At 37.7% G+C, this 143,636-nt stretch overlaps 9 protein-coding genes across 13 annotated transcripts; 4 read left to right on the top strand and 5 right to left on the bottom strand.

The window, feature by feature from the left end:
- Nucleotides 1–16,920: 16,920 nt before the first annotated feature.
- LOC131977607 (polyunsaturated fatty acid lipoxygenase ALOX15B-like) lies at nt 16,921–28,886 on the bottom strand. The gene is made up of 17 exons (XM_059340996.1): nt 28,487–28,886; nt 25,621–25,689; nt 25,494–25,528; nt 24,880–25,051; nt 23,178–23,382; nt 22,947–23,028; nt 22,588–22,710; nt 22,407–22,498; nt 20,798–20,964; nt 20,517–20,660; nt 20,160–20,363; nt 19,867–19,953; nt 19,581–19,750; nt 18,740–18,861; nt 18,255–18,355; nt 17,720–17,890; nt 16,921–17,489 (listed from the first exon to the last, which is right to left on the bottom strand). The coding sequence occupies exons 3-17, from the start codon at nt 25,508–25,510 to the stop codon at nt 17,310–17,312; spliced, it is 2,037 nt and encodes a 678-aa protein (XP_059196979.1). The 5' UTR covers nt 25,511–25,528; nt 25,621–25,689; nt 28,487–28,886; the 3' UTR covers nt 16,921–17,309.
- Nucleotides 28,887–30,622: 1,736 nt separating this feature from the next.
- LOC131977618 (arachidonate 12-lipoxygenase, 12R-type-like) lies at nt 30,623–42,623 on the bottom strand. Its single transcript, XM_059341007.1, has 15 exons — nt 42,535–42,623; nt 39,131–39,291; nt 38,593–38,797; nt 38,352–38,433; nt 37,985–38,107; nt 37,777–37,880; nt 34,499–34,665; nt 34,218–34,361; nt 33,861–34,064; nt 33,568–33,654; nt 33,282–33,451; nt 32,883–33,004; nt 32,365–32,465; nt 31,777–31,947; nt 30,623–31,546 (listed from the first exon to the last, which is right to left on the bottom strand). Exons 2-15 carry the CDS (start codon nt 39,281–39,283, stop codon nt 31,367–31,369), a joined length of 2,013 nt encoding a protein of 670 aa, XP_059196990.1. The 5' UTR covers nt 39,284–39,291; nt 42,535–42,623; the 3' UTR covers nt 30,623–31,366.
- Nucleotides 42,624–48,151: 5,528 nt separating this feature from the next.
- On the top strand, nt 48,152–60,822 carry glb1 (galactosidase, beta 1). Its single transcript, XM_059342487.1, has 16 exons — nt 48,152–48,402; nt 50,728–50,897; nt 53,002–53,152; nt 53,673–53,733; nt 54,196–54,290; nt 54,401–54,581; nt 55,118–55,176; nt 55,266–55,387; nt 55,663–55,703; nt 55,841–55,953; nt 56,972–57,046; nt 57,171–57,260; nt 57,386–57,499; nt 58,421–58,552; nt 58,753–58,986; nt 60,031–60,822. Exons 1-16 carry the CDS (start codon nt 48,337–48,339, stop codon nt 60,283–60,285), a joined length of 1,959 nt encoding a protein of 652 aa, XP_059198470.1. The 5' UTR covers nt 48,152–48,336; the 3' UTR covers nt 60,286–60,822.
- Nucleotides 60,823–62,841: 2,019 nt separating this feature from the next.
- Nucleotides 62,842–70,235, top strand: LOC131977596 (claudin domain-containing protein 1-like). The gene is made up of 5 exons (XM_059340985.1): nt 62,842–62,947; nt 63,248–63,830; nt 65,002–65,106; nt 65,759–65,896; nt 68,800–70,235. Exons 2-5 carry the CDS (start codon nt 63,527–63,529, stop codon nt 69,018–69,020), a joined length of 768 nt encoding a protein of 255 aa, XP_059196968.1. The 5' UTR covers nt 62,842–62,947; nt 63,248–63,526; the 3' UTR covers nt 69,021–70,235.
- A 1,192-nt stretch (nt 70,236–71,427) lies between these two features.
- LOC131991067 (N-acyl-aromatic-L-amino acid amidohydrolase (carboxylate-forming) B-like) lies at nt 71,428–80,042 on the bottom strand. 3 transcript variants are annotated; one of them, XM_059323759.1, is made up of 7 exons: nt 79,812–80,042; nt 75,982–76,208; nt 75,199–75,391; nt 73,570–73,663; nt 73,376–73,483; nt 72,853–72,965; nt 71,428–72,010 (listed from the first exon to the last, which is right to left on the bottom strand). In XM_059323759.1, the coding sequence occupies exons 2-7, from the start codon at nt 76,206–76,208 to the stop codon at nt 71,816–71,818; spliced, it is 930 nt and encodes a 309-aa protein (XP_059179742.1). In that variant the 5' UTR covers nt 79,812–80,042; the 3' UTR covers nt 71,428–71,815. The 3 variants fall into 3 exon arrangements, with proteins under 3 accessions (XP_059179742.1, XP_059184542.1, XP_059185404.1); XM_059328559.1 differs by lacking the exon at nt 79,812–80,042 and adding an exon at nt 77,607–79,798; XM_059329421.1 differs by lacking the exon at nt 79,812–80,042 and adding an exon at nt 77,635–79,798.
- Nucleotides 80,043–89,536: 9,494 nt separating this feature from the next.
- Nucleotides 89,537–99,960, top strand: tacr3l (tachykinin receptor 3-like). The gene is made up of 5 exons (XM_059326187.1): nt 89,537–89,904; nt 91,498–91,686; nt 91,796–91,946; nt 96,936–97,132; nt 97,788–99,960. The coding sequence occupies exons 1-5, from the start codon at nt 89,537–89,539 to the stop codon at nt 98,026–98,028; spliced, it is 1,146 nt and encodes a 381-aa protein (XP_059182170.1). The 3' UTR covers nt 98,029–99,960.
- A 435-nt stretch (nt 99,961–100,395) lies between these two features.
- On the bottom strand, nt 100,396–103,329 carry si:ch211-145b13.6 (GPI-linked NAD(P)(+)--arginine ADP-ribosyltransferase 1). Its single transcript, XM_059329931.1, has 4 exons — nt 103,231–103,329; nt 102,904–102,999; nt 102,088–102,797; nt 100,396–101,081 (listed from the first exon to the last, which is right to left on the bottom strand). Exons 2-4 carry the CDS (start codon nt 102,961–102,963, stop codon nt 101,006–101,008), a joined length of 846 nt encoding a protein of 281 aa, XP_059185914.1. The 5' UTR covers nt 102,964–102,999; nt 103,231–103,329; the 3' UTR covers nt 100,396–101,005.
- A 1,670-nt stretch (nt 103,330–104,999) lies between these two features.
- primpol (primase and polymerase (DNA-directed)) lies at nt 105,000–112,320 on the top strand. The gene is made up of 14 exons (XM_059340949.1): nt 105,000–105,189; nt 106,989–107,357; nt 107,469–107,563; nt 107,654–107,792; nt 108,690–108,837; nt 108,922–109,018; nt 109,103–109,254; nt 109,430–109,592; nt 109,687–109,787; nt 109,891–109,977; nt 110,327–110,435; nt 110,513–110,589; nt 110,731–110,777; nt 111,473–112,320. The coding sequence occupies exons 2-14, from the start codon at nt 107,184–107,186 to the stop codon at nt 111,698–111,700; spliced, it is 1,617 nt and encodes a 538-aa protein (XP_059196932.1). The 5' UTR covers nt 105,000–105,189; nt 106,989–107,183; the 3' UTR covers nt 111,701–112,320.
- Nucleotides 112,321–112,748: 428 nt separating this feature from the next.
- On the bottom strand, nt 112,749–142,973 carry acsl1a (acyl-CoA synthetase long chain family member 1a). 3 transcript variants are annotated; one of them, XM_059340940.1, is made up of 21 exons: nt 142,865–142,973; nt 127,053–127,265; nt 123,397–123,511; nt 122,171–122,235; nt 121,964–122,065; nt 120,879–120,978; nt 120,587–120,762; nt 120,352–120,384; nt 119,740–119,791; nt 119,576–119,649; nt 118,219–118,296; nt 117,204–117,338; nt 116,848–116,982; nt 116,349–116,444; nt 116,201–116,273; nt 116,013–116,101; nt 114,976–115,092; nt 114,492–114,635; nt 114,269–114,370; nt 114,118–114,189; nt 112,749–113,610 (listed from the first exon to the last, which is right to left on the bottom strand). In XM_059340940.1, the coding sequence occupies exons 2-21, from the start codon at nt 127,245–127,247 to the stop codon at nt 113,470–113,472; spliced, it is 2,094 nt and encodes a 697-aa protein (XP_059196923.1). In that variant the 5' UTR covers nt 127,248–127,265; nt 142,865–142,973; the 3' UTR covers nt 112,749–113,469. The 3 variants fall into 3 exon arrangements, with proteins under 3 accessions (XP_059196923.1, XP_059196906.1, XP_059196914.1); XM_059340923.1 differs by lacking the exon at nt 118,219–118,296 and adding an exon at nt 118,079–118,156 and having other exon boundaries at nt 142,865–142,972; XM_059340931.1 differs by lacking the exons at nt 118,219–118,296; nt 142,865–142,973 and adding exons at nt 118,079–118,156; nt 130,421–130,724.
- Nucleotides 142,974–143,636: the final 663 nt, after the last annotated feature.

Raw genomic sequence — 143,636 nt, 5'->3', positions numbered from 1 at the left:
TTGATTTAAAAAGGCTGAGATCAGAAGTGAAACGAATGTCAGGGGGCAGTTTGTTCCACAGCCTTGGAGCAGCGACGGCAAAAGACCGATCGCCCCACTGTTTAAGCCGTGTCCTCGGGACCTCTAAGAGAAGTTGACCCGAAGAGCGCAGGGCTCTGCCACAATTGCGAACAGTTAAAATCTCTGACAGATAAGATGGGGCCAGTCCATTAACGGCCTGAAAAACAAATAACAAAATTTTAAAATCAATTCTAAAACGGACTGGAAGCCAGTGGAGTGATGACAGCACAGGGGTAATGTGTTCCCGTCTCGATGTGCCTGTTAAAAATCGGGCAGCGGCGTTCTGTACTAGTTGAAGAAGAGAGATGGAAGACTGGCTGAGGCCAACGTAGAGGGCATTGCAGTAATCGAGTCTCGAACTGATAAAAGCATGGATTGCCTTCTCGAGATCCGGCCGACTGAGGAAAGATTTAACTTTGGCCAAGAGACGGAGCTGAAAGAAGCTTGTGCTGACAACAGAACTAATCTGTTTGTCGAATTTGAGTCCATTGTCAAATATTACACCAAGGTTTTTAACATGTGATTTTAAAAAGGGGGCCAGAGTGCCAGAGTTTGTGGCGGAAACAATTGACGAAGATGGTGAACCAAACAAAATGCATTCTGTTTTGCTGTCGTTTAAATGCAAAAAGTTCTGTGCCAGCCACCGCTTTATGTCAGAAATGCAGTCCAGGAGCTTAGTGAATGCAGTGTTATCGTTAGGACACATGGGCAGATATATCTGCAAATCGTCTGCATAAAAGTGAAAAGAGTAAGACTTAAGATGATGATTATGATTAAAAGTACACTTTCCGCTACAAAATTACAAAAATTAATATTTTTTCACCTACATAAGTAATGTTTTAAGGAGAATTTTCTGTCTGCTATGATACACCATTGAAAGTATTTCAATCGACTAAACAGATCTGTTGGTAATTAAACCAAAAGTAGATGCTATCCAATGTTACAGTTGAAGCATGTAGACTCAGTTGTAACATCATGAGTTGCATTTGTAACGAGCTATTAACACAACAGTAAGCAAATAGTTATCATGGCAAATTAACAATATTTCAGTAAGGGATGGGCGTTTGGAAGTAACCTGCCCACTCGATTATCTATAACATTAACGATCAATTAATCGATTAGTCGCTATGTTTTTATACATACCAGCATGTGTAAAAAAAATGCATACATGGGCAAAATAAAAGATATATATACACAGTACTATGCAAAAGCCTGTTTTGATATGGACTAAAGTCAAAAAGAGACTTGATACTGTCGATCGTTAAACTAACTCAAGTGAGGTGATACTGTAAAGATAATGTCAAGGAGTTCAATGTTTTTATGTTTTGTTTTTTTTATGTTTTTGCCCCCGAAGAGGTATGAGGTTAGTTTTCACAGTAATCTAGCATATTTGAGTGTGTTTTGTACTTGCTAAAATTATACTCAAAAGAAACTTTAAACACTTCAACGAGGAGGCTTTTCTCTGTGACCTTTCTGCAAGTAATATTCACCACACGCATAAAATACCAAATATAGATTCAGCTCTGGATTATGTTAATGAATTAATGAATGAATGAACCCTTTATTGTCATTGCACAGAGTACAAGTACAAGTACAATGAAATTGAGCCATCAACCCGTCTAGAACGCATAATACACCCACAAACAATATCACAAATTACTTTCTGTCATTTATCAATAAACACGCACCATATAAGAAACATAGAGTTAAAAATAGAACTAGCCCCTGGTTCACCACTGACCTAGCACTTATGTTCAAAGCAAGAGACAAAGCGTGGGCCACAGCAAGGTGCACCGATGAGGCAGCTCACTGGCTTACATTAAAAAAACTAAGGAACAAATGCACTTCCGCCTTAAGAAAAGCTAAAGCAAATTATCACATTGACTTAATCTCCAGCTCCTTTACAAACCCATCAAAATTTTGGAGAGCAGTTAATATAAAGAAAAACAAATCATGTACATCTATTCCTCCTTCTATCACATCAAATGACAGTATAATAGATAAACCATATGACATTTGTGATGCTTTCAATGCACATTTTGTTGCTGCTGGAAACCAATTTGATACAGTATATCCTGGTCTTGCTGGTCAGCTGCTGCCTCATGTGTCTCCAAACCACCACTGTTCAAACCACCCTTCCCCGTTTACACTTCAACCTTTTATGTCTTATGCTGTTATCAAAGCACTTCAGGGTTTAGACAATCAAAGAAAATCAACAGGCGAGGATAAAATAGATCCTTATTTTTTAAAGCTTGGTGCTCCTCACATAGTAGACCAAATTACATACCTGTTCAATCTGTCCATTTCTTCTGGCGTTATCCCTCAAGTATGGAAATCAGCACATATTGTCCCACTACATAAGAGTGGTGATAAGTCAAACCTCAACAATTATCGACCAATTTCAAAATGGCCCTGTCTCGCTAAAGTTCTTGAATCTCTCGTCAGCAATCAGCTCAAAACATTCCTCTCACTAAATGATGTGCTGAGTCCCCTACAATCTGGTTTCAGATCAAAACATAGTACAATTACTGCTATTACATCTGTTACAAACAATATTATATGTGCCATGGACAAAGGAAATTATTGTGCCGCCCTCTTTGTGGATTTATCAAAAGCATTTGATACTGTTGACCATGCTCTGCTACAAAGACTCAGTAACAATGGCTTTGACTCCAGTACATGTAAATGGTTCCAGGACTACCTATCCCACAGACCCTCGCATCCAACCGCTCTGAATTTTTACCATTAACAAAGGGGGTCCCACAAGGTTCAATATTGGGTCCTGTCCTGTTTACCATTTTCATTAACAACATTACATCCACTATAACAAATTGTAACGCCCACCTCTACGGCGATGACACAGTTCTGTATTGCACCTCAAACACTGCACATTCAGCCATTGAAACTCTCCAGCAAGCCTTCAACAAACTGCAATATTTTCTTCTCAATCTAAAATGAGTTCTCAATTCAGACAAAACCAAATACATGATATTCTCAAGAGCCAGACATATTGCTGAAGATGGTCTACATATCACCACTGTAACAGGTCACAGCATTGAAAGGGTTTCACAATACAAATATCTGGGCGTCTGGTTAGATCAAAAACTCACATTCAAATTTCATATTGACATACTTACAAGTAAATTAAAACAAAAAATTGGATACTTATACAGAAACACTGGCGTGAGACAACAGAAAGATTAAAGGCTTGTGTTGTGTCCTTACTGGTTTCCACAGTAACTGGTTGCCGGAGATCTGCGCAGTTTCTGTTACGCGTGAGCTGTCCGTGCTACTGAAACATCAATTGCCGTTAATGTGATAATTTTCTGTCTGATGCAGGTCTATGTTATGCTATACGTTAACACTTTATCGAGCCTACTGATTAGGTTCATCTGTAGTCGGCACTTTGTGCAATAAAATGATTTATTGTGCCGTGCGATAGAGCCGATACGCATGTTTTGTCTTTACTGTTGTATTGTGTACAGCCTTTATAAAGCTCTGTTGGGAGAGCTTGTGTTAGAGGCAGTGTTTTGCTGTCATTTCCTTTGTAATGCATAATGTTGCAAAGTAAAATAGTCACTATTTTTCCAGTTTGTCTATATTTGTCATTTTTATAGTTCTACATTTTTACGAGTCCTTTTTCTGGGAAAAGATGGCCCATCCACTTTTGTACTGGCCCACCCGAAATATTATTTCTTGCTTCGCCACCGGGTGTCTCCATGGATACCAGATGATGACTGAGAGATGCAGATCAGCAGGATTGCGGGTTACTAGAAACTTTGTGTATGTAGCGCAATCCGTTTTGGACCCAGAGGGAATACTACCAGTGGCGAAGGCAGAAATAATATTTCACACAAGCTCTCCCAACAGAGCTTTATAAAGGCTGTACACAATACAACAGTAAAGACAAAACATGCATATCGGCTCTATCGCACGGCACAATAAATCATTTTATTGCACAAAGTGCCGACTACAGATGAACCCAATCAGTAGGCTCGATAAAGTGTTAACGTACAGCATAACATAGACCTGCATCAGACAGAAAATTATCACATTAACGGCGATTGCTGTTTCAGTACCACGGACAGCTCACGCGTAACAGAAACTGCGCAGATCTCCGGCAACCAGTTACTGTGGAAACCAGTTACTGTGGAAACCAGTTACTGTGGAAACCAGTAAGGACACAACACAAGCCTTTAATCTTTCTGTTGTCTAACGCCAGTGTTAACTTGTACTGTTTAAGGTTGAGCTGCCAGCCGTTGTGAGAAATAAAGCATGACGCGGTCCGAGCCGCAATATAACGACCACCCGTGTCCGACTGGTCCCTCCTCCGCCCTTCATCATCATAAACAACACAACACAGAGTCCCAGGGTGTGGAGAGGCTCATCCCACACGGGCCGGGTTACAAATACATTACATTACTGGCAATGCGTCTGGACTACACTATTGTTTTGTTTTCTCAAGATCTCAAATTAATTATATCGTTATCTTGGGAAAACAACTGTCGTTTTTTTTTTCAAGTAAAGCAGCAATGTCCTTATAATGAAGCCCCATGTCAAAATATTGCCGAACTAACTCCTGTAATGTAATTTTCATACAGAAACAAGCTGAAATGCAGAGGGTGTTCTTACAGACACCATGCGCGCATGCAATATGCATCTCGTGCTCACGAGAAAAGTATCTCGTGCTCACGAGATACCAAAGTTTTTTTTTATTTTCACCATGTCCCTTTAGGGGCTCTGTAAATCCCCCCCCCCCCCAAAAAAAAGTTTGTTTTTTTTCAAGATCACATCCTCAAACTTCGGTTATCTTATGTTGATGCTTCGATAAAACAGTGTTTTTGGGCAGGTTTGAGTAACAATTAATTATTTTATTTTTTAAAAAGCCACTACTTTGGCTTTGGCACACAAGTGGTGAACACCTCCAGGTCGCACGTGACGTCATTCACCCAAAACAGCGACGTCAGGCAGCAGGCAGGCTTGACAACAGGCAGGCTTGACAACAGCAAGCTGTTCAACTGAAGTGTAACAAGATATCATGTCACCAAAAAAGATTTCCATGTTTTTCCCTCCAAAGGTGGTCAGCAATCAAAGAGGTAATCTTATGGGATTGCATCGTTTTCACCTTTTTCACCGGTAATATGACAGGTTTGCAGTGCACCCCTGTACTTAACCAAGCATTCGTCTATGAATGCAAGTGTAGTGTGAATTGTGTGTTCTTAGGCTATGTGGAGAATGTCTCTATGTCTCAAACTCAGTAATTCATGCTAGCTAGGTTTGATACATTAAGCTAGTTTTGCTCAAATTAATACTCTGTATTTCTGTGTGTCTTATAATTGTTAATGCAGCTTTCAGTTTGCTAACTGTAGCTTTATCCAACTGAATTCTATGCTCATTGGCTTATTCAGCGTATGGCTGCAGTGAGTACTGATAAGTAGTCATAGATAAAATTCAAAAATACACAGATCGATTACAAATTCCATGTGATGGACCAAATTCTTAACGACCATTAATCGATCATTAATCGATTAATCGATCATTAATCGATCATCGATATATATCGATATCGATATATTAAAACACTTACACCGTCTTTCAATAGAGTATCTTTTACACCAGAAAGCCCTCTTCAGGTTAACTTCTATGTGCTGCCGATAAGGGCCTAAAAGCTTGAAACTAAATGAAGAAGTAAATGCTGGTATGGCATCAAAAAGGTAGAATTTTTTCTATTTTTCTGTTCATATCGTATGCATTCACTTGTCAGTAACGGTAAGACTTTAGATTGAGAGGCAGAGCTCAGCGACTTCCGTAGAGGACTATCTTTACTCCTTCTGTGTTGCAAGATAAACGCACCAAATGTAATGTCATGACCTATTTCAACATTGAAAGGCATTGCTCAATATTTCTCTTGAACTGTCAAAATTGACAACAACTTTGGATTGTTTCCAAAGAAACTGGTGCGGGGTCATTGATCCATTGCTGCACCTTCCTGCACTCCACCGTTACTAAAGAAAACATTCAGGCAGGAGCACACTTTATTGAAATTTCACTCTCAATGTTGATCTTCCCATCTGTTTGACTAACTTAATGTAGACGCTGTTTAAAGTGTCGCCATTCTTTTGATTGCCAGTGGATACGGTCACTTTATAATCCATCATTTTCACTCTAGAAGGCAGAATAATCTGGGTAGGGAGGGAATAAATGATAAAATGAACTCTAATAAGATCAATGTGAGTGCAAAAAAATATAAGATATTGGTATCACAATGAAAATAGCACTGGCAAGCCTCTTTCTTACTGGGTACTTCTTATATTGCCCCTTTATTGACATATATGTTTAAGAACAGAGAATATCAAGAAAAAAAAATGTTGTTTTATTTGACTTTTTCCTTTTAGAAATTCTTCATGGTAGAACTCGTGGTACTTTTTGATTATTTCGTGCACTACACTAAAGCTACGCTGAAACATTCTATATTTTCTTCTTGTCCCTAGTGGCTCATAATGAGATGTCTTTTTTAAGAAATTTGGCTGTAAGTGATGAAGGATCTTCCACAGTCCTTGCTGTGTGCAAAAATGCATAACACATTTTATCTTATGTGAGGCTTCAGCAGTCTAATCAAGTGAATGGCTTCTGAAGACACCACCCTTTTAGTTGAAAATGTATCTTATCTCATTTCATCTCTCTTATCTTTTTATAATCCTATGCAGTAAAACTGTACAGTTAGTGTTTTATGTGCTGTGTGTGTGTGTGTGTGTGTGTGTGTGTGTGTGTGTGTGTGTGTGTGTGTGTGTGTGTCCAGAGAGGTGCATCAATGGTTTCAATGTGTTTGAGCTTTCTGAACATGACGTATTCAGGTGTGAAAGACAAACAGGGCTGTGCCAAAACAGAACGGGGGGATCAAATGTTTATTTGTTCAAACTTTTTTGAAAAGAAGCAATGTAAAACAATAACCACAGCAAAACATTAGCCAAAGCAATAAACAGTAGAAAAACTAAGAAAAAGATGCAAAAAAAAAAACACAATTGCAACTGGTTTCCTCACAGTAAACTGAAATGTTTTGCTCAATGCTTCTCAGGAACTCTCAAAATTGTTTGAACAACCTGGGATTGTCTCCATCAAAGCAAAATCAATAACGGAAATATGCAATGAAGAAAAAAGAAAGCTGAATAGTAAACATTGGCATTGATCCAATGCCGCACCTTCCTGCACCCGACCTTTAAACAGAAATCATTCAGGCAGGAGTGCACTTTATTGTATTGTGTGAAGCACTTTGTGTTACATTTTATTTGAGGTTTATTTATTCTCGCAGTTAGGCTCACATAAAATGACAAAGATTAACAGATAGTGTAAAGGGCAGCAATAAAGTCTCCACCTAAAGTTTCATAGTTATAAGAAAGTAATAACAAACTGATTATAGAAAAAAACATATGTATAAAATCAACAAATTATAATGACAATAACAAAAATAACAATATAAAAACAAAAATATGAACATGATATAAAAGTGTATTTGTGTATGAATTATAATTTTAAAACAGCAGTTGTTCTCTGCCAGATGGGAAAAGGTATTCCATAATTTGTATGAGAAGTGCTATACAAATAATGTCTGATTGATTGACTTTCATCTAAAACATGTGAAACATTGATCTTATTAATAGATCTCTATGATCCATCTTTCCTGCTATGATTCGAAGTTGGTTTAACAGGTTCATGTGGTCACACATAACCTTCCTTCAGGCGACTGCATATAAATAATGGTTGTAGCAGGTGGCAACCTCCGGGTCTGAGCATGGAGGCAAACCAGGAAGTGCCTTGAGCTGCATTCTACCAAAAATTCCAATTCCAATACGAAGTTTGGCTGAAAAAAAATTCTGAGAAAAACTTCTCACTTGATTATTTACCTCAGAAAATGTTTTTAGGATAACACTACAGTCTCAATCGCTAGTAAAAAAAACTTCTTCAAGACAATTTGATGTTAATAGTTCTAATAAGGGCCCAAATTAGAAGAAAATAGAAGATAAAGAATCGTATGATTTGGGGCTTGGCTACCTTTGATTGACAGGTCGCTAACAAGACAAGCCATCATCAGGAGAGAAGCAGAGCAATGAGTATCCACGGCAACATGTCAATAAAGTTATATATAACGTTATATACATAGAAAAGAGGATGTTTACCGGTTTGGTCTCATAACTTTGTTATGAGATTTTGTGATTTTGAGTTTGTGAATGTCTTCCTCCGAAAATATCGCAGTATGTGACTGTATTACTTGAAACTCAATGAAAACGATGTCTCTCCAGTCCCGTTTAGTTTAGTTTATACAAGGGTGTTCTACAGCCGCTTTTTTCTCTCTCTTTAATGGGAAAAAAAGGACGAAAAAAAAGAAACGTGGCAGAGCTAGCCTCAGAACTCAGCTACATGGCTCAATTCATGGATGATGACTCCTCAACTGATGCTTTGCCTTTAACACCTAGCAAAAGCCCTCCTTCCAAGTTAAGAGCAATCGACAACGGCGACTCGGCAACTCGTGTCATCCTGGAAAAGTCGTCTCAAGCTACTGCCAAAGCCATGGAAGCTCTCACGGCTACAGTGCAGTCTCTACTAAATCAGGTAACCACCCATAGTGAGAAAATACAGAAAATTGACTTAGAGACAGAGAAGCTGCTGAAAGAAAACCTTCAACTGAAGATAAAACTGAATGATATGCAGCGTCACGGTAGAATGTGGAGTCTAAAAATACATGGAGTAATGGAGGAAAACGGGCAGGACATAAGACAAGTCACAATAAACATTCTCTCCGGAGTGGCACCGCAAATTAGCGACAAGATGGCACTCACTGCGGACATCGGCCAACGATTGGGCACCGTGAAAAAGATTGGATCTTCTCGCACAATCATCATTAGATTCACCGTGCAATTCTACTGAGACATCATCTGGCGGGAAGCGAAGAACTCCGGATATCTGCGTGACAACAACCTCCGATTCAAAGAGGCCTTAACCCCGAGGATGCAGCTGACAGAGAGAAACTGTGGCCTTTGGTGAAAAAAGCCAGAGATGAGGGAAAGAGAGCATCAGTCAGAAGCCCCTTCGCTGACATTGAAGGAAAGAAGATCGACTGTTTGGAGGTGAAATAAGGATGAGAAGTATCATACATGATCATACATGATAGAAGTATCATACATGATACTTCTTACAACAGCAGACCCATTGTTGTTCATCACCTGGTCTGCTCTTTTCAACACGAGGCATATGCTCACCTACATTTTGATAAACTTTTGCTTGTTCAACGGGTTTCTTATTGGTCACTGCTGCCATGTTTTTGGGGGCGGCATAGTTCATCTAAGCTCAGGTTCCTTGCTATCACTAAGCTTTGTAGTCTTAGTACTAGTAGGTTTTTGATTCTTGTTTTTTTTTGTCTGTCCCTTCTTTTGTTTATTTCTTCTGTAAGGTCATGTAGAATTTGGAGTTCAACTCATTTAATATTGTCTCCTTAAATGTGAGAGGTCTAAGAGACTTAACAAAGAGAAAAGCACTTTTTTTATTTTGTAAACACACTGAAGCGGATTAAATTTTTCTAAAAGAGACTCACTCTGGTGAATCCGATTGCGAATTTTGAAAGTCACAATGGGGAAATTCTTTTTTCTTTGACCATGGCACTAACCACTCTGCTGGTGTTATGATTTTACTCCACAAGTTTAGAGGTGACATTATTGAATCGGTTACTTCCAGTGAAGGAAGGTGGTTGATACTGATAGTAAATGTTGATAATGCCTGCTTTCTTCTATGTAATATATATGGTTATGTAACCCCTATACAAATACAGTTGGGTTTACTAAATGTATTTGTGTTGGTTTAATGTTAAACAGTTATTTTTTTTGTGTAAATTCATGAAGAGTATGGTTGTAGTTGCTTGGTGTGGCCACAAGGCGGCGCTTCATGCGTATTCAACATGTTATTCAATGAAGGAAATCTAGTCATGGTATTGCATGCTGGGAAATAGTCAAGCTAGGAATGGTCCGATACTGATGCTACTACGAAATATTACAGAGCAAGGTTTTTGATGCTATCTGGAAGAGTACAGTTTTATTTTCATAAATACAAGTCTGTATGTGTTTTTGAGTTTTTTTCATGAAAGAGTGCCCAAACGGCTGTGACCGGAGCAACCGATTTGTTTTGTTTTTTCAACAAAGGACTCAGATTGTTTTTTTTTCATATGCCGCGAGCTGGATCTACATCGAGTTAACAGCAGTAATTTCAACCGGGTTTTCCGTCCGAGGCGTGGCGGAATCGGAGAGGATGCCAAATCCTCTATCTTCATCGTCTTCGTGGAAGAGTCGCACCTGGAGGAGAATAGCCTGAACAGCGCGCAGTGACCATACATTACACAAACATACTACCCGGGTAGCATAGCATATACATATACTGACTAGACTTGGACTGACACGGATTAAAACTGAACTTTGGACTGGACTCATTGAACTTTGATATCAGAACAGCCACAAGCTGTCAGAGGGACAATTTATTCTATATTTGTTTATTATTTTTCTATTATTAATTCCATTTGGAATTCTGAATCTAAACTGATTTCACTTTTTGTTGTGGGAATAAACATTTGTGTTTACTTCATATACTAACCTCCCCTCACTCCTTGAGTCGGATCAGAGTACAGTACTTTACAGTATTATATCTTAAGTGGTCTTAATCAATCACAGGGTGTTACAGTTATATTTCTCACATCTCCAATAGGATCTTATTCTCTGATCTTATTAGCAAGGTATTTGAGTTACAAAATAAGTATACAAATGCTCAAATGATTTTAGCAGGTGACTTTAACGAGACCCCGACAGCCTCATAGACCGATTCCCTCCTCGTATATCCCAGGGCTCTAAAACAAATTACATAATCTCTTCCTTATGTAGCCAATTAGCATTAGCATAATTGTCATTAGCTTTGCTTTCAAACTGTTAGCTCTGCAGCTCTTGTTAGTTCACCATGAAATAGGCTGTGGATTTGTTGTTCAGCCGATAGTATCATACATTATAATAGTAGTAGTAGTAGTAGTAGTAATAGTATATTTTTATATGATTTTTAAAAAATGCATATTGCGAAATTGGCAACATTCCTACTTCTTGCTGTAGTACGTCAGAGTTTCCCATTAATTACCTAGACTGTGGCGGACAGCCATAGTCTAATCTGTTTTGCCATATTCTCATGTGTTGCGCTCACTTTTTGCGTTGTGTTGCAGTATTTTTATTATAATTTTCTAACACTTCTATGTTGCACTGCACTAACATAGGTTCATCGGTCCAACACATTAATCCACATGGGGATTGTGATGCAGCAGGCACTCTGCATGTATTACTCACTTTCTTCCACCAGAGATCGCTGCTATACCAACACCAGGTAAGACCTGTGAAACACCTTCTGATTATAAGCTTACATAAGCCACCTTCTGCCAATAAGCTTAATAAACTTTGATAGGAAGATCATAACTAAAATTCTGAATAATAGACTGGTACAGATTTGACCAAGTTTAATTCATTACGACCAAGCCAGTTTTAGATAACATAGGGATCTAGAACTAATATCAGAACATGCCTCTCTATACATACATAAAATAGACTTAACATTAATGGCAGTTGATGCGGAGAAGGCATTAGATAGAATTTTTTTTTTTTTATAGAACTTTATTGTCTGTCACGAGTGACAGAAATTCATTTTTGACAGGCTCAAATAAAAAACACTAAGAAACAAACATTAAAAACACAAAAATGTGTACAATCATGCTAAAAAAGAGGAGGGGGGCTGTTAAAAGCAGCAGAGTGTTCATTTTTTTATTGTTCAGGGTGGTTATTGCAGAGGGGATGAAGGATTTTTTGTAGATGTTTTTCCTGGCCAGTGGAACCTTATAGTGTTTGCCTGATGGCAGCAGCTGGAAGCAGTGGTGGAGGGGGTGAGAAAAGTCTTCTGTGATCAGGGTGGCCTTCCTGATCACAGACCAGAATAGAATGATCCTACTTGTTTAAGGTATTAGAGGTATACAACTTTCCAGTTAGTTTTATAAATATGATTAGAAACCTGTATAGGGCTCCTAAAGCATATGCATACACAAACAGAATTCTATCGAAACCTTTCTCATTAACTTAAGGTACTGCCGCCTCTTTCACCATCATTGTTTGTATTGGCAATTGAACCCTTGGCTCAAAAAATTAGAGAGACAAAAGAAATAGCAGGTATTGAGACAAGAAACAGTTTAAACTAAGCTTATTTGTGGATGATCTATTACTTTATTTAAGCAATGCAATCACCTCAGTCCCACACGCAATGAAAATAATCACAATTTTTTCAGAGATCTTAGACTATAAAATGAACATGGCAAAAACAGAGCTGTTGGCCATTGACTCCTGCATAAAGGGGAAGTTTGCACAATTTCAGACACACACACACACACACACAAAAAAAATATATATATATATATATTGGAACTGATTAGTCATGATAAGACCCAGTTGTATAACTTCCACTTGTGAACTTTCTTCCACTTGTGAAAGACTTTAAAAATGATGTTAGGAAGTGGAAAGAGTTGAAGGTTAATTTAATAGAAGGAATAAATCTCCTTAAGATGATGTGGCTACCAAAGTTCTTATTTAAATTCCAAACTATTCCTATAAAACCTCCTAAAACATTCTTTAAAGAGGTAAATTCAATAATTTCTTCGTTCATTTTGTCAAATAACGCAAGTAGATTGAAAAGAAAACTTTTGTATTATCCAAGAGCAGAAGGGGGTATTAATCTCTAAAACATGGATAAAAGGAGGAATTCAGAAGTTGTCAGATGTTACAAATTACGACACTGTGGTACCTTTCAGCAAATTTAAAAGTAAACATAACCTAAAAGATACAGAATTGTTTAGGTATATGCAACTGAAAAACTGGATTACTCACAATTTGGATTTGGGAAAGAAAACCAGTCCTGAAATATCCAATATCTTAAGCAAAAGCGTCAAAAAGAGATTGGTTCTATGTACAATTTGCTAATAAATACGGAAAACAGCGATACATTATTAGAGAATATATACAATAGGTGGACTGAAGACTTAGGCGTTGATGTTAAAGAAAAATGGAAAGAATGCTCGTCACTAACATACAAATGAACCACTAATAAAAAAATCTGCACCTAATACAGTTTAAGGTAATGACAAGGTACTACTATACTAGAGACAAAATAAACAAGTTTGATAACACATCGTCAGATAAATGTTTAAAGTGCAACCAATGACGTGCTGTCAGGGGAGGCAAGGTGAGGCAGTGCCTCACCTTGCCACCAGGGGGTGTAAAAGGCTTAACCATGAGATGTTCAAAAAGAAAAAAGTAATAAAATAAAATAAGTTTTAATATTTGTCTTTTGGTCTATGCTTTCTATGTGATTTTGGTGTGGTTCCTGTATATTTTGATAATTTTCATCGTCAAAATCGCGGAAATTCCATGTTTTTTGATCAAAATAACAAGGCAGACGAGAAGAGAGGCAGCCACAGAGAAGAAGAAGAGTACTTTTTTAATCCCACAATGGGGAAATTCAACCTCTGCATTTAACCCATCCTTATTTTACACACAAGTGAACACAGCACATTACTGCGCCCGGGGAGCTGTGCAGGGGGGTTAGGCTCAAGGGCACTTCAGTCCTAGACCTGTCAGTACCGGGATTCGAACCAGTGACTCTCCAGTTACAAGCCCGATTCCTAACCTCTAGGCCACAGACTGCCCAGACTGACAGGTAGTGCCTCCACGGCTACACACAAAGTGTATTGAGCGTGTGCGTGCAAGGGAAAAGGCAGGCCACGAGGCAGCAAGTACCTCTGCCTGCAGGGCGATATATTGTGAACTTGCAGGTCAAAAGTTCATGACCTGCCAACGCCGGTTAAGAAGTAGAAAAAGAAAAACAACAGACAAAAACTGATACGCTTCCTGCAAACTGTGATGCTTTTTTGCCCTCAAAAAATGGAGGATTTAATTTCTAAAATAAGGAACTTTTCAAGACTGGACTTTCAATCAAAGCAAGAAGTCATTAATACTGGAAGACCAACGCCAGAGCTGCCAGATTTGATTCAAACGTGTGTGGTCCGAGGACAGAAAATAACACGTTCATTTCAAAAGGATTGGTATACTCGAAAAGACTGACTTTGTGGCTGTGCTACAAAAAAACATCTTTATTGCTTTCCCTGCCTTTTATTCTCAACGAGTGACTGTGTTTGGACCCAAATGGGATATACTGATCTGAAAAACCTGCCAAGAAGCCTCGAAAAACATGAAAGCTCATCTGCCCACAATCAAAGTCAGATTTCTTTAAAAACGTTTGGAATGGGCGTCCTGGTGGCTCACACCGCTAGAGCGCTTACCATGTATGCCGTGTGCTTGCTGCGGCGGAGCCGGGTTCTAATCCGACCTGAGCTCCCTTTGCCGCATGTCTTCCCCTCTATCACCCCCTTTCTATCTATCACTATCAATAAAGCAACAAAATGCCAAAAAAATAATCTTTAAAAAAAAAAAAAACGTTTGGAATATCACGTATTGATCTGGCTCTAAATGAACAACGGAGACTAAATATCAGCATCGACAATGCCAATGTAAAGGAAAATCGTGAGATATTAAAAGACCTGATAAACGCCACTTGCTTTTTGGGGAAACAGGAGCTTGCATTTCGTGGTAACGATGAGAGTGCAAGCTCCTCCAATCGTGGAAATTATGTGGAACTATTGCACTCTTATGCAGAGAAAGATGAACATTTAGCTAAACACCTGGAAACATCCACTGTGTTTACTGGCACATCAAACAGAATACAGAATGATTTGATAGAAGCAGTAGGTGATGTGATCAGAAATGACATTAAAAAAGAGATTCATGCAGCCAGATTTGTCGGAGTGGAGACAACGGATGTCACAAATAAAGCCCAAATATCTGTCATTTCACGTTACGTGACTATAAAGGAAGGTGGCAGTGATGTGAAGGAGGCGTTTTTGGGATTTGATGATGTGAGGGATGATAGACGTGCCACTGCTATAGCTGAGTATGTTTTTGGAGTTTTGGACAAGTATGACTGTGTCACAAAGCTGGTAGCTCAGACGTATGACGCCGCCTCGGTGATGGCATCAGAGCTTAACGGGGTGCAGGCTAAGATTAAAGACAGGATCCCAGAGGCTTTGTTCACCCACTGTTATGCACATAAATTGAACCTTGTGCTCTCACATTCTGCAAAGTGCATTCCAGAGTGTAGAATATTTTTTTAAAACAGTAAAGAGAATAGCGTCATTTTTCAGCAAGTCAACAAAACGCACTCACTTAATGGATGAAGTTGTAAAGTGGCGTTTACCAAGAGCAGCGGCCACGAGATGGAGCTCAAATTCAAGGCTGGTGCAGTCAATAAGCATGTACCAAAGTGATCCGCGTGAGTTATTCCGTATCATTATCGAAGATCCTGACAATTGGGATAACGACACCCAAATGATGGCCGTTGGATATGATAAGTGGTTATCTAAAACATCAACATGCTTTTTGATCATGACTTATGAGGACATTTTCTGTCATACTGATTCCCTCTTTAGAACACTGCAGAACAAAACAATGGCCCAGAGGGGATTTAGAAACTTCAACAAGGTATCTGAAGAGAGGAGTATGTGACACCATTGAGTATTAGTCTAATCATAAAAACATATGATTTCAGGAATAAAATGAAATTATATAATATAAATAAAAAAACATAGAGATATATGTATGATATTGACTGATATGCAAATTAGATTAGATTCAATTCATTGTCATCATCACAGTGAAATGCTGAATATCAGAATGCAAAGTAGCCGTATAATATATCATATGAGAATGTTATGTCATGGTTATCAAAACAGCATTCCCTCTCATGTGATAATGCTTTATTAACATTAATGATGTGCACTTTAACAACTAGGCTTACAACTATAATATATAAAGGGTTGACTATAGTGACTATTACCAGCAGGGCAAATGTTAGCTAACGAGAAGGCAATAAACATGTAAACACCTGCTTAAAAGATCTAATATTTACAAATGTCCCAGAGGAATGTAAGGTGGGAGTACTGTAATTACCTACATTATTATTATTTTCCATAACAACTTAGCCCCCTCCACAGCATTAACTGACGTTAAAACAGTTAACGCTAACTATTTATTGATTAGCAATTAGCGAATCATGTAGCTTAATGTTAAAAAGCCAGGTTACTATCACGTTCTGTAACAGACAAATTATTTTATGTAACGTTGCCTCTGTCTTTGTCTCGTTTCTCCTCCTCTTGTCTTTTTTTCTTCTCTGGACACTGGACAGTTTGGGCCGTTTTGAAATCTTGTGTTGATGTTTTCATATGGTGACGTCCAAAAACAATCATGGAGGGCACGTGCTAATGAGCATGTAGGAAAGGGAGGGGGCGCACCGCGAAAGGGGGGAGGGTGGTAACATTACAAACATATTATATTATTCTATTAAATAGGCATTACTTTGCATTTATATTAATGTGGGATTATTTTTGTATTAAGAAACAATAGTAGGCTACCAACGAGTTATAAAAGATAGTGAAAGCCTATGCCACGGGCCGGCTCTGAGCTATCCTACTGCTTTTGCAGAACCACGTTAGTCTAACTTTTTTTTATTTTTTTTATTTTTTTAGAATATATACTGTATTTGGCCTGTACTAACTTGTTTAGTGGGAGCCAGCAACTGTAAACAAAAAAATACTTCTTCAGAAAATGATAGTTTGTTATTATACTAACAATTATTAGGGAATAATGGCAACAATGATCTCATTTTGTTCATGAAAGATGGCGTAAGAAACTTATCATTGCAGGAGCTTCATATTTTGTATTTTACATCTGAAAATGTGAGGGAAAATCTTCTTTTTAAAAGAGGAAAAACAACCAATATAGATGTTTTAAAGTTCTTTGTTACATGTGGCACAGGAAAACACACCTCAGAGATTAAAGTGCAGATACAGTTCAGGGAGATTTAATCTTCATTTTTAGTAACTTCTTTTAACATGCACATGGACATTACACAACATATCCTATAGTGAATTTAGCAAACCAAATGTCCCTACAATTATATTTTACATATTTCAGAACAATAAATCATAAGGCACAGTTTACATCTAATCTTGCATTAATTTAGTTTTGATGGTTATTATGAAGCTGATTTTGGCCGAAAGCTGAGGAGGTCACGCCTTCTCATGTTCAAATGGCCACACTGTTATCAACCTCTGCTTGAGTCAGGTATGTGTATGGGATCTCCAGACTTTTGTTTCTGGCTTTGATGACTGCACTTAACACTTCAAGCTCTGCTTGAAAAACCTTGATCAGCTTGCGGGGAACCTCCTCACTGAAATGTCTCATTGGGTAATGGCCAAGAGGGACCTAAGGAGAACAATGGCATATTTTAAAGTCAGTTTTTCCACTAACTTTGTTAACAAATCTTTTAGAAACATGAATTTTTGGCAAAATATTGGACAGCTGAAGTAAGTTAACAGGATTTCAGTGGCTTGAAGAGGACATTTTTGTTCTAATGACAAATGTACCTACTTAACATCACTTGAATATGAATGTGATTTATTTAAATATGTTTTCATGATGTTTTGGATACTTACGAAGTCAGAGTACTGCTGGCTGAGTAGCCACAAGACGGCCATTCCGTTAGCTGTTGCGCCCTTGTTAGGCAATGTCTGCAGCATTGTGGCCTTACTTGTTGTCCCCTTTGTGGTTGGTGGAGGATGCTGCAGGGAGACGGGACTGTTGGGCATCCAGCCACTGTAGTCGAACTGCAATGAAGGAATGATTGACAGATGAGTGATTGATACTTATTAAAGCCATGTCAGTCTGTGGGTCAGTCTGTCCACTAAAATCCACACTGAAATATTTTAACGGTTATTAAATGTTATGTTAAAAGTTAATTGGTTTATATGTGCAGGAGTTCTGGTGGGAAGGTATTGTGGCTTCGAGCTGAATCAAAAAAGACACAAGGAAAACTTGTTAAGAGACAAAAGAATGTGGTTCTCTCATGCACTGCAAAATATGTATGTTAGTGTCATCATTGTGAGTGTGTTAGCATTTGTTGCATTGAGCTCAAATCATCACTGTGCCTAATTGCATATTTCACAAAAACAGCTAAATTAAAGGCCTCACCTGTCCACCGTTCACAGCTGAGTGCTGTGCTGAGCCAGTGAAGATCACCATGGTGACAAACTTGACCATCTCAGCCACAGTGGTAAAACTCTGAGGAATTCCTGAGAATCAGAGGGAATAAACTGCATTCATTTAAGATGTCCAGGTCAATGTTTTTCAATTGTGTTTATGCCATTCACAATAAAAAAAATCTCATGGCACACCACCATCCTAAATACAAAAAAAAGGAAACATGGTAGCCTGATAAAGTACTTGTTATTATAAGGACTTTTACAATCAGATTCACAAATAAAAGCTTGCAGCCTCTGATACCACCATTAATTGCTGAATCATTCCTTTTTTTAGAAAGTTAGAATTTATAATTTGTTATGATCCATCGGATATATTCTCCTTGTGTCTTTGGCTAAACTGGCTAAAGTTATGGTAGTTATAATGTGCTATGTAACCCTGGAGTCAGAATCTTCTTTCAAACACTGTTGGCCCACCTGTGCTTGCTTGGGAAAGGAAACCATGTTCATAGATATCAGCAATCCACTTCTGCAGTTCAGAGTCTTTCAGGACCTCGTCGTCACTCTTGTAATAGAAGCCGAGCACTCTCTGCACAAACCTTTGAGAAATATAAATGAGTTAATGTGAAACACATCATGAGTTGAACTACACATTTTGGGCGGCAGTGAGACACTTATTCACAAGATTAAATAGTCATCTCTTTAGTAGGAGTATTATTATATTATATTAGTATATATCAGTTTATATTGTAGACTTTGATGCAATATTGAACAAAGTGGATCATACTACTTTAAAGAAATAGTTGGGTATTTTTAGAAACTGGTCGGCTTCTGTTGTGTGTCTGATGGGAAGATTGGCACACTTTTGCTTTGGGGGCAGGTGACTCGGTTGGTAGAGCGGGTCGTCCATTGATTGGAAGGTTGGTGGTTCGATCCCTGACCATGGCAGCCTAAATGTCGAAGTATCCTTGAGCAAGATACTGAACCCCCAATTGCTCCCAATGCTGCGTTCATCGGTGTGTGAATGAATTCCCAATTGTGGCAGGTGACACCGTTTAGGGTAGCCTCTGCCACCAGTATGAACGTGTGTGTGAATGGGTGAATGAGCGCAGTCTGTAGTGTAAAGCGCTTTGAGTGGTTGCAAAGTGATTAGAAAAGCGCTATATAAGTGCAGGTCCATTTACCATTTACCATCACTTTGTGGTAATATACCAGCACCTCTAAAACATGCCCATTTGTAAATTGTATCTCTTTTGTTTAAATGATACGAAACAAAAGAGGGCTTTTTCCCCTGTCAATATCATGACACCTTAACTACCTGTGGATGATGTCCCAAAGCTTGAGTCCATCATCTCTGTAGTAGAAGTTCGGCACATCCTCCAGCCCACGCTCAGCAATGTCTTCTGGTATGCAGAGAGAGCTGTAGGTCATTGAGGACAGAGACCTCTTCAGGAGTGTGGTCACCCCCTCTCCACCAGTAGCTGTATACTAGGAAACAGTCAAATATACAGGCAATTAAAGTAAATAAAAATATTGTACATGATATTGAGGAAAAAAAACATTGTTTAGGGAACGGACTACTGATCATGTTGGTCTTTTCGTACCTTTTTGAAAAATCCATTCTCAGATATTAGCAGAGCTCGAGCCAGGTTGTTGATCACTGCAGTGCCGCTAGTGTGAGGTATGAGGAGCTGAGGAAACAAGGGAACTCTATTAATAACATGTTAATAGAGTCAGAAATCTTGATATGTCTACACCATTTAGCAGTGTGAAATACTTAAATACACACTAAAATATGATTCATTAACTTTGGAAGATACGAGTACACAAGAAGATACAAATCAGCAACTTGAAGAAACTAAAACTCCAGTAAGTTCAGTGTTCTCCCTTCAGTTACCTTGTACAGTGGGTGCACCATGGGCAGGTTGCGCAGCAGCGATACTGCAAACACCTCAGCCAGCAGATGAGTGCGCAGCAGGTGAACGTTGAGCTCATGCTCGTTGAAATCTGCACTTCTCACAAAAATCTTGGCCAGCAGCCAGTCGTACTCAGAATCAGTGGGGAAGAAGATGGGATTGTCATCTGCTGGAGTCTGCTTCAGCTGCAGGAGAAGGAAGAGGGATGTGGTTCATTTGATTCATTAGATCCATTACCAGTACTGGGCCCTGTACTACAAGGCAGAATTTAAGGTTAGCGAGGTAGCTTCAGGGTTAAGTAAACATGTGACACGTCTATTGGCTCTGCTTGATCGTACCTGAATAGCAATTGGCATCAGCTTATCATCAGGTGTTTTGTGGAGCAGGACAAGAGGAGCCATCAAGTACTGCCTCTTCCCATCGACGTTGTTTACTTCTAGTCCATCCAAACGCTTGTAGTCACACAGGAACATGTTGCCTTTCTGTTTCAGTGAATTAGAACTAAGAAAGTTATTTCAATCCCATGTATATACTCAGTGAACTTCTATGTGCAACATGTTAATTTAACATGGAGGAAAACATGATTAATACTAAGATCAATTAAGGTCAAGGCAATTACCTTCATTTCATCTGCCAAGCTACACTGTCCACCGGGGAAGACCATGTTGTCAGTGACAGGGAAGTTATCTGGCAGAGCTGAACAGCGTCGGATCAATATGGGGTTGATACCATTCAAGTACTGGTAGCCAAAAAAACTGTCCTCTTTCCAATGACGCTGGACATAGGCTGAAAATAGAACAGAGTATAAAATCTCAGGCCCTGTACTTTTCTGGCATTAACATGGATCTTGTGTGACATGATGACTAGTGGACAGCTTTCAGTACAAGTGTTGAATGTAGCTAAGATGCACTGAGATCTGATTGCCAATCCACATTCTTTGAGCAGTTTGCATGCTTGATGTGAATCTATAGCTGGTTGGAGACCTTACAGATGGGGACCCATGCAGTTGACTACTTTGTTTAAAGTATTTATAGTTTGTATCTTGTGTTTTTTTCGCCTGTGAACCGACTTGGCTTTGTGATACAACTATGTCATGGCAGGTGTATAGCTCAAGACCCAAGGCAGCGCAGTTTCGAGTGGGAAGTAGTTTGGAAAAGTGAAAAACTGAAAGCAGCAGTAGCCCAGTCTCACTTGGCATGTTTTCAATGTTCTTCTTTTAAATTCTATTTAAAGAATGATAAACAAATGGGAGCAAATTATTCTTAAATTAAGTGCTTTCAATTACCTTGGATATCTATACACAAAACCACATAACAGTATTATTCTTAGCATCACTGTGCCTAAGTGCGGTGGGAGGTATAGGTCCAGGGCTCATATGTCCAGGTGGCCAAGTCCTGTTTGCCAACAATCTAACAATTCATACATGTGGTATGTCAAGTGATCATTGAGTTAATATGCTTTGACCCTGATTATTGCTGCTTGCAGCTATATTAAATCCTGTTCGGATTGTATTAGCTTTAATTATTTGTTTTTATTGTAATTAACTTTTTAACTTTGTGTTAATAGGTGCTTAATAAATAAATGTTTGTACTGATACAACTGTCATGGGCTCTGGTGCAGCATGCCACGCCCCCTCATTAGAGGAGATCTGCTGCACCTGCAGAGCTCAAGCTGGAGCTCATTCAGGGCTCATCAAGCTCCAGCATTTAAGCCCCACCAACCCAGCACAAGTTGCTAGATTGTCTCTTGTGTCATGCAGAACTTTCCAGCGATTTCTCTTGGTTTGATTCCCCGGTTCCGATCCTGTCTGTTCCTGACTCCGTCTCCTCGTCTCTGCCCTTTTAAACCTGCCTGCCTTCTGTCCCCGACTCTGATTCCAGCCTGTGTGTTTCCTGGTTGGATTTTCACTGTTCCTTTGTTGGTGTCTGCTGCTCTTGCTACTCAGAAGAGGATTACTCGCCTGTCGCCTTCCCTTCTTCAGAGCTGTGCTCAGGACTGTGGTATTTCGGTGTCATTCAGAGACTCTAGATTAAAGACTGTGTTCGAATTTATTGTTTCCTGTGTTTTCTGTTGTTTGTGGAACAATAAAAGAAACCTCGCTCTCAATCTTGGTTGTACTGCATTTGGATCCTGCCTGATTCATGACAACAGTAACAACAACCACATATAGTATTATTATTATTCATACAGTATCAAGTATTCCATTAAACTACATTGATGGTGGGTACCTGATATGTCAGTCTGTCTGGTGAACACCAGAATTGTATCAGACCAGTTCTCCTTAGAATTAGTCAGTCCCATCAAATTCAGCATACGTAGCCTAGAAAATAATGAACTTTGTTATGATTTCTGAAATATTGACATTCACGTAAATGGGTAGCTAGGTTTAACAGAATTTGAGGACTTTACCCTGACTCTCGACTGAAGAATAACTCTATGTTCTTGATTTTGGAGAATTTGACCTCAGAAGGCAGCTTATCAAGGTCCTCTGCCTCCAGGCAGTGGGGTATCCCCTCTGCATACACACGCCAGCTGGGAAAATAGTGAAGAGCAGTCGAAGAACATTACACATACAGTCTCCTAGTGTATGTGTTTTAATTTAGAGTATGCAAGAATAATATACTCGACAGGTATTCAATATTGCAAAGTATGTAAAAGTATAATTCAGGTGTAACATTGTCATGAGCTGTTAATATAATTAAATGTTCAAACAAAAGAGGAGGAGGTTTGGATGCATGTTAAAATATGTAGAAGCTGTGAGCTCTCACCGATAGTCTCTCTCTCGCTGGCACAGCTCCTGCTCCCGACTGTACAGGCCAAGATGATGGCTCTCTTCAAAGACTCTCAGAGCTTAAAGAAAAAAACACACCAAGTTTGAAAATGTTGATGTATACACTATGCTGGCATGGATTTACATTAACCTCCTCATAGTCAGAACTCGTCTTTCTTTTATGTCTGTGGTCAGTATACAAGATGTACAGGAGCTAATTTACACGAACCTGTTCCCTCTCTGAAGCGGTGCACCTCGCTGCCAGAGATCCAGTTATAGATGGGAAAGTTGTAGGTGTCTCCCTCAGGGGATTTCACTTCTATCTTGGCATGGAACCAAGAGTCTGGTGACCATGGGCGTTCTATTTTTTTCTGTAGCTCTATCAGGAACAGTTTTCCAATGGAGGAATGGCAGGACACCTTAAATTCACCCTGCTGGAGTAATGACAGAAACAGTTTGATTTTATAAGAGATGATGGAAAAAGTGTATTTGATAATGAAGAATTGATAATTAACAATATGATCAATAAACAACAATTAGCATACAATTATTGAATGTAGACAAGCGGACAAAATAAAAATTTGTGCAATATGAGAATCTTCGTGGAGATTTTAGTTGCTTTAGTCACCTTTGTGGTCGTTGGTTGAAGAGGTGCAAAGCAGAAAATACATCAGCATTTTTAAATTGATATTTAATGTGCCTGTAGCCTCATACCTGCAAATTTGAGGAGTCTTGTTATGTATTTAAACATAGAAAGGGCTACGCAGGGGCGGAGCTAGCTTTCGTCACAGTGGAGCAGAGCTTTCTTGTGGGGCCCTTGAGATTACTCTATAGAGAGCAAACAAAATGACATTTTTTTGCAGGCCAGCCCTGAAGTTAGTATGGGATCACTTGAGAAATCGCTTATGTGTGGGATTTTTGCATTGGATTTTGGATCATTGAAGAAAATAAGCTTTGTGGCAAACACACATTTCTGATGCTTACGTGTTTTGTTCAGCAGGATAATCTTCACAAATGAACACCACTTTTATTATGTTTGAAGCGTTAATGTTTTTAAGGACAGAATTACCCAGCAGGGCTCTTGACTCACATATTTTATGTCGTACAACAAAATGCAAACATCTCTTAAGCTTGTGTTAACTACAGACCTTATTTCCGGAATCTATTCAGAAACCCATTCTAAATCCTTATTGAGTTTGAAAGGTTAGACCCCAAGGCACTAAATTCTAACTGTTTAAGAACTCATTCCTGTGGCGCCCTATTGGCTAGGTGGGAAGATGCGCCACTTTTTAAATGATGCTTATGGGGCATTTACATTGGAGAATCTGCTTGGGAAAATATCATGGAAAGTGAACAAGCTTCTATTTAATTACTTGAGAGAAACTGGATTAGTAGAGATAGGGATATAAATTTTGTAGTTTATTCTTTTTTTCTTTTCTTTTTTTCTCTGCTAATCTACTGCTACACACTCCAGTCCAGTAGCTGGCAGTAATGCAGCTATACGCTGGTTTGCTACCCGCCGAAAAAAACAAAGAAGAGGGTTTATGGGGGCATCAAAATCTAATTTCCTCATGAAAAGGAAAGCTATGTGTGTTAAGTTAGATTGAAAGTAATACAAACAGCCTGGAGTGGAACAGAACAGGTCTTACATTTATTATTTAAATTACTTAGTTACGCTGTCAAGTAATTCCCATGATGCATTGCAGCGAAGAGAATAACCTGGAGTAACATTTGCTGTTAAATTTGCCATTTAACTGAAATACAAATGTGTAACTCTGCGATTTATGGTGTTTTAAATGTATTCGATCTGAACATGGTGCTTTTACTTTTTGTAATTGTCATTCCTGTCCTATACAATTTTAACCACAAGAGAGGTGCCTGTTAGGTTTCATGAATTCATTTGAATGGAAGGCTGCTGAATTCATACTCACGCGGTGCTGTCCCCACTTCCAACCAAATACCACACAGAGTGGTAAAGGTAAAGGCCTAAACCTGACCAATGTGCGTGCACTCTCCCCATCTGTGCCCACCAGCTTAATGAAGATACTGATTAAAGAGCCATCATCGAGATCACCAATGAATACTGTTGCTTCATAAGTCACACTGAAAAGCAGAAGAATGAACTTAATGAACATGGTTGCAAAAACCTTTGTTGTGTAAAATACAGGCACCTGTAGAGTTAAAACTGTTATTATGATTTATAATCACTCTTTGTTTCAGGTATCTTTCAGTTATATCATCCCATGTATCAGTTGTCTTTGAGTAATTATAATTTTGTGTAAAACCTTCACAAAACCACATTATGTTTCAGTTATCTTTAATTAATAATTATATACTGAATATAAATGTGTGTGAATAAGAGTTCAGTAGGCTACAGGGCCTGTGAAGCATATTAACCTTTCTGAAGTGTGTGTGTGTGTGTGTGTGTGTGTGTGTGTGTGTGTGTGTGTGTGTGTGTGTGTGTGTGTGTGTGTGAGAATGTCATATAGGCCAGTCAGCACAAATGCAGGACTAATGGTTACATCTGCTGCTTACTAAGACTGACCTTGGTAAGTTATCCATCAAATAAGCCAGCTGTACCTGTGGACACAACAAGACAATCATTTGCTTTGAAGAGTATTGTGTGTATTATGACTTAATATATATGTATAATACCATATAATATCACATACATACAGTTTTGTGAGAGTGTCCAGTCAGTAGAAATAGCTAGCTGTGGTGTTGACATACGGTTACTGCACCTGCAAAGCCACAGAGAGATGAAGTAAATGGTGATGTCTTAAGGAAGTGTTAGCTCATCATACAAGATGCACCAGGTTTTCCACCATCACAGTCAATTCAAAATATTAATTCTGATCACATTCTAAAACAATAACAGAAAAGTTCACCTACACACAGGGGTTAGAGTGAGATACGTTCTGGTCATATGCCATACTGACACAAATCCCAGTGGGCAGGTGGACTGTTAAAAATCCATAAAATTTTTCCCTGCCTGCCTCTTTTATGGCCCTCAGGGGATTTCATTAGGGGAACCCAAAAATATATTTAAAAAATATATTATTATAGGAAAGAGACTTGAGATCCATTATCCAACATAGATTAGACTACATAACAGAGTATTGACAAAAAAACAAACAAATACTAAACAAAAAGTGCAACATACGTTTGGGTTTTTCTGCAGGGGGGAGGGGGGAGGGTTATGGCTACAAAGGGGTATGCTCGTCTCAAACGCGGAGAAGAAACCAACTGACCCAAACACAGAGGGGCAATAGTTTGAAAGCTGTAAAACTCGTTGTCCAAGAAGATGTTGACATGACATGTCGACTCATGAACACACAGCAGCTGAATTGTATTGTATCATCCAGTTTACCAGTACTGTTCAGGAAACACTGGACCTGAACAGAACACTGAGGAGGGCAGAGCAACATTTTACAACAACTGCAAGTGTTGTGACTGGGACTACATTAATGGACACTCAAAAGCGCACAAGGACAAATTTGACCATATGGGTTATTGGCTGGATCGCTTCTCATCACGATGATGGTGACATTTGTAAGTGGGGCTTGTGGATGAACTGTACACTGAAACAAGATCCACTGACGGTGACAGAATGGCACTCACACGCATCACCAATATTGCTGCCAAAATAATCGGACTCCCAACACCCAGTCTCACAGAACTGAATAACAGGGCCATCTCAAGCATTGCAACCACAATAGAACAGGACCTCACCCCACTGCCTTCCGGTCGGAGGTACAGAACATAAGGTGTAAAAGGGGTTGCCTTGGAAAAAGCCTGATCCCTGCAGCCATTGCTGCTCTAAACAAAAGAGCGCTATGAATGTTTATTTGCCATGTAATGTTTCTATGTCATGTGCTGCGTGATGCTAATATTGAGCATCTGTGTTATCTGTTGAATGTACAGTGATGTGAAAATGAATTTCCCCTTGGGGACAATAAATCTAATCTAATCTAATCACAGTGAGCCAAATATAACAGACAAGTCACATAAAAGCCAAGCAGATATTTAGCAACCTTCAGGCATCAACATGCAAGACAAAACCCACAAGTCCTGGGGCTAGCCCTGAATGAATATGACACACACACAAAAAAGTTGATGGGTCTTCCCAATACACAGGGCTATTGTGTCTCACATGGCCACACCTTGCTTTTGAAACTTGCACTTGCCAATGCTGTGGTAGAAAACACCAGTTTTATGGCATGTACATACTTACCCCCCTTCCTAGAAAAGGCAACATTTGTCTTCTTTGCTGCAGACAACACAGATGTTGTTGATTGACAAATGCACCACTCATGGAACAATTGTGGCAGTACAAATGTTGTCAGTCATGCCATACCATGTACAGATGATGCATTGTGACAAGCCAAAACCACAAACAATAAAAAAGACTAAAAAGTTTGCAGTCAACATGGATGGCAAGTATCCAGGCATAAGACTAGAGAGAACTCCAGCAAAATCCCATGTTGGGCAGGCTACAACTCATTCTGAAAGTAGCACATGAATGGTCGACACTTCTCACCATTATTATGCAGACTAGTTATCTGAGGCATCTTGCAAGTTGGTGAAGAACATCCTACTGTCATCTCATTTCACCTGGCCTTCTATAAGAAGGTTGTGCAGTTGTTGGATGCCAAGCCTGACTTTAAGCACACAGAGCTCTTGAAGCCTGAAGCTGATGTCTCCCCAGGCCCACATCTAGTCATATCTAGCTCTGTATGACCTGGTACTGGAGGATTTCTTTAGAGTGGACACACAACATAAAGAAGCTTGCGTGCAGGCAACAAAACAAGTAGAAGCAGCTTTTTACTGTCTTTTTACTGACTCTATTTTATAGGTGACTCAGGTCGGACATTGGTTGGGCTGTAGGTAATGCAATGATGGATGTCTTCCTGTGTCAATCGGTGTCAATCAAAACGCAGAGTAGCCATCTAATGAGTTTGAGGATTTTATTTTGTAGACGGGTTACACAGCACAGCGTAGCAATCCAGAGTACACAGGTGACTATGGGGTTTTAGTATGTGTGTGTGGTTTAAATAAATTGGGAAAACAACGACACATTAGTACATATTAATATGCAAAGAAAGCACCTTAGTTACACCTAATAATACTGATTCTAAATCAAGGCTTATATTCCTCCAACATGGCTTATGCAACAGCACCCTCTAGTGGTGGAACAAATTACAACATGGATTACATAACCACACATGTGATTACAGCTAATTACGGAGTCGCGGCGGCCGACATACCGCCACAAATGTCACCAAACACGGTTAAAGGTATCTGCAAACGCTGTTTAAAACTACAGGAAAGACTAACACGAGATGAACGAATGCAAACAGGATATAACGCACTCGGCGGCACCAGTTACAACGCCTGAGTGAACAGGCCACAAACTAAAGTGTAATCATTATTACGGACATTACAAATGCAGTGACTACACTCCCTATATAAGTCATTATACACTTCTACAACAAGGCAAACCAACAGTAAGCATTTATATGAACAAGTAGAACTTACATTTCAGCAATGACGCACACATTACGCATGGAAGTCCTCCGGTCCACTCTGCCTCACTGTCGACCACAGACACTCACCAAAAATAAAACTTATGAGTTGTGCATGCACGGCCTTTTAATAGACTCGGATCACTGGCTCTCGGACTGTAAATAAAACTTCTTTAAAAAAAAAAAAGTAATTTCGTTCATTTTTAACTAGTAACTCTCATCCCACAGCCCTCTGTATCTATGCAGTCAGATAATGCAGAAAATCAGACTGCAAAACTCTATTTTTATTTTATTTGGAAGGTTTTTCTCTCACTAAACAACTGAATGAAGTTTGTAGTGCTCTCTGGACATTTGCCCACTGTCTCTTATGGAACTCTAATGGACCTCCTTTAAAATCAGGTAGCATACATTAAAACTTCTCTATATTAATAATCAGTCCAACCACTGATGCAGTTTAGAGATGAAAATAAGAGAGAAGAAGGCGAAAGAGACAACAAGGACAATGTAGGCAACGACGTGTGGATACATGCATAGGTTAAGTAGTATCACTGTGTAAAAATAACTGTAAATCGCCTGTTTGGAGGGGGAGAAAAAAGTAGGCGTAAATGAAGAAAAACTACAGTGTTGCTTTAAGAGTTTTTTTTGTGTGTGTGTTATTCCTTGACAGTAAGAAGTTTTTTCAGTTATATATCATTTATTATAAGAGATAAACAAGATTTTATTTATTGTGAACTGTATATTAATATAATTTAAGTTGTGTTCATGCAATGGATCATTTGTTAATTAATAAAATCCAGTCATTTATTCTGGAAAAGTAAGAGTACTGTAGAACAGAAAGTTGTAACAGGCTGAATGTTGTTTATAATGTTGTGTTGTAATATAATGGTGAATATGAGAATACACTTTCTATTTCACTGTAATATTACTGGTAAGTGAAAGTTAATACAATCAGTACACTTTTTTTGCATTGATCATTGAGCCTACCTATTTATTAGATTCACATTCACAAGAAATGTAGCCCCGACCTACAGGAAGCTCCTGCGTGATTAGATATGAGCAGCTGTGAGATAGGAAATCCCACTTCACCATTTGAGAACAATAACAGGAAAGCAAGAGACCTTATGCATGAAAATTAGGTATAAAAGGGACAGAAAATATGAAAACAGACGAGTTGCTGTTCAAACCAAGGACCTGTTTTGTGTATCTCGAATATTGTATCTGTTTTGTGATACTTGTCAATAAATCCCGTACAGGGCTGTCCTTCTAGAAACTTTTGCTGTCTCTTAAGATTTTCCACCACATTACTCACTTTCTTCCACCAGGGGTCGCTGCTGGGCTTTCCAACAATATTTATTATTGACAACTAAGACTCAGTGTTTTGTTAAAAAATGTGAATAGTGATTGTAAATATTGTAAAAGTACACAACTAACAACCTCTCCATCAAAGAAGTTATGTAATCCTTACTGGTATCTATTGTGTCTTTGTTTAACCTCCAGTCGCTTCCAGAACACAGCCAACAGCTTATCATACTGCTGTTTGCAGATCCACATTAGTTTAACTGTGGGTTTTTGTTGTTGTAGAATATATACTGAATTTGGCCTGTACTAACTTGTGTAGTGGGAGGCAACTGCAAAAAAAAGTGACTTTTTTCTTTTGTTATTATACTAACAAATATTAGGTAATGATTATGGTAACAATGATCTCATTATGTAGACTTAACCACAGATCAAAAATGACCACCCATTCACATTTTGTTCATGAAAGATGCAGTAAGAAAATTATCATTGTAGCAGCCTCATATTTTGTATTTTACATCTAGAAACTGTGAGGGAAATTTTTCTTATTAAGATTTTGTTTCACAGAAAAGAAGTAACACAGGACCACTGAAATGATCTCTCTTTCTCTGGTGATAACTTATCTATCTATTCTATCTGTGAAACTGAGCATGTGCTGTGTGATGAGCACTTGAGCACAATTATGCATACAAAATTATAACTAAGTTATAAGGCACAGTTAATATGTAATCTTGCAGTAATTAGTTTTAGATTCCTGGCATATGTATGATAAACTAAGAAGCCTTGAGTGGATTATGATTGAAAGTTCTGCCACATTTAATCAAACTGTATAAAATCCCCAATCAGCATACAATGATCTGAATGTTTCTTTCCATTATGATATCAGTTAAAAACATTTTTTTATTTTTTTTATTTAACCTTTATTTAACCAGGGAATATCCCATTGAGATTAAGAACCTCTTTTTCAAGGGAGCCCTGGCCAAGAGGCAGCAAACACAGAATACAGTTACATATTTACATAACATACAGACCTTAAACACATCATGAGAAACAAGTGCATGTTATGGAATTGGCCTCAATAACTCTTAGTTTGGATTAAAAAGTGCTCAAAGTAACAAATTCAGTTAATTTCCATTCTTTCTGGCGCATATTCCAGCATAAGGTGCAGAGTAAACAAATGCCCTTTTACCCAACTCCGTACGAGCAGAAGGGACAGAAAGCAACAATTGATCTTGTGAACGAAGAGAATAAGATCCTGCATTTCTCACAGTAATTAAACTGCAAATGTACGAAGGCAGCAGTCTCAATATTGCCTTATAAATGAAGGTATACCAATGACTAGCCCTTCGAGTGGCCAGAGCAGGCCACTCGACCCGAGAGTATAATTCAAAATGGTGAGTGGACATCTTACAGTTAGTAATGAACCTCAAAGAAGCATGATAAACAGTATCAATCATTCTAAGACATTTAGCAGCAGCATTCATGTACAAAAGATCTCCGTAATCCAACACAGAACATGCAGTTCTTCCCTTTTTCACGCTAGTTAACATGCAGCTGGATTTTGGCCGACAGCTGAGGAGGTCACACCTTCTGATGTTCAAATGGCCACACTGTTATCAACATCTGCTGGATCCAGGTATGTGTATGGGATCTCCAGACTTTTGTTTCTGGCTTCGATTACTGCACTTATCACTTCAAGCTCTGTTTGAAAAGCCTTTATCAGCTTGCAGGGAACCTTCTCACAGAAATGGTCCTGTGTGTAATGGCCAAGAGGGACCTGAGGAGATCAATGAAGCATTTTAAAGTCACACTTTGTATTTTCCACTAACTTTGTGAACAAATCTTTATCAAACATCAATAATTGGCAAAATATTGGACAGCTGAATGAAGTGAGCGGGATTTTAATAGCTTGAGGAGGATATTTTTTGACAAATTTACCTACTTTACACCACAAGAATATGAATGTGATTTATTTAAATATGTTTTCATGAGGTTTTGGATACTTACGAAGTCAGAGTACTGCTGGCTGAGTAGCCATAAGACGGCCATTCCGTTAGCTGTTGCGCCCTTGTTAGGCAATGTCTGCAGCATTGTGGCCTTACTTGTTGTCCCCTTTGTGGTTGGTGGAGGATGCTGCAGGGAGACGGGACTGTTGGGCATCCAGCCACTGTAGTCGTACTGCAATGAAGGAATGATTGACAGATGAGTGATTGATACTTATTAAAGCCATGTCAGTCTGTGGGTCAGTCTGTCCACTAAAATCCACACTGAAATATTTTAACGCTAACTAAATGTTGTTCAAACTTAATTGGCTTATATGTGCAGGAGTTCTGGTGGGAAGGTATTTTAGCTTCGAGCTGAATCAAACAAGACACAAGGAAAACTTATTTAGAGACAAAAGACTGAATGTGGTTCTCTCATGCACTGCAAAATATGTATGTTAGTGTCATCATTGTGAGTGTGTTAGCATTTCTGCAGACTTGATTAAGTCATTTATTTCTCCCAACTTCAGAAAAAAATGCAAAACTTCATCAACACATTCTACAAAAATACCAACATTATAGTTGATAATTTCCCAAAATTAAAAGGCCTCACCTGTCCAGTGTTCACAGCTGAGTGCTGTGCTGAGCTAGTGAAGATCACCATGGTGACAAACTTGACCATCTCAGCCACAGTGGTAAAACTCTGAGGAATTCCTGAGAATCAGAGGGAATAAACTGCATTAATTCAAGATGTCCAATTTAATGTTGGGTACATTTAAAAAATCTCATGGCCCAACACCATCCCAAATACTTAAAGATGAAACATGGTAGCCCATCATAGTACTTCATATAATAAGCGCTTATACACTCTGATTCCCAAAGAATAGTTTGCTGTGATAGCACAATATAATAGCTCTATAATTCCTTTTTGGAAAACTTGGAATTTATAACTGTGATTGTACATTAGATCAATTATCTATGTGTCTTTATAACTGGCTAAAGTTTAAAAATGTGCAGTGTAACCTCGGAGTCAGAATCTTCGTTTGTTACAGTTTGTTACATAACTTGGCATGTATGATTCTACATTTATTAAGAGTTTAATTCAGATTAATTAATTTAGATTTTGCCCACCTGTGCTATTTTGGGAAAGGAATCCATGTTCAAAAATTTCCGCAATCCACTTCTGCAGTTCAGAGTCTTTCTGGACCTCGACGTCACTCTTGTAGTAGAAGCTGAGCACTCCCTGCACAAACCTTGGAGAAATGTAGAGGAGTTCATGTAAATAGCATTATGAGCTGTCTTGACCCCAAGACTTTGGTGCAACATTGAACAAGTAGATCATACATAGCATTTAGCGCAGCTTTGCATGAAGACGGAAAACAGTTAGCCTGGTTTTCTCTAAAGTTCAAATACTAGCACCTCTTAAACATGCACATTTGTAAATTGTATCTCTTTTGTTTAAATGATACAAAACAAAAGAGGGCAAAATTTGGCTTTTTTCCCCTGTCAATATCATGACACCTTAACTACCTGTGGATGATGTCCCAAAGCTTGAGTCCATCATCTCTGTAGTAGAAGTTCGGCACATCCTCCAGCCCACGCTCAGCAATGTCTTCTGGTATGCAGAGAGAGCTGTAGGTCATTGAGGACAGAGATCTCTGCAGGAGTGTGGTCACCCCCTCTCCACCAGTAGCTGTATACTAGGAAACAGTCAAATATACAGGCAATTAAAGTGAATAAAAATATTGTACATGACATATGAGAAAAAAAACATTGTTTAGGGAACGGACTACTGATCATGTTGGTCTTTTCGTACCTTTTTGAAAAATCCATTCTCAGATATTAGCAGAGCTCGAGCCAGGTTGTTGATCACTAGAGTGCCACTAGTGTGAGGTATGAGGAGCTGAGGAAACAAGGGAACTCTATTAATAACATGTTAATAAAGGCAGAAATCTTGATATGTCTACACCATTTATCAGTGTGAAATACTTCAATACGCACTAAAATATGATTCATTAACTTTGGAAGATACGAGTGCACAAGAAGATACAAATCAGCAACTTGAAGAAACTAAAACTCCAGTAAGTTTAGTGTTCTCCCTTCAGTTACCTTGTACAGTGGGTGCACCATGGGCAGGTTGCGCAGCAGCGACACTGCAAACACCTCAGCCAGCAGATGAGTGCGCAGCAGGTGAACGTTGAGCTCATGCTCGTTGAAATCTGCACTTCTCACAAAAATCTTGGCCAGCAGCCAGTCGTACTCAGAATCAGTAGGGAAGAAGATGGGATTGTCATCTGCTGGAGTCTGCTTCAGCTGCAGGAGAAGGAAGAGGGATGTGGTTCATTTGATTCATTAGATCCATTACCAGTACTGGGCCCTGTACTACAAGGCAGAATTTAAGGTTAGCAAGGTAGCTTCAGGGTTAAGTAAACATGTGACACGTCTATTGGCTCTGCTTGATCGTACCTGAATAGCAATTGGCATCAGCTTATCATCAGGTGTTTTGTGGAGCAGGACAAGAGGAGCCATCAAGTACTGCCTCTTCCCATCGATGTTGTTTACTTCTAGTCCATCCAAACGCTTGTAGTCACACAGGAACATGTTGCCTTTCTGTTTAAGTGAATTAGAACTAAGAAAGTTATTTGACTCCTATGTTTACACTCAGTGAACTTCTATGTGCAACATGTTAATTTAACATGGAGGAAAACATGATTAATACTAAGATCAATTAAGGTCAAGGCAATTACCTTCATTTCATCTGCCAAGCTAAACTGTCCACCGAGGAAGACCATGTTGTCAGTGACAGGGAAGTTATCTGGCAGAGCTGAACAGCGTCGGATCAATATGGGGTTGATACCATTCAAGTACTGGTAGCCAAAAAAACTGTCCTCTTTCCAATGACGCCGGACATAGTCTGAAAATAGAACAGAGTATAAAATCTCAGGCCCTGTACTTTTCTGGCATTAACATGCATCTTGTGTGACATGATGACTAGTGGACAGCTTTCAGTACAAGTGTTGAATGTAGCTAAGATGCACTGAGATCTGATTACCAATCCACATTCTTTGAGCAGTTTGCAAGCAAAAGCCAATGGAAATGTACTACAAATGCATCAAACATCTGGTTTGCTTGACGTTAATGAATCTAGTTGGAGACCTTTAAGTCGGGGCCCCGGGCAATTGACTATTTACGGTCAAGTTTCTATCTGGTGTTTTTCCCCTGTTAACCGGAGTATATTCAGACAGTGTTTCTGACTGTAAATTGCTGCGACTGGCTGTGTGATGCAAGTCTATAATGGCAGGTGTATAGCTCAGGACCCAGGGAAGCGCAGTGTCAAGTTGGAAGTAGTTTGGATGAGTGGTCCTTGTGAATTAAAAAAGTTGTACTTACACAGAGGCATACTAAGTATACTCTAATTAAGTACTTTATCTAAACACATAACCACATAACAGTATTATTCTCTGGTATGCAAAAGTCCAGGGTTCAAATCTCCAGGTGACCAAGTCAACAATAATAGCAATTCATACATGTGGTACGTTGTAAAGTTGTCATTGAGTTCAAAATGCTTGGAGCGGGATCATTGCCACTGGCAGCCATAGTATATCCTGTTCATATCCTTTGTTTGGATTATATTTACTTTAACCATTTGTTTTTATCGTAATCGGCTTTTTAACTTGTTTTAAATAGGTTCTAAATAAATAAAACTTTGTACTTTTACAACAATAACAACATATAAGTAGAACATTTCCTCTGGGGAAATTCTGAAAGGGCCACGGGGGCTACTACCAGTGTGTGTACACTATGATGAGATTCTTCAGAGATTTGAAACAATTAATACTAGTAATGTTATGATGGTATATTATATACAAGGAGCACACCTACAACAAGCATTCCTTTTCTATTTATTTATACAGCAACCTATGCCCTTTAAACTCAAAATGTGTGTGTGTGTGTGTGTGTGTGTGTGTGTGTAAAACGTGTGTATCTGGAGAAGTGTGTGCGCTTATGAGCGCATTTGTGTGTGTGTGTGTGTGTGTGTGTATCTGTAATTGTAATTACATAAAATGACGTGTGTCTGTGTGTGTGTGTGTGTGTGTGTGTGTGCGTGCCATAGACTGTATATAAATAATGGACGTAGTCACCGTGACGTCACCCATTGGTTTGTGGACTGCCCGTTGGAAGCCTCGAGTTCAGCGTTATACTTGTCTCCATCTTGCGTCGCCATCTTATTTCCAATACGCGGAGCAGACCATAATTGGACTGTGGCGGAGCGCGAGGGATCTGACGACACTGACTACACGCCTCTCTACACCACCGGCAACCCCACTGAGAGAAGCCGCTGCTAATTCATGTTAGCATTAATTGGAGCATTAACTGGGATGTTAGTTTTGGCTAGCAAAAAACAAAAACAAAATGTATCTTTCTTACCTCAGAAAACTGAGCAGCGACTCCTTGGAGTGTCTGTTAGTCCAACCAAACACTGAACAAGACATTTTTACTGAACAAAACGTTCAAATAAACTGTCATTAAGTGAAAATACAGTGAAAGGGTCAAAGTTATGAGACCAAATCGGTAAACGTCCTCTTTTATATCTATATAACGTTATATATAACTTTATTGACACCTCGCCGTGGATACGCATTGCTCTGCTTCTCTCCTGGTGACGGCTCGCCTTGTCAGTGACCTGTCAATCAAAGCTAGAAACGCCCCAAATCATACGATTCTTTATCTTCTATTTTCTTCTAAATAGGGCCATTATTAGAACTATCGACATCAAATTGTCTTGAAGATCATTTTTAACTAGCGATTGAGACCATAGTGTTGTCCTGAAAAATTTTTCTGAGGTAATAAATCAAGTGAGAAGTGAAATGACTAGGCAGATTTTTTTTGCAGCCAAACTTAGCACCCCCTACTGGAATTTTCGGTGGATTGCAGGCTTAATGCACTTCCTGGTTGGCCTCCATGCTCAGACATGGAGATTGCCGCCTGGTGCGTGCATCTGTTACTGTAATCACATCAAAGGATCAAAGGCTTTGTGACCGACCAATCAAATCAGAGCAATCAACAGAATTAACTGCACCTGTAGAATGTTCCGGCACAGTGACAGCAGCCAGAGGTGGACAGACTGGAATTTCTGGCCTCGAACAGAAAGCATTTTTGGAAAAACCATAATACCTATCATTGATCCGACTTCACTTTGAGCGTCCTGAGTTCTTCCTGAACAGCTACATATGTTTTTTGTGAAGAAAAATTAAGAAGTAGCTTTGAAAGAGTGATCTGAAAAACTATTAAATATACTTTTCTACAGAAATCTTCCTGCGTTTTTAATATGGCTGTATATATAGTATAATATATAGTGTATATTTTGATATAGCTTTACCAGAGGATTGTGAGTGACAAGACAAATTTTCCTACGTTTCTATGTATAAATTATTTCTGTAGAGTGGAATTTGCGGCCTGGAGCGCAGTTTTCAAATTTATTTGACTGTTTTTTCTCTCCCTCTACACTCTGGCGATGATGTCACACACTGACACGAACATTCCATGCAATAAACGATGATGATCATGGTCATTGAACAGGGATTGATAAAAAACTATATGACCTATCAAAACGTGGATTTATACACCAATACAAAAATACTTGTGTCTACTGTTTAAAGTTTAAATGGAGTCTCTAGGTGAAATTATACCGGAGAAGTAGACATTTGAAAATCTCCAATTATTGTTCTATTTTGCTCATTTTTTTCTGGCCGTCCCATTAACTTCAATGCAAAATTTTGGGCAGTTTTTCGCGACTTACAGCGCAAAAACATTCTTATTCCGTAGAGAAAAGTAATAGCACACCGATCCCGATCAAACCGCACGTTTTGATATATAATTTGCACGTTTTTATAAATTTTTTCGTCCGCTACTAGTCCTAGTAGTAGCAGGTGCGATTGCCCCATGGCCCTAATTATTAGTGTTATTGTTGATATTATTCATACATTATCAAGTACTCCATTAAACTACATTGAGAGTAGGCTACCATATATTTCAGTCTTCCTGGAGCAGAACACCTTATTGATATCATCAATATCAGACCAGTTCTCCTTGGAATTAGCCAGTCCCTCCAGTTTCAGTTGAAGTAGCCTTGAAAATAAAAGGGTAACTTCATTATGATGTCTGAAATATGTTTGATCTATAAGTATGTAAGGTATGTTTTTTTTTTTTTTTACATAATTTAAGGACTTTACCCTGACTGTAGAGTGTAAACAACCTCCAAGTCCTTGCGCAATGAGAATTTGACCTCAGAAGGCAGATGCCAAATGTCCAATGCCTTCAGGCATTGGGGTATCCCCTCAGCATACACATGCCAGCTGGGAAAATAGAAGAGAGCAGTTGAAGAACATTTTACATACAGTCTACTAGTGTATGTGCAGTTGTAATTTAGAGTTTGCAACATATATTAAAGTATAAGCCATTTAAATGAACCATGACAGCTGTAACAATGTCATTAGCTGTTAATATAATTAAATGTTTAAACAAAAGCAGAGGAGGTTTGGATGCATGTTAGTTTTGTGGTGTATAAAGTTAAAATGTGTAGAAGCTGTGAGCTCTCACTGATAGTCTCTCTTTCGCTGGCACAGCTCCTGCTCCCGACTGTACAGGCCATGATGATGGCTGTCTTCAAAGACTCTCAAAGCTAAAAGAAAGAACCACACCAAGTTTGAAAATGTTGATGTATACAGTATGTTGGCATGAATGTACTCTAACTTCATTATAGTCAGAACTCATCTTCCTTTTATGTCTTCTGTGGTCAGTGAACAGTGTACAGGATGTACAGAAACTAATTTCCACAAACCTGTTCCCTCTCTGAAGCGGTGCACCTCGCTGTCAGAGATCCAGTGGTAGATGGGAAAGTTGTAGGTTTCTCCCTCAGGGGATTTCACTTCCACCTTGGCAGGGAACCAAGATTTTTTGGGGGAGAAAAGGGAATGTTTTTTCTCCAGCTCTATCAGGACCAGCTTTCCAATGGAGGCAGGGCAGGACACGGTGAAACTAGACACCTGGAGTTTACATTGTACAAGAGAGATGAAGAAAAAATGTATTCAATAAAGAAATATTGATAATTAGCAATAATAAGCATACAATTATTAATTTGTAGAAAAGTTGACACACATACGATTCCAATTTTCTGAGGATTTGTGTTGCTTTCGCTTTGAGGCCAGCTGTTGAAAAGTTGCAAAGCAGCAAATATTCTGTTGCTGCATGAGTCTGTGATGGTGAGGGTTTACGCCAGCATCTCAAAATTGATATTTAATGTGCCTGTAGCCTCATACAGGCAAAGTTGAGGAGGCGTGTTATGTATTGAAACATAGATAGGGCTATAATATACGTACCGCTCCTCTTTTGAACGATGAAGCCCCACTAAATGTTCTGAGTATCCTGCTTTTACTCTCCCCATCTGTGCCGACCAGCTTAATGAAGACAGCGTTTGAAGTGCCGGCGTTGTCAAGGTCAGCAGTGTGCACTGTTGCTTTGTAATTCACCATTTTTCACACTGAAAAACAGAAAAATTCACTTGACCTTCATAGTGTAAAATACAGGCATCACAATAACAATTGGTATCGGCAAATGCATTAGAAATCAATATATATATATATATATATATATAAGTATTAGAACATATTGCATCATCAAATCAAATCAACTTTATTTATAGAGCCCTTTAAAACAGCCACAGCTGATACAAAGTGCTGTACATGGCAGGACAGACCAACAATAAAAACAGACAACACGTCAAAACAACTAAAACAGAGTGAGTCTTGTGCTGGGTAAAAACCACTAAATAAAAGTGGGTTTTAAAATTAATTTTAAAATCCACAAAGAACAGATGAATACAACTAAAACAGAGCAAATGGTCATGTTGAGTTAAAAGCCAGTGAATAAAAATGGGTTTTAAGATTACTTTTAAAAACAGACAGTGAGAAGGCCTGCCTGATGTGCAAAGGTAAATTGTTCCAAATGCTGGGAGCAGCGACAGAGAAAGCCCGGTCCCCTCTGAGCTTACGACTGGACCTTGGTTCCCTAAGGAGCAGCTGATCGGCCGACCGGAGGCCACGTGCAGGAGCGTAGGAGTGGAGGAGCTCAGAGAGGTAGGGCGGGGCGAGGCCATTTAAAGACTTAAAAACAAATAAAATAATCTTAAAATGAACCCTAAAGTGCACCGGCAGCCAGTGGAGGGAGGCCAGGATGGGTGTAATGTTCTCCCCCTTACGTACTCCAGTTAGCAGACGGGTGACAGTGTTCTGAACTAACTGGAGACGTGCAAGGGAGGACTGGCTAACTCCGAAATAAACTGCATTGCAGTAATCCAGCCGAGAGGTAATAAAAGCATGGATTACTGTCTTGAAGTGCTTGTGTGCAAGAAAAGATTTCACCTTTGAAAGCTGCCTGAGGTAAAAGAAACAAGATTTCACTATTGCACTGATTACAACATAAAACGGGACAAATCTGATCGTAAGTCGTCACTTTGTCAACATTAGTGTCTCCCGCTGCAACAGAATAATATGTTGATCAGCAAATCAACCTCAGGCACAAGGCATGTAATGGGCGAAGGTTTGATCCGTTAAATACACAGAGAATCAGGCAGATTTCAAAATAAAACACAGCGTATCGTGTTTTTCTGGCGAGATCTTCGCGACAAAGTGATTATGTACACATACCACCATGTTTTTTGTTCTGACTGCCGGAATCTTGAAAATCACGTGACTTGGACACAAACCAATAGGAAAAAATATCCATGGAATAGCCACGGGATATGCCTGTCATTAACTTGCATTGTAGCAAAATCCATGTCAATTTCACGGAAATTTGAGTGATTCCGTGGCTATTCCACAGATTTTGAGTTAAGCAAATCCGTGGCTATGTGAGACCATGTTGGGGACCCCATATAAGAGCGGAGCGGTGGAGGATTCACTCGCCCCAAGACCAACACACATAGTCCTGTCCGCTAAGTAGGACCTAACCACTTCAGGGCGCTACCACCAATGCCCACAAGCTGCTGCAGACGCTTCAACAGGATAATGTGATCGACAGTATCAAAGGCAGCAGTCAAGTCGAGTAGCACAAGAACAACATGGTTACCACTATCATTTGCGATTAAAATATCATTAAAAACGAATCTCCATGCTATGCAACGTTTTAAAACCAGACTGAAAAACCTCCATGATGCTGTGTTCATCAAGGAAAGTTTTTAGTTGTGCATAGACTATTTTCTCCAGGATTTTGGAGACAAATGGCAACTTGGAGATGGGCCTGAAATTTGCTAAAACAGTGCTGTCAAGGCCAGGCTTCTTCAGCAAAGGTTGTACGACTGCATGTTTAAGGCTTACGGGGACACCAGAGGACAGGCTGCTATTTACAATAGTCAGAACCGAGGGCCCTAAGGTAGAGAAAACTTATTTAAAGAAGTGAGGAGGGACCACATCACAAGGGGAACCTGATGGTTTCATATGGGCCACCACATCCTCTAACACTGACAGAGTCACATGTTCAAATGTGTTGAACACTGGGCAAGGAACAGAGACAGAAGGGTCATAGGTGGGTGGAGAGATGAGAGCTCTTGTGGAAGCAACTTTCTCAATAAAAAAGTGCAGAAAACTATTACACACATTGATGGATGTCTCCAAACATACAGTCTGTGGGACATTCAGGACAGAGTCAATTGTTCTGAACAGTACACAGGTTTTTTTTTTTTGTGGTTTTCTGTAGCAATGCTTGACAGATACTCTCTCTGTATTTTGTTTTAAATATCTGGCCACATGGCATACATGCATGCTAGCGTGTCAGAAAATGGTCAGATTGGTGAGAAAATTACCAACACACGAGAGACGTGAACCAAAGACTACTTCAGCAAAACCTATATATTTGTCAATAATAAAACAGATTAAAAGCTGACCCTTCTAGTCAAACTTCCCTTTTCATCAAACTCTTTTTTTCCACGTCATGTGTTTTGTTGCACCATACCCATCAATTTGGCATTGCTTCTTGAGTGACCCCATCACTAGACAGCATCTAGTTTGGTATTATTGCACAAAATTAAGTGGGCTGTAAACAACATTAAGAACACTAACATTGCAAGCCAACAAACAATGGTCGAACGGTGAAGTCGAGTCCCTGGCCATAAGTAGTCCGGGCCGGACATCAGAAAACTGCAACATGGTCAAAAGGTGGATAGATGGTGAGGTTGTTTCCACCAGTCAGATGCTCTCTTACAAACCAGGAACCAACAATATTATTGCTAAGAAAGACAGAAATGAATGTGTCTTTGTTTTAAATACAACATTATTTGAGTCACAATTTATTTGGCTGTGAAATGCTTGTGAGCAGACGGGCACACTTTGACGTCCACTCCATGTCCAAAGAGTAGCATTACTCAAAAAAAAAATACATTAAGCTTATGCAATTTTTGTATTCCTTCATTTAAATCTAATGTTCTAATCTAAATAATCTGTTTTATCATTTTAAGAAAAAAATCCTTAAGAACTATCTACTGAAAAGTCGGTTGACGGCATATAATTTAAATGTTGATTGAGATGGATCAGTGGGTTAAGTACTGGACTTACACCTGGTAGACCAGAGTTCAATTGTCGTGATAAAGATGAGGCCCTCGTTATGACATTCAAACAGCTGTTATCAAACGTCTCAGTGTTTGCTGGTAGTACACAACTATTTGCTATGAAAAGGTTCCGTGGAGCACGCATAAATGTTGAATGTTTATTTTCAAAGTTTGTTTTCTTACCTCAGGGAGGGGGCTGTAGTCGCTTAGATTCAAGCAGATGGCAGACAGAAAGCAGCTTCTGGATGGACGACTCGTTATAGTTCAGCTTATGAAAATGATCAACCTCTGAAGCAATGCACCTCCTTATCAGTGATACAGCGGTAGGTGGGGTTTCCCCCAAAGTTTTCACTTTCACTTCCTCCCTGGCAGTAATCCAAGAGTCTTCAAGGGGCGTCAGTGATAAAAGACTAGATTTGAATAGTTTGAGAAAAACACTTTTACTGTTTCATTTCCTTTTTTGTACACATTTACAGTGATGGAAATAATTATTTGAGCCGCAGCCGATTTTGTGATTTTTGCTTAATCTTTCCACTGACAAATAAATGAACAGTTTATAATTTAATGGTAGGTTTACTTTAACAGTGCGAGACAGAATATTAAAAAAATATCCAGAAAATCACATTGTATAAAAGTTATACATTTATTTGCATTTGATTGAGTGAAATAAGAATTTGATCCCTTAAGCATAGCCAGGCGGCCATCTGGATCCGCAGCCACCCGGCGCAGCTCTCAGACCCGCCTGTCTCGCTGGGGGAACGAAGCATCGAAGGCGTGGGTTGGGGGGTGGTTAGGGGAGGGATGTGTGCATGTCTCTATATGTGGAAGTTCGTGTGTGTAAGCCTGAGACCCGCCTTTGTCCAGCACCAAACAGTTTGTCTCAGTTCACTGGAATAACAAAAGCGATAAGCCTGGACGTTGCTAAGGAGGTAACCTTCCTTCCTGGGCTCCGGGGCAAAGGCAAACAGTTCAACACATGGTTGTGGGGGTTACTCCGGGTATCTAGTTTTACCGTGTCCTGCCTGCCTCCATTGAAAAAACTGATCATGATAGAGGTAGAAAACATTTCCTATTGTCAAAAAAAAAACTTTGTTCCCTGCCAAGATAGAAGTGAAATCTCATGAGGGAGACACCTACAGCTATTATCTCCACTTAAGATTGAAAATAACATGCTGTATATCATACAACTATTAATATTTTTTGAAAAATGTTATATTCACAAGGGGAAAAAATGGTCAGGAACCAAGCCAACTTTCCCACACTTTAGTAACGACTCTAAACAGATCAAGGCATTTTCACTTTCTTTGTTGAAACACTTCTTTTGTCATCATTGATACAAGGCCATTTCAATTATACATGTTCTGCTTGGTCCTGTGTTTTTTACAGCTAAATTTATAAATAAACTAGCGGCTTTATTAGCCTTAACTGGTTCCTGTTATTTGTTTCTTTCCAAGAATTTTATGGTCAATTTGAAGCTACGCAGACTTCCACTTTCATTCTGACTGAGAGAAGACGATGGTTGTTTTTTTTATGTGATTGTTCCCTCTGGTCAGGCGGCTTTTCAAGGTTTCACTCACTCATGACTTCCTTCTTCCTTCCTGCACAGATTATCATAGACAAATAGTGCTTACCAAATCAAGAAGAGAATGGCTTTTGTTTCTTTCATTGTGCTTAAATTCCCTCCAAGAATCATTTACATTGCCAATCCTCAGCATGTCTTCATACTTCAACATCAATTGCATACCATGCAGTTAATTCCAAATCTTTAACTTTTTGCAGGTCAATTCTTCTAAAAAACAAAAAAGATTGCTGCTATACAAAGATAACATCACTGCATGCCTGAAGTTTGCCAAACCTTACACAACACTACTATGAAAATGTTTTGTGGACTGATGGAAATATTACTGAATTGTATATGAAGGACTCGCAGCACTACGTATGGTGCAATAAGGGCCCTGCATTGAGAACACCATCCCAACAGTGAAGTACGGTGGAGGGAGCATCATGATATGGGTCTGTTTTGCTGCCTCAGGGCCTGGACCACTTGCTATCATTGAGGGGGAAATTAATTCCCAGTTATTCATGATTGCAGGTTAATGTCAAGGTGACAATGACTTAAAACATCAAAGTAAATCTACTACAGAATGACTCCCAAAAAGAGCCAATCAGAGCCCCTTAAGAGAGCCATTCACACCAGACATCCTAAGATTATGTCTGAGCTGAAGCAGTTCTGTAAGGAAGAATGGTCCATAATTCCTCCTGAACGTTGTGCAAGTCTGATCAGCAATTATCAGAAGCGTTTGGTTGAGGAAATTGCTGCCAAAGGAGGCTTGACCAGTTATTCAATCTAGGATTCACTTACATTTTTTCACCATCACTATGAATGTTTAATGGATGTGTTCAATAAAAACATGACATATTATAATTGTTTGTGTGGCATTTGGTTAAGCACATTGTGTTTGTCTATACTTGGGACTTAGATGCACAACAATTCAGGGTTATTACAGGAGTAAATCCCATTCAGTGGCATCGAAATAACCACTTATCTCCTCAACTGAATTTGTACAAGCCTAAATGATTTTACCTATAGGGTTAAGGAAATTTCTTCAGATATGGCACCCAGTTGTACCTGAACTAAAGGATCAATGATTCAATTTTGGTTGTCAAAGGTCAAGGTCACTTTGATCACATAAAACAGGCCATTAGCCAAAATTCAAGAATTTATACTCTAGGCTACACAAATGTCTTCAGTCATTCATTATCCTTAATCGATTATCCAAACTCGGATTGCAGGGGCTGGAGCTGATCCCAGCTGACATTGGTTGGGAGACGGGGTTCACCTGGACAGGTCGCCAGACTATCACAGGACTGACACATAGAGACAGACAACCATTCATGCTCTCATTCACACCTACGGGCAATTTAGATTCACCAATCAAACCTAAGCTGCATATTTTTGGACTGACCTACAAACCCATGACCCTCTTGCTGTGAGGCAAGAGTGCTAACCACTATACCACTACATCTAATGTATACTATTTACAGGTCAGTGGAAATGCTGAGCTAAATGATGAAAAGTTGATATTTCCAGATGATTACACAATGTGATGTTTAGGTTTGCAGCAGGTGAGCCAGACAGGTGAGAACTGAATTTGCATAAAGATTTTGGTTGTTTCATGTAATAAATCTTTTTTTTTTTAATTCACGGTAGCCATTTTTAATTGTGCTTGCAGGAAAAACACACGTTTGTGGTGACACACAATATAGAGACATTCACTAAGGGTTGCGGCTTTTTTAAGAACCGAACAGGAGGGCAATTTGGTGGCTTGTTGAGCTAAAGAGTGTGGATGAGAGAGTTGTGTATTGTGCGGAGTGAAATGCCAGAGCTGTAACCTTACTGTTGTTGTTTTAAGTAAGAGCAAACAGACTCAACTCAAGTCCATCAGTCTTGTATTTTACGTGCTTCCACATTGTGGTATTAAAGACATTAACAATGAGTGAGCTAACAGTGAGCCTGTATGAGCCACCCTACCTCTCCCCTCTCACACTCCCAGCTGTCTCATCAGGAAGATGACCCTCCCACGACCTGGAACCTGCAAAGAAGAGCAAAGCAGACAACACAGAGGCCCTTAGTGGAGTGATGGAGTTATTGTTGTAGAAAATCTTTAAAGAAAAACTACTGACGACCAGGTAGATTCGAATAGCAGCCTTGTGCGGGATTTATTTTGCAAGTATCAAAAACAGATGCTAGACAAATCCAAAAGTCAGAACAGCTCTAAGTGAGACAACACTCAGTGTCTCTTTTTTATCTTGCAGGTTCGTGCATCAATGTCTCTAGGTAACTACGGTTTTAATGTCCTGTTATGTCCTACTTTTGATATCAGAACACACTTGGGATTTCTTGAATCAGAGCTGCTCTGATCTTAATCAAGCAGAAGTTTCCTGTAAAGAGACTGTGACTGTTGGTGAGATTTCTGTGTGTTTATCAAAACATGTTTGATGCAGGGGCGTCTGTAGGATTTTGACACATCCGGGGCTCAGCCCAGAAGAGTCAAGGAGATGCGCGGCGAAATTTTGTAGACATAAAGACATTCTCCACATAGCCTAAGAACACACAATTCACACTACACTTGCATTCATAGACGAATGCTTGGTTAAGTACAGGGGTGCACTGCAAACCTGTCATATCACCAGTGAAAAAGGTGAAAACGATGCAATCCCATGCAGATCATCAAATGAATGACCCATTTTGAATTTAGTTTGCACCCATGTACTGACATTAGCTAGCTAGGTAACAACACATTGTTTTTCCATTTAACACATAAGCAGCTACAGTAAAAGATGCAGGCTGTGCATGATCCCTGTATGCTAGCTAGCTGCTATCATGCATGAAAAAGAAAATAAACACGATGGTTCGAAGTCAAAGCCTAACATTAACATTAGCTACTTTTCCCTCTAGATTCATAGATTGTGTACCTAAAAATAATTAAGCTTGGGCTTCTTCTAGAGTCTAGAAGAAGCCCAAGCTTAATTATTTTTAGGTACACAATTTTCACATACTACAACTGCATTTATAGACAGATGTTAATAATAAAAGATCGTTTTTTCCCCATGTAATATCAACTAGCTGCTAGCTAACGTTAGCTACTTCCCTCTAGTAGTTCCAGCTGCAACACTCTTTTCGAAATTATACATTTTTACATAATTTCTATTTTATTATTTTTTATTATTATATTATTTATTATATTTCTATTCCCATTACCTATTTGATTGCTGACCAACTTCGGAGGGAAAAACATGGAAATCTTTTTTGGTGACATGATATCTTGTTACACTTCAGTTGAACAGCTTGCTGTTGTCAAGCCCATAGATATATATAAGATATATATATATCTATGGTCAAGCCCGCCTGTTGTCAAGCCCGCCTGCTGCCTGACGTCGCTGTTTTGGGTGAATGACGTCACGTGCGACCTGGAGGTGTTAACCACTTGTGTGCCAAAGCCAAAGTAGTGGCTTTTTAAAAAATAAAATAATCAATTGTTACTCAAACCTGTCCAAAAACACTGTTTTATCGAAGCATCAACATAAGATAACCGAAGTTTGAGGATGTGAACTTTTTTTTTTTTTTTTGAAAATTAATATTCGGGGCTAATTAAAAAACATCCGGGGCTATAGACCCCGTACGGTCTGTAAAGCCCTTTGAGGCAAATATGTGATTTGTGATTCAAGGCTATATATAAAATCAAGTCAAATTGAATTGAATGATACTCTGAAAACTCTGAAACCTGAGAATATTTATAGATAGAGAAAAAGCATGTCTAAGGACAGAACAGAACCAACACCCCTATAAATCACAGGGTCACTGAAGCTAAGCTTTCTGGTAAGAGGAACTTCCTTTCTTCCACATAATTAAGCATACCAACTTGGAAATGAAGCAGGCACACAATTCATCCCGAGGTCGCATCTTCCTGTCAGTCAGATACATTACACAGCATAAAACTCATTAATTAATTTATATAAAAGTCCCTCTATATTTAGAGTATATCCATAAGTGCTATACGCATATTGTCTGATTGATTTGTATCTGCATATTTCCATTTAAAAACATCTGATGAGAATAATGAGATATAATAATCTTATCATTTCCAACATTTTTCCCTCTGCTCCACCTTTCCTGCTGTGATTTTCAGTTTGTTTTGCAGGTTCATTTGTTCACACGTCACCTCGCCCCAGGCGCGACACTTCCACCTACTGGCTAAAACGCGTTTGTACACCAACAATTAAAAAAAGAAGAAGAAAAAAAAAAGCGTCACATGATTTCACTTCCGCAACTCATTCTGCCACACTCATTCAAAATATCGCATTGTAGTCGGGGAAGTAAGACCCGCAGCTGACTGTGTTCAAGTAAAAACTGCATGAAAAGCTGCTTTAATAATTATTATTATTTACTTGGAGCGGACAGCACGAGTCGTGTGAGGACTCATCATGTCTCTGTTCAGATTGGGAACCAAACTGCTGCTGCTGCTGCTGCTGCTGCAGTTTGGACATTCAGTAAGTACCTCTGACTTTTTAAAGGTTTTTCTTCTCTGTTGTGGACATTAAAGTAGCTAAACCTGCAGCTTCATCCCAGTAATAGAAAAATAATGATAAAAAACACGATATTTCCGCTTTTATACCACAGAATTTAATAAAAGGAGTGGGACTTCCTGTTAAATGTCATTTAATACACAAACTTACACTACATGAACCTGAATGTGAGTTATTAACATCTTAAAGACTCATATTTTCAGGAGGCTATTATCAGTTCAGTGAAACAAATAGATCTTTGTTTTTCATCTAGAAGTCATTATATATCTACAGTGAATGCAAATGTACTTCCTGTAATCTGTGAGGTCTAAAACACAAAAAGGATATATTTTGGTTGGTAGGAACAGTATCTTTTATTGAAGATTTATGGACTGTCAAGGTAAGCATACGTATGTGAATGACACAAGTCAGCTGAGATGCCAGTCCTGTATCATAAAGACATGAAACTTTAACCTCATAATAGAACAACAGTGTTCTGGATTTGTTAACCGCAAGTAATTAAACTGGGTTTACGACAATTTGCAGTAGTTTCACATTTTCAAAGGGGCTGGGTATCACCACTGATTTCACAAATGTATCTGATTCCAATTCACAAGGTCCCAAGTTAATTCCATATTCAATTAAACTCGATTTGATGAGTGATATTTATGTTATAATACCAATTTCTGCTTAAATATAAAAGGTTCTACAAAAACTCTAACCTGTAACCTGGTGCATTATTAATAATATTAATGTTTAAGAATTGACCCCAAAGCATTAATCTACTATCTCTATTAGGCTACTTTTTATTTATAATGAACTGATTGCAGCAGTTAACACAATAAAGTGCACTACAATAAGTGAGAATGGTGTGATCTGAAAAAATCGCACAAGCTTGATCTTTAGATTGTATTAATTGATTTCAGGTCATTCACAAGAAGGTCATTGTGAATCGGGAAAATCTATTTAATGTAAACCCAGGCCTACATTTACATAGTAATTCAGGGAGTTAAATGACTGTTGTTGTTGTTTTTTTGTTGTTGTTAATTTTTTTTTTTACATTTTTTGTGCAGTTAATTACTGAGACTACAAATATCATGGGGCCATAAAAGGAAAGGAACTTTTTTTTTTTTACCTTTGCTTTGCTACTGTAATTAAAGAAAGAAGTGAACAGAAAGTGAAATCCCCAGTTCACCTGTGAAAAATACTTGGCTATAGTTTTTTGAGGTTTATTTAAATAATAAGAATGCCATTGAAGATGCCATTTAAGTATTGACAATTGCTTTTTATTACCAATGCTGAGAGAAAGTAGCTTCCCCAAAACTTTGGAACACAATATGAACTGACTTATGACGATCTCAAAAGTTTACAGATTAATTAATTCAAATTACTGTGACGTAAATTTCTTTTTACATATTTTTTTCATCTATAATGATTTATACTAGAGGGGGGAAAAAAAATCAATACAGCATAAAATAATGATATTTTGCGTGGCAATATTATATCGATTCATGGCCGGCAAGTATCGACATTTAGCGTTACGACGATTTTCGCCGGGTTTTTTTCTTCCCCAGAGGCCGTATGGGGCTCATTTTAAGTAATATAGCCTATTAGAGATGATGTCATATGAAACTAGAAGATCTAAGGAATCCATAGGCAGGATATCATGTCGGGAAGTTGTCGAAATAACGCTTCAAAGTTAGGCTTTTTTATGTTTCATGCAAAAAAAATTCAGAGCAGTGAAGCAGTTGTTGTCGTCCATACATGTTTAATATCAGTTCAGTAAGTCTGTGGGTTTGACTCTCATTGTGGAGAAATAAAAAGACTGAAGCGAGATGAATAGACTGAGAATTTTCTTATATTTCACAAAACAATTCTTGATTAAATTTAATTTTGTGGACACAAAATGCAGTTAAACAGTTAATTCGCAATATATTGTATCGCAATGCTCAACATATCACAAAATGCATAAAATCGCAATAATATCGTATTGTGACTCAAGACTTGTGACAAAATTGTATCGATAGGCCTCTGCTGATTCCCAACTCTACTTTATAGATTACATTAACAAATCTAAAATCTGCAAATGTGTTTAATACATCTCTAAAATCTTGTTTTGATACATTTTTCCTGTGTCATTCTTTCACATAAAAGAATCACACAAATAATAAGACTACAGAAGTGTAAAAATGAAGTATTCCAGGGGACGTATATGACGGGGTTGCCGCTGTATTCTCTATTTTTGAAGGGAATCTTGGCTGGAAAAAGTTTGTAAACCTCTGAGTTAAATGCTGATGTGTTGACCTGCAGCTCGGGGATCCTCCTTCATTCAGCGTGGATTATCAGAACGACTGCTTTCGGAGAGATGGGGAAGAGTTTCGTTACATATCAGGAAGCATCCATTACAGCAGGATTCCCAGAGTCTACTGGAAGGATCGGCTGCTCAAGATGTACATGGCAGGACTGAATGCCATCCAGACGTAGGAACCCTCAAATCTTTCCTCTTTATGCTTCACTCTGACTTTGGTTTCAATCGCAGGCTGTTGTTGGCACTGTGCCGTATTTTAACTGGCTTCAATAAAACAAACTAATGAATGAAGAAGGGTTTTAACCCTCTGGGACAGACCTGGGCATTAGGCGGCCCGGGGGCCACATCCGGCCCGTTGACTGTCCCTGTCCGGCCCGCGTGAGGTTACCCCGAAATTAGAAATCAATACAACCACAGTGCTTTTATTTTGAAGGCTATTTCATATGTGCGTGCATGGATAAGCACCTGCACAGATTTATCTTGTTAAAAACACTTTGCTTTTTGCACAGAGTAAATAAATTGTTTGTTTACTGCATAACATACATTCTGTATATTGTTTTTGTGGTTTGAATGTATGTTGTGTTTAAAATATATTGGTTTTTAAAAAATTTTACTCCTATATTTGACTAACTCCACATTAACATAGTATTTTCATAACATACATTCTTAACACTAACAGATCTAAAACCATATAATTTACTGCATTTTATAAAGCAATTTAAAGCATTTTATTTTCAGAGTATTGGTCCGGCCCTCCACAGCCTTTACATTATCTCATGTGGCCCCTTGGGGAAATTAATTGCCCACCCCTGCCCTGGGGTCCATGATTGTGCCGTCCTGATCAGATCATGTGACATTCAACAAAAAAAACAGGTCACATGGAGCGCTGCTCTCAACTTCACTACAAAGTACAGACTTGAAACTTTCTACCAGTTTTTGTTTGACATTCCCAGGTCATGTAAAACTAAATATATGATAGTTTTAGTAATATTTGAGCGTTGGTGTAGCTCTCTAATTTGGCACATAGTTTGTTTTGAAGAGATGCAGCTAACAAGTAAAAAAAAAAACTTTTTATATGTTCATATTTGTATCCTGTGTTTACATTTTCAAGTTCCTAAACAGTTCATTGAGCATATTTGTGGTTTTCATTGTAGTAAAAAGTATAATTTTTCAACTCGGATTTCATGATTTTTGGGCTCAATATGTTGATCAAGTTGGTTAAAGTGAGAAAATAACTGTCAGATCATATAGGTGAAGAAAAAATGGATATCAAATATGGGTATAGTAAACATTTTTATGTGGTCCATGAAGGGCAAAATCAAAAGCATTCAAAAACGGCCAAAATAGGCTCAGAGCCCAGAGGGTTAAACTCAGGTTGCCTGAGAAAAACCTGTTCACACTGCTGTGGCTCTCAAACTGTTTGCATGAGGTTGTACTGCTTTCACTCAACACATGACTTCATATGTCAGCCGTCACATGTGCTACAGTTTAGTGATGTTAAGAAATAAGCAACAGGAAATGAATCTGCAACTATTTTAATGGAACTTATCTTTTTAAATAAGTTTTAAAAAAAATCTCTGCCCACAGCTCCTCAAATGTCAATATTTTTTGGTTATTTTGTCTTCTATGGTTGTAAAATGAATATCTTTGGGTTTCGGACTTTGTGATGGACAATTTTTGCTATTTTCTGCGATTTTAGAAAACCAAAATGACAAACTGTTATTTAGAAAATAAGCACAACAGGTTGATCAACAGTGAAAATACATGTTTTTTGCAGCTATAATGCAACTTTACATACATGCTCCTGCTGGGGAAAAAAATCCACTAGGAGGTGAACGTGTCGTTTTATATATTTATAACCCCTAATAGTGGATTAAAAAACAGCTTAATATCTTATATGTTAGTTTTACCTGATTTATCAGTAATTTATGTTAAGATTGCAGCACTACATCTATTAAAAGACAAACAGACGGCATACAAATTCACAAACCTTCTCAAATTGCTGGTATTGAGAGAACAGTGGACATAATTAAAATGCAGTGGACCCAGCACACCTAACATGAATACATGCCTTAAATTTAAACTGAAATTTGGACACCAGTTCACTTTTTCTCGAATGCTCTGGACTAACTAGTACTGCTGTACCCAGGACTCCCTGTTTTAATACGGAGTAGATCTTCCTGGTCTTTTGAGTATATAAGCTAGCCACAGCCTACATGAATAACTGGAGTGTGTCTGTGTGTTTGCATGATAATGACACTTCTTTCACGTTGAAGGTATATTCCCTGGAACTACCACGAGGAGTCTCCAGGCCGATACAATTTCAGTGGAGACAGGGATTTGGAATATTTCATTCAGCTGGCCAGAGACATTGGTTTAATGGTGATCCTTCGGCCCGGACCTTACATATGTGCAGAGTGGGACATGGTGAGTGCAGGTTGTCAGTAAATGTGCACATTTTGAGTTTTTTGAGAGTATTCAGCAACAATTAAAGAAAATAAATACAGAACAAGTTAAACTCATGGCACTTTATACTTCTCACTTCAATGAGAAATCCTGTATTTTTTACACCACTAAATTTATTTGACAGCTATAGTTACTTTTCAGGCAACCCTACAACTTTTAACACGATGATGCATAGTTTTACTGAAAAAAGTGAGATTCTACATGTTTTGGTTATAAAGCAGGTCTAGGTACAAAATAAATACTTTGAAAGTATTAAAATGCTCACTCAGGAGAAATGCACACAGTCTGTATTAGGAGACTGTGCCTTTAAACAAGTAGTCAGGACTTATGTAAGGTTGTGATGTTACAAATATACATTAAACAGGTAGAAAGTGCCGCTACAGTGCATTTACAGAGGCCTTTTTATGTGTTGTTTGATATGGTATGCTATTTACGTTGCACCAAAAACCTGCTGCCATTGTTTGTGTTACTCTGTCACCAGGGAGGGCTGCCTGCCTGGCTTCTCAAGAAGAAAGACATTATTCTTCGGTCTTCAGATCCAGGTGAGAATCAAAGAAAAACTGGATGAATTATGATGAACAGTCACGACTGCATGCTGCAGCACATACAGGTGCATCTCAATAAATTAGAATGTCATAGAAAAGTTTATTTATGTCAGTAATTCAATTAAAAAAAGTGGAAATAACACATTTTATAGGTCCATTACACACAGAATGAGACATTTCATGTCTTCATTTATTTAATTTCGTCTAATTATAATGATTATGGCTTACATTTAATGAATACCTAAAATTCAGTGTCTCAAAAAAAATGTAATGATACTTTTTAAAATTGGTCTTTTTTATGTTTATTATGGAAATGTTGGCCTCTGAAAAGTATGTCCAACTATATGCACTCAATACTTGGTCGGGGCTATTTGACTTGAACTACTAGAAATGGACTTTTCCATGATATTCTAATTTATTGAGATGCACCTGTATAAGTGTATAATCTGTGTGTTTCAGATTACATCGCAGCAGTAGATAAGTGGATGGGGAAGTTACTGCCCATGATGAAGCCTTATCTCTACCAGAACGGTGGTCCTATCATCACTGTACAGGTGAGTCCTGGACTGATCTCTGTTGGTTTGTGTCTGTTGTTGTATATCGTTGCAGAACTCAATTCAAACGGGAAATAAAATCTTCCTCCTGCTGTGCCACCGTTTGGTAGGTGGAGAATGAATATGGCAGCTATTTCGCATGTGACTACAACTACATGCGTTACCTGACCAAACTGTTCCGGTCTCACCTGGGCGAGGAGGTGGTGCTCTTCACCACAGATGGAGCTGGGCTCGGCTACCTCAAGTGTGGCTCAATACAAGGTCTCTACGCTACTGTTGACTTTGGGCCAGGTAGGTGTCAGGTTTCTAATCCATGCAACTAAATTACTAAAAACTAAAAAACAGTAAATATTGATCGTTGGTTAAAGGGAAAGTTTTGATTTTTTTGTTGTGGGGTTGTATGAGGTGCTTATCCTCATATAACAGCTGGTCAGAGTTTTAGCCACAGAAGCTGGCAGTACTAAATGAATGTACTGCTGTGGACGGAGATTTTATTATAAATATTATAACCTTTATTTACCAAGGAAAATCACATTGAGATTAAGAACCTTTTTTTCAAGGGAGACCTGGCCAAGTTAGGCAGCAGTAAATACAAACACATTCAGTGAATCCCAACTGTCTCTTTTGAAGGTTTAGTTATGTTTTGTAAAGGCAATTTGGGATTACATACATGACATGATGACTTACAGTAGTTGAATCTTATTTGAAGTTGTCAGCTTCTTGTGTTTCTCCACACTGACTTAATGTCATGTGTTTGATTAGTCAGGAGTTATGAGGAAATGGCAAAAGCACGTGTGAGCTTATCTCTGTGCTGTGATCCTGTAAAGGTGGGAATGTAACCGCTGCCTTTGATGCACAGAGACACGCTGAACCTCACGGACCGTTGGCAAGTATTTCTTTCGATACGGTTAACAATTTTAAAACCACACTGCAGTTTCTCTCAGACGCTCATAGAGTTTCCTCCTGCGTTAACAGGTGAACTCTGAATTTTACACGGGCTGGCTGGACCATTGGGGGTCACGTCACTCCACTGTGTCATCTGCCAGAGTGGCCAAATCGCTCAACGAGATTCTGGCCATGGGAGCAAACGTCAACCTGTGAGTCTGCAGATTTCTATGACAGGTTTACACACACACACACACACTGAAGGCATATACGGTTGCAACATCAGACTGTGGCATTCACTGGAAGCTCATCAGGTAATGCTGGAAATGAAAACAAGTTGCTGTGACGGTGGCTCTCCAGTCAAGAAAATGATTGGCTTGTAGTTGCATAATGTACATCTGCAAATAAATTTGGTTGAAGAGAGAGAAAGACATTGTAGTTTAGAATCTACATGTGCTTCATTTCAGTTTAATTTCTCTCCTCACAGCTACATGTTCATAGGAGGAACAAACTTTGGATACTGGAATGGTGAGTGCCCTTTGACAGACTGGTTTTATGACATGATGTCATCATGTGACTCACAGCAAAGCCACTTGGGTTTGTCTTGTTGCCAAACTGATTACCTTAAGCAGAAACTCACCTCTGATTGCCTCTTGATACCTCAGGAGCCAACTCACCTTACGGCGCGCAGCCCACGAGTTACGACTATGACGCCCCACTCACCGAAGCAGGAGACCTCACGGAGAAGTACTTTGCAATTAGAGAGGTGATCAAAATGGTAAGAAGGCCTCTAATTTTGCTTTTAAATATCACTTCAGATTTGTTTTACAACTTAAACCACATCATAGAAAGCCCCAACCAATACTAGACAAAGGAGAGAAAAATAATGATAAAATAAGTGAGGACTGACTTATACTTTAAGGTGAATAAAAGTGAATTCACAGCAAATAATGAATACAGAGTTAGATGAAAGTAACAGTATTAACATTAACATCAAGTCTGACTCACTGATCTACTGGACTGTTGCTATAGGACTTCTATTTCCCTCCCTTTTCCTATCTCCGCTATCTAATTTGCATATTTAGGCCACCCAAGATGATTGTGATTGGTTCGAAAAAAATACAAACAACCAAAATGCAGCCAGACTTAGGTGTGCCTATACTAGTCTAGTACCACTGTTAGATGTCCAACTCGAGATGATAGTGTCTATATATTTTTTCCTTCCATTAAAGGGGCTGTTTGTTCATTAATTCATTCATTATCCTTAACCTCTTAGTAATGGCATCCTGACCAAAGAATCATGTCACACTGATTTATTCAAAGCTATTTCTGTTCTTCGTTGACAATAAACAACACAAAAATTGTTGTAGTAGCCTTAGTTGTAGTAGGTTAGTGCATGTGCATGTCAGTGCATGTGAGTCCATGTGTGTGTGCCACTCGCTGCCACTCTGCTCTGCTCTCATACAGCAGTAATAATGCATTTCCAACCCAGGGCATGGAAACATATCGGCCACCTGCTGGTTTCCCCTCAGGTTACACTGTTGGCTCTGGCGTTCCTGTTGCCGTTTTTAGGACCTCTTGCAGTGTCGCTGGCACCCCTTAATGCCGGCTCAGCCACCGCAATGTTGAGAGGCTGCGATCAATATGCTCTGAATTTCTTGCTCAGCCACTTTAAGCTGTTATTTTTAACATCTAGGGCTATTATTAAGATGCAACAACCACAAGTGTTACATTTTTAACTCTTGTACATTCTAGTATATGTCATCTGTAAAAACAAATGTATTTTTTCACAACAGTACCATAAGATACCAGAGGGACCAATACCACCAACTACTCCAAAGTTTGCATATGGGACTGTTGTGATGAAGAAGGTAGTGGACTCAGCCTTTCCTTTTTAGAACCTGATCAAAGCATTAGATATATTTTATTGCTACTCACCAGTGAAGTATTAAAAACATAATGAACAAATACTAAAGCAACCCTCTGCCGCTGCAGCTCCAGACAATAACAGACGCCTTAGAGACACTGTCTTTCTCCGGGCCCATCAAAAGCATGTATCCTCAGACTTTCATTGATCTGAACCAGGTACCATTTAATGTTTCTCTGTTTTATATAAAAATTAATTGTTTGTCAAGTTCACCAGCAAAATGTTGTCATATGATTGAGTTTTAGTTTGTTTAAAATGACCTCCTGTCCCGTTTGTCCTTTAGGCCTTTGGTTACGTGCTCTACAGGACCACTCTGCCTGTTACCTGCAGCACACCGACTCCACTGTCATCTCCGCTGAACGGCGTCCACGATAGAGCGTATGTGTCAGTGGACGGGGTGAGTCTGACAGGCTGACAGAGGTGACCCAGCAAACACTGAGATGTTTAATGACTCGTTGTTTGAATGCCAAAACAAGGTGATTGATCGAAAAACAGATTGAAAATTAGACATTAGACAATGACGGGAACTTTACCTGGCTGTTAGCTGAACGGCCTCCCTGGGTTGAAATATAAAACAAGCCTTTCCAGCTATTTTGCTAGTGTGCATTCAGCAGCTTTAAATATCCTAGAAATCATAGAATACTAAAATAAAATCAGTAAGCTTAACATTTGGTCTTGTACGGGACATAAACTCCGTTTCTCCTGAGTGAAAGTTGTGTTTGACCCATTAATCCATCATGGCTTCATAATGGATTAATGTGTCACTCTTTATACTGACACAGAGATGGAGATCAGAGGAGAGGAGGGACAGTGAGAGGTTAACACTTGCCTCCAACAGTTTCTTTCAGTCAAATTAAAGACATTTAAGAATTCTGTTATTCTACAGTATTGAAAAAGGTATTAAACTAAATCTCTACCAATGAATGAATACCAGGTGCAGCTTTACTTTATGGAACAGCCCCGGACCAGTTAAACATACTGTAAGGCTGGCCACCAAACCTTCTTTGGTCTTTTATAGGCACCAAATGTGTCTGTAGCACCATCATCATTTTACAAATCTAAGATTGGCAGCAGTTCTTCTACAGTTGTGTTGGGTTTCAACAACATTGTACATTTGAGAAATGTAGCTTTTTTTGTATAAATGAGAAAAAAATGTGTAAATTTATATTTTTCATATTAGGGTACAGAAGTGTTGTTTTGTTGTCTGCACTGGAACTTGGAGCGTAGAAAAGGGTAAAAAATTATGCCCTGGTCCGAGTTAAAACATGTAGCAAACATTGAGTATTGCTGATAAAAACCATGCTGATTTCCTCTCAAGGTGGCTGTGGGGATTCTTGAGAGGAACAAAGCCATAACTGTGAATGTGACTGGGAAAGCTGGCAGTCAGGTGGACATACTGGTGGAAAATATGGGCCGAGTCAACTACGGAAAAGACATCAACGACCTGAAGGTTTTATTTTCGTGCTACATTTTAAAAATACTGCCTGGTTGGCAAGGTTTCACTGGAGTTCAGCTTCAGGTTGCACCAGCCTAAAAACACAGAAATTAGATTTAACTGCAACAAAATAATATCTTGTATTTTTTATACATACAAGCTGGGATGTCAGTGTGAATTCTCTGCTCCTCCTGTGTGGTTTCTCTGCTGCACAGGGCCTCGTGTCCAACCTGACTTTGGGGAAAGATACGCTCGCCGGCTGGACCATGTACAGCCTCAGCATCGATGAAGCCGTCAGTCAGGGTCTTCTCGGTGGAACGAAACCAACAGACCCGCCCAAGCCTGCCACTCTCTCGCTTCCAGCCTTCTACGAGGGAAGCTTCATCATTCCTGACGGCATCCCAGCCCTCCCCCAGGACACCTACATCAAACTGCCCAACTGGAGGAAGGCATGTCACCCACACATTGATTAAATTAGATTTAAAGCAATTTTGCCCTTTAAAAAAATCTGCAAAATGTGAATGGAGACCAGTTTTCATGCTTTTTTTTCTTTTTCTTTTTTTTATAACATCTTTCCTACATTTTTAGACCCCAGGGTCACATGCACTCTAATTTAGTTTTGAAATAATAAGATAACTAGAAGGGCACTCAGAGACTGCAGTGTTAAGAAAGTAAAAAATAATTAATTGTTTCTGCCCCGTGATTTAGATCCTCGTTGCATCCGTCCAACGAGTTTCATGAAAATTAGGCCAGTAGTTTTTCCATAATCCTGCTGACAAACAGGCGAACTAACCAAACTAAAATTAGAACCTCCTTGGTAGAGGTAAAACCTTTATAAGACCATTGAAAGAAAATGAATTGTTTAAGTCATACTATATCAAGAAAAAACACCAAATGTTCTGATTGCAGCTTCTCAGATATGAAAATGGGCTTTTTCTACTGTACAATCTTAATCGTAATTTGAATATCTTTGGAAAAAAAAGAAAATTACATCTTTGAGTCAGGAAACTTTTGATAGAATTATTTTTTTACAATATTCTGACATTTTGCCTACTAAACAATTCAGCAAAGTGATCAACAAATAATTACGAAAAGTCTTGGTCACATTATTTAGGGCTGTGAACATTTTTATTTCATTTTAGACCATATTAAGTACAGGTAAATACACATATTATAGAGTTCGAGAGTTCAACTAAATGAAAAAACAATTTAAAGGATCACAATTCAGTTGCCAGACTACCTAAATTAAAAAAAAACAAATGAGAATAAATAAATTAAAATAGTGCTGCAGCAAAATAATATTTTTAATGTGGGGAAACTAAACAAAAGCGTATATAAAATACATGCTGTTTGATTTAATCCTGTCAAGATATTTCTTCCCAATGAAATGATCTGTGAAGGTTTTTTGTCGTTATTTTAAAGAAAGACAGATTCCTAAAACACAATGGAAATAGTGTCCACTAATTAATCAATCCTTTGTTTTTGCTTTTCAGGGGCAAGTCTGGATTAACGGCTTTAATTTGGGACGTTACTGGCCGACTCGAGGACCTCAGGTGACTCTGTTTGTCCCTGCCAACATCCTCAGCACAGCCGCACCCAACAATGTGACGGTCCTGGAGCTGGAGGAGGCTCCCTGCAGCTCAGGGCTGTGCAGTGTTGAGTTCACTGACACGCCCATCCTGAACGCAACAGTCCAGTCTGACTACAAACAGCACAGGAGGCTTTTTGCTAAAGAAGATTTGTTGTGATGAGACGAGAACTCACTGCTCGCTGCACAATAGGAATCAATTTGCACTATTTGCTGATTTTAAAAACTCACATCAGCACTTGTTCTGTGAGCTTGATGTATGTTTGATTTTAAAAGGTTAAATATGTTTTAAAAAAGGGTAATTTCGGACATGACATCAGTGATTGAATGTGTCTTGAAAGTGTTTTTAGCCAATTATTGTATTTAACCATCACATCAACTGTGGGCTTCTCTACCTCACTGATTCTGCATTACACTTTCATTCAAAGCCTTTTTTCTCTTCACAAAGGGATTCTTGCCGATTTAAGCACTGCCAAAACATCACAGCAGCCTGGATTACAAAGAATGTTTTATTTTTATGTGAAAAACACATCAGAGAAATAAATTTATCTATCATACTACTACAGGTACATTGTGGGACTGCTGACATGTAACTTATACTAACTTTAAAATTATTTTCCACATATCGAGAACCTGTCTGATTTTATGTTTTAAAAGCAATTAAAGATTTAAAAAAAAAGATTTGATAATACTCCAATCTTCCCCTGTCTTATTGTGTGATAATATGCTAGTTAGACATATATCTGAATGCATAAAGTTAATCACAGTAAATGACAGTGATTTTTCATGAATGTATCAGTGGTGTTTATACACATGTGGTCTCTATTAGTACCTTTACTGGACATTTCAATAATTGTTTCTAGTGAGACTTGATAAATCATCCCAAGGTAAAAATTTATTTTGCATTGTTTGCACAAAATAATTTTTTTGGGCTCCAGCCATGAAAATATTCACTCCTAATCAAAATCTTAAGACCGGGGGAAAAATTACAAGTATTCGCATTTCGAGCTGATGGCACATAAGCAGGTTGTAAGTAGAGCTTTGAAATGCTAAAAGAATAAACAGGTGCAGGAGACAAAAAAATAGAGTAGGCAATTTATTGAAAACTGCAGACTCAGTAGTGAGTAGCCCCACTGTTCTTGTTGATTACTTCAAAAATTAGTTTAGGGATGCAGGATTTGAGAGTTTCCAGGAGGCTGGTGGGATCGTTGCTCGATGTGGTGAAGATGGCTTCATGAAGAGCATCCATGGTCTGGAACTGACGTCAGTTTAGGTAAACTCCCCTTGTCATCAGATGTTCTCAATGGGCTTTAGATCAGTGGAACACATAGGATGGTCCGAAAGAACGACGTTCTCCTGAAATAAGTATTTTGTCAGGTGGGTGTTGTGAACTGCAGCGTTGTCCTGTTGAAAGACCATCACCGCACAGACGAGGGCCCTCAGTCAAGAGGGATGCCCACTGCAACATCTCTTGATAGCCAGCCGCGGTTTGATGCCCCTGCACAACCTGAAGCTCCATTGTTCCATGAAAGGAAAAGCATCCCAGAACATGATGGAGCCTTCTCCACTGTGCCACATAGAAAACACCTCTGGTGGGATCTCCTTGTCATACATTTGAAGCCATCAGAGGACCATCCAGGTTACATTTTTTGTCATCAGAGAATAAAACTTTTTCCACCTTTCTTTGGTGCTCCCTTGCAAAGTGCAAACGGGCAAGTTTGTGGCATGAGAGGAGACACGGCCTTTGAAGACCTTTATTGGTGTTTATGCCCTTCTGTTGCAGATGCCATTTTATGGTTATTGGGCTACAGTCAGCATCGGTAAGGGCCTTAATCTGGGTCAAGGATCGGCCTGTGTCTTCACGGACAACCTGTCAGATCCTCCGGCACAGCACAGGTGTAATTTTGTTTTTTGGGTCTACCACTTTAATTTTTTGTCCAATAACCCTCAGGATCCTATAAGAATTTTAAACAACTGTCTTACTGCATCCAACCTCGGCAACAATGGCGCATTGCGAGACGCCTTGCTAGTGCAGCTCAACAATCCTGCCTCCTTCAAAGATGGAAAGCTTTTTTGTTTTTGCCATCAAGGGGTCATGACATGATGGAAATGACGTAAAAGCCAGATTTTTGCACAGATTTGGACTTTTTAAGGCTATGGTCTTAAACTTTTGATCAGCTGCTGAGCAGCCTGTTTGAGTTTAAATTAAGTTTTCAATAAAATGCCTACTCTATTTTTTTGTCTGTTGCTCCTGTTTGTTCTTTATGCATTTCGAAGCTCTACTTACAACCAAAATTTTGGTCAGGAGTGTACAGTACTGTGCAAAAGTTTTAGGCAGGTGTGCAAAAAATCATGAAAAATAAGAATGCTTTCAAAAATAGAAATGTTAATAGTTGATTTTTTTATCAATTGACAAAAGTGAGTGAACAGAAGAAAAATATAAATCAATATATTTCAAAAAAAGCATAAATTCTTTAAGGCATTTGTCACACCTGCCTAAGACTTTTGCACAATACTGTACATTTTGATTGAAATAGGGATGGATGGATGGATGGATGGATGGATAGATAGATAGATAGATAGATAGATAGATAGATAGACAGACAGACAGACAGACAGACAGACAGATAGATAGATAGATGGACGGACGGACGGATAGATGGCGCTAGTGTGCGTAACACGCTGTTGTCGACCACCGGTACAACTCATAAAGAAGAAGAAGATAAGTTAAAACGTAGAAGAAGAAGGCAGTGGCCTGCTTGAAATCTAACGAGCGGAAGAGATAAGGCTAATATTTTTTTATGTTTTTTTCCAGCAATGAGGTAAAAAAAAGACAACCTTACATGACTTATTTAGCGTTTAGTTGTCAGTTAAGAGTAATGATATGTGTGCAACCAGCTGTAGCTAACTGTAGTTAGCGTTAGCTGGCTAGTCAGATGCTAAGGAAGCTACCTTTGTTGTATTCGCTTCATATAACTGATCTAACTGCAGATCTAACAACACATTACTGGTTTCATGTGTGGCTTACCAGTTAGGTACCAGTTAAATAGGGCGTAATAGAGCACTTAAGCAGCTTAAGAAGTTGTAGCATTAACCTGTGTGTATCTTTGCTTCTTCGGCAGGTTGTGACCGCCTCTTTGGGACGTTGCTGAAAATGCAGCACAGTACCTTTGGTTATATAGTTTAAATAGAGAATCATGCAGATGTTGACTCTGTCACAACACCTGACAACTCACAGACATGCCGTGGTGCCTTATCTCCAAGCGGAACTATAATTTATAACCATCACACAGTGGAAACCAAACTGCATTTGGTTTTGGTTTTTATCTCAGCACTGGTACCAGTTCATCATTTTGTCTTTGTAAACACAGGCTAAAAAACGAGCCGTTTTCATCCAGACCATGGTTGATAATCGCTATGCCACAGCTCTGGTCATCGGCTCAGTGCTGAGCCTGCTGGCGACAGTCTACCTCTCTGTGGCTGTAGGGTCTCAGCACTGGTACCAGTTCAGCTGTCCACCAACTAAATGTTCGGGGAGCAACGCCTCCGAGCTCAGAGAAGAGCCCAGAGACGATCCGGTCAATGGAGAGTTTGAAGCGAGGATTTACAACAACATGTATCACCTGAACGGCACCCTGGGACTGTGGTGGAGGTGCATACTGGTGCCCACCCAGTCACAAGACTCACACTGGTTCAGAGAGCCAGGTATGATCTCCAGTTTTAAACTTTACATATCTACAGCTGTCACAGCGCCTCTTCACTCACACACTATCGGGTAGATGTCTAGTTTTAAACTCATCTTAACCCTCTGAACCCCAAGCAGCTTCAGGGAGTTTTTTTGTTGCTCTTTTTACATTTTATTTTACTACAATATTTACTACAATACTTAAGTCCTGCTATGGAATCAGCATAACCATGGCTAGAAGTGGGAACAACTCAAAAATGTCTTTTATGCAAAATAACAGAATCATAATAACAGTAAGCAAGTAAAATTTCTGATAATTTATTTTTTAATTGAATACAATTGAATTTATATATATATATATATATATATATATATATATATATATATATATATACATAATACACACACACACACACCAACAAGTGTCACATGCGATACATATTGAACTATTTGCATTTTTACAACCTCCTGTCCTCTCCTCTCTGCTCTGTGAAAACCTGAAAGCCTGCTGTCATGTCAGATTTCAGTGAATATTCACGTCACGTGGCCGTTCGTCTCAAAAAAATTATTTGGTCAGAAATCGCAGTTTTAAGCGTAGGTTTAGTCACTTTGTCAAAAAGTTGGGAAGTTAAAATTCTGACGATAATGCCTGTTTTCTTTCTACGATAAACAGTGTATTTTTGGCAAAGGGAAACTTACTTCTCACTTATACTTTTCGTGGGGTTCAGAGGGTTAATACAGACTCTTAAGTGTTTGCCTACAGTGTTTTATTTTACATTGTTTACAAACTTTTAAGGCACCAAATGTGCCTGGGTTCATCACAGAACAGTGTGAATAAAATTATTGAGAATCTAGATTTTTTTTTAACATCTCCTAAGCTTTAATGAGACTAGCTAAAGGTAAGATAAGATATAAGACACAAAAATATATATTAATAATAATGCCAAATAGCAGAAATGAATGTATATGTCTTATCTTTTATATTCTTATTCTGTTCCTATATCTATGCATCTGTATCTTGAGCTGCTGTGACAACTAAATTTCCTCACTGCGGGATAAATAAAGTTATATCTTATCTGACCTTGTGCGATGACATGTATATCCTCATTCTGCCCGGCCCTACATGACACCCTGTGTATCAAGTTACAGTTGACAGCTCAGTTGAATTTGTGCTCTCTTATTTAACTTTAGATCCAAAGATGGAGACGAAGTGTGAGAGCTTCACTCTCGCTCAGCAATTTAGTCCAAAGTACAACCCTGGAAACCACAACGGAGAAGAAGATCTCCTCAGAACATGTGAGTTGACCCTGTTCCCCCGGTGTCCGTAGATTACATGAGGTTGCGCTCAAGTTCTTGACTTATCCTATCAAATGAATAGTGAATGTTAAAATTTTCCAAGCCACTCAATAGATTGTTTTTATTGTATTTTTGGCTGGTGAGTGAAGCAAATCTACCAGTGACTTGCATAGTTTATCTGCATCTGGCAGGTGGCTGGTGCTAATGTTGTGCCCTGCTTGAAGGTCACCACCAGTTTGTGAACCTTTTGTGTCATTTATTGGTGTTAATAGTTTCAAATGACCAATGAACTACTTCAGATATGTTGTATTTAAAATGTAGAAACTGCATTCAATACAGAAAATACAGACTCTATTGTAAAGTGATGTTTAACTGGTTTAACCCTTTTGAAGAGAGAATTTAAGCACTAACATATTGTACAGTCCTGCTTTAATCTTATTGTCTCTTTTTCTTTCTTGCATCAGCCACATTTGTTAAAGAATTCTTAAATTTACTCTCAATCATATGCCTTCGTCACCTCAAATTGTTGCTCATATTGTGAGCTCAGTTTCGCCGCCATCACTTTCCCGACATGCACCTGCTGTCTTTGAACATTTAGATTATGTTTTTGTATGTAGGTTTTAAGAGTTGTTAATATTCTTTCTTTGTGCAGACTTGTGGAGGTGCCAGTTTCTTCTACCCTTGGTGTCTCTGGCTTTGGTGTTCCTCGGTGGCCTTGTCGGTGTCTGCGCCTGCCTGTGTCGCAGCTTCACCCCCACCTTGGGTGTGGGAGTGCTCCATTTACTCGCAGGTAAGAAAAATGAATGAAAAAAAGAAGAACAGAAAAAAGTGCATGGCGTCTTTGATGTTCTGATGGGACATTTGCATTTAAGTTAGATGCTCACCACCATCTTTGCAATTCTGTAAACAAGAAAACTCAGATGAAGATGCAGGAGTGGTGGCAAGTACTGTAGTGAGAGACACCTGTCAGTCAATCATCTCAAATGAATATCCCACAGTATGTTTTGGAGGAGCGTACAGGCAGAGCTTCTGCAATGCAAGCAATAGAAAAAAATCTACTGCTAAAATACAGTCATGAAAACATTATTAGACCACCCTTCTTTTCTTCAATTTCTTATTCGTTTTAATTACATTTGTTTGGGCAAATATAATGATAACAACAAAAATAGCTCAAGAGTTTAACTTAAGAGCTGATATCTAGCCATTTTCCATGGTTTTCTTGATAATAACCAAATTCATTATCAAGAAAACCATGGAAAATGTCTAGATATCAGCTCTTAAGTTAAATTATTGAGCTATTTTTGTTGTTATTGTTATGTGTTGTCCAAACAAATGTACCTTTAGTTGTACCAGGCATTAAAATGAGCAAGAAATTGAAGAAAACAATGGTTTAATATTTTTTTCCATGACTGTACATGTCATCTACCTTAATACTAATTCAACTCAATGCAGCTTCTATGTGGTAAATTTTAACAAAACTTGACCACATCGCATCATTTGACATCAAATTCACTCCAGCAACACACAAAAAAAGAATACAATGTCTTACTCGCTACCATGATGACCCTGGTGTTGGGCTCAGTAAACGGTTCTAACTGGTATTTTGTATGCGTGTCGTAGGGTTGTCACGATACTAAAATGTTCAACTCGATACCGATATTCAGGAAAATATTTGATACTAGATACCATTTTCGATACCACAAGGTTAAAAACAAAGACCCCAAAATTTAACAGAAATATTTTTATTAACAAGAAAAATGCAACATGTAAAAATGAACAGAACCACAGGTTAAATATTTATAATAAAAAAAACAGTTGTGCAAAAAGAAACTGCAACTATGATAACAATCTTCAGGTCTGAGGTAGTGCAAAAAATAAATAAATACAATAAACAATAACAATTGGAACAATATTTTCTGTGTGTGTTGCTGTTTGGGGGGGTATCGATACTTTTGAAAATGAGTATCGTATCCGGATAAAAAAAGTTTTAGTATCGATACTTTTTTGAGTATCGATACTTTTGACAACCCTAGCGTGTCGTAAGCCGCCAGCGCCTTTTGTGCCTAACACGTGTCTAGCTGGTGATTCTGAAACTTTAAACTAACATTAGCCTGGTGGTGCTGCTTGTGGCCGTCCTCTTGTAAGGTGAGTTCTTGTACTTCCCCACCTGATTGACGGATAATGGGATCACACAAATATAATAAATCATCGTCACCTGGTGAACTTGATCAGACAAATCCTGACTTGTGTTGTTATCAATTTAGTTTTTAGATTATGGTCTAAACAATCATTCATTAAACAAAGAAGCATTTGAATGTAAAATCTATACGTCCTAGATTTATTAAAAGTGTAATAACTACTTGTGGTCTAAGCAGCAGGGGTCTTTATTTGCTATAAGGTCCTATATTGGCAGGATCAGATCAGATTTTCTTTTTTTAAGTGAATTGAATACTAGTAAAGTTTCTTTGATAGCCAGGATCTGGTTGCTGCAGTTTAGATTGTATTGGCTGCAGCATTAATCTGTGGTTGTTGCTGATCTATATGGTCACACCTCCTCAAGCGATATCTGTACTGAATGTCCTTTTCTCACATTCACAGCATCTATTGAGGATTTAGAATAAAGCTTTGAATGTCTGTGATCATATTTTATGATGTTATCACCCTAAAATAAAAGAAAAAAAATCCCACACTAAATCCCCAATTTGAGGTGATTCAAAGGATTAAATGAGTTGTTGTTTTTTAAACCGACAACTTTCTTTAATGAATAGTGTTGGAGCCTAAATAGATTTGTGATTGTGGTTATATAAATGTAATTTACGGTGCTGTTAGACTGCAGCTACACTGCCCTGTTAAAACAGGTGCCTGCCTCCCTTTCTATGTAACAGCAGGAGATAAAAACATGTTATGAATACTGGAAATGATGACCTTGATCCTATCTCATTACATTTTGACCCTTGGGTGCTCTGGAGTTATTGGAAGTGTTTGGATCATACAAGTTGGAAACAATCCTGAGCAGCCAACACTGTAATCTAATTCTACAAATAATGCTTAAAATATTAGTATAAACTGATTTTTACCAGTCAGATATATCGGTTGACAGATATTATCGGTCAGTATTGTCCGATCAGTGGCCTATCAGTGTTTATGCTGTACGATATGTGCTAACTTTTTAAATTAGTCAGCAATTGGCTGAAACTTGAACATTAAGGATGTTTATTTAGCTTTTTATGTTATTCCTATTTCTTTAGTTTCTCAGTCATTTATAGAGTTGGCTGACAATGTAATTCATTATTTGTATAATAATGTTAAATACTATTTAATGAAGTTTTTTTGAGAAAGTAACCTGGACAGTAGTGTAAAAACTGGTGCACAGTCCACATAAAAAGGTCTATTTTCATTCCAGCTTAAAAACTTACTATATCAGTTACCTATTCATTATCTCCCTCTAAAATCAGTTATATCCCATATAAAATCCCATATCGATCATACTCTAATTTTTATCTCCCACTGTGCAGAAATAAGGTGTTTGAATAGAGTAAATACAAAAAGAAGCTGTACGGCACGTGAGTGCTAAGTTAGTATTTGAATGTCGGCGTTATGAATGAAGCTTCAAAATAAGCTGTACAGCCCTGCCGCTGTCACAATGAGCCGCTTTGTGTTGTTCATCTGTTACGGCTCTCCCCTTCCTTTCAGGTCTGTGCACTCTGGGCACCGTCTGCTGTTTCCTGGCCGGGGTGGATTTGCTCCAACAGTTTTACCTTCCGCCAGAAGGGGTGGAGGGCTCGCTGGGCTGGTCCCTCTACCTCGCCCTCATCTCCTTCCCCCTGCAGATGATGGCAGCTGCTTTGTTCCTGTGGGCGGCCAGGAGTCACCGCAAAAACTACACCCGCATGACGGCTTACAGGGTTGCTTAAAGAGAGACTGCTACAACAACTTACCTTCCTTTTCTCTTAAGAAGAGAGAAAAAAAAAAAACGTTTCTGATAATGACTGTAAAGGTTGTTGTTTTTTCTGTAACAGTTACATGATATCACAGATCTAGGCAGGAAGACACTAAACCAGTTTGCAGCTAATCATCATAAGTGCTCAAAATTAGGGTTTAATACCTTTTGAGTTGTCATTTCACCTTTGTTTTCTACCATCTCTAACTTTTACCCATAGCATGTTCTTTAGTGTGTTTTAACACCCAGATGTCGTGGATCATTTGTTGTTGCTGTGTTGTACTTAAATGCCTTCTTTTTAGTTGCCATTGCTTTCAAAGCTGCTCACCACATTGCCCTTAAATCAGTTATAGATTATAAACTTGCACACAAATATCAGACATGCAGTTATCAAAGCCAGGGTAGCTTTTATATAATATTGCATGAAAACTATTAAGCAAGCCTACCTTAAGTTTTTATTTTTATTTTTTGTGTGGTTTTATTTTTGTATAACCTTAAATATCAAGCCTTTGCTGTGCATGCCTTTTAAAGCTGACTTTCTGTCATCTGTGGTAATAGTTGATTTCAGTCTGTGGTATGTGTTGACTAAATGTCACTAAAAATGTAACCACTCCTCTCCCATTGTCACCTGTGTTTAAAGATCTAATGTTTATGATCGCGGTTGATTTGAATGTTAAAAGAAAAAGTAAATTGATTTAATGCCACTTGAGCAAACCTGTGACCTCTTCGTAACATTTTAATTGTTTTAATTGTAACTGTTTCAGCTCCACATAATTCTACTGCCATTTTACATCTGTTAAAATGTTTTTCTAGTCATGGTTGCTGTCAGGTCTTTGTTCGTTTTAGAGATTATTTTCATCAGTTACCCTAACTGATAGTTTGACAGCCAAATATCTGCGTCATTTAAAGCCTTTCAAGAGACCGGTATTCTGAATAACAAATCGAATCTGTAAAATCTTCATTTGTAAATGAAAAACCTCATGAATCTCCGCCTCTACCCTTAACATTTGTCTGGAAAGTAAATTAATTTGTTACTTTTCTGTGTGTCCGAAATGTCTCTGCAACAGAATACAAATTGTGATGGTTTTGTGTCACAATGTTTTGTTACTCGTCTGCTTTTCTAAATGTTTTTATGTATTCTGAAGCACACTGTACCAGTTTCTGAACTGATAAATTTGACATTTGCCAACTTCTTGTTTTGTGATCCTTTGTAATTGAATGAGCAAAACGTTGTCATTAATTCAAATGGTATAACTGTATAAAAAATTGTCACATGTTCATGTGGTGGTCGAAAGTAACTAATTACATTTACTCAAGTACATCCAAGATTTTGAGGTACTGTACTTGAGTATAGGTCAGAGAAAAAAAATACTTTTTACTGCACTACATTTGATAGTTGTAGTTTGTTTAAGCATTATTGAATTAAATAATGGGAATAAACTACCCAACAGTAAATAAAGTTATAAAAAAGACATTTACCAGCTGCAAAATTAAAGTGATGAACAGATTAATATATCAATAATAATAGTCCTTTTTTTTATTCTGGAATAGACCATTCCATAAAAAAGGTGATTTTATTTGTGGTACTGTAAGTTAAATTTGATGCGGATTCTTTTGTACTCTTGTTTCAGTAACATTTTGAAAGCAGGACTTTTACTTACAGTGTTAAGTGTTGAATTGCAGTATTGTTACTGTTTTGTAGGCTAAATAAAGAATCTGAATACTTGAGTAGAATTTACTAACAACCATAATCAATAAATGGTAAATAAGCAAATAATTCTACTTTAGTTAATTGTTTTTTACTATTAACAAACAAATTATAGTTAAGAATGTTATTATTTATTAATTCTGCTATAATGTATGTTTTTTTTGCCTGTTGACATAGATCTATGGAACAGATATTTGTAAGAATTTGATTAATACAATTTGGATTGCTATTATACAGTTGTAACTAATGCTTATAATAATTAGTTAATGATTAATTTAGGGTTTTTTAAAGACATCAACTTACATAAGTTTGGCCCTATAAAATCTTGTATTGGTGATCTATAAAAGAGATTATTTGTGCATTGATGATATCTATCTCAATATTTATAAATGCTATACGCAGTATTTATTAACCAAAAGCTTTCTACAAGTGTCCTCATTTGACAGATGCAGGTTGACACAGTGGCCGAATATTGTATTGAAAGTAAAAGTATTAAACTTGACAGCAGAAGATTAAAATATAATGTAATATTTGCACTTCATGTCACGTTTTGGGCCATACAAAATGTTTCTGAGAGCCGCCATTGAATGGTGAACATCATAATAGTAATTAAAGCTGCTAAAACTTCAGCATGTTATCAACCAAAAGTCAAAGTCCACAAACCATGTAATAGTTCAGAGATTCATGTTTCCATTTATTTAGACATGGAATTTTGCATCATCGCTGCAGTGCAAAAAAGATCAACATGCTATCTAGTCAGAGGGTGGAGGATTAAAACTCCAGCACCTGTGCAATATCATTCATTCAAGTACAAAAACAATTCTATTACAACACACTCGCCTCCTCTTAAAGCCTCACAGAGGTAGTGCTGCTGCAGAGCTGCTGTACAGGAAGAGAGGAGGTAATCATGGCATTGTGTCCGGCACCTGTAGATATTTTAATCATCATTGCATAAATGTGTGCATTTGCTCACTGGAGATGATTAAAAACATGATTTTACACCTTAATCCTGTCTATGATTATAATTAGTATAGTAAGTATCTACAGTATATGTTGGTCTCTCAGTCCTTCTTCACACTTACAGACGGGAAGGTCAGAGTGACCTTTTTAGCTAAATGGAACGCAATCTTCTTCTCATAGTAGGCACATTCATTTACAAAGAAAGGGTAGAGTTCCTCTCCCTCGTGCTTCACCGTCTCCCCAGAAAATGACAGGAACACGGGGTCGCCTGCTCGGAGAAGCTTGAAGTCATTATCCTGCAGAAAAATCGGGATAGTCATTACGCATCAGAGCAGCTTTTCAATGCAAATGTGGCATTTACTGTTACTGTCATAGTTTCCTCGGATCAGAGCATTTTCCTGCAAGCATTTCATTTTAAATGTGTAAATGGAACAAACCTTATGCAGGATTGTTTAAAGGGATAGTTCGACATTTTTGGAAGTGAACCTTGCTCACTTTCTTGCAGAGATCTGAACCCACAATAACTGATTTTGTGACCACTTCGGGGGCAACTGACACTAATTGTTAAACATCAGCCGTCAGCAAACAGTTGATTATTTACACATCCAGCCAACATGGGAAAACATTAGCATTCATTGGGGGTTGTGTTTCTGTCGAGTGAGCAAAAATAAGCACAATCTTCACTCTCTTTTAGCTGTTTTTTTCTTTGCAAACTCCAGAGGGAAATATCTGGCTATCTTCAGCTGCTACAACCCCGATTCCAAAGAAATTGTGACACTGTGTAAGTGTAAATTAAAAAAAAGATTGCATCAAATTCAGAATGTAAATATACAAACACAAAAGTTTAAAACATTAAATATATTGTCTTTGTTCAGTTTTCAATTGAATATATGTCAGAAAGGATTAGCAAATTATCACATTCTGTTCTATTTACATTCTTCACAGCATCCCAACTTTTTTTGGAATCAGGGAAAGCAAGCAATGAGGAAAATGAGAATCAACTAAAACAGTAAAATTCCAGGTCAAAGAGCTAAACAATGAGCTGAAACTCACTATAAAGCTCACTGCGGGGAGCTGCAGCTCCTGTATGTAATTCTCTGTAGTTTCATCACTATGAATGACACCTTTGATTCTGTACCTGCAGCTGTGGGTGGATGGCAGCAGTAATCTCATTGGTCGTAGGATCTCTTGGGTAGTCTACGCTCTTCTCAAATGCGTATGCTTCAACTTCACCTCCTTCAAAAATACTTCCTGTTGACAGAAGACTGTAATAAGTAGTAATCCTGGCGTACTTTAGGAGGCTCACAGTTACACAGGTGCTAAGGTTCAACCAAATAAAAAAGCCTTTTATTGCATATGCGTGATGGAATTTTGCCATACAGGTAGATGGAGAAGAGGCAGATATCTCAAAACCTAAGCAAGTAAAATCAAGTGTCTCCATGGCTAGATACAACTACAGATAAGTAATTAAGTGAAAAATAATAATTGTATGACACCAGGATAAAAAAGTGCCAAAAAGACTACAAAAAGCATTTTACTTATTATTTAAATCAAAGTCAAGCAAAGAATGTGTTAGTCCAAGTTTAAATCACTCAACAGACAACAGCAAAAGCCTGATCTCTTTTTTTTTTTTTTTGGGGGGGGGGGGGGCTGTTTCTTACCAGAATTAAATTTCTGAAGCCATTCTAATGTGAAATCCACCGCCTCTTTCATCATGTTATAGATGTCCGCTCTGAGCACCCCAGTGGGTTGAGGGCCGACCTCGATGGCTGCAGAGAGCAAGAGAGGCAATTCCAGCATCTTTTACTTTTATTGGTGCAATTATACCAATGCAGACAAACAAATGAAGACTCACCAAAGCCTCGTTTTCCCACTGCCTCCAGGGAATAAGCCTCAGAGGCGGCGATATCCAACTGGATTGCTCTGACAGGCGCAGAAGTCATCTTGCTCTGAAAAAAGAAACAACAGACATTCAATCACGGGTGTCTCGATATGCTGGTATTGATGATAGTTGTGATGTTTAAAAAATTAAGTATTTATATCATGCTTATAATACACATATGATAATATTGTCTGAATGATCCAAGGGCCTCTTAAATAATTTCTATTTCTTTCTGTTCTTGCTTCATTTTGTAGTTATGGGACTAGATCATATTTTAAGTGTCATTCATTTAATTTTTAAAAGTTAAAGATAAATTGGGCTGATAACATTATTGTTTTTTTTTTTAATGATATCACAATAATATTATTATTATTGGGTAACACTTTACAATAACCCTCATTTATAAATGGTAAACAGATAGTTTATTAATGTTTAATCATCATTTATAAACCGTATATAGGCCATTTAGAATGTTAAATACATAATTTATGAATGTTTAACTAACTACATCATGTATTAATGTAAGTTTATAGTTACTTTACCACTAACAAACAATTAAATTATAATTAATAGTTTTAGTTGCACACATTTTAACATTTTTAACACCATATTAAGTATGTGAATGATTTTGAAATGATTCATATACCTTTAAGACATTGGTTAAAAACATTTAAAGATTAAATATGTATTGCACTTTGTATTAATAATTGGTCTATAAACCATCTATAAACATCACTTAGTTGGTTATTGTAAAGTGTTTCCCATTACTGTGAATTATTTTGGCCCTAATAATAAAGTGAAAATCTGTTATCTTGACAGCCTGAGCTTCAATAAAACCCTCTCAGCTTTAACTTCACATACAATACGTACACAGCTTTATCCTGGGACCATAGATTCAGATTTGTATGGACTTGAGACCACAATTACGTGGTATGCAGTGTAAAAAATATAAAGAAAAAAACAACAAAATAAAGAAAGAATTGTCCAAAATTTAGAGATCAGTCATGTAGCTGTGAAAGTTACCTCATTGCTAAAGAAATAGCATCAGCCTCAGAGCCACACTCTGAATGTGAGTTTGTCAATTATACAAGATGAGCCAGACAAGAAACTCTGTGGCTGATAGGATTTTGGATCTTGCTAGAGATTTGTACCGCAAAATAAAAAAGTTAACTTATTTGTTGCATTTTAGTTGCAATTGATTAGAGCACAGACAAAACAGATGTGGCTCGTACTCGAGTAGTGATGCATATGATTAATTTTCATTATTCAATACAATAGTACATCACTTTTATTGTCCTATATCAGCCTTTATATCTTCCAGTGGTGTTGCTAACTCCAAAGTTACTGTACAAAAAGCCTGACTGGTCATAAAGTTCATCATTCTTTGGACACTTTCTTATAGATAATAGGGTGTTCTTTATATTGAATGTAATAATAAGCAATACTTTGCAGCATTTTCCTTATTCAGTTAGATTTATTTCAAGTTGAAGATTATAATACCTGTAGTTTTAGTGCTTTGTGCTCTACATTTGTTATGTTAAATCAGAAAGTCAAGTTGTGTCCCTGTGAGTATTTGTCTGGGTGATTCCACGGAGCTCTTACCTGTATGTATTTGTAAATGTGCAGGGTGAGCCAGTCTAAGGAGTAAAAGATTAAGCACATGCCCATGTTGGCAGTGGTGTTGTGGAGGTCGAAGAGCAGATCCACGGCCTCATTGCTTCCTTTTGGTCCGAGCTGAGCGTTCAGCTCTTGAGCTCGCCTCAACTCGTAGGGTGTCGAATCTGTTACTGGAGCACTGAAAGCCACATGATGAGTTATCTCATGCATATACTCTTGGCAGGTTATGCTAATACAAGGCAGTGGTGGGAGATGTCTTCAGATCCCTTACTTAAGTAAAAGTACTAACACCAAACTGTGAAAATAAATCTGCATTTAAAACTTACTTTAGGTAAAAAGTACAAAGGTATCAGCATCAAAATGTACTTAAAGTATTAAAAGTAAAAGTATCATTGTGCAGAATGAACCCACTCAGATTGTTATTAGGTCATCATTTTAACTACTTGATATACTGTTTTTGAGGCATAAAAAAAAGAGGTCCAATCACTTTAAATATATCATGTTTTTTACGTTAAATCTCTGAAAAGTAGCTAAAGCTGGCAGCTTAATGAAGTGGAGTAAAAATACAATATTTGCCTCAAAATGTAGTGTAGTAGAAGTATAAAGTTACATAAAAATGGAAATACTCAAGTAAAATACCTCAAAATTGTACTTAAGTACAGTGCAGGAGTAAATTTATTTAGTTACATCCCACCACTGATTACAAGGCAGTTCTCAAATGTAAAGATTCTCTTCAAACTCTAGTTTTCTTACAACTTTTCAACTTACCTCAGCAAAGCGTCTGTAAAACAGCGATTGAGATCTGTGTCTATGTATCTCATGCAGGCCTCCACAGCTGGTGGATTTGACAGGACGGTAGTTATAGAAACAGATCCAGACTGATCTACCTTCCGTTTCTGCATTTCTCTCACAATATATACCCCTGACATCTCATTCCCATGGGTGCCACCACAAATGGCGACACGGGGCAGTGGCGGGAGAGAGAGGAGCTCCATCTGTTGGCAGGAAAAACAGTTTTTAGACAAGTGTTGTCCGGTCTGTTTCAGCCTCTCAACAAGCCCACATGTTTAAACTGAATGCAAACATTGATGGAGTCTGCCAAAACCTGTTTAAAATGTAAACAAACCAGGCAGATGAGAGTAACCTGTGACAGAAGTTGAGTCTCTGGTCAGGAAATGGGGTGAAAAGTGCAAAAGTATTGCTGTATGGCGGTCAATGAGCCATATAATTTAATACGTGACTGGCCTAGTCTCACTCACATTGAAGGAGATCCCAGTGTTAACCTCTAGGTTAAGTGTTAACCTCTAGGTTAACACTGTATATCACGAATGCTGGGTCTTGTTGGTTTTCTGAGAATCTACTGCACCTACTGGTACACTCAAAAAAATAACTTGTTCCCAGAACGTAATAAAATGTGGAAATAATTTCCACCTTAATAAAATGCTTTAATTTAGCGAGAAACAATTTTGTTGAGCGACAAAATGTAAATATGTTGGGTCAACATGATGTATTTGCGTTACTGTTAATTAATTACCAGGGCTCAGTCCAACTAGATTTGTAAGGGTAATTGTAACATACTAACGTAATTTTATTGGGCCATTTAAACGTGTATGATATTATTAAGAGTTACTTAATTTAATAGGGTGGAAGCCCGGGTTCTTCCCATCTGTCTCCCCCCTTCACACTGTCTCTCACTATCAATAAACCCTTGAAAATGGCCAAAAAAACCCAAAAAACTACTAATTAGGAATGTGCACATGACTGCCACCTACTGCTCTGGAGTTGTAAGCAGAATTGATTTGAAATCTTAACCCATTAGAATTAGGTTGTGTTAACATAAATTATTCTTGTAAATTTTAAATTACTGCATTTTATGCTAAAATTACATGTTTTAAAACTGTTTAACCACAAAACATAATTTTATATAGTAGAAGCTACATGTTAGACTAAGGATTAGGTGACAGACACCCAGTTTGCTTTTTTTGAGTGTACCTTGTTTGCCATGTAGCAATAAAAACATACTAAAAACCTGGATTAATCTGGTTAGTCACATTGGATTGCTATTATTTTGAACACTACTTATGAGGCGCACGAAGCATTGTAAACAAGGTCATGCTGTTGATGCTGTTGATGCTGTCCTTTGTCTATTGGACACAATATGTGAGGAAAAGAGCTGCCACTTTTTCAAAGGAAGTCACAGACTTTAATGTATTGTTGTATCAGAAACTGGGATGAAAAGTGCAAAAGTATTGCTGTATGGCGGTCAATGAGCCATATAATTTAATGCGTGACTGGCCCAGTCTCACTCACATTGAAGGAGATCCCAGTGGATCTCTTAACCTCTAGGTTAACACTGTATAGGGACGTAAATACAACATTCAGGGTCCACTCACACAATGTTTGAGTCAGTTATGTGCTCACTCTGTGAATGATTGGAGATGATTTCCTGAATACAACAACCTGTGGTCGTCCATTCACTGAAAGAAATGAAGGTCAAAAGAGACACAGATAGCAACTCTCCATTGTTGTTTGTTTGCCAGTAGAAGTCATCATCCTTAAAAGTTGTTTTTTTTATGTTGTTCACAAGATAAAGGGGGATAAAGGTTTTTATTCTGTTGCTCTTCAATCACTGCGGTCTAATATGTGGATGAGCAAACCTCAGAATTACAGTTGCCCATGAAGGTGGAATGATTTTGCTTTCAAACACAGTCCTGTTAATTGCATTTACATTTACATTTAGACATTTAGCAGATGCTTTTATCCAAAGGAATTTTTTACAGGAAAAAAGGGGAACGATCAAGGTATAGTGCAATAAGAGCCATTAGTGCAGCAAAATTGCGGTGTGGTTTAATTTTCATTGTGATATGTTTGGAAGAGACTGATTAATAAAGTTTTAAGAACACTTTATCTGTCAAGAATAAATCAGTGTCACAATAATTTCATGGAAAGAGGTAAAAAAAATATATTTTATTCCAACTTTATGTGCAATTAAGTTGCTGCATAATCACAATACAACACTAATACTCAACTCTCCTCCTTCAGTTGCTACATTAATGTATTTTTTAATGGTTTTAAGTGATATTTAAGTTTTATTATTTGCATTTGTAGTGCTGAGTTTAGTTTCAGTTAACTTCTTGAGTTAAATTCTATTTAAATTAATCCTATAATGCCTGAACCATGAAATAATTGCCAGAAAATTCACATATTTTTAAACTGGAGTGTTTTATTGAACCTGCTCATTAAAATAAAAATCAATTTGCATAGATGAATTCTAATTTGTATCATATTTGATTCATCAGGTAGTTTTGTGCAATTTGTTGCTCTCAGTTTGTTTTTCTTGAATATACAAAAACATATAAAACCTAAAATTTTTACAGATTAAAACTTTGATTTTCCTTTTAAAATTTTCCTCAAACATAAAATATTTTTTTCCATATAACACAACATCACCTAGTGGAACTAGTATATCATTTTTGCTACATCTGGAAGTTTTGTGCAATTTGTCTTAAAGCAGTTAGTAGCTCACACATTTAGCATTTCTACTTCCAAACTGATTATAATCTACGGAGTTTAAATTCAACAATACTTTTTTTAACAACTTCAAACATATTAAATATCCCAATTTGCATGTCAAATATACGCAAATGATTTTGCAAAGGTGCAAATGTTGTTGTTTTTTTGTTTTTTTACTGTTTTCAATATTACTTTCTTATTTTTATTCTTAACTTGGGGGAAAATACATCATTGCCCCAAATCTGTTAATTGACAAATAGTAATTGTTGACATGACTCAAACATCAGCAATTTCCACAACAATAACTGAATGTGACGGAGTGACTGGACAGATATCCATTAGATAACTATGATTATTGATCATTAATACATAATGTTTAACCCTGTCTCATAAAAATTAGACGACTAAACTGCATTCTCAAGAACTTTTAGAGGGAAACATATTCTCTTCCGCTTTACAGTTGCAGTTTTTAACACGTGGTTAATGTTGTAAGATGATTGCAGTGTTAAAAGATTGTGATTTGGGTTAAAACGAGAGAACATTGTTAGTTAAATAACTCAACACTGACATGGCGCTGGCTTATTGTGTAGTTGTGTTTCTGTTTGATTGTGTTTTTTGGAAAAGAGATTTCAGTCTCAATGACACTGTTTACAAATGATACATGAGTATAAATGCCAAATATGTAAAACAACTGCCTGGTGGAGTGAAGTTTACTGTAAACTGCATCTGTGATGAACCAGGAAATCACTTTCTGTTGCATGATTTCCTTTTTGGATGCAGACAACACTCAATACGAGTTAAACTGTAAGTCAAAAAGAAGTAACTTTAATGTATCGTCATCAGGAAGTTGTGCTAAACAGGCATATTTAGGGAGGAGAAACATACTATCAGGACACTACGTACAAGCACAAATGAACAAAGAACAGTGTTTTCCCTGCAGCCTGTTAGTGTCTTGCATGGGAGCAAAGTGCAGCTTGTTGTGCACTGTTCAAGTTACATGACAGAAAACACGAACATGTAAAGCAATTCCACGAACAAAATGTGCATGAAATAAATATGGGAAACAGCACAGCTGCATGCCTTACCTTTCTTTCAAAACTCAGCCCTGCTGCTCGGCACTCACTGCACTTCGGCAACCTTTGAACTTAGACGGAAGTTGTATCAGGACAGCAATGCAGTATTTCATAATCTGCCAGCAAAGCAATACAGGCACACCACAAGCTACTTTCCAGTCAGAGCTATTAACTGTTCACTTGCACAGACACGAATGCATGCAAACCATATATACACAGAGTTGTTTCAAAGCCAGCCCTCCCTCTTCTTGTCTTTCTTCTACTCTTTCCTGCAGCCCTCCTCTTTATGTTCTTCAGCTCAAATTTCAAGCAGTTAGACATTTTGTGATGTAACAGGAACTGGCTCAATGTTATTTTCTACTAAACCAGCAGGAGCCGCTCGGAGTGCTCTGTAGGCTGGTGCAACTTGAGGAGCAACAACCACAACCACAACCACAACAACAACAACAACAACAACAACTAGACTACTGTACATGCTGCATTAAGCTACTTCATTGGTGATTCATAGCAGCTGAAGTGTGCTTCATAAAGTGGGCTCAGAAAAGCAGCTTCCCTCAGCTGTTTCTTATTATTAACATGGTTGGATGAATAACCCGTCAGTCCAGCTCCTGCTGATAGAGACTCTGAAAACCACGCCTACTGGGATGGAAAACTACGGGTGCCACAATACACAACCATGGGCTGAAATGCTAATAAAATGCCTGTTTCTAGCTAAAGACATTACATTTAAACACATCATATGGTTATTTTAGCACATAAGCAAGCTAAGGCACCTAATACTGCATAGCTTTCTGATCTTCCACATTCTTTTACAACCCAAGTTACATCGTGTCAAATGCTTTATCTTTACTTACTGAAATTTAGTCAGGCTAAAACTGACTTTGGATAGTGACAAAATGCACTGTCAAAAAATGATTAGACCGTTTTTTCTTCAATTTCTTGTTCATTTTAATGCCTGGTACAACTAAAGGTGCATGTGTTTGGACAAATATAATGATAACAACAAAAATAGCTCATAAGAGTTCAATTTAAGAGCTGATATCTGCCATTTTCTATGGTTTTCTTGATAATAACCAAAATCATTATCAAGAAAACCATGGTTCCAGGCATTAAAATGAACAAGAAACTGAAGTAAACAAGGTTGGTCCAATATTTTTTTTCTATGACTGTATGTAAGTTGGTTTTTTTAAAGATATTTTTTGGGCATTTTGTAGCTTTATTAACAGTAGAGATATTTAGAGTGAAAGGGGGAGACAGAGGGGAGGACATGCAGGAAAGGGCTCCGAGCCGGACTCGAACCCAGGCCGCCCGCTTACGAGGACTGGGCCTCTGTGGTATGCGCTCTACCAGGTGTGCCACCGGGAACGCCCTGACTGTGTGGAAGTTAATGTAAAATATAATGGGGTCGCTTTCACATATAAAGCCTGGATTTGGTTTGCTTTCAGACACAGTACAGTAGTGTTTTACAGTAGTGTTCAAAATAATAGCAGTCCAATGATTTTTACTCTCATCACTCCACAAAATGTTCCTCTATTTCTCTTTAGGCCAGTTGATGTGTTCTTTGGCAAATTGTAACCTCTTCTGCACATGCCTTTTTTTTAACAGAGGGACTTTGCGGGGGATTCTTGTAAATAGATTAGCTTCACACAGACGTCTTCTAATTGTCACAGCACTTACAGGTAACTCCAGACTGTCTTTGATCATCCTGGAGCTGATCATTGGCTGAGCCTTTGCCATTCTGCTTATTCTTCCATCCATTTTGATGGTTGTCTTCCGTTTTCTGCCACGTGTCTCTGGTTTTGTTCTCCATTTTAAAGCATTGGAGATCATTTTAGCTGAACAGCCTATAATTGTTTGCACCTCCTTTTAAGTTTTCTCCTCTCCAATCAACTTTTTAATCAAAGTACGCTGTTCTTCTGAACAATGTCTTGAACGACCCATTTTCCTCAGGCTTTCAAACAGAAATGCATGTTCAACAAGTGCTGGCTTCATCCTTAAATAGGGGCCACCTGATTCACACCTGTTTTTTCACTAAATTGATGACCTCACTGATTGAATGCCACACTGCTATTTTTTAACACACCCCTTTCAACTAATTGCCCAATTGCACAGCCTTAAGAGCTGTATATCACGAATGCTGGGTCTTGTTGGTTTTCTGAGAATTTACTGCACCTACTGGTACCTTGTTTGCCATGTAGCAATAAAAAATATACTAAAAACCTGGATTAATCTGGTTAGTCACATTGGACTGCTATTATTTTGAACATTACTTATGAGGCGCACGAAGCATTGTAAACAAGGTCATGCTGTTGATGCTGTCCTTCGTCTATTGGACACAATATGTGAGGAAAAGAGCTGCCACTTTTTCAAAGGAAGTCACAGACTTAAATGTATTGTTGTATCAGAAACTGGGGTGAAAAGTGCAAAAGTATTGCTGTATGGCGGTCAATGAGCCATATAATTTAATACGTGACTGGCCCAGTCTCACTCACATTGAAGGAGATCCCAGTGGATCTCTTAACCTCTAGGTTAACATTGTATAGGGACGTAAATACAACATTCAGGGTCCACTCACACAATGTTTGAGTCAGTTATGTGCTCACTCTGTGAATGATTGGAGATGATTTCCTGAATACAACAACCTGTGGTCGTCCATTCACTGAAAGAAATGAGGGTCAAAAGAGACACAGATAGCAACTCTCCATTGTTGTTTGTTTGCCAGTAGAAGTCATCATCCTTAAAAGTTGTTTTTTAATGGTTGTTCACAAGATAAAGGGGGATAAAGGTTTTTAATCTGTTGCTCTTCAATCACTGATGCTAATTTGTGAATGAGCAAACCTCAGAATTACACGGTTGCCCATAAAGTTGGAATAAATTTATTTTCAGACACAATCCTCTGTGGTTTTATTTTCATTGTGATAAATTTGGAAGAGATTGATTAATAAAGTTTTGAGAAGATATACACTTTATTTGTCAAGAATAAATCACATTGTCACAATGAATGATCATTTCATGGAAAGAGATAAAAATAGTTTATTCCATTAATACATTTCTTTTATTTCATTTTTATTTTTATTAACTCAAGTATTTGTTTTCCTCTGAGATTACTGTTGGTTATGAGAGGGAGGGATAGGGTTTTATGACTGTATGTTCGTTGTTGTGTTCATTGTGTTTTACTTTTTGGGGAAAAAACTCAATAAATAAAGTTTTGAAAAAAAAGATAGTTTATTCCAACTTTATGAGCGACCCTGTAATTAAGATGCCAGTTTCTATATTTATGTAGTTATTTATTCATTCATTCATTCATTCATTCATTCATTCATTCATTTATTTATTTATTTATTTAACAGTTTTAAGTGATATTTAAGTTTAAAGGCTGAAAGCTGTCTTTGTTTTTGTTATTAATGTTTGTATGAACATCTCTCTCTGTGAGTTTTCTCCTAGTCTCTGAGTCAAACATCAGCAATTTCCACAACAATAAATGAATGTGACGGAGTGACTGGACAGATAACCATTAGATAACTATGATTATTGATCATTAATATATAATAATCAACCCTGTCTCATAAAAATTATGTTTAGACAACTAAACTGCATTCTCAAGTACGTTTAGAGGGAAACATATTCTCTTCCACTCTACAGTTGCAGTTATTAACACGTAAACGATTGCAGTGTTGTTAAGTTTAGGCACCAAAACTACTTGGTTATGTTTGTTAAATGATTGTGGTTTGGGTTAAAATGAAAGAACCTTTGCTCCTTAAATAACTCAACACTAACATGACGCTGGCTTATTGTGTAGTTGTGTTTCTGTTTGTCTGATTGTGTTTTTTAGAAAAGAGATTTCAGTCTCAATGACACTGTTTACAAATGTGAATATGTAAAACAGGTGTCTGGTGGTGAACACAAAGTTGCGTGATTTCTTTTTTGGATGCAGACAACACTCAATACGATATATGCAGTTAAACTGTAAGTCAAAAAGAAGTCACTTTAATGTATCATCATCATTGTTGACTGAGTTTTTTTCTACTTTTATGCAGCATTGATCCGCTGTGTGATCGAATCCATTAGCCACCATTCTGTTGCTAAATAATTTTTAAGGCTTTATTGTTTTTGTTTATAGCCACAAACAACTGTGTTATGTGATCTTCTGACCATATTTTCATTATTTCATTAGACCAGGTCTGTCCACAAGACATTTTCCAAGCCTGTTTCTACCTTGCCTGGTGTTGATTCTCACATTTCTGGCCAAATTCAACCCAGAATGTGTTATGTTTTGGTTCGATTCCTTCCTTTTGTTCAGACTGCGTTCTCACCTGCAGCAAACCGAACTCTGGTGCACTTGTAAGCAAACCGAGACCCACGTTTTTTAGCAGACAAGATATCAGTTCTTTGGCTTGCACCAGAGTTTGTTTGAGCATTCATACTATCAAAAAACATCAGTGCATTCAGTCTCTATGCTACCTTATTATCATCGGAACAGATCAGATCATCATCTTTTTTTTTCTGATCATATTTTTCCTTTTATTGAAGAACCAGCGATGTACAATGACAAGTATTCAACGACAGTTAAGGCAGCACAGTCTGTCAGAGCCACTTCCAAACAATACATTGAATACCAAATATGTGTTATGGAAGGTACCAAACAAAATTTCAATGAGAGAGACGAAAGAGACAGAAAAAGTGATATAAAAGAAGAAAAAAAGGAAAGGAAGAAAACAAAGAAAACAATAAACCCCCGGATCCATGCCATCCGCCCTTGACAAAGTTGAAGCCACAAGATTTTTTAGGTTCACTGAAAGTGATTGCCACATCTCTATCGTCTCTTCCTTCGCCCCATGTACTCGAGCTGTTGATAACTCTAGGTACACAATGTCTAGATAAGTTAAAAGCCATACAGGAAGGGAGAGGGAGTGGGGAGGCTTCCAGCTGCCGTTAACCCAGCTAGTAACGCTCGCTTTCTAACATCAGATTATCACCTTAATGCTTGTACCTTCTACCACATCCCAGAATGCAAAGCACACGGAGCTACAGCAGCCTTTTATGTTACTCCTGTTGAGTACACCTATTAGTTGGGTTGGAATGGAGGTCGGATCATGTTCCAACCACAAAAAAAGACCCCAGAGTTTATTTGGGACTGGCCTGAGACCACCTACTCTCAATGGGTCTTGGTGCGGTTGTTTTCGCCCACACCGGAGTGTGTTTAATAAAGCTAAAAAGCACAGGTGTGAAAACACCCTTCATCTTTTTTCCCTTCCTGTCCCATTAATCATCCTTCGACCCATCAGATGCATCTTGTGACCCATTGGAGGGGTGCTGAACCCTAGGTTTGGAATCACTAATCTAGTAAATGTTAAAATGTTGGTTACCTCACAGCTTTCATATCTTTTTCCTCCATATAACCCTTCCGGTCTCTTCAATTTCTCTCACTCTCTCTAAAGGGAAGTCCTAAGCTCCATTTAGACGTGTAATCCTGTCGGATCAGTCACTTGATCATAAGCTGCTTCCTCTCACTCGTTCACTCTCTCTCTGTCTCTCTCCCTCTCGTTCTCTATGCCAGTTCAGTTAAATCCAGTGCATTTAATTTAACTTCAATTCAATTCAGTTAAAACCTTTAATAACTGCATGAAAGTCATGAAAACTAGGAGACTTTTGTCTCTGTTCAGCTCTTTTGACCTTTGACCTTTTGACATCAGACTTTTGATTGAATATCATAATTCCTAACAAAGCCTTACTGCTTGGGATCTACCACAATATTATTATTTTCAGGGGGAAAGCCACTATTGACATGTCTGTATGTCAGCCATTATGTTTATAAATGATGAATATGCAGTATGATTATGTGGAAGTATACTTTAATTATATGCCATTATTAAATCAATCTGATGCTTTGAAGGCACACAATTGCATTACCAATTAGGATGGAAAATACAATATCTAATTTAAATTGACTTCTGAACTAATACATATACAAATAATGATACTTCTGTACTACTTATAGTTGCAATCATCATTTAATCCAACCTGATTTCAAATATGTTGGGACATTGTGCAAAGAATGCATCAAAGTCAGAATTCAGTGTATATTTACAAAAAAACACAAGTTTATCAGTTTGAACATAATAGATGTGTTGTGTTTATACAAAAACAATTAGCAAAATATGCATTTTATTGCGTTTTATTAACTTTTTTGAGGTTAAATTTTGTTAGTATTTTATTTTGAAGGGCCATTTACCAGTTCCCTTTGAGCTGCTGGTTAAGGTTAAACTATGCATGTTTTAAAACTTGAGATTGCACATCTACATGGTGTGTTCATATGCATGTATTTTTGACAACACAATACACACACTTGGCCCCTGTGTTTGTGGCTGGAAGATTGCATAAAAAGTTTAGTCACAATATTCCCCAGTGGAGGCATTTCAATTACTGCCCTCCAGTGGCAGAAAGAAGTACATTTACTTAAATACAGTTATGAGTCATTCAACCTTTACTTGAGTATTTCAATTTTATACTCTGACATCATAAAGGGCATTACACACGTCTGTTTAGGTTCCTGCTTTCAGGCAGATCAAGTCAAGTTAAACTTCATTATCTCCCATAGAAGAGATGGTTAGTTGCAGCCATGTGAAAGGGACAAACAATTAACCAGGACAAACAATAAATGCAATTGTACAAAGAAATTTAAGATCACTTCACATGGAGACAAAAAACTGCTGAGTGCCTAGAATACATGTGTAAATATGGGTCAGTTGTTGCAGGAATAAAGGGCATAGATCACATGTGTGAGTTTAATCTTCTGATTGCAGATGCTTCAGATCAATCTATCAAATCTCACAATCTCACAAACAGACTGAAAACAGTTTATTTCCACAAGCTGTCGTCCTACTGAATCTCAGTCTAACAGGACAGATATGCTGCCTTCACTGGTTATGAGTAATACGTAATCACATGTCAGGCCAAGCTTCTTATTATGTGCAATATGCTTACACAGAGACATATGTCATTCAACACTACACATAACACAATATCCATCATGCAACACCATACAGGACTTTAGCTTCTGCTGGTTTTACTTTACACACTTTTGCACACATATTTTGTACTTATACCACTTAGATTCTGTACTTCTTATATCTGAACATTTTTCTTATGTCTTATTTATTCATGCCTTATTCTCTTCTCTAAATTTGTGTCGTCTTATACAATGCATCATCTGAGGATGACGCAAGTGCAATCTCGTTATGCTTGCATAAAGACAATATCGTTTTTGAATCTTGACTCTACTTCACTACATTTAAAAGGGAAATATTGGGATTTTTTTTACTGCACTACATTTATTTGGCAGCTCTGGTTACTTTTCAGAGATATTACATGCAAAAATGTATGATAAGCTTATAAAATACAGTTCAATTGTAAAAAAAAAATTAATCAGAGGTTCTCAAACTTTTAAGCTCACACTTTTTTTTTTTTTTTTTTTGGCATTTTTAGGCGAATGATCTGAGTACTTCTTCAACCGCTGCTGAGTTTGACATTTTGGGATTTGCCATCAATTTTACATACCAGCTGGTCATAAGAGGTTGCATGCCAGTTTGTAAGGCATCTGACAGGGAGAAAAAACACAAATAAAGTGGAAAAACCATAGGACAGAATCTAAATTGTCATATCTATGTGTAATTTCAGCAACACGCTATGAAAATGTAGCCTTGCCTTCTCATGTGAAACTTTTGTACATTTTGTAAGTAGCCAACCTCGACATCTGCCTAGTGTTGGTGGTGGTGTATGCGTTGCTGTAGAAACATCGCCAGGACAGATTTAATGATGATGTTATTAAGGACATAAAACATCTGTACAAGTTTACTTTTCTCCACGATTGTACTGACTGTATCAAACTCTTTCACTGTTATTTGTTTTGCACAGATCAAACTTCATCTTGTTGCACACCGATCAGGCACCAGGCACCAAGAAACACTCTGCTTTCCCCTGCTGTTGCCTCCCTTGTGATTAAATGATGTCTGAATTATTCATATGAAATAGAGGAAAAATATTTTTTGATGCAGCTGATGATATTAGCAGCTGTTACCTAATAGCTTGTGACCTTTTTAGTGTGGGGGAGCAGGGCGTGTCAGGAGCAAGTTTGAACACTGACATTTGAGACAGGGAGTGGCCCGAAAGAGGTGGCCTCTGGGTAATGAGGTCTTGCTGAGAGGAAACAGACTTTCTGACCTTCTTGTGGTCTTTTCCCAGCATGCACAGCTTTGTATTTGTTTGTGTGCTCTGAAGAGACTGACCCATGAACTCAGAATCTTCCAGTCTACTTTCTTGTCCTCAAAAAACCTTTTATTGATTAGGGGATCCCAAACTGTAAACTCCAGATGGAACAATATGGAAATTAAACAACACATTTTACAATGCAGCTAAAAAAAACAAACAAGTGCAGCAGGAACAGCTTAAGCTTATTGGAAGTTGTACTGTCTCTGTGAAACAGATGCCTTTACTGGTGTTAATAGATGAATAACTGGTGTTACAGATAGAAACAGATGGGAAAGATACTCCTGTTAGTGATTTACACTCATCAAGAGGGATGTGAGTAGTTGAGAAACTACACTGAGAAACTTTAGAGAGTCATATCATGAAAAGCCTTTTTTACCACCCCTATGTACACTTAATGGCCTTTACACTTGATCTGCATTGAGCTTATGGTTGCATAATACAGAGCAACCTACATAAAATCACGAAGCGTTGTTTTGATGGCACGGCTATGAAGGATTAACTGTATCACACTCAGAGTCATCCAAGGATTCAGAGAGCTCCGATGGACAGAAAGACCCTTTGGAATCAAATGGTACATAGATTATTTTACATAGAATAACAGTTGCTAAAAGTCTCATGGGTTGAATGAAATGACCACAAAACACACCTGTTGATCAGATTTGGATTGGTTTCAGGTTGAAAGAGAAAGAATACATTTACTTTTAACATGTTTTTGGTGCCAAATTGACGTTATATAATCTAATTTCAAATGTATATGATGGAATGTAACTAATTACATCTACTCGGCTACTCTGTTAAATGTAATTATTTAAAGACAACTTTGAGGTACTCCTTTAAATATATTCTTGTCATGCCACTCTATACGATACATGGAAAATAGCTAGGTATCAGCTCTTGAATTAAACTCTTAAGAGTTATTTTTGTTGTTATTATATTTGTCCGATCAATTCTGCCTTAAGTTGTACCAGGCATTAAAATGAAAAAGAAAATGAAGAAAACAATGGTCTAATAATGTTTTTCATGACTGTAGTTCATATTTTCAATGCAGGACTTTTACTTCTCACAGAGTACTTTTCCTACTGTGGTATTGGTACGTTTCGTGATTATCTGAATGCATTCTCCATCACTGCAGATTTGAGAGGAAAAACAGAAATAACACACTTGCTTTGGCTATATCTTACTCTAACAACATAATGGAGTATTATTGGTGTTTTACATGTCGTGCTCATGTCAGTTTGGCAACATTTGATTTGATTTAGATTAGTCTGATCAGGGCTTGTGCCAGACTAAGAAAGAAGCCAAACCCTGATGAACTGACTTCATCCTCCGCTGCAGGAGTGATGACAGAGTGTCTGCATCAGGACCACGCTGTCTGTGTGCTCACATGTTAACACTCTTGCGCTTATGCTGGGCATCAGAGTCGCCAAAGTGATTTGTGTCGCCGCCTGCAGCAGACCCACACATGAGGGATGGCCTCTGGACGGGATGGATCCAACAGCACCAGCAATCTGACCAACCAGTTCGTGCAGCCGGCGTGGCGCGTCGCGCTGTGGTCGGTGGCTTACAGCACGGTGCTGGCGGTGGCGGTTTTCGGAAACTTGATCGTGATTTGGATTATTCTGGCGCACAAGCGGATGAGAACAGTCACCAACTATTTCCTGCTCAACTTGGCTTTCTCCGATGTCTCGATGGCTGCGTTCAACACGCTCATCAACTTCATCTATGCCTCGCACGGAGAGTGGTACTTTGGAGAGGTGTACTGCAGGTTTCACAACTTCTTCCCTGTCGCTGCTGTGTTCGCCAGCATCTACTCCATGACCGCCATATCCATCGACAGGTAATAGAAAAATCATATAATCAGCATGGGAGCGTTATTACATTTTCATTCCAATATAATACTATTAATAAGCTAACTTTTCTTTCCATAAACGTGAACGTGAGATACTTTACACGTCATAGTAATTTTGTTAATGAACGTCTGATTTTGGTCACTTATTTAAGAATTTCCCGCATTAAATAGCCTATTTAATTATTTAGGGTATCTCTGAATTGCAGATTGCTGCGATTATCTGATTGAAAATTAAACGGGTCCTGACTCTCTGTGCACATATACAGCACATGTGATGACCGCAATTTCATAATCCATATAGAAAATAAGTTTCGGTTGTTTTCTGCTTTTCTGTTATTAATTTCAAATAAACTTTAAACAAATGTATCCTTTTAAAATACTAATAATCGACGATCAACTTTAATGTTTTTACTAGCCTACAACTTTAATGAAAAGTGATATCTATTTTTTAATCAAAAGTCAGTGATGACCAACAGAAGCATAATTCCTTAATTCATTTCAAGTGCATTTACACTGTTGTATATGTCAATACACTGTCATTGAATGAATGAATGAATGAATGAATGAATGAATGAATGAATGAATGAAACCTTTATTGCCCCACAGAGGAATTTGTCTTGCACCAAGAGCATAAAAAACATAGAGACCTAAACATGAAAACATGAAAGGACAATACATCATCAACCATACTACACAAAAACAAAGCATCTTTAAAAACACTGCATGTTTGTATATATAGGTTATGTTTACACTCTTAAGTTAATGTATATTAAATTTGATTTATTTAGCCTGTGTGTTCGGAGGGGGAGCACAGCATTTTCAATGGTGCCCTTCTCCTCAAATTTAAAAGTTAAGATTTTTATTTTGATAGTTTTCACGAAAGGCAAACAAAATGATGTATAACTGGCAGATATGATACATTTATACTCACCTAGTTGATATAAGGACATCCTTTGGTGATGTGATTGTGAGTGTAACTGTGATAAAACACGTAGGGAGATGAAGGACTTTGATGGAAAGCATCCACGCATTGAGTGCCCTTATTTGAAAAATAAAATAAAACATGATACAGAAAAGAAAAACTTGTGTAGGTTAACTGTTTTACAAATTCTTACTAAAGACTGATAATAAAAAAGTTTTTAACGGGGTTGGTTCCCTTTCTGCAAAAATAAAGAATAGAAAGAAAGTGCAACATGAAAATCCACTCAAATTGATTCAGAGGGTGGTGTCACAGGAGAGGAATAAAAAACAACAACATTAGCTTAGAAAAACATGCACATTTACTCTATGCCACAACAGTTTAATATGACAATATTTCCACAACATTTTTCTTCAAAAGGTGGTGGGACATTTTCCTGAATCATTGACTCATTTTATTGAACAGCTTTGAACTTTTCTTCAGACAGATATTCATCTAAGCTGTATAGTAAGTGGGTGACAGTAACCTATATCTGTAAAATGCCAGCTATGGTCAGGTTTGGATTAAGTGCAACTTACTGCAACTGTTATCTTTTGCATAACGTTTAAATTCACTAGCATAAAGTCGTAACTCGTGCAAATGTTGTGACCTCTGACCTGTAGATACATGGCCATCATCCATCCTCTAAAGCACCGTCTGTCGGCGAAAGCCACTCTGGGAGTTATCGTGTGTATCTGGAGTCTGGCCGTGGTCCTGGCCTTCCCTCTCTGCTACTTCTCCACCACCCGAGCTCTGCCCCGCAGGACCCTCTGCTACGTGGACTGGCCCCGCATGGCCAACGACCCCTTCATGTAAGAACGCTGACGAATCATCAGCTCGGATATGTTATTGTTCACCATTTGTTCATCCTGCTTTTTACTGTCACACCATGTGATGTGATGTGTTTCGCTCCTTTTTCAGGTATCATATCATAGTGACAGTTCTGGTCTACTTGCTGCCTTTAGTGGTGATGGGCATCACTTACACCATCGTGGGGGTGACTCTGTGGGGAGGGGAGATCCCAGGAGACTCATCTGATAACTATCATGGACAGCTCAGAGCCAAACGCAAGGTAAACACCACAGTTATTTAACCCTTAAAAGGGCACTCATTGAAATACTTGCAAATTCCAAATTTCAACCCTAGAGAATATTGGAGGATATTGCATACTGCCAGAATATTAAAAATATATATATATATGGACCCGGGGGAGGGGGGTAATATTTTGAGAAAAAAGTTACAAATTTATGACAAAAAATCTCAAATTAATGGTAAAGTTACAAATTTATAACAAAAAAATCTCAAATTAATGGTAAAGTTACAAATTTATGAGAAAAAAAATCTCAAATTAACAGTAAAAAAAGTTACAAATTTGTAAGGAAAAAATCTCAAATTAATGGTTAATTTATTAAATTAAAGAGATTAAAGTGGCAAATCTACGAGAAAAAAATCGCAGATTTATCAGATTTAAAGTGGTGAATCTGCAAGAAAAAAGTTTGTTTTTTTCACTTTTTTCTCGTAAATCTGTGACCTTTTTTCTTGTAGATTTGCCACTTTAACCTGGTAACGTAGCCTGATCTTTGCTGATTAGCTGGAAGAAATCCATGTAGTTCTACGACCAAACAGAGAGACATGGGGACCTCATTTTGATATCCACTGAAGTTACCAAATATAGTTCTTCGCCCGATAAAGGGTTAATAGTGCTAAAGAGAACTGTTTATATAAAAGTAGCGATGCCTCTATATGACCTACATTAGCAAACAAGACTCTCAGTGATAAGACTGGCTGTTCATGTGGCTACAAGATTTACAACATGCAGACCAGACAAGCCTACAATATATGTTTACATTTTCTTTGCAGTGAGTAATACTTTGGCCAGTTTTGTGATCTGTTGCACCCTGGAGGCAGTGCTGATCCAGGAAACATTATCACTTTTGCTCACGGGGGCCGCCAGAATCAACAAAACATGAAAGTTTCCTATAGTTACTTTGATTCACACAAATTGCACATATCTGGCAGATGATTATACATTTCTACTCACCCGGTAGTTTTCATGGGTGGTTGTTTCTTGTTTAAGGGCATCCATTTCTTAAATAAAACTGTGTCTGAAACAACATGTAGAGAGATGCAAGACTGTGTTGAGAAGTCTTTAGTTGAGCAGGAAAAATAAACAAGCAAGTTACAGAAATGACAAAAGTCAGTAGGCTGTATTTAAAGAAGTTAAGGTTATCGACAAAATCTTAACCCTATCCTTAAAAAACAGACGACCACAAGCTGTAACAACCTATTCAACCTATTTATCATGCTAAAATATATTTTCTCCAATGTGCAATATCTGTAAAAATGCAAAGTACTCTCAGGAAAACAAACAAACACAAACATTACAAGTTAATAATAAATGCCCAATTGCAGAAATGTATTTATATAATGTGTATAGAATGTATGTATATGTCTTATTTTTTTTAGATTCTTTATTCTGTCTTCTATATCTATGTGTCTGTATCTTGAACTGCTGTGACAACTAATTTCCCCACTGAGGGATAAAGTCCTATCTTATCTTATCTTATCTTATCTTATCTTATCTTATCTTATCTTATCTTATCTTATCTTATCTAAAACTGTACTCTTATTATCTCCAATTTAAAAAAAACCCAAACACAATAGAAATTGAATGTGTTATAATCTGCCTGCAGCAGGGAAACCAGACCTCAACAGTATAAACAGTTCACAGCTTACTGGAACAAATGCAGTCAGGTGTGTAGTGTGACAGAAACCCAGCTGTGGACCTCTTACAGCTTTATCATTGAAATATGTCATGGCACTTTTGCAAACATGGCTTGTCCTTCAATTGCAACTGCAGCCTAGAAGAAGAGAAAAGCGTCCAGAGGCACTTGTTCCACTAGAGTGACACATCATCAGTCAGGCTGCGCAGCATGCTCTGCAGCAGCTACTGTGACGGTTAGGTTAAACGGGGATTAAGGTCATCACAGCTGTCATGACGAGCATCTATCAAGACAGCCTCGGGATTACTGCTAAAGAGTACGATTTATTGATAAATATCACAAACACTGCAGGTTAACATGCCGGATTATTCAGAGAGGTAGCACAAAGGTTAGGCTGCTGAAGGATTCTGTGATGTAGGATGACATTAAAAAAATGATGCAATGATGCAACTTCTTTCATTTAATCTTAATCAAACTCATTTATTCTGCAACATGAGTGTAATGAATTGAGCAAGAATGTAAACTATTAAACAGAGCAGCGACAGTAGATGTGTTTTCATATAAGTCAAATCTAATTTTGAAGCGAAATTTTGAAATGTCACATTAAAGAAAATGTGAATTATGGATGTTTCCATCAACTGGTTTAAAACGAATAAACAAAGTTGCATATATGTTTCGTCAGAAGATGGCAGTGTAATCCGTCAGTAAACAGTAGAAGAAGAAGAGATTGAGCAAGAGAGAAATATATAATAAAGAATAAGTTGCTAATCGGACATCTTTGGCCAACCATGAGAGAAAATATGTCTTCAGGAATTTGATTAAATTGGACAACTTATAATTGTTCTTTCATGTCAGAGAGGAAAAAGCTTATCAGTCATGAGTTAAATGTTCCCTACATCAGAACTTATTCGCAACAAGGGTTTCCATCTCCCATTAAGCCCATTAACTTTTTTTCGAAAAAGACAAAAAAACACCTCAAGCGAGTGTAAAAACTTTTATTTTTTTATTTTGGTGTTTCCATCAAGCTTTTCTCATGTAAATCTTCAAAATGCACATAGAAGTTAGTTGATGGAAACACGGCCAGAAACTTGAAAATAGATTCCCCTTCAGACTTTCATTAGTAATATTGTTTGGCACCACATACAGAGACAATCAGGATACAGAAATAGAGAAAGCAACAGGTGCAGCTTTGCCATTTACAATCTTTTCGAGGGCTTTGTAGAAAAAAAATCATCAGAGCCTCAGATTGCTGAGAAAATTGAGCCACAAGAGATAAAAGACATTTTTAAATGTCAGGCAACAAAGGTACAAGACAATGTCAGGACAATATCACGCTTGATTCAAAGGCCCACGCTGACAAGATGCCATTTGGGATGCAGATAAGAGGAAGTTGCTCTCATCTCCGTCCAGCAGATGAGCCTCTGCTGAGGGTGTAAAAGCCTCCTGCTCCTTTTAACCCCCCACAGTGCTGCATTGTGCTGCAACACACTGATGAGTTCTAGGCTGCTCTCTCATCTTTTCTACCTGGAACCTGCTGCGTCTGTTGCGTCATGGCTGACCTTTCTCTCTCTTCTTAAAACCGCCTTTCTGGACTCATTGAACGGAAACATCATTTTGATCAGAATGAAGGAAAACAGGCAGCGTACTTCAGAGACAATGTACTTGCCATGGCTTCAAACATTCAAAATCTCAGTGAATTGGAAGCTGTGATGTTTCTCCATCTCCAAGATTTTGTCTGTATGAAAAAAGTTGAATTATTTTAAGCCTCCAGCCCCTCAAAAATGCATTATATTTATGTTTATGTCCTCTAAAATGTCTGAAATTCGACTTGTATCTGTGTAGAGTTTGTCACTAAAGAGGTGTTTTCACCATAGACATGTATATAAATAATTTAGTAGTCACCGTGACATCACCCGCTTGTTGCCATCTTGTTTTTGGAAACGGAGAGCAGACCGTATTTGGACTGTGGAGGAGCAAGAGGGATCTGACGACACTGACTACATGCCTCGCTACCCCTCAACCTGACTGAGCGAAGTCGCTGCTAATTCATGTTAGCGTTAACGGTAGCATTAACTAGGATGTTAATTTTGGCTAGCAAAAAACAAAAACAAAATGTGCGTTACTTACCTTAGAAAAATGAACAGCGACTCCTTGGACTGTCTGTTAGTCCGACCAAACGCAAAACAAAAATGAACAAAATGTTCAAATAAACTGTCATCAAGTGAAAACACAGTGTGAAAGGGTCAAAGTTATGAGACCAAACCAGTAAACGGCCTTTTTTATGATATGCATTCCTTTTCTTCTCCTGATGATGGCTCGTCTTGTTAGTGACCTGTCAATCAAAGGTAGCCACGCCCCAATTCATACGATTCATTATCTTCTATTTTCTTCTAAATGGGGCTATTATTTACACTATTAACATCAAATTGTCTTGAAGAAGACTTTTAACTAGCAATTGAGACCATAGTGTTATGCTAAAAAAAAAAAAGGTAATGAGGTAATAAATCAAGTGAGAGGTTTTCTCATTTTGTATTGAAATGAATGTACCCAAATGCTTCTGCAGCCGCCATCAGTGCCCCCCTGTTGAAATTTTCAGTAGAATGCAGCTTAAGGCACTTCCTGGTTTGCCTCACTTCTCTGACCTGGAGGTTGCCGCTTGGTTTTCATGTTGAAAGGGTTACTGAAAGCGGGAGATGTCTATGAACTTCCCTTAAAATCTGTAATTCAAATGTAGCCTGAGCAAGCTTGATAAGGTAGGTCACAACTTAGAAATTCAATCAAAAGCACAAAAAAAGACACCTAAAACCTGCAGCACAGAGCAGAGAGCAAAAACACACTTTAACATATTAACAGATATTATTGTATGTGTCAGCCACTGCCAGTTACAACAAGATAAATTAGGTTAACTACATTTACCATTCAGATACAGGTGCATCTTAAAACATTAGAATATCATGGAAAAGTCAATTTCCAGTAGTTCAAGTCAAATAGCCCCAACCAAGTATTGAGTGAATATAGATGGACATACTTTTCAGACGCCAACATTTCCATATCAAAAATTTTAAAAATGGTCTTTTGTAATATTCATATTTTTTGAGACACTGAATTTTAGATGTTCATTAAATGAAAGCCATAATCATTATAATTAGAAGAAATTAGATAAATTAAGACATGAAATGTTTCATTCTGTGTGTAATGGACCTATATAATGTGTTATTTCCACTTTTTGAATTGAATTACTGACATAAATAAACTTTTCTATGATATTCTAATTTATTGAGATGCACTTGTATGTCTGTGATTTTGGTGCACTACAGACTTTCTCCTTCCTCTTGCAGGTGGTGAAGATGATGATCATCGTAGTGGTGACCTTTGCCCTCTGCTGGCTGCCCTATCACGTCTACTTCATTGTGACTGGTCTCAACAAGCGTCTGAGCAGGTGGAAGTACATCCAGCAGGTATATCTGTCAGTGCTGTGGCTGGCAATGAGCTCCACCATGTACAACCCCATCATCTACTGCTGCCTCAACAGCAGGTAAATGTCCCCCACAACCCAAACACATACATGAAGGTACAGTATTTACCAAGGTTATTATAGTTAATGAAAACTAATGAAATAACGAAAACTAGAACTGAAAAAACATTTTAGTTAACTGAAATAAAAATAAAAACAAGAGTTTTTTTTAAAAACGAGAACTAACTGAAACTGTGTTTTGTGGGTACTAAACTAACTAAAACTAACTAAAATTATAGTAAAAATGTCCTTAGTTTTCGTCTTTGTCAACTTTTTTCATACGTAAACCTTTTTGGTTGATATGAAACCTATTTCATCTATCTGGTTTTATGATTTAATACACTTATTGGGACTGAGATTGATAAGACCAAGGAAATAAAGGAAACATTTATTGTGACCTTATTGAATCTTGCACCCAACAAATACCCCATTACAAAAAAACTGAATCTAACACTAAAACTAATAAAAACTAAACTAAAACTAAGCATTTTCCAGAAAATAGAAACTAATTATCACTAGCAAACTCACTCTAAAAACTAATTAAAACTAACTGAATTTGAAAACAAAAATTGACAATGAAATTAAAACTAAAACTAATGAAAAATCCAAAACTATTATAACCTTGGTATTTACACACAACAGCATGATCACATGTCAGCGGTTGATTTGGCTGCAGGTTCCGGGCCGGCTTCAAGCGGGCTTTCCGCTGGTGTCCCTTCATCCAGGTGTCGAGCTACGATGAGCTGGAGCTCCGAAACACAAGACTTCGACCAGGCAACCAGAGCAGCATGTGCACCCTCTCTCGGGTCGACACCAGCATCCTCAGCAAAGAGAAGAGCACCTGTTCTCGTGGACCCAGGACAAGATTCAACTCTGAGCCCAATAATAAAGACAGTGGACACAATCCAGCTCACTAGGTTTATATTACTTATTATTTAGAGCCAATAAATGCTTGGACTGTTTTTTTTCTTAATGGGTGTGGTGAAATCTGGTCATGGTGTTAATTTTACACTGCACCAATGGTTTTCAAACTGTTAGGTGCACCTCCCAATTATTTGGCTGGTTGATCAGCAGCTGTAGCAGTCAAGGAGGCAGTTAATGTGCTTTAACCAAATCTCAACACACCGATATGACACACATTTTTTAACTCTTTATCAGGCAAAGAACTATATTTGGTAACTTCAGGTAATATTTCGAGAAAAAAGTTGCAAATTGACTAGATTAAAGTGGCAAATCTGCAAGAAAAAAACGCGCAGATTTAAGAGATTTAAAGTGGCAAATCTGCATGAAAAATGTTGCAGATTTACCACTTTAACCCTTAATAGGACACTTTTAACACAAATAACACAAATACTTGCAAAATTCAACCCTAGAAAATATTGGATAAGATATTACATACTGCCAGTAAATGTGTAAAAAAAAACATACGAAAATAATATTTTGAGAAAAAAGTTTACAAGATTAAAGTGGCAAATCCAAGAGAAAAAAATGCTTATAGATTTATGAGATTTAAAGTGGTGAATATGGGAGAAAAAAAGTTTTTTTTCCCCCACTTTTTTCTTGTAAATCTGCAACTTTTTTCGCATAGATTTGCCACTTTAATCTAGTAAATTTGCAACGTTTTCTCGAAATATTACCTGAAGTTACCAAATATAGTTCTTTGCCCGATAAAGGGTTAATTCAGCATATTTCAGAATTTCATCACAAATAAAATCCATAAACCTGCTTAGACATCCGAGAAAGACTCTCCTTATATCTGCAGAACTTGCCTGAGAATCAACATGTTTTAAGTTTTATTCAGTTTCTAAGTAAAATGGTTATCACATTTTCCGTGATGTACTTCAATTAAGTATATTTGCTGAAGTGCTGTTATTAAGTGGAAATATGTGACTCAGCTTAACTATTTCAATTTTGTGCCACTTTATAATTCTGCTCAACTTTATTTCAAGTGTAAATATTGTACTTTTTACTTCACAAAATGTATTTGAAAGCTTTAGTTACACGCTTTTTTGAAGAATATGTGCACTCTGGGTAAGATATCTCTCACTATTTTCTTAATTTTTGCAAACCAAACAATAAATTGATTAATGGAGGAAAAATAATCAGCCGGTTCAGCCGATAATTCAAAATGAGCTCCATCTCAACCAATTAAATTATAGTAAAATCCTATTTTAACACAAATGCATGAGTAATAATAATCTACTGCCGTCATATATAATAATATAACAGTCATGGGACATTTTTCAGCATTGAGTACTTCTACTTTTAATACTTTAAGTACATTCACTACCACTGCATTTGTTTAATGTCACACTTAGTATGCTATAATGTAACACAGTAATACGTATATGCATTTGATCAAATGCTTTACTCACAGCAGACATATATTTAATGCCATCAGTCCATTACTCAGTGGATTCCACCAACAATAGCCGCAGCATCAGTATTAATGCTGCTCCTGCAGCGTTAATGCCCTTAAATCTATTATAGTGACTCTGATATTAAGCGATCTGGTTGGATGTAAATTCCCAAGTGCTTGCTGCTGTAATTCTTGTTAGTTGGAAACGGAAAGTGCCAATTTTAGGAAAAAAAACTTGTTTGGGATTGTTCTTAGAGTTACTGTGTACTGTAAGTATGTTTTATTTTTGTATATAATGTGTATGTACAGTATGTGGCATAATATTCTCATGTTTTGGTGCTCAAACACATGTATACAGCCTTTATGGTGAATTTGTGTTTTACTGTTGTATTATGATGTAGATTAACTGTGAAGATGAAAAATAAGCTGAGCTAACTCCATTGAACTTGAGAAAATATGTTTAATAAACTAATGCTCGACCTTAACAGAATTAAGTTTCCATTCTTTACTGAACACCAGGACCTCAGTTATAAAGCTGTGGCTGCTCTTATTGAAGCCACTGTGGGCCATATTATATACAAACACAAACCTGCTGCTTCTAACATTGGTGCACTATGGCAAGGACTAAATTAAATACCAAGCTTTTGGTCATAGTAGAAAAAAACACCATGACTTACTTTAATATATATTACTGAAACAAATTGTCCTGATATTTGTATATATATATATATATATTTATATATATATATATATATATATATATATATATATATATATATATATATATATATATATATATATATATATATATATATAAAACATCTACCATGTCAGTTAATTGATGTTAAATTATGTTTAACAGTGTAACTTTACTTCAGTAAAGTGGAATTAACCTCAGCAGCTCAACCAAATTGCATGTACACTATTTTCAAGCTAATGTTTGACTGAAAAGTATGTTTTGTAAAATGATCACCATACTGTATTCACCACTGCAAACTGCTGTTGTTCTCACATGAATAGGTGCTCAACCCTGAAACACAGGTATAAAAATGATGAGGCAAGACAAGAGCAGTTCAATCAGTTAATTTTTTAATGTAAAGCTCAGCTCATGCATCTAAAAGTTGATTTAAAAGCTGAAGATGTGTTATACTGCAGCATCCTGGTGACCTCGGGGTTACACTGTCAACCATGACCTGTGATGTGGCTGGGGACCTTTTTGCATGTTGCCCACCCCCCTCCACATTTCCTGCCATCTTGTTACCTCACATACACTGATAAACATATAAAAAATCTGTATATATTTCTGCTGATATGTGTAAAGAAAATATGGAAGAAGTAATTAAAAAACAAGATATTTAAAAAACACGATTTTTTTTTTTTCCAGCTGACTAAAAAAGCTTGTTGCATCTTATTTGGCAACATCACAGCAAAACAGACAGTATATTGTTTAACTGTACACACAAAGCAGTATTTAGGGTTTTATTAAATCTCAGTGCATTCTGAGGAGCTAATTGTTTTTCAGTTGTTGTCAATAGCTAAAGAAAAAAAGAGACAGAGGCACAAGACATCAACATCAACGCAAGCCACTGCATGGAAACACCAGCTGGGGACCTAGAGGGATAGACAGAGAAAGTGACATTAGTATCTTAGGTAACTTTGTATTATCAAAATATCTTAAAGACCCAGAAAATCAGCCTCAGTGAATATGAAACTTTCTAATCAGAAAATATCTGCTTTTTTTGTTTTCTCAGTGCGCTCCTCCCTGATATGAAGCAGGCAGGGCTCAGCTGGAATAACATGATGTCATCGACCTCTGAGCACCATTTAGAAATAAGCAAAATTTGAATGTAAATCAAAGCTGTGGTGTTGTTTGCTAATGCTGTCTGCACTGTCAATCAATTCTGACCAGACCACATCCACATACAAGGAAAATGTCCCCTTACGTCTTCCAATTTAGGTCAAGTAAAATGATATGGTCAGTGGCGGTTCTACACAGGGGACTAAAGGGGCCGCTGCCCCTGTGGAGAAGCCCTTGGCCCATGCTGTGTTTTAAATTTAAATTAATAATAAAATGATCAATTTATAAGGATTTAAAACTGAGCAATTCTTACCTATTTTTTTCCCCAAAGAATATCTCATCGTTTATTATTATTTATTATAGTTTAATTGTGCAATAAAATATTGTGTATATAAAAATATTATTATTTATTTTTATTATGTACTGCGCTTTCAAAATAAAAGTAATTGTGCACAAAAATGAGAAATGTCATTGTTGTAAAAAATAATTGCTATTGTTGGTAAGTCTCATTGTTTCAATCAATGTATTTGTATCTTCCACATTTACTGAAATAAGATTTTTAAATAAGCTAAAATAGGTTTTATATTGCTTTATTTATAAGTTAAATAAGGTTTTGAATGCTTAAATATCATCTTTGTCATTTTAATGTGCCCCTCTGATTAAACACTGGCCCCTCCTAGGCCCCCATGGTAAGATTGCTCTAGAACCGCCACTGGATATGGTCTTCCTATGTAACATTCAAAGACATCATGATTCTAGGTTAACAGTTAATAATCACAGCATTGAGCAAAAAAATGTGTTATAAAGAAAATGTCTTACCGTGAAAAGCTGTAACAGTTGTGTGTGCTATTCACTTGTAGGTGGTTCAACACGATCACAGTATAGGCAGACTCATTTACGTCATCTTCTACTGTTTTTTCTTCAACCACAGTGAACACTTCAGCTGGAGATAAGAGTGCCGTACCCTGGTATTCACTGCAAATGTCTCCCAGGTTCACAAAGAAGCAAGAAGTGATATTAAAAACAACTTGTTCATTAAAATCGTGAAATCGCTTTAGCTCACTGTAGCTCAACTGGGCTTTGGTGAATCTTCCAAATCTCACCGTTGAGCCGTTTTGTACTGTGTACTGTGTTTCTTCTTTGAGCAGATGCACAGTCTTGCACTCCTTTTTCTTCGGTTTCAGCAGTAACATTGAATCCATGAGCAGGAAGTGGAGGGCCTTGAAATCAAAGTGGTCTTCGTAGGTGCTAACGTTTGCACCCTGCGTCTCTACTGCATCGTCAAAGGTTTTTGAAAACTCCTCCCCACTAGCGTACGCCAAAAGAGCAGTAGTATGGTTTTCTGTTCCTCCAGGGATCACCTTTGAACACTTGGGATTTACTTTCCATGCTTGTTGGAATCCCTTGCTGCTGTTTAGCTCTTGTTTTAACAGGCCTGAATGGATAAACTTCTTCAAGGCCTCTTTACGGCATCCATCGAACTGGTCGTCTACAGCATCTGGGGCCATGTCCAGCTTTTCACTTGTTACCTTTAAGTGGGTATGGAATTAGTACTTACAAGAGGAGAGAATGTTTTTCCTAACATAGAATCATCACATGTTATGAATGTCTATCTGTCAGAGAAATAATACTCACTTTGTAGCTGAGAGCTGTGAAAACGATTGCAGCAACAAGCAATTTTCTCCTGTCACACATTTTTAAAAGCTTTCCTTCTTGTACCTCCACAGAGCACTGAAACAGAAATCCAAGAAAAGCATTGCAGGACCAAACTTGATTAAAAAAGAAAGTTGCTCACAGTCCAGGAATGGGAGGATCTGGCATGTGAAGTGCTTTGTTTAGACAAGCCCTCGCTCTCCCATTATCTGTTTTTTTTTAAATTTTATACAGTGCCCACCTTCCCACCCTAAATAATTATTAATTATTTAACACTAAAATGACTAACAAATGTTTAAAGACACATACCTGAAGCAGGGAAAAGTAATTTCTTGGAGCAAAAATCAATGAACATCAAAAACTCTTCTCTGCTTTAGACTGACTGCAGGGGAGAAAAAAAGCTTATCAGGCCAAGCACAAAGTTTCCTTTCCTGTGGAAGGAAATAACATGCCGCTGGGAGCCTTGATGGTGAGTAATTTGTTCTGCTGGAGCTACTGAGGGCCTACTGTAGTGAGCTCTTGCTGATTTTAATTTTTTATTTTTTTATCACCGAGATAATCTTAAATTATCCAGAATGATGTCTCTTTTTTTCAGTTTTACCTCAATACTGTGTCTGAGTTCTTTCTTTCTTTCTTTCTTTCTTTCTTACACAATCAGTGAATACTGTTGCCTCGATTGTAACACCTTGCAATCCATATAAAAACTTTTAATTTCCCTTTTGTCCAAATTGTTAAATTAGACACTAGTTAAGTTTCTGCTTGCATTTATAATAATATATATAATAATATATGACATTCAGTAAGTAAATTATGCATAGACGCTTTGCTTCATGTGGAAGTACTGCATAGAGTCTTTAAACAGTAGTAAAAAAGTAAAAGTAGTAAAATAAATACTCAAAAGCTCCCCTGATGCCCACACATATTATTCTGTTGAATAAAATAAAATTAGACCTTTTACTGCACATATTCTTACCTGGTGACTAATACTGTCGGCTGCATTGTTTTTCTCTGTGCTCCGTAGATGTAGGGTTTATGAGCAGTGACTTCCTCTTCTGCAAGTTTGTGTTCCACCTCCTGACCTTCCATCCTTCCCTTCCTTCTTCGCTGGTACAGTATGAGGATGCTGACGCTCAAACTTGCAGTAAGGACCCCACCCAAACTGTATACAAATGCATTTAACATGCACCCACCACCAAACTGCAAAGCAGCTATCCAGTTAACAGACACCCACCTCTTGTGCATTTTAGTGGTTAAGTAGGCTATAATCCAGAATACATGGACTTTTAAAAAAAAGTCCTTTACAAAGTGAGTCAATGGGCTTTATAGTGGGAGGGATGTGAGGTCTTGTGTGAACTTGCCACGGGAGATGTTTGCATAGCCACAAACCAAACACTCATTCTTGTTCAAGTCAAATTTTGCAATACGAAGGATACACCAATTACATCAGGTGAACATCAGTATTTGTATCTGCATCTGCCCAGATTTTTACAATTGGTGCATCACTATGCAATACAATTTTGTATAAATACATTTTTATTTGTGCCTTGAGATGAAACGCTACAAAAATCAGGAAGCAGAGTGCAGTGTGTGTGTGTGTGTGTGTGTGTGTGTGTTGTACTTTTGTACTGATTTCCACAGCATTATTAACAGATTCAACAACAATATTGTAGGTCTAGTCATATTCACTTTCCTATAAAGCAAAATAAGAACCCTTAAAACATTTTTTCTACAGCCATGATGGCACATTGATTATCGCAGCACTATGAGCGATGTGCAATGTTTCCGATTTTTTTTATTTTATTTTTAATGTGCTTTTTTTAATTGATGTTTTTTACATCAACATAATTTTCATTTAGAGGCTTTTATTTTTATTGAAAAACTTAGCCGGAAGTCGTTGTCTTACACATTTGTTTGATACTGACCATAGACTGTATAAATACTGTATAATAATAGACTGTATAAGACAGTGCGTCGCATTTACTTAAATAGTTCACAATCCTTTATCATAACGTTACACATTAGCAAAAACTAGTTCACAAGTCACAATAATTGAAAGTAGAAACATTTTCCTCATTACCGGAAATTACGCTATTTCCGGTTCCAGACGCGCCAAAAAGAAAATAGGACGCTGACTGAAGCTTCCGTGTTTATATTTCTGCTTCAACCAGATTTCACCGAGTTATAAATTACTGAGTTTACTATTGACAAAAACATAACCATAACGTAAACGTCTGGACTGTTGTGCCGTTGAGTCTCCAATCCTAACTGGTGAGTTATGGCAAATTTACTCCGAAGGACACTAGCTTACATAAGATAACGTTAAAGATGCTCGCTTCAGTCAGCGGTGACGTCAACGTAACAGTTTCAGCTGTGTTCAACTCATTATTAATTTACTGTAATTAACTTGGAAATGATGTATAAAAATTTTTAAGTACTTGCACTTTATTTAGTTAGTTAACCCCCTGGAGTCTCCAAAAGCTCCAAATCATGATTTCTTCATCACATCCAGACTAGAAAACAAAGCAACGTGGAGCCCTACTGTAAATTTACCTCTAAAGTTCTGGCTGTAAACCCCATGAAGCCAGTTTCAGTTTGATGATGATATACCAAGTAAAACTGGAGACAAGGTCAAATATATTTTGTATAAAATGATAGAACTGGATGTAACCCTCTTATATGTTATATTTGCTACCTTTGTTCACATTTGCAACATTTTAAATTTTTTATTGAGCATGGTAGTGTTTTGAAAGTAAAAAAAAGATTCATAATCACATTTTATGTTGGACTAAAATGACCAAAAAAAGACTCAAAATGACTAAAAAAGACACAAAATGACTAAAAAAGAACATGAAATGACCAAAAAAGACACAAAATAAGAAGACAGAATGACCAAAAAAACCCCACAGAAGACACCAAATGACTAAAAAAGACACAAAATTACAAAAAAAAAAGACACAAAATGACCAAAATTGTTACACTAAACACACAAGACACAAATAAAATAGTCACACTAGAATAAAAACCAGAGTTGGATGACAGGATCACACACAATCACAAGATCACACTTATGTTGTTTTTTCTTTGTTCTTTTTGCAAAATGTTGATCCAGTAAGTCAGAATAAAAAATCAATTATTAGATCATATAGGTGAGGTTGTACTGAAAAAAAAATACCAACATGGCTTTTAACATTTTTTTAAGTGGTGTATACAGGCAGGATGAAAAGGATTAAAAAATGGAGTTAACGTCAGAAGTATACCATTAAAAATGAAGCGTTTTACTACCTTAACTAACTAACATTACCGTTACTTAATTATTATACCTTTACTCTAACATAACTTTATTATTATTATTATTATTATTATTATTATTATTATATAAGCTATTTGATAATGTAATGGAAGTATAAAACACATTAATTCAATGATTGCAATAATCCAATAATATTTTGATAAGGACCTTTCTCTTGTCTGCTCGTAGTTTTGATACATAATGCTGCTCATTCGTTTGTAATATTACTTGCAGGACTTATTATGTATTACATTGTTGTATTGATAAATATGATATACAGGTTAAAGTACTTTTACGAGTATGAAGTATAATATAGTAGTACAAGCATACAAGCTGGGAAATGTATTGGAATATAGATGTAAAAGTACTCATTATTTAGTTTGGCTCTTTTTAAGAGTATTTTATTATATTTTAGTATCATCACTACAGATGTCATAAATAAATAAAAGTCACCAGAATATTTTACATACTGTTGGGATGTTTCAGAATTCATATATGTATAACGTAATATATTATATACTGAACATAAACTGAGTTGCCAGTTTATTTGTTACACCTAGCTACAGATAACACAATCTAATGCAATATTTCTGTAATAAATCCCACATTTATGAAGGTTATAGTGTTAATTTGATTGATGAATTTCATTTATTCAATTTTGGAGGCGGTAATGTGTGGTACTGTTGAATTGTTGTGCATCATATAGCCAGCCATGTTTTCTTATTCTTTTGTCCATCCTATAACTGAGTAGGTTATATGATATGTTTTTATATTGCAGTGTTTTTTAGGTTTTAAAATAACAGGAAGAGCAAAGATCCAGCATCAACACTGCTGAAGTTTCCTTGAGCAAGTTGCTGAATTTCTACCAGCGCCAGCGGGTGCTGCACTGAGCTCGCTTTGGAGGTGAGCATGAGCAAGTCGACCTGTGGGTGCAATAAAGGGTCACACATAAGTGGTTGATAAGTACTTGGAGATGAGGAAGTGGGGAGACCGACTGAAGAAGGTTGAGCAGCTTGCTCAGTCGTTCCAGCTAAATCCTCTTACCGCACCCTACAAACCTCGACTGTGGCCGTGCCAGCCTTCCTCGGTCTGGAAGCTCTTCCCTCGTCAAAGTTTGGCCTTCAGCTTTGCTCAGAGCTGCAAAGAGGTAACACAATATGTTTTTTCTGATGCCCGACTGTCTCATCATTCAATATCTTAGATTTCTCATCGTGTGTTTGTGAAGGAAATGTTGATATTTGTGCCTTGCATTCCCTAGGGTGTGCATGTTTTTGCACTTGAAAAAGAAAAGACACCCCAGGGCCAGAGGATCTTCCTGGTTACCAGTTACAGTGAGCTGTGGCATTATTACAGGTACACATACATGAAAACGCTTCTGCTTTTATTGTGTTTGGAAAAAATGCAGTTATGCATTGATGAGGATTTCTCTTTTGATTATTTCAGGACTTTCACACAGTCCTTGATGCACTGCTATGAGCTGATACCAGAGGGCGCTGTTTGTAAGCTTTACTTTGACTTGGAGTTCCACAAGCCCTCAAACAAAGGAGCTGATGGGAAAACTATGGTGTCTTCACTTATCCAGGTAAGGGTACTTCTCACTCCTTCATCAACAATGTATAAGTTCCCCATGTGCAGACTGAACTTGGGAAGCCAGCCTTTTGTTTTAAAGCCCCCGTGACCCAGAATATCTTCAATTTACACTGAGGATCAATACGCCCATCAACCCATTGCAGACTTTCCTGCAACTGTTTTTAGCTTTTGTCATTTTAAATAGCAGTTTACTTGTTTTTTTTTCTTATCTATTATGTGTATTTTGAATTTGTATTTCTGTATTGTTTGTAAATGTACTTGTCATCGCTGTAAATGAGGGAAACTTCAGTGCCTTACGAGTTTAAATCAAGTGTATATATAATGCTGTTCAAACATAACTGTATATCTTTAAACATTTCTGTTTGTAAACACAAGCTGCTTTAATAACAATAACTCAAATCTTTTTATTTTTTATCAATTACTAAGCCCAAAAACATGTTAGAAAACATTCATTCATTCAGTAAGTAAAGATAAAGAGTAGTGATAGCAAAAAAAAAAATTCAACCACTACTTTTTCTAATTTCATGCTGTGAGGTCCTGCTGGCTCCAGGAGTTGCCAATCTCAATCTGATTGAGAGATCTTTTTTTGCAAGGTGTATTTAAAGGCACACTATGACTTACTTTTTTTTGCATACTGTACCTTTTTAATCTTCCCTACATATAGGTATTAATTAAGTTTTCCAGCCACATTTTAATGGTTTTGACTGTAGTTTTCTTCCAATATGTGAGAATACATAAGTATGGATTTTTTGCTTCAACAAGCAAATTGTAGTTACGGTGTCTGTCACATATGGGAGAAACATCTGGCTAGATAATTAGTAGTATCTTACCCTAAAGATGTAGGATATGCAGAATATTTAACTGTCATCATTGTGTTGTGTGTTGACAGTATGTTTGTGACAAGCTATTGGACATTTATGGGATTGAATGCTCCGCAAGACATGTCCTCAATCTTGACTCCAGCACGGAAGAGAAGTTCAGTCGACATCTCATCTTCAACCTCCAAAATGCAGCTTTCAAAGACAACATACATGTGGGTATGTTCCGTGTTGCACGGAGGCATTAAAATGTTTTTGGTTTTTCATATGTTGTGTTGTTTAATATGTTCTGTTTGTTTTTAGGCAGGTTTATCCATGCAATTCTTCAACCAGTTCTGTCCACAGCTAAAAGTGGGCTGAATGTTGGGATGACTTCAGCGGCAGAAAATAACGAAACCTGGTTTGTCTTTAGATTTGTGCAAGTAAATATTTTAACTTCTCTGCTTTCATCACTATATATAGTTTTTTTTCTCAATGATGACAGCCCAAAACGTGGTGATTCTGAGGGGATGCCAACACAGGCAGATGAGATGTCTGAGAGTCCACGGGCCAAGAAGCGTAAGCAGGAACGAAAAGACCTCAGGTTCCTTCAGGTGAAAAACAAGGACGGCCAAGACGGTCTCTTTGTTGATCTTGGTAAGAGAAACCACATGATTTTATTTTTCCTTTTCTTTACTCTTAAATACGACACATACACTGGTTAGATGCCTCTCTTGATACATTCAGCACCCATTTTATATATCAGTTTTTGTAAACCCTCGCATGTATGTACCTATTCATTTCTAATTATGGCTGTGATTTACAACAACAGGTGTTTACACCAAGAACAGGAATTTCCGCCTTTACAAGTCGTCAAAAGTGGGAAAGAATGCTGCATTCACAGTAGCAGATGACAACAAGTTTATTGACAAACCTAAGAAGGGAGTTTCTGCAGAGGAGAGTGTGTTCTTGGCTTCCTTAGTCTGTAATATCAGGTACATTGGACGCCTTCAATCTGCTGTGTTCTGAAAATATTACCCTTATTAAGCCAGAGCATTAGAGCTTACACATATTTCTGTGTATCATTAGTTTCACAGGTCAAAGAATTCTGACATCAGATGTCCCAGAAACAGTCCAGGAATCTGAAACCCCAAGGACTCATTGTCAGCAGGGACAAGCCACATGTACAGGTACCGCTGACAGCACATGCTTCTGTATTATATAACAAGTTGGTGTATAGATATTGTACATGACATGACACAATGTAACGTTGCTTCCATCCATCACGTGCAGACTCACTTACTGGCTGCCTGTTGTCCCCTCATCAAGAAGTGGACAACTTTGTATTAACTGTGGTTAAAAAGGATGGCATACATGGAAGTAAGTGTTGGGGCTGATAAAAGATAGGCTTTCACAAAAGATGTGTCAATTTCCAAAACATTTGCATGTCTTGTTTGGGACATATTTCCATGATCAATTGCTCTGGTAATTATTTTCTTGATTAATCGAATTGTTTGGTTTATAAAGTGACAAAGTCCAAGTTCACATTAATGTGAAACAAAACTGCAGAAAACCATCATATTTGATCAACTGGAACAAATTCATGTTTGGCATTTTTGCTGGATAAAATGGCTTAAATGATCAATTATCAATAGTATGATATCATACATTCGTTGAGTTGTAAAGTGTGTGTTGAGACCAGGACTGTCTCGTATGTTCTCATCAACAGGCATCAGACGGTGGAACTACTTTGCTGCTGAACAGCTGCTTGTCTATGACATTGCAAATTATCGCTGGTGTGAAAACGTGCAGCGGTTTCATAAAAGCAACAATATCATGTGCGTACAGTATGTTTCATGTTTCATTAGCAGTGTGCACCACTTCTCTTCTGATTCAGTCTCCTGCTCCTCTGCAGGATTGTTGTGGACCTCAAGGAAGAAGTGTGGTACCAGAAGTGTCATGATCCTGAATGCAGGAACTTCAGGTCTTCAAGTAAGTTACGATCCTGAGAGCTACCATTTTTAAAATGTATATTTAAAATGACCTCAAGAGCATATGATCTGTTTGCAAGGTGATAAAGTGTGCAATGGTGTTAACGCAAACAGTCTTGAATGAACATTTCTAATGTTACAGGTTACCCACTGCCACAGGAGATCTGCATCAGCTACATCATGACCCTGGTTAGTTTGCTTTACCGAGGGGGTCATTTTTGGACATCCCATAATATGGTGGTGTTTTTTCACTATTTTTGGACAAACTATACTACCACATGTATCAACAGAGTATGATTGGGCCATTTCTAGCATTCTTAGGCATTTTAAAAATTGACATTTTTTGACAAAAATCAACATATATTTGTATGACTTGGACATCCCATAATATGTTGGGTTTTTTAAATATTTTTTTTGACAAACTGTACTACCACATGTATCAACAGAGTATGGTTGGGCCAAGCTCAAAGACATGGGGCAAGATGACAGAAATATGCATACACTCTGTTTTCATCAGATTTATTCAGTTTAAAAAACATAAATTCTCGTGGAGCTGGTTGCACGTGCACAAGCCTCAATTTCACCCTAAAGTCGGCCACAATTTGCTGTAAAATCTGCCCTTAAACACTTTTGCACATTGATACTTGTGCCCGCTCCACAATGTTACCCATCTATCGATCTGTCATCACAGAGCTATCTCCACTATAACCATGTGGAAACTGGCCTGATGTATGCATGAGGTGAAAACTTTCCCACCGCACATTGTTTCCATATAAATACCACGTTAGTTGTGGGGAAAGACATACACATCTCTTCTACATCAGACCCATGGTGTTCTCCACAACATGCAGCAGCTTTTGATCATGTGTTCTGTTCACCGACAGGATGAGGAAGACCAGGCTTACTTAATGGACGATGCTGGCAACATTGAACCGAGCCAGGCGTCAGCCCGACAGAGCACAGTGTGTCCAGAGGAGAAAGGGACTGACGTGTGGGGAGATGGACAGGATGACCAGGACTATTTAGAGAGTCTGAACGATTTTGAACAAAACGGTGGAGATGTCTCTGATCAGCTGCTGCTCAAATGTATGGCAGATTTCGACTCCCCTTAGAGGCAGAGTTTGGTGTATTTGCAATGGCTGCACAGCCTCAAAGACACCGCTAACACTTTATGTCCTCCTATGAAGTATAACATGTAATAAATGGTTTATAACACACTATTACATAGTTGAAAGCAGATATGACTGTTAATGGTTTTGTCATTCCTCCTATGGGCTTCCCATAAGAGTATAAACAGATAATGAATGACAATATAGTAAAACACAGTTTTAATAATATAATGTGGCAAAGAGAAGTCATTAAGACTTAACTACATTATAGTTTGCTATAAACCATTGATTAAATGTTTAATCTTTTTATTGGATAAATGAAAGAAACATGGATGAATGCACTTTATGCAGTATAACAAAATAAAATAGCTTTTTAGCTACTTATACCTATTATTTAGAAATCCTGGATGGATTTTAGGGCATCCGTCAAAAAAAGAAAAAAAACTGAACACCACAGTTTTGGAAGAAAGTATTTATTTGGTACAGCTGACAAATAAAGACACTGTACTTGTAACTTTAGCACAAACCGCACCGTTGCCCTTTTCATATCATAAGAGTCTCCAAAAAAAAACACAAAATGGTTTGAACTGTCAAGGACACCTCGATGTGATTCGTTTGGTGTGTGTAATGGTCATAATGAAGTCAAAACATCTAAATTCACAATAAAATCTTTTGTCAGACGACTGAGGTGTTGCTCCGTTTACACAAGAAAAGTTAATGTGAAATGCTAACAAGGACGTTGAATTAATTTAGAAATGATTGTTTCTTTAAACCTGTAATGCAGAACTTTTCTCTGCTCCCTCTGGCAGTGAGTAATTACACCAACGCTGTCTCCATGTGTGCTTATGTCATATGTCCACAACTCTGATATACTGAAAAGAATATATGGAGCTTTCCCTGGTGGCGATTGGCTTGATCAGCAATGTGTGAATTTTGGCAAACTTTGAATGTGATTGGACGTTCTTTTATATGTAACATTTGTAGCTTTAAATGGACAGTGATACCAGTGTTCCAAATATTTACTCTGGAGTGCATTATAGAAATGATGGTATGCAGCTTTATCCTGCAACCTGTGGCACTGAAATTTGAACATCCAGAAGCAGGAACTGGAAGTAGCATTCAATATTTTCTGTGCAGGTTAAAAGAAGACAAAAACAACCAAAAAAGGCACAAAAACTCAAGCAACATGATTCCCAATAAGCCATTGACTAAATTGTGCACTAATACAGATTTATCAGTCCTTCAGGATTGAGAAACATGGGAATGCAGGAAATTACAACTACAGAGTATCAGGCACAATACTCTGCATCAGCAGATACACTATTTACAGGTTTAATGATTACATTAAATACCAACTTAAATAGACCAAAACATTAAATAATCTGGTATATAAATAGTCAATGTTGTAAAAGCATATTTATATATTTTTTTTCTGTGGCTCCCAAGAATAAAAAAACTGTCAAATGTTTTTTTCTTTCTGACTGAAGTAGTCAGACGTAATGGCAGTTTAAGGCATGAGTAAGTCATTTCCCCTTTGTATTTTTAACACTTACTCTTAGGTAAGTTATACCAGTCACATAATGGCATAATCTGAAGTAATTAGTCAGTGACAGAATGAAAAATTCAGTGGTACGTTACCAGATGAAGCGGGGACAATAGATACTTCAAACTAAGATTTGTAATCTCAGGAAATCCCCCTTAATTTACAACTTGGTTCTAGCTGTGTACTCTAAATGGTTGTCACCTTCCCTAATGTACTCCTTGATCCGAATTTACATCTTAATTTTGGCATAGAGTTCATCAATTTGCTCTCTGAAGTGGCTCCGCAGCTCAGCCCTCTTAGCCTTCAGGGTGGGCGTCAACAGGCCGTTCTGGACAGAAAACAGCTCAGTATGTAGCGCAATATCTCTCACCTGCAGAGGAAAAAAGAGCAAAAGAAGCATGAATAATAGAAAGTGCAGATAAATATTTGATGTAGTGCTGCATTTAACAATTATTTTTATTATCAATCTGCTGATTGTTTTTTGCAATAAATAATTTTATTGTGTTTTCAAAAACTGTTTTTTTGGAGAACTTTTTCATATGTCTGTTCATTCTGTTTGCACATTTTCAGCCAAATAAAAATAGCCACTTATAATATCCACTAATATTAGTGTTATACTATTTGCACAATTAAAGTCCACTTGTTGCTTCATGGGATTTTTTCAACTTGATGGAAGATTAACGTATTGATTTATTCAGTCAGTCAAAGAAAAATCAATTAAATGCCTACTAATTTCAGCTCTAATTTGAACATAAGAAACAAAGATTTACTATTACATTACATATTTGTTGCATTTAAATAAGGTTCTGCTCTCAGACCAAATGCAAGAGAATGGGAAAATACTGAACTTGAAGGTACTTTGATCTTAAACAATCACCTGCTCAAAAGACTTGAGTCCTGCGTCTTTGCCCAACCTCAGGATGTCCTCCAGAATGGCTTTCTTCACATCCTGAAAACAGTTAGAAAAATGTTAGAATGTACAGCATGTGTGGTTTTGTGTTTGGGCTCCTGATAGTAATAGCTCTCACCTTGTTTTTGCAAAGTTCAGAGTAAGAGCCTTCAATCCCTTTTTTCTTGATCCACATAGGTAAAAAGTCAGGATCAGGTACCACTATCCCAACCAGACAAGCCTGAAAAATACAACACAGATAGCATTAAGAAATGTGCCAAATAAATTGTACCAAACTGTAAACTGTACTGTGCATTATGATTAAAAAAAATCTGATATGCACTAGCTAGCTAATAACTTACCTGTAAGCTGTCGCCATGAACAAATATCTGAGCCACTGGATCACTGAGACTATACACACACTCTATTTTCTCAGGGGCGATGTATTCTCCTTGTGCCAGCTTAAAAATGTGCTTCTTTCTGTCTGTAATCTTCAGAGTGCCGTTCTGCAATAAACCAGAAAAGAAACACAGCTTGAAAGTAGGCTTGGTCTGTATCTATACCTTCATTACATTTCTGGAATAAACGCTTTATGAAGGTATGTGTCCAAGCTGCGACTTTGCTATGTTCCACAAGAGAAAATATTACATCTACTCACCTTATATAATACAAACACACTTTCTGAATTTGTTTTTCTCTCATACTGCCTGAATTTCTACATCTCATATAGTGTGAGGATGCCTACTTGAAATGAAGATTGCAACTTATGCTATGGCACTTGACTTAATACATCTATCTATTAAGATAATCAAAGATGAAAAGAGCCCTTCAGCCTGCTTTGCTTACAGGAAGCCATTTTCCAATGTCTCCTGTGTGCAGCCATCCATCCTCGTCGATCGCCTCTGACGTTTTCTCGGGATCTTTCAGGTATCCAAGGAAAACATTTGGTCCTTTGACACACACCTACAGGGAGAGATGACATTGTAGGTGAGAAATCAACCTTAATTAACTCATTTAACCTCCTGGCACACATGCAAAGTGTTTGAGCTTTAGGATAGCAATGACTGTTGGTTGGTCCAGACTGAAATATCAACAAATATTCATGTTGCCCAGAGAATAAATCCTACTGACTTTGAGGCTCTTGACTTTCTCTGCAGCACTCATAGCAGGTCAGTTTTCACTTGTGCTGAGAAAGACCTTAACACATATGGATTGGCACAAAATGTAGTACATTCAGATGATGTGTCCTAAGGTTGATGTTTTCTTCTGAATGTTGCCACCAGTCTGCACACACAACTGCCAGTGACGTAGCCGTGACGTAGACTCCATATTGGTCTATTTTTTTTTTAAGGAGTCATTTTTGGACATTCCATCCGTGTTTTTTCACAAATTTTAGACAAATTATACTATAACATGTATCAACACAGTATAATTGGGCCATTTATAGCATTTTTAGGCATTTTCAAATTTGACCATTTTTGACAAAAATCGACATACTATAGTATGACTTTTTTTATGAGGGGGTCATTTTTGGACATTCGATAATATGGGAAATAATAAAAAAAAAATGTATATATAATATAATTGAAAATATAATATTCCTCTGTTTCCTTATTGTTTTTATAGATAGCAACTTTTTTCCTTTGAGTTTTTTGCCACTAGTCTGCACACCAGTGACGTAGCCATGGCGTTGACTCCAAATTCGTCGACATGTAAAAATTTCATGGAAATAGTCATAGTATAATATGTCAAAATTTCATGAAAAAAGTCATAGTATAAGTATACAGTAGTATACAGAATACTGTTTGCAAAGCAAATAAATACATTTTGCCAACATTTCCCACTTCTATGTATTTGATCATTGTGGATGAAGCTCTCCTCACCTCTCCCTCTCCATTGGCTGCCAGGTAGTTCATTTCTGCCACATCCACCAGTTTGACAGCATTGCACGGCAGAGGAGGCCCAACATGACCTGCAGACACAGAATAACAACACTTCAGTTTCTCTGTTCAAATAAAAAAAAAAGCTTAAATTTGACTTATAATACATGCAAATGGACAGGAGTTTATACCTGCTGTCCAGTCCCCGGGCATCGACATGGTGCACCCGGCGGTGCATTCAGTCTGTCCGTAACCTTCATAAAACTGGAGTGCAGAGTGACACTTCAGTGACAGTTACAGTTATTATTTAAAGAATTGCCAATCAATCAGTGAGCTTACCTGACAGCCCAGTGCAGCTCGGAGGAACGTCAGGATGGTGGGAGACACCGGGGCTGCTCCTGTGATGATGAGTCTGACACGACCACCCAGACTCGCCTGCAAAGTGTTTTATTTATTTATTTTAGTAGTTTATTATCCATCATAAAACCCACTGGAGATTCAATTAGGGTTATCAAAAGTATCAATGCTTTTCTAGTAGTGCATATTCAAAATTATACAATCTGTTAATTATTCTTCTGACAGCCATATAAAAAAAAAACCCCATCTACAATAAGATTTTTAACTGAAGGCTGCAGAGATGAAACAATCAGAAATTGATGTTGTGCCTTTAACAATATAAAATACATAAGTTTAATTTGTTTATGTACCTGCAAACAAAAGACAAAGCCCAATTCAAAGCTAAGAATGTATGGTATCTACGTAATAAAAGTAATTTATTGAAAAAAAAAAAAAGGCAAGTTAATAAATAAGTTGAACAAAAAAAAGTTGTCATGTTTACCTGAACTTTTTTGAAGATGATTTTGTCCCACATGCTGTCCTTTCTGACCACACCACTTTTAAGCTCCGCCTCCTTCCTCTTGAAAGCAAAATCGAGCAGCCATCTCTTCAGCGGCGTGTTGGCCTGACTGAACACCTGTGGAGAATTGAGGTTTATCTTAAAACAGGGTATAAGGAAAATCAGAGGAGCATTTAGACTTATGTTAATGAGTAAAAATATAAAATACAGAATATATATATATATATATATATATATATATATATATATATATATAGGTCACAGATGGAAGCTCCAGAAAAAATTTAAAACAGTGAATCAGCTGGCTCTTCAAACTGAGTAACATTAGATAAACTGACCTTGTCAAACATGCGGTTCAGGAGACGTGGGACCACAGGGAACACTGTTGGCTGCAGCATTTTCAAGTCGTCCATCAAAAGTCGGATGTCCCCTTGGAAGTAGCCGATTCGGGCCCCGTGGATGAGGATGACACCCTGATGAAGAGAGAGCTGCTTATTCCTACTTGTTAAAGTTAAAGCAATGTGGCAATTTAACCACAAGAGAGCAGTGTTGTTGAGAACATCACCAATGTTTGTTATTTAAACCCACTGCAGTACTTTCCAAATGCAGAAGCTGTTATTGATCGTGCTACTAAGTTACCTTGAAGGTCAAGGATACTTGATATTTATAGATTATTAATTCATCAAAACAGCTGAGGAAGACATTAAGTTGACTTAGACATGCTTGTCACACAGTATCCTGCTTTCTTTAAAGCTGCAGGGCGGTTGGTATCATTGCCTCCGTCATGAAGGTGTTTTTTTTTTGTTTGATGTCTTTATATCACAACAATACTTGTTCTATAAAACTTTTCTAAATGTAAATCAAATAAAACAAGCCTACCAAAAGCATCTGTAACAAATTAACAAAATTTGACTGTCTTTGTGCAGATATGCCCATATTTATAAGAAAACACTATCAAGAATGTGGCAAATGATTGAATGCCAACTGTATGTTGAATTTTAGATACTCTGTGCCAGGAATGGGAATCAAAAATTTGAATATATTAATATTTTTTTGTCAGTTTTTCTGACAGCGTAATGCAAAACAATATGAAACTGACATTTTTTTTTTTATAACTGATGAAAAGTGATTCTGACAATAGTCCTATGACTCTGGACCCAGCTTATAATTTCATTGTGCAATAGATCTGAAGGAAAACAAGTCCAACACATACCTGTACCACCCTCTCAAACATGTGAGCTAGGGGGAGATAGGATGCATGAATATCATGGAGGGTCAGCATGCAGTGTACCTGCGGAGGACACACAAAACAAAACACGTGCACGTCTGCCGGTCAAGCATAGCGTACTGTACCTCCACCACCCTCTCAAACATGTGGGCCAAAGGGAGGAAGGAGATGAGCACATCTTTATTGCTGGGCTTCAGTATGCCCTGGACGACAACATACACGAGGGGGAGGAAGAGTAAGGAGGTATGGACACAAGAGGACAGAGGAATGGACGCCAGACAGACAGGAAAATATGTCGAGGTCAAAGAGGGTCAACCTGTGTCAGGCAGGGAGTTTAGATTTCAGTTTGATTGGTCTATCTGTAACCAGGATTACAGAAAAACTGACGGTCCAAATGTCATGAAACTTTCATGAAATTTATCGTGGAAAGATGTGAGATTGGCAGAGGAACTATCAATTCAATTTTGGAGCAGATCTGAATAACGGATAGGACACACAAATCATTTTTCTTTTTTGTTTACATTTGAAATTAGGGAATTTGTGCTGCATTCATGTGGTATGGGAAAATAACAATTTGTTCTCAATCATATTTCATGGGTCAGTTCCTTTGCTCGATGTTGTCATGCAAACACCAGAAACTGCTGATAACGTGTTGTTTAAACACTCCAATAACATACACATCTTCTGAAGCATTCCATTCTCAAAGCTCATGAACACACCGAAGTCAGAAGAATGACTTCCCGAATCGGGAAATGTAGCTATCAGAGGAGCATGTGAAGGCACCATTAGCCTTGGCAGAGGTCTGCGCCCAGCATTCCAGTTAAACATGTCTAAAAATGGTAGTGTAAACAAAAATTTGGTTTGTAAATTGCTGCGTTATTAATTCATAAATCCTACTCGAAAACACATTTAGTTTCATGGTATTAGCTTCTTTACTACAGAGACGAATGTCCTTTACTGCCTCTTCTTTGATGCTCAGTTTTGGTGTGTTAAGGAGAATATTAACTGTAAACAAAAACATGAAACACCGCAAAGTCCTGAAATGTGATATATACATTTTATGATCTTGTGTGTAAGTTAATTATCTTGTAGTAACAAGTTATTATTTTGTGCACACACATGAATCCATATGTGTCTCCAGCGGCTTCAGATTGCACAGCCACCATATAATCAAACCCAGGTAATTAAATTATATTTTCTTATCTTGGGTGCACAAGATAAAAAACACCACCTAAGGGCTCCACAGCAGTTTTACACTCAGGTTGAAGCTGAAAACGATGATTTCAAAGTGTGAGGGAAACACCAGGGAATGTTACATCTTGGATAAATTAATAAAACATGTAAAGAAATATTTCTGAGTGAAAAGAAGCAGAAGCATCCACCTTAGAAGTGGGAGGATTTAAAATCAAACATACATTATCAGCATAAGATTCAATAGAATTAAAATGAAATCTTCCAAATCAGGCTGGTGTGTTTGTTTACCTGTGTGATTTTAATGAAAGCTGCAGTGTTGGAGATTACATTTCCATGAGTGAGCATTGCACCTTTTGGGTTTCCTGAAAGGAAAATGATGATCATGATTATACATATGAGGAAAAAAAATAAAGTAAGAAAACATTCTCAAAAGGTTAAAGTTGTGTAAATACCTGTGGTTCCAGATGTGAAGCAGATGAGTGCGAGGTCCTCTGGTTTAGGAGGCTGAAATCAGATCACAGATCTACACTAAAGGCATATGAAGACTGATTTGCTATTGCATCAGAAATGTGCAAGATTTAATATTGCATTACAGTACAAAATAGAGTGAATTATCTAGGCTGAAAGGTGAATTCTGACTGTTGTAACATAGAAAGAATGGTAACGCTTTATATTAAGGTCCTTGTAATAACCATTAATTAACAAGTAATAAGGCCCTTGTCAGTCCTGACAAGATGCTTATTAACATTATTGTGTGTTTATAAGCTTATATAAGTGTTAATAATGGCATTACAAACACCCATGACCCACCCATTATGTCTTTGCCATGCCTTTATTAATCTTATTTTGTTTGCTTATTGATATTAAAATATACTTTATTGCTCATCTATTATAAGTTAACTACAAGTTAACTATGCTTTTTGCAACTACCGGATCTAAAGCGAGAACAACGCCTTATTACTTGTTAATTAATGGTTATTAAGGACCTTATTACAAAGCGTTACCGAAAGAATCGAGAGCTTTTTTGTCACACGATCATCAGGTGAAATTAGGTTTCTACTCACCACTGGTTTCTGGAGGTTGGCTGCACCCAGGGCCTGGAACAAATATAAAACATGCAGTGAGATAGTAGAATCACGCTTTAAACAGACAGTCCCTTTAGGGCCTAATCTCCATTAAGTCCTGACCAGAACATCACTGAATGTCAGCATGACTCAAACAGCAACAACAGGAGGATAATCTGCTGCTCAGCACATAGATGTTGTAATAAAGTGCAGAGAGAGAAGTTGTTATTTTCACCTCAAACTCCTTCAAGCTCAGAATCTCAACGCCACACTCCTGTCCACGGGTCACCAGCTCGCCATCAAACGCCTCAAAGAGCACAATCGTCTTCACCGTCCGCCCTTTCCCGCTGACGCAGTCCAGAATCATCCGAGCCTTCTCGGGCAAATCGCAGATCACGGTTGAGATGGCGGCTGAACAAACAGACGGCACCAAATTAACCACTTAGTTTGCATCAGTATCAGCGTCCTTGATCTGAACCGCTGCAGGTGGTGCGTGGTTTAGTCTTTAAAGGGGGACATTTGTGTACCTTTATCAATAATGTAGCCGGTGGCCTCTGTGCCGAGTGTGTCGTACAAGGGAACTGCCACCATGGAGTACGTGTAACAGGCCAACTCTGAAATGGTCCACTGAGAGATTAAAAAAACACAGAAAACAGATCAGTACTCATGAAAACTGAATTTACCCCCTACTTGTATGTCTCTGCTAAACATTTAGCTGGCAGTTTACATCCATGTCTGCTTAGACTCATTTAATATATGTAGAGAAGACTCATCACAACAGGCACAACATTTGTGACTGTTTTATACAATACAAAGGACTGAGCTTTGGTCACATGGTGCAACAACAATCATCTGAAGCTCAACATGGATGGATGAGCGGAGGAACGGGATCACAATGTTACAAACTAATTTAGCAGACAGTTTTGTCCAAGAGAGAGAGTTTATGCAACACAAGCAACATCAAGGTAAGGTCATGTTGAAGCCATGACAGAAGACATCGCTTAAAGTATGGATTCTGCTGCAAAGAAGCTACAATACTAAAATGTGCTTCACACACATTTTCAAGCCAACAGCACATAAGAGCTACACAATACAACATTGAATTATGATCAGAAAAGAGTTTCTGCAGAAATAATGATGTCCAGTGTTAACCTCTGACCTTGTGGATATAAAATGCCATCACTTCATCATTTAATGCTACTATATTTGTGCGAAATTTAGTCATAATTAGTGTATGAATTCTTCACTTATAGCCACAGTGACAGTGACATTAACTGCCAAAATTCAGTCAAAAAAAGTCCAAGTAGACGTTATTTATGTTATCATGCCATATTTTAATAAATTTACTCAAGGCATTCCTGAGATATTAGGTTTAACGTCATATTAAGGTGTTAACAGGAATGGGATGGCGGGATGAACAACCTGAAAAACATATTGATTCCTGCTGTGGAAGCATAAAAATGCCAATAATATGTCTATGACAAGTTTATGCCAAGTGACAAAAAGTCTTCTGAAACCAGGATAAGCAATTTACATGCTTAAAACAGAAACATAACCATTCCACTGTGGGATGATTTGAGTCAGAATGCATGGATGATGCTATTTGTTGTACCTCTGGCCTGTTCTGGGAAAAGATGCCAATATACTTGTCTCCTGTGTGAGAGTGTCCTCTGTGAAGGAGAGCAGAGCCGATGTGCTCCGCTCTGTCTGCCACCTGTGCAAAACAAATACAAAAGTTTTTTTTTAAAACGTGTTGTGACTCGGCCAGTTATGTGTTGTGCACAAACTTAATGTTCCATGTCGGTGGTTCACGTCTCACCTCTATATAAGTCAGCCACTCATAGGGCTGGTTGGGTTTCCTTGATCCTAGACAAGGACCATTATCTGCAGAAGAAGAAAAAATCTCTAGTTATATATATTATAAAACACTATATTTAAACTCGTAAGGCACTGATGTTTCCCTCATTTACAGTGACGACGAGTACATTTACAAACAGTACAGAAATACAAATTTAAAACACAGATAAGATAATAAGTAAAATGCTATTTAAAATGAGCAAAGCTCAAAACAGTTGCAGGAATGTCTGCAATCAAGCCATTGAATTGAAAAAATGTTATGGACGTATTGATCCTCAGTGTAAGTTGAAGATCATTCCAGGTCGCGGGGGCATTAAAACAAAAGGCTGACTTACCAAGTTTAGTCAGCACATGGGGAACTGAGAGAGTAAAACAACTGTTTGATCGTGTCATATATTGTCCACGGTTCCAATCAAGAAGTTACCTTAACCCACAAGAACCCACGGTGACACGGGTGTCACAAACATTTTAAATGTTCCAGTAATGTTCATGTATGTTTTCTCAAGTACATAAGTGTGTTTTTCAGTGTTCTACAGCTGCAGTAGCTTGTTGAGAAGCCTTCAAATGAGGCAGTGTTATTTATTTATTTATTTATCTATTTATTTATTATTGATTTATTATTATTTTGTTACTTAAAAACAAATCTGAAATGGAATTTGTTGTTCAACAGCACTATTAATGTCACAATTTTTACATATGTGGTGGAGATGCAAAGAAAAAGGCAAATTTGTGTTTCTGTAAACAGAAAATGTGTCTAGTTTATTAAATTAAAAATAAGAAATATCATAAACATAAATACCATAAACGCCCAATGTAACGTATATGTCACATCACAGATCTTTCTTATTTAGGGGTAGTATTTTTTTTTTAAAAACATCATAAATGTGTTCTATGTGGTCCACTTGTTCTGTGGTATATCCCCCATAATTTACCTTTTTAAGGGTTACTGGGTCTGGGTTCTTATGGGTTAAGATAAATAGGTACCAATGTTTCTTTTGCCTGTTTGCCAGAGAGGGCCAGCCCACTTTATTATATAAGACACAGTCATGAGTGTTGGAGGCATCACCAGTAATAAATCTAAGAGCAGAATGACATACAGAGTCCAGAGATCTAAGGGTTGGGGCAGCACTTACCTACATCCAGTTAAAGAACTGTATCACATGTAACTGATGAAAGAGATGCACTCACTCGATACTCGGATCCCTCGTTGGAACACCTCGTACATTGTGCATGCATCGCTGTAGTAGTGTGTTACGTGCTCATCATCGTCGTTCAGTACTGACCTCCGTGCACGCTCTCCACCCTACAAGAAAAATGTCACAAAGTTAGCAACAGAACTGATCCAACCTTCAACAAATCAACCTCAGCAGAAATTACAAAATTTCTATACATTTGAGTATAAGTGAGAAGACAGATTGCACAAAATGTATTTCATGGTCCACCTGCACTCAGGAGAATATGTTCCTCTGTAATATAAACATGGATCCTATACAATACATGCTGCAGCAGTTGGAGTTTAGGCTGAGAAAAAAGTTTCACAAAGGAAGCAGCAGTTTTGTGCACAACGTGTAATGAAAGTCAGGCTTTCCACTGACTGCTTCTCGTGACTACTGAAATATTTCCAATGTGTTGGGAACAAGCTATAATTTTCTAATAAGGCACCATTTGTGAGATATTTACAAGCTGTAACTAATATATATATATATATATATATATATATATATATATATATATTTTATAATAGTTAAACATTATTTACTAATGCTTTATAGGTCAATTATCAGCCAACTGTATGAATAACCCCTGGGTTGTGATAAATACACTTGACAAATTAATTAATGTTCATAAATGATGACTAAATACTCACCCACTTTCTAGTAAGCCATTAAGTGTTCAGGTAATGTTAATAAGTTGATAAATTGATAAAGGTTTATTTTATCGATTCGGTTTGCATTGGTAAACATGAATAAAAGAGATAAAGCTGTATTCTGCTGAAGGAGGAGAAACATCCTCGGAGAGATTTTTTCACAACCTCGCAACCCAAAAATCTTCTTATTAAATGCTCAAGCTAAATTTAATTTATTAACCCTAATTAAAGTAATTAAGTACGTTTGGACCTTTTAAAGGGCGCCTTATTAGAAAGTGGTCCTGGAATTATATAACCTATATATGTTGATAAAGCTCTCTTTACACTCAGAATAGTTAACATTGTGCTGGTAACAATTTAACACCCTTTTAAGTGTGAGAATGTAAAGCTTATAATTTAAAGCATTTCATCAACTTCAGCGTGTTTAAAGTTTCAGGGAAGGATGTGATTAACATTCCTGCTGAATGACCGCTGCTGTCTAGTTTTCTTGCAGTAGTTGAATCATGCTTCAGTTATTCCTCTAAAACACGGGACAGTGGGCGGACAGATCCATAATTGTTTTCTGTGTTATAGGATCCACACTGCATGAATTCATTTAGGACACTTTATATCAACATAGTTAAAGGCACAGTGTGTCATTTCTGCCACTCTGGCTTTTCCAATCAATGACAAAAGATGGACTTTGATGGTGTGAAGTTGCTTTGAATCATGGGAGTATCAACCATTGCTGCTGAAAATCTGATGTGATTCAGTTGTTTTTAATATTCCTTTAGGAACCCTGATGAACAGTTTTCTACGGTGGCCCTGAAGTGCAAAACACACCAGCAATTCACACAACACGCCAGCAATTCACACAACGCGCCAGCAATTCACCACAACACGCCAGCATTTCACCACAACGCGCCAGCAATTCACCACAACGCGCCAGCATTTCATCAAAACGGAAAGGGTAGGTACATATTGGACACTGATCCTCCTCCTGATTGGTTCCTGCCGCGACGCAATTTGATTATATCACGTGGTGTGTCCATGTAAAGTTAATACTTCATCTCCTCTCTGCAGGTAAGAGTTTTATACTGCAAAGTGAGAAAGAATGAAAGTAAAGTGTTTATCCTTCATGTCAGCGGGCGCACTACATATATAGGGGCGGCTGGTTTGACTATGGAGAAGCGAATGACCACAGGAACCAATCAGGAGGAGGATCAGAGTCCAATATGTACCTACCCTTTCCGTTTTGATGAATTGCTGGCGTGTTGTGTGAATTGCTGGTGTTGTTTGCACTTCAGGGCCACCATAGTTTAGTAGTGCTGCTTCTCCAGGTGTTTCTGGGTCTTCCTCTCTCCTGTTTGCTTTGTGGGTTCCATGTCAGTTCCTGCTTGGTTATTATCGTTTTGTTTTGTGAACAATCCAGCTCCACTTTCCCCTTTTTCAGCTGTACTTCTATTGTTTCTTGTTTGGAGCGTTCCCACAGATTGGTGTTGTTTATTGTGTTTGGCCAGTAGATCCCCAGAGTGTGTCTTGGCTTTGATGTTAGTGGTGGTCTTCCAGGTTTCTGATCCTTACAGCAGTACGATTCTGACGTTGGAGTTGAAGATTTTGATCGGATTGGATTCATGTATAACTTAAAGTATTAAAGTTTTCATGTTCATTCATGGAAGATTTTTCCATTAATATTCATGTGATAATTTCATTCTAATGAAATAGCTGCATGTTGCATAGCTGTTTTAGATGTTTGATGCAGAAAAGCTACACATCGTCATTGTCCGACGCAAACCTTGTATCTCCAAAAAAAAAGAAAAAATAATTTTTCACCAGGAAGAAAAAATGTTCCCATTTTATCATTAATGAACGAATCAGAACAAAACTTCATATTTTGACTACATTTTAGATAGTAGTGGTGGATGTAGTGGTGGATGTACGAGTATTGTTATTAAGGATTCTAATGAGCCGTGCTGCACGTCTCTCCTAGCGTGATTATTTTCTTTGTTGATCACTTTAAAAACATACTTTTAGTACCTGTTTGAAGATCATTTTAACTTGTATTCGCCTACATTTCCCCCACTCACCTTCATTCACACCAGAGGAATGCTCAGTGTTTTCCCTTTCACAATAAATGTTGCAAATGCGATACTATGACTACAATGAATTGGTTGTTGAAAAGAAAGCTGGTTCCTACAGATTTGGGCCAGAGTTGATGAGTGGTTGATAGTTAACGTAACGCTAGCTAGCTACCAGAAGACTGTGGCACCACACGCCAATTCCTCTTGTACAGAAATTATTATATATCACAATATATAATACCTTTCATTAGATTAGATTAGATTCAACTTTATTGTCATTGCACATGTCACAAGTACAAAGCAATGAAATGCAGATAGCATCTAACCAGAAGTGCATTAAGCAGTAATTGTGAATCATATTGCAATATATACAGGAATGAATTGTAAAAAAAAAAAAAAAAAAAATGCAGTATATATGTATAGATTATATAATAAATAAATAAATGCAGATCTAACTGTACATTAGTGCAAGTAGATATATATATCCATATACATACATACATATACATACATACACACACACACACATATATACACACATATATATATAAATATATACATAGTAGTACTACTCTTTATTAAAATTAAGATTAATCAAGTGGCTACATTAGCTTTCCTCGGATTCAGTTACCAAATCGGCGACAAGACAAAGTGATGTGGTAATGACAGTTTTTCTTTCCCGTTCCAAAATGGCGAAAATGGAGATATGATGATTTGGCAGACAGGTATTGATCTCAGTGGAGATAGGGGTTTTGGTTTAATCCAGTTTAAAAACATTTCACTTGTCCAAAGTACCGGAAACTTACCGGTTATTTTTGGGTACCCATTAAGTCAATTTATGAAAATATATAACATTTTGGAGATAGGAGGTTTTCGTCGCACAGTATATTTTTAAGAAGAGAGAAGAGATCACTTACTGGCATTTCCAGGGACTGCAGCCCGAGGTCACAGGGCGGTTTGAGGGCTTTCGGCCGCGTGGCGAACCAGTAGCCGGTGATGGCGGCGAAGGCTCCCACGCCCATGAGTGCATTGGTTGGAAAGCCGCGCACATACTGCCGAAAATCATCCAGCTCGGGAATCCGCAGCTGTCTCAGGACCTCCTGAGCCTGCATGACTGTTCTGCACGGATCCTACAGGGAGACAGACAAGAACACTTTGTCTGGGCTTGTTCTGCATTTTTCTCTGACATATGTTTGGAAAATATCGCTTTTATTTTAATACAAAATAACCACTTTACCAGCAATTATGAGTGTAATCACAGACTTCCTTTTTTACTGTATGGTTTAGAAAAGGGTTTGAAATGTTTCTAACTACAAAAGGTTTTTGTTTACAATGGTGTTGCTTCAGGAAGTGGTGATTCAGCAGGAGGTGGAATTTTATCTTTTTATCAATGGGTCTCTTGTTTCAGACCATTATACAGCACCATTACAGAGCTCGCTCACACTGAGGAAGAGGAATAGTGCTCCCATTCAGAAATAAAGGCAATAAACTAACATCTCTGAATAAGCCCAATGTAATAAATGGGGTTTTTTTTATAAGCTTATTTTGAACTCTTTTTTTTTTCTTTTTTACGTTTAAAGACTATTTGAAAGCTTAAAAAGTACAGCACATTGACATAATTCTAATCTAATTTGATAATGAGATTACTCATTGAAGTCATTTTCTCAGAAAAAAAAATCTTGTTTAAGGTTCTCCGCACTATTAGTCTTTGAATCTTTTTAGGTTTTTGGACTGCATAAGGAAAAAACAAGTAATTTATTGTCCTTCTAGGAATTTTTTCTCTGATGTTACATGGATCAATGCATTATTTGAAAAAATAATCAGACTTCCGTTATCGTGTGAGTGAAGTTTATCTTTTGTTTGACGCTCCTGTCTGTGAGGAAATACTATTTCCTTCCTTTATTTATGTTGGTTTCTTTTGGCTGGATAAAAACTACAGGACGGGAAGTTTGTTTTTGCTTTTTTCAGCAGATTTTATTCAAGTCAATTGTAAGAGAAGGTAAAATATTTTGTTTTAAAACAGAGCTGTAAAATAGCATGTAATTCTGTAATAAAATGTTTTATCACTGCCAGTCAGAATCAACCAATACTTATTTCTGACAAAAGAAAAGCATGCAGTATGAAAATAAAATAAAGCTTTGTGGATAAATCTACAGTGAATTACACAGGGCTCTGTGACTCACTTCAGCATTATTGATCATCAGACAGATTTCAGATTTATCAATGTTTATTGTCTGAAATCTGTAATCTGACATAGTTTCTTTAGGCTCTCCTTTATTCAGAATCCTTAGCTGTGAAGAATTTAACACTCAAAACTCTGAAATCACCACTGAAGTAAGCAGTTTAGCGCTTGAAACACATTCATTTATTTATTTTTCTCAGGAGAATCTCAATTATGTTTACTATTACAATTACTATATTATCAATGTAAAAACAGGAGCTTCCTGAAAGCCATGAAATAGTTGCACAATGTGGAAACAGGATTGTTTCATTTTAATATCTAAAAATTGGGCTTACATGAGTGATTGTGGAGATAAAGATCAGATTATGTTGAAAATCAAACATTTTTTAAGTAATATATTCAATCACAAGCGTATTTATAATCTTACAAAACATGAAGTTAAGCATTCAGAGCGCAACTTAAATACTCAGAGTAGGGCTGGGTTAAATGTGATATGGAATTAGACCATATGATATATATCAATATAGTTCAATGTTTTTTAAATTTGTTTATATATAAATGCTGCCCTTACTAGGGTTTGTCATATTTAGTTCTTTTGTAATTTTCGTTATTATTTTCTCATATAAATATATTTATTTCAGAAAAAGATTGGCCTATTTTATTTCATAGGCTATTTTTATTTTATTTATTTTTTATTTAAATGTGCACCTTATGGAGCTTTGATTTTTTTTAAAAAAAGGTACTCCTGTTGTTATACAGTATTTATGTTCACTTAAATAACCGGTTTCAATAAAACTACTTGTGACATGTCATATTTGGCTTTGACTTTGACTGAACATTTGCTCTCACTTTGTGATAAAAAATATCGGAATATATATCGTATATCGATATTCAGCCTAAATATATCGGGACATGACTTTTGGTCCATATCACCCAGCCCTAACTCATAGTAATGTGTTGTTTAGAAGAACAAGAAATGTAGTTCCTTGAATGAGAGAAGAACACATTACTAACAAGATCTAAATTGTTCACGGAGACAAGGCTCTAACAAAAAAACGCTGCTCTAAGAACTAAAACCTTTGCTATTGTTCTTGTTCTGCACGTCGACAAACAGTGCACACAAAAGGAAGATGTTCTGACCCATTCAACAGCTGTACACTTAGACACAAAGACACAGGAAGGAAATATGACTCCACACATTCTCAGATCACAAGTCTCCAAGGAGGACACGACCACAGATGCCGCACACTCAACGCTTTACTCCACTCATGTCTGAGGGGAAGTGAAGCTTTCTGCTGTTTTAGACATGAACTGCTGAACTGAATGTACGACTCTGTCCCACTAAAACTTTAATAGACCAGTCAAACGACTTCTAATGACATGTTAATGTGAAATGCAGATTAGAGGAGCCCGTGGCGAGAAAGACCAGTTTCAACTCAGCAGCTAATATATCTAACCAGCAGTTATTCTTCTCTCTGAATATAGACTTACATTAAATAATAACTGGTGCTTTTAACATTTAATGGTTTTTTTAAAAAATGTTATCAGACTTGGCGGCTTCATGCACATCATGTTCAACTCATTTGACCTCTAGATTAGACGCCAACAGTCCTGTCTAGGTGAAGGTACAACACGTACAGTAGCTGACAATGACTTCTCACCTACTTCTATTATTACCATAGAGCTCATGGCGACTGGGACCAGTGCCAAGTGGGGCAAAGTTTTGTAGACAAGCTCATTTTTAATATAAATAAAGGACTTTTGATGACAAATCAAGTGCAGTAAGTTGTTGAATTTGCTTAAAAATCAAAATATAGTAAAGATAATCTGCTTAAATGTATATATTCAAATATAAAACAACCCTTAAAGCACTGGTGATTTAAATCGAAGCTGCTCAGTCATATATACACTGAAATAATCTGTATAATAATGATAAATAACCAAAAACTGCACATTCATGCTCCACTACAATCCTACAGGTGTTCCACTGACACACAAGATGATCAGACCACCGAGTCAAACTCAAATGCAGCTAAAATGGATTTTCACAATCCTCAGCATTGATTATTGACAAGCAGAGTTATAATAGATGTGTATACTCACAGTCCCACAGTGTGATTATAAAAGAAAAAGGTCCAGACTGTGTCCAGAGGAGGAGAGGTACAGTTATCTGACAGGCCCTTGGCTGCAGCAGTTGCTATTAGAAGGACTCACACTGACCTCTAATAGACCTCTGAGGTTCTCACAACTATGAATAGCAGAAACACGCCCCTCTCAAACAGAAACACAGACGCGTGAGGCAAAGCTGCCCACTCAACGCACAGATATTCAAGCAGCAGGTTGATTTAAACTCACGCAAGTTTGAGCTTTTTGCCCTTGTCAACACTTGTGTCTGTGTGTGAAACTAGTTTAAAGGTAACGGTGGCCACAGATTCAGTCAGACTTTCAAACTGATTTGATCACTGATCTTGGTGATTTGAGCATTTTTCTTGTAATGTTTATTCATCACTGAATGGCCAATATCTTATCATACATTATCTGGACACTGTATGCAATTCTTGTGTTGCTAAGTGTACAAAGTAGTCAAATGAAGAATTACACCCTAATAACAGGAAGCTCTCTGTGTTCTGCATAATGCAAATGTTGACAAATTCCCCAATTTTCAGACTGATATCAAAGAGTATAGAGCTTTAACACTGAGTAAACTGAACCTGAGCATATGTGCAGATTCCTTAGAGTCTAAGATGAATAATGAGTTATATTTTCCAGTTAATTAACTGCAGCTGAGAGGCCATCTACACATATTTTTCTGGCATTTTTAACTGAGATAAATTAAAATGTTGACATCAATATATTGCACATATTAAGGTGTAATATTATAAGGTGGATTTATACACTTCCAGCCAAAGGTGTCAGCTACAATTAAGAAAGAAGTAGAAAAAATACACAGATTTTTGTGAAGAGAAACAGAAAATCTATTATAATGCTGAAACGTAGAAGAGCGGTACGAATAAAATCCTAGTTTTATTCTGGTTTATTTAATTTTTTGTTATGTCAATACCAGGGCAGGAATTTCATGAGGGCCACAAGGGCCCTAGCAATTTGGACTCGTGCCCTTAAAAAACATATGTGCCCTGAGGCCACGCTGGCCTTGATGCCCCGCCCGCACTGCCCCAGTTGGTTTTGCGGTTTTCTAGTCTGCCTCTTTCCTGTCAACACAGCTTTGACACCTGCGACTTTTGAGAAAAAAAGCATCTTTTCATGACATTCATCATCAGTGGTGGGTTTGATTCGAGCCTGGCATGAACCGCTCAGATGGGCTATAATGACGGCTCAACACAAACCTATCACCGGCCAAGCAAGGAGACTTCATCAAACGCACTCTAATCAGTCTCATGTGCTGCGCTAACGTCACATTTCAAACTACTGAACGTTTTTCTTTTTTACATGATCTATAATATAAAGTTGTTTGGCGTTGTGTTGCCGTTGAGTGTCTGTCATCCGTCAGTCAGTTAAACCCCGCCCACCTCTCGGTACTCCTCCGAGACATGCAAGCATTCACACACTTACATGTTCGGTAGCCGCGAGCTAACATTAGCTAACAGTTAAAGTTGTTTTAATCACACTAAACTGTGACTTACTGTTTTGAATAACGTCCTGTCGCTAAACACATGCAGCTTTCAAAATAAGAGCACCGTGTGTTAACAGAATCAACCACAGAATTTACAAGAAGACTGTCAAAATAAGATGCCTTAAATAAAACATACAAGAACCTTTAGTCTCCTTTAAAATCATTCTTAAAATATGCAATGATTAAGATGAGTGTATATGAAGGAATAGTTGCATTAGAATGTGTGAGAGGCAACAAATTTGGGCTTTTATGGACAAAAAATTTTAGCCAGCTATTTTACCACACTGGCTGGCTGCTCCATGTCCTAGTGGAAAGCATGTTGACAGCAAATAAAAATGACACATTCGGCGATTAATCTTGCAGATGATTAATATTAAAAGTTATTTTTATACACAATTGCACAATTTTCTGGGACAAATCTGGGGGCAATTTACCCTTCGTTAGCTTTATAAATATCAGAATTTGTTACTCTGTTTGATACGAATAAAACTTGAACATGCAGCTACCAATTATTTTCATTACTGATTCATCTGCAGATATTTTTATTGTTGACAATATAATGGTTATGGTGTAATTGTTCTTTTTGTGTGCTGTTGCAGACTCCCTCCCTCCCTCCTCAGACTCCCCTCAATCATATTTTTTGTATAATTAATTTGCAAAAAAGGGACAAAATGCAAAATAAATAAAGTTATAGAAAAGATTAAATCTGACTCATAGTATTTACGTTTAGCCTGTAAATGTAAAATATTAACATAAATTAATATTTACGAATTTAATTTTCAATAGATAGTGTGATAATATTATCATGAATTATTTTGCCCACGATAATTTTGCTTAAAAATCTTTGAATTGGGGCGTTAAATTAAAGAATATTGCAGAGAGCGAGAACTGGAGAAGCAAAGCAGCAGCAGCAACACTCTCTCACACACACACTCACACACACACACACACACACAGACACACACACACCAACACACCCGGTAGACGGTGAGCTGCCAGAGCCAGAACATGCTGCAGAAAAATGTTGCAGAAGAAGAATTGAGCATTTTAGTCCCAAATTAGAGATGGGCTAGTCTGGCTATGTAAACATCAGTCGTCTTCTTCCTTGACGCTTCCTCGTTGAATTTCTGTCCCTCTACATGCGTCTCTGGTATAACTGATACGATTGGCTAAGAGCTGAGTACAGACGCTTATGATAGACATTCGTAGCGCCCAATAAACGGCTCTGGACGACCGTAAACCACGACTCCTCTACGGAAAAATGAATAGTTGGTCTCCAGACTATATCTCATTTGTGATATAGTTTGGCGTTAGCTAGGCTACATTTCAGCACTAAACATGTGGAATTTTAACAAAGTTTGGTCTTACATCACAATCACGTTTTGTTTTTTTTTGGCATTTGTTCAGATTTTTTTTACGTTTTACAGACTAAATAATAAATAAAATAGCTTAAGTTATCTCATGTGTGTTTATCTTTCTGTCACTGCATGCTTTAAGTTGTTGCATAAAGGCGAAAGGTAATGCAACGCGTCCCCCCCCCCCCCCCCCCGTCACTACCCTCCGCCACCACCTCTGCTCTCCATACTTGGGCTGGGAAGATGACAGGCCAATGGCAGAGCCAGCTCGCCAGTCACCCCACACCCAGCCACACACAAGACACTGGAAAAAAGAGGGGGAGAGGGCAGCTGGTTCATTTGACACATAACAGAACCTCGAGACTGAAGCTTGAGAGCAGACTACAGCTGTAGTTTTCAAACCGCAGCCAGGAAGTTACAAAAAAACCCCACATGGTTGGTCAGTCACACTCAATTTCCTCAAAAATGATAAAGTTCCTCTTCTTGGAAATCGGCAACAAGAAAAGAAGCAAAAAAAAAACAAAAGCAGTGACACCGAGCAGCTAGTCGGCTTTGGTGTTAGGTAAATTGATTTAAGCTCTTTATTACAGCCTGAGCACTGGAGGATTAACACATGGAGCCTTTAAACAAACTTGACTTAATCTCATCTTGACAAGATGTTTACTTCAGCTTTCTCTTAGCCGCTACATGACTCTGCACAGATGAGTGTTTGTGATAATGCACTTGCAAGAATGGGTGGTGCCCTTTTAACACCTTGTTAACCAACAACAGAGGCGCACAAATTTAAGGAACTTATGAAACAAGCATAGTGAACATCGCAAAGACTGACAGTCATCCACCACTGAGCCTAACATCGTGATTCAAAAGCCCTGCCCCCATCTACACCTGGTCAAATGTTTGGGGGTGCATTTAGTGTGAAAAGTGAAAATTGTTTTTTATTTGATAGTGCACAGGCCGATTTCGCAAGTGCAACTTAAGGTGCACACTTTGACATGAACCAATCTGAAGAAGAAGAGAATTTGTTCAAACTAAAGACTTATTTTCGGTCTATTTAATGCCCTCACTTCAGGTGAAATAATCAGTAAATGACAGTCATCCTTCTATTCTTTTGTGCCCTCTCCCTATTCACACGTCTGGCATTTCAAGAACCCAATCATGGTATTAACCGTACATGAGGGGGTCACAATTTTAAATCCAAATTGAAAATCGATTAAAAAAAGCTTTCAAATCCAATTACTGAAATCAAAGGCAGGATCACCGAATTTGGAAATTTGATATTATTATGACCTTAGTGTAGTACAAAAACATATGGTAGTCATATCTCACCTGATGCCTATCTTTTTAGAAAAGAAGTTAAAAATGTAAACGACTTGTCAGGGCATAAAACTAATTAATCAAGACTCAATAGTCTCACAGTGGCATTGCCGTTGAAAAGAAAAAGAAAATTCAATTGAATCGTGACCTTAAAATCAAAAATCTATTCTAATTTAAGCAAATTATGGAAGTTTCTTGTTATAATAAGGTACTAACTTATCATGTTAGAGCAAGAAATGTGTCTTGCTTTCATAAGATGCTTGATACAAAGAGAAAGTTTGTGATATGACAAGATAAGATATGTTTTTAAAGAAAGAAAATAATTTAGTATGTAGTAAAAAAGATCTCTGTTTTATATTATGGTGGCTGTACGCTGCCTTAAGAGATTAATTTATGACACAAATAATCGTTATATGCAGCCCGGATGTCATGGACATCTGTAAAACAATGTCTCCCCCACATAAAAACGGAAAGACAAGATCTTTTTTTTAAAAACCTGAAACCAAACATGTTCAGGCAGCGACCACAGACAGCGGTTCACCATCGATTCTGTTCTAAAAATATAAAATGTTGACGTATGAAATTCATATGTTATTGATGTATTGGATCTTGCTGGATTCGCTTCAGCCCAGCTGCCAATAACTCATTGATAACAGTTTTCCAAACAGCACGTCCTGAGGGCAGTTATCTAAAAAGAAAGATGAAGTTGCGTTTAGGCTTAAAGGGATAAAGAATGAGGATACTGATAGAACGCGACAATCTAAAGGAGAGATGTTAGAGTGTGAACAGGAACAGTAGTGTGCATATGTTTGCATGGATAATGGATGTTTGTTGACATGCATGTGGCTTCAGATTGACAATTTTCCTCTGCTACACCCACTCTCTCCCTGACTCATGTCCATCCTCCTCCGGTCACATCCGACCCCGGGTTTTAGGACACAAAGGCTGACCTTGCACAAGACAACCGCACTTGGGACTGCAGGTCCTGACCTCCCTGGTGAAACTGCACACTCCCAGTCACATGGTCTGGCAGTGGAGACGTGCAGGGGAGAGGGAGGGCAGAGGACGGGATTTGTGAAGTGGAGCAAAGGTCGGCAGCTCCCGACACAGCATCAGGACATATGACCTCTCCACTGTAGGTCAAAGAAAACTGTTGTTTTGAAACGACTGTGAAATGAGTCTCAGTGATTGCTGGGCAGTAAATCAAACTCAAAGGTTGGACTTTTTGTTTGTTTCTACATCGTGTTTCTTAAAGGTCTTACAAATGTGCTGGATACAGATGTTTACCTGTTTACCGTATCATACAGGTCTAGGTACTATATAAGGACTTTTAAAATTATCAGCAGAGAAATGCACAAAGCCTGTATTCAGAAACGGTGCCTTTAAACAAGCCGTCAGGACTTCAGTAAGGTTGTGATGTCACAACTATAATATTTATTTATAGGTAGAAAGTGCCACTGTTCTGCCATTACAGTCATACCCCAATTTCAGTGACGCTGGGGACACTGAGGGTGCAGATACAGATGCAGAAGACCTGGAAACAATGACCAATCAGAGAAGGCTGGGCTTTTTCCAAGAGTGAGGTTTAAAGAGACAGGCACTAAAGGGAGTGTTCCAGACAGGAGGTGAATACAGGTAAGTTCAGACGAACAGTATGAGAAAAATAAAGTGTTTTGTGAAGACTAAAGCATGTAAACATGTTCTAGTAGAAGCCTACAATACAAGTATGAATCTGAAAACAAGCATCATATGTCCCCTTTAACCCTCTGGTTATGTTTGTTTTTTCATTAATAACTCCATTACTAACCATTTCAACCAATATTTAGAGCAATGGTGTTCTTTACCTCTCAAAGATCATGATTCAATGAGGATAATTCACTCCAATTTTTTATTTTATTTTGCATTTAAATTTTTTTTCTTTTTAGGAATTTAAACTTTGAAATGGGTCAATTTGACTCGCAACATAACAGGAGGGTTAAATGATGTACCATTAAACATCTAAGTTTACCAGCTAGCCTTCTTTTAACTGCAATGGTGGTTGTTACACATGGTCACCACCAACTGTTACTAAGCAAAGTAGCAAAATACCATCAGCAAGAAATTGTTTCAATTTCATGTGTGAATTAACAATGAGGATGCTTTCATAAAAACATTGTTCCATAGTGCTGCTAGTGCCACAAAATAAACAATGAATACAAATATATAAAAAATTAAAATCCAGGCACATTGTATTGCTTACTGCTAGGTGTTCCTCTTTTATTCTGCTGCTTTAAAAACCAAAGCTGCAACAGTTATTTCAGCAGAGAAAAGTTTGCCAATCACTTTCCTCATCATTTGTTTAGTCATTTTGTCAACAGTCAGAATTGGTCCGAGTGATTCTAGTCTGTTGTAAACTGTTTACATAGACGTGTTTACTCTGCAGCTTTCAGTTACAACACTGTCACTTCACCAGGTCATTCTGTCTACACTGCTCCAGCACAGTTCCTATTTTTATGTTTTATTCTTATATCACTTTATGCACCTCTTATCATTTATTTATTGCTTTGTATACATTATCTGTATTTAGTTCTGTCGTCGTAAGATAAGATAAGATAAGATAAAGATACACTTTATTGTCCTTGGAAAGAAATTGTTCTTGGACTCCAATGCTGTCATATAAAGCTGCTTTACAGTAATAACAGTACAGGTACAGACAATACATACATATAGGCCACAGGCCACATATAACATATACACAGTATACACGAAACAGTGCAATGCACACATACACACACACACACACACACACACACCTGCCCAGACCCTCCCTCGCCCACTGTATTATACCATGGGTCATGATCAATAGTACAATTGCACAGGTCCTGGGGGCATTTAGGATCATTATTCTGTTGATCAGATAATTGATTAATAGATATTTATTTGCCATGCAAGATGAAAACAAGAGGAAATACGTCAACAGAATTCATGCTACTGTCGACTGGATGAGCTCAAATTTATGAATTTGAAGCCAGCTTTTAGTCATCATACTCTGGGGTCAATGACCGCATTTAATCGAAATCTTTTGAGAGAAACGGCATTCACAGTATAATTCGTTCCTCTGCTAATGCATGCAGAACTATGATAATTTGAGGTTGGATCCTCCACTTGCTGCTCTCACATGATTCTTTTAAATTCACTTCAGTCAGTTCGTGACATCAGGAATGATCCGTAGGGATGACTGTTCTAAATCCTGCACAGAGTTCAAATTCCTGCTTCAAAAAATGTCTCCTGTTATTGTTTGTTGTGTAAACATCAAGGTGTTTCCATATGATTGACCCCAGACAGGCGAACAAATTAATGCTGGTGTTCTCAGAGAAACGTCAACGAGGCCATTGGCTCCCAAATCACAAACCACATAGTGTCAGTCTCTGTTTGCTGTATTCAAAGCTCCTCCTGTGCTCAAGGGCAAAAAAAAAGCACATGATTGAGTCCGTTCGCTCACTTTACAATCAGCCCGTGTCTGCAGAGTAACTGCCCATGTGATGGCGCCGCGCGGCCAGAAGAGCATTACCTAGTGTTTTAAAAATGCTGTTAAAGAGGTGGGAAGATGACGAACACCCACTGCAGCTGCATTCCACAGATTCCTGTCAGAGGAAGTTTGCCATGAAACGCCTCCTGATCTAAGTGTTCGGTTGTGATCTGCTTAAATGCCCTTCACTTCATTTTACAGCAGATCCCGAAACCTGTTCACAATATGAAACGTGTCTGATGTCCATCTGACAGTCTGAGTTTCTTACAGTAACAAGAAATAACTTCTTAATAATGTCTGACTCTCTAATATATGTTAAAACTTTAAAATTACTAATCGTTTATATGATCGTTTGTGTAGCTGCAGGTCATTTATATGGTTCTAAACTTTCTGTGTGTTTTACAGACATGAGGTTATAATAATACAAAGCATTATTTCCTCTCCAAAGGCAAAAGTTCTTGTGAAATTCTTCTGGCAGCTCAGATTGGTGTGTTTTGCAAGTTAACTGAATTTACATATACTTTGTATTTTTGTTAATAAAATGCAAATAAATAAGACTTCTGAATGGATTTCTCTCACAGTCCAGGCAGCCGTTTGTTTTCATAATTTGTGTACACAGCATGATTTTTTATGTGTCGTATGTGTTCATGCAGGGCTGCACAACTAAAATTGTACAGAAATTGCAATATGAACTTGTGCAATAGACTATCCAAATAGGAATTGAACATATTCCTTCAGCTTAAATAAGAATAATGACGCAGAAATGATAACACCCTCCAAAAATCAGAAATCTAATGGCAATTGCAATAATAGACAAAATAATCTAAATTGCATTTATTTCCATAGTGTGTTAATGTAAAATAAGCAGAAGAGGAAGAAGACGCTTTATGATATATAACATTATAATATAGATATTAGAGTTGTAATGGCTCTGATTCCCCCACCACCACCACCTTTAGTGTTAGAAATGTTTTGTCTTGTCTCCAGTAGAAACGTAAACGATAGTTAGAAACGTAATTTTGATTCCTTTGTATGTCTGGTACATGTGAAGAATTGAGAATAGAGCTGACTTTGACTTTGACTTTGATACACGGCACATGGATTTCTGCAGGTAATGTGGAACCGAAGTTCACAAGAAAAACTTCCATATAAATCCTTTTAGCAAAAGGTTCTAAGGTTAGCACAACAATCAGATTGGCGTTCAAGTCAGTCAAAGTATGGCGAGTCCACTCCTGCTCTCCCAGTCCTGCTCACACATCACACCCATCCTTCCACACCTTCACTGCCTCCCAACTCAGCACCGAATTCACTTCAAGATCCTGCTCATCACCTAGCCTGGCTAACACCAGACTATTCTCAAATGAGGTCTAGTCTGGCAACTAACAATGCATTTCTCCATAGAGGAGGTGTGGTTTACGATCCTCCGGAGCCGTTTATTGGGCGCTTAGAATGTCTATCAAAAGTGTCTGTAGGTAGCTCTTAGCCAATCAGATCAGTTATACCAGATGACGTAGTAGAGCTACAGAAATGGAGTTTGTTGTGTGTGTGTCTGTGAGAGAGTGTTGCTTGCTGCTTTGCTTCTCAGGTTCTCGCTTTCTGCAAGATTATTTATTTTCACGCTTTAATCCCCCTCATGTCATTCACACATCCACTGATTTTATGGGCAATAAACAAGCTGCTGCGGGTCTCTGGGGGCTCCGCTGTCCCCCGGCTCGTAGCGAGATCACCGGCGTTGCGGTAGCGCCGGTGATTATCGCTGTATAGCCCCGCTACCGTAACGCCGGTGATCTCACTACGAGCCGGGGGACAGCGGAGCCGCCGAGAGACCTTTCGCCTTTCAACTTTCGCTCTAAACTATTTAAAATGCCGTCTACAGCTAAAGAGAGTTTCGCGTCTGCAGCAGCCATGTTGGATCAGTAAGAAAACTACAAGCTTCCAAGTGCCGAGTAGTACACGTCATCGTCTTGCCGTCCCTCCCCGCTCTGTGATTGGATCCCTAAAACAGGGCTAAGAAACGGCTCTGGTTGCCAGACTGGATGGAGGTTCGAAATTAAATTCAAGCGTGCAAGGCAGTCTGGGTATACCCAGGCTACTCATCACCTACAAATACCTCAATAACCCCACAGACCTTCTCCAATGTCACTCCCCTACTCGCCACCTCAGGTCATCCGGAGCCGACCCTTCCGACCCCCGTCACCAGGACCAACACTGCACCTTGGGGGAAAGATCCTTCAGCTGCCTTCCTCCAAAAGTCCTCAATTCCCTCACTCCACTCAGTCAAAAATCCACCCAAAAATCATCTTTTTAAGACAGCTGACAATAACGGACCCCCACTGACTCCTTCAACCTGAATCGTCATAAATTCCGGAGAGTGGTGTCCCCTCAAAAACGACCCCGTGGGTCAAACGGACGTCTCACTTTTACCCATGAAAACAGGGTTACAAAGACGTGATTTAAACATCACTGAAATTCCGTGCCTCATGCTTTGTGAAACACGTTTTTACATAACTATGTAATTTCTGGTAGTCACCTCACCTTCGTAACTACTTCACTTCTGGCATTTATCTGTCTTTTATAACGCCTAACCAGGAAGTTTTTGCTCTAAACCTAGATCAGGGGTTTTGTTGTCTAAGTTCAACGAAACTGCAACCTTTTTTTACAACTGCGCACCATAAGTGTATGTATAATTACGTATGCAGTATTTTCAGAAGACTCCTCTCAGATCTGTACCAGCGAAACGCTCATATGGGTCATTTTGACAAATGCTCATCTGGGTATTTTTGGGTGGTATTCATAAACTACCTTTTCTGTTGTAGGGCTGGGCAATATATCGATTTAAAAAATATATTGATATATATTTAAATGTGATATGGATTAGACCATATTGCATATATTGACATACTACAATTTTTTTTTCTTTATACATAATTTCTGCCCTTAAGAAGGTTTGACATATTTAGTTATTTTGTAATGTTTGTGATTCTTTTTGCATATAAATATATTTATTTCAGAAAAAGATTGGCCTATTTTATTTCATAGGCTATTTTATTCAAGATATTTTTTATTTAAATGTGCACTTTATGGAGCTTTGATTTTTTTTTTTAAATGTACTTCTGTTGTTATACAGTATTTATGTTCACTTAAATAAACGGTTTCAATAAAACTACTTGTGACGTATATCATATTTAGCTTTGACTTTAACTGAAGATTTGCTTTCACTTTGTGATAAAAATATCGGGATATATATCGTATATCGATACTCAGCTTAAATATATCTGGATATGACTTTTGGTCCACATCGCCCAGCCCTATTCCGTCGTTTAGGCTGGAGATCTTGTTGAAATTCTGTTTTTGTTTTTGTTCATCCATTTCATGTTAAGCATCTCTGAGTATCTTTATTATTATTATTATTATTATTATTATTATTATTATTATTAATAATAATTATAATTAATGAAATGCTGGAGCTGAAAGACCCGCCTGCAGGTTCACGGTCAGGTACAACAGCACTGAAGAGAGAAAGTTTTGTCAAAGGCGGGATCATGTGTTGGTGTTGCTCCACTCTTGTAGAATATGGAAATGGAAATGGAAATGTTTGGGCGATTTGAATGTTTAAATATATCCAGGGTAACTTACTGAAACACTGCTCCTTGTGCAAGTTTTGTTTTTTATTTGTCTGTTTATTTAATATTTTCAGTTTCACAGCATCAGAGATGTTTTTCAGTTATATAGCCTTTTGTGACCTGTTGCTTTTTTTTTTTTTTTTACATAGTCTTCTTACAGCGTAACATAGACGTGCCTGACATCCTAATATCTTAATTGCTATACTAAAATTATCAAAGACTGTCAAAATGTTCAAAATAAATAAAAAGAAAGTATCCTTATGTATTCCTGTTTTATGCTGTACCAAACCGTGACTCCTGTGTAATTACACCTCGAACAGATATTATCAGATTATTAAAATATTGACATTGTTATCATCTTTAAAATCCAGTAATGCAAATTAACACTACAACATCTCATAATGATGATGTAACTTTGCCTAAAGTAACTCATCCAAACTTCATCTTCCGTGTGATGGATCATACAACTCAGACAATAGGAATTTAAATGAAGTGCTCAGTGTGCTGTTGTGACTTCCTCATGCATGTGCGCTAATGAGGAGCATTTTGAGGTTACCAGGTCAGACACACATACTGACATAAAAAGGATATGGCGCTCTATAATGGAGACATTGTTCCTCTTTTACCCTCTTTCTAATCTTATAAGTAACAATTGCGTCAGTGTGCAGACAAAGTAGGTGAGGTGGAGATTAAAAAATTAACAAAAAAAAGTTTCCACAGTATCATTTCTCACACGGTGTCCAATCAGATGCTACGTGTCCATATCTCTGGTTATTTCAGAGGATCCGCTTCTGACACACAGCGAGTTTCTCAGCGATAGCGACAGATAAAAGATGAACACATTATCCTGCTTGAAGGCATATTGTTGACTGAACACACTGTCAATGTAAAAAAGAAAGAAAGAGATAATTCGGAATGACGATGTGATGCGAAGAAAAGATACAAAATGTGGCTTGATTCTGGTCTATTTTAGGACAACAATGAGCGATGAGCAGCTTTTTCCCCCCGATGGCCCCTAAAAGCATCACGCTTTCAACAAACATCTGCAAATAACACACACGGACGCTAATGTACGTGTTAATATATGTGACACAAGGTGGAAATCCTCGCACTGACCTGTAAGCAGCGGCAGATCCGGAGACTTGATGATTCTCAGTCTTGAGGAAGCAACAGCGGCAGCTGCGGACTTTGCTGCTCTCAGCCAATCAGGAGCGGCCACACGTGTTGCTGTGCCTGAAGTTTGAGAGGCGAGCTGTCATTGGTCAATATGTTGTGACAAAAACTGTAGTCATACAATATGTGTATTACCTTTTTTTATATCCATAAATCTAAATTCTCCAAAAACTCGCCCATAAATATAAACATATTTCAAATATAATAGAAGAATTTGAGCTTGTGTTTTTTGCCCTTGGTAATTTGTACTTGTATTTATTTTAATACTTAATTAAAAAAATATATATTTTTCTTCTTTTTTTGTTTTTCTTGTTCGTTTATTACTTCTGTGATATTTACGTATACTCCAGTACCATCTTTTCAGCTTGTTTTATATCATGTGTGTTTGTTTATCTGCATATATATATATATATATATATATATATATATATATATATATATATATATATATATATTTCAAGATACAAAGTAAGAAAGCTATTTTTACAATGCCTTAATTGTTATGTTTATGTACATGGTCACCCATAAAGTTGGAATAATTTTGTTTCTATTAATTGTGGTTTCATTTTCATTGTGGTTTGTTTGGAAGAGATTGATTAATAAAGTTTTGAGAAGATATATACTTTATCTGTCAAGAATAAATCACATTGTCACAATCATTTCATGGAAAGAGGTAAAAAAATATATATATTTTATTTCAACTTTATGGGTGACC

The sequence above is a fragment of the Centropristis striata genome, chromosome 1, assembly GCF_030273125.1.
Source record: "Centropristis striata isolate RG_2023a ecotype Rhode Island chromosome 1, C.striata_1.0, whole genome shotgun sequence".
Taxonomy (NCBI): Eukaryota; Metazoa; Chordata; class Actinopteri; order Perciformes; family Serranidae; genus Centropristis; species Centropristis striata.
This window is presented reverse-complemented; position numbering and strand designations above follow the sequence as displayed.

What these genes read in the sequence shown, in the direction of transcription:
- LOC131991067 (XM_059323759.1), bottom strand. Translation starts at nt 76,208, where the DNA reads ATGGAGCTCCTCTCTCTCCCGCCACTGCCCCGTGTCGCCATTTGTGGT. An exon ending in TTTACAGACGCTTTGCTGAG is followed by an intron (nt 75,392 to 75,981) that starts GTAAGTTGAAAA and finishes TGTGGCTTTCAG; the next exon opens with TGCTCCAGTAACAGATTCGA. An exon ending in CCATCCACCCACAGCTGCAG is followed by an intron (nt 72,011 to 72,852) that starts GTACAGAATCAA and finishes ATTTTTCTGCAG; the next exon opens with GATAATGACTTCAAGCTTCT.
- acsl1a (XM_059340940.1), bottom strand. Translation starts at nt 127,247, where the DNA reads ATGCAGGCTCAGGAGGTCCTGAGACAGCTGCGGATTCCCGAGCTGGAT. An exon ending in CCAACCTCCAGAAACCAGTG is followed by an intron (nt 119,792 to 120,351) that starts GTGAGTAGAAAC and finishes ATCTGATTTCAG; the next exon opens with CCTCCTAAACCAGAGGACCT. An exon ending in CTTTCATTAAAATCACACAG is followed by an intron (nt 118,297 to 119,575) that starts GTAAACAAACAC and finishes GTTGTCGTCCAG; the next exon opens with GGCATACTGAAGCCCAGCAA.
- si:ch211-145b13.6 (XM_059329931.1), bottom strand. Translation starts at nt 102,963, where the DNA reads ATGTGTGACAGGAGAAAATTGCTTGTTGCTGCAATCGTTTTCACAGCT. An exon ending in TCACAGCTCTCAGCTACAAA is followed by an intron (nt 102,798 to 102,903) that starts GTGAGTATTATT and finishes ACCCACTTAAAG; the next exon opens with GTAACAAGTGAAAAGCTGGA. An exon ending in AACTGTTACAGCTTTTCACG is followed by an intron (nt 101,082 to 102,087) that starts GTAAGACATTTT and finishes CTATCCCTCTAG; the next exon opens with GTCCCCAGCTGGTGTTTCCA.
- primpol (XM_059340949.1), top strand. Translation starts at nt 107,184, where the DNA reads ATGAGGAAGTGGGGAGACCGACTGAAGAAGGTTGAGCAGCTTGCTCAG. An exon ending in TTGCTCAGAGCTGCAAAGAG is followed by an intron (nt 107,358 to 107,468) that starts GTAACACAATAT and finishes TGCATTCCCTAG; the next exon opens with GGTGTGCATGTTTTTGCACT. An exon ending in TCCTTAGTCTGTAATATCAG is followed by an intron (nt 109,593 to 109,686) that starts GTACATTGGACG and finishes GTGTATCATTAG; the next exon opens with TTTCACAGGTCAAAGAATTC.
- glb1 (XM_059342487.1), top strand. Translation starts at nt 48,337, where the DNA reads ATGTCTCTGTTCAGATTGGGAACCAAACTGCTGCTGCTGCTGCTGCTG. An exon ending in TACTGTTGACTTTGGGCCAG is followed by an intron (nt 54,582 to 55,117) that starts GTAGGTGTCAGG and finishes GATCCTGTAAAG; the next exon opens with GTGGGAATGTAACCGCTGCC. An exon ending in TTAGAGAGGTGATCAAAATG is followed by an intron (nt 55,954 to 56,971) that starts GTAAGAAGGCCT and finishes TTTTCACAACAG; the next exon opens with TACCATAAGATACCAGAGGG.
- LOC131977618 (XM_059341007.1), bottom strand. Translation starts at nt 39,283, where the DNA reads ATGGTGAATTACAAAGCAACAGTGCACACTGCTGACCTTGACAACGCC. An exon ending in GTTTACACTCTACAGTCAGG is followed by an intron (nt 37,881 to 37,984) that starts GTAAAGTCCTTA and finishes TTTATTTTCAAG; the next exon opens with GCTACTTCAACTGAAACTGG. An exon ending in AGAATGGATTTTTCAAAAAG is followed by an intron (nt 33,452 to 33,567) that starts GTACGAAAAGAC and finishes ACTGTTTCCTAG; the next exon opens with TATACAGCTACTGGTGGAGA.
- LOC131977607 (XM_059340996.1), bottom strand. An exon ending in CAGACAGACTGACATATCAG is followed by an intron (nt 20,965 to 22,406) that starts GTACCCACCATC and finishes TTCTATTTTCAG; the next exon opens with CCTATGTCCAGCGTCATTGG. An exon ending in GCCAGCAGTACTCTGACTTC is followed by an intron (nt 17,490 to 17,719) that starts GTAAGTATCCAA and finishes TGTTCTCCTTAG; the next exon opens with GTCCCTCTTGGCCATTACCC.
- tacr3l (XM_059326187.1), top strand. Translation starts at nt 89,537, where the DNA reads ATGGCCTCTGGACGGGATGGATCCAACAGCACCAGCAATCTGACCAAC. An exon ending in ACCGCCATATCCATCGACAG is followed by an intron (nt 89,905 to 91,497) that starts GTAATAGAAAAA and finishes TCTGACCTGTAG; the next exon opens with ATACATGGCCATCATCCATC. An exon ending in ATGGCCAACGACCCCTTCAT is followed by an intron (nt 91,687 to 91,795) that starts GTAAGAACGCTG and finishes CTCCTTTTTCAG; the next exon opens with GTATCATATCATAGTGACAG.
- LOC131977596 (XM_059340985.1), top strand. Translation starts at nt 63,527, where the DNA reads ATGGTTGATAATCGCTATGCCACAGCTCTGGTCATCGGCTCAGTGCTG. An exon ending in ACACTGGTTCAGAGAGCCAG is followed by an intron (nt 63,831 to 65,001) that starts GTATGATCTCCA and finishes ATTTAACTTTAG; the next exon opens with ATCCAAAGATGGAGACGAAG. An exon ending in AGAAGATCTCCTCAGAACAT is followed by an intron (nt 65,107 to 65,758) that starts GTGAGTTGACCC and finishes TTCTTTGTGCAG; the next exon opens with ACTTGTGGAGGTGCCAGTTT.